The 144,179-nt window shown below is 39.1% G+C and overlaps 2 protein-coding genes across 5 annotated transcripts; both read left to right on the plus strand.

The window, feature by feature from the left end:
• Nucleotides 1-367: 367 nt before the first annotated feature.
• Nucleotides 368-78,877, plus strand: RAB27A (RAB27A, member RAS oncogene family). 4 transcript variants are annotated; one of them, XM_044229643.1, is made up of 8 exons: nt 368-474; nt 18,500-18,620; nt 19,666-19,782; nt 50,033-50,207; nt 58,141-58,226; nt 60,541-60,644; nt 64,521-64,644; nt 76,461-78,877. In XM_044229643.1, the coding sequence occupies exons 4-8, from the start codon at nt 50,055-50,057 to the stop codon at nt 76,657-76,659; spliced, it is 666 nt and encodes a 221-aa protein (XP_044085578.1). In that variant the 5' UTR covers nt 368-474; nt 18,500-18,620; nt 19,666-19,782; nt 50,033-50,054; the 3' UTR covers nt 76,660-78,877. The 4 variants fall into 4 exon arrangements, with proteins under 4 accessions (XP_044085578.1, XP_044085577.1, XP_044085579.1 ...); XM_044229642.1 differs by lacking the exon at nt 19,666-19,782; XM_044229644.1 differs by lacking the exons at nt 368-474; nt 19,666-19,782 and adding an exon at nt 17,837-17,916.
• Nucleotides 78,878-85,243: 6,366 nt separating this feature from the next.
• Nucleotides 85,244-99,755, plus strand: RSL24D1 (ribosomal L24 domain containing 1). Its single transcript, XM_044230854.1, has 6 exons — nt 85,244-85,391; nt 89,216-89,329; nt 91,805-91,877; nt 96,364-96,427; nt 98,097-98,182; nt 99,348-99,755. The coding sequence occupies exons 1-6, from the start codon at nt 85,311-85,313 to the stop codon at nt 99,419-99,421; spliced, it is 492 nt and encodes a 163-aa protein (XP_044086789.1). The 5' UTR covers nt 85,244-85,310; the 3' UTR covers nt 99,422-99,755.
• The last annotated feature ends 44,424 nt before the right edge of the window (nt 99,756-144,179 follow it).

Genomic DNA, 144,179 nt, shown 5'->3' on the forward strand with positions numbered 1-144,179 from the left:
ATGGCCTTTGAAAGAAGAAATTTGGCCAGAGTCTGTAAACCACACCTGGCAGGTCACGGATCCTGGAGAAGTTTGGAAATGTCACGTCTGTGTCTCCACCCGAAAACAAGTCTCTAAGGTTTCACACTTTCCAGGAAAGGCCCATGGAGACCGGATAATAGGCCAAAGGAAGCGTGCGGGAGCCTTTTCGTGGCTCACAATTTGACCCGCGTCAGGTGCGGCGGGACCGGAGCTGCGAGCGAGGAGGCGTCCGCAAGGCGCCCTCGCGGACTCGGGCGGCTGCTCCCTGAGGTGACAGGAGGAAGCGGGAGGTGGAGGGTAGAGAGGAGGTCCCGCCCCCACCTCGCTCTCCTTTACGGGAAGTGATGTGGGGCCAGACGGAAAATACCCGCCAAGGACCCAAAAAGGGCCGGCAACCCGTGGACGCGGCGCGCGCGCGGGCACAGCGGCGCGGGGACAGCGAGCTCCAGCCAGGTGAGCCCCGCGGCTGCGGGGGGCGTGGGGGGGCGGCCGGTGGGGTCCGCTCCAGCCCGGAGAGCCCAGCGCGCTAGCGGGTGACTGGCGGGGCTGGCCCTGGGGCTAGCGGGGGAGGCGGCGAGTCCTCGCCCAGCTTCTGCGCGAGTGAGCCCGCCCGAAAAGTCGCTCTGTCCCCCCGAGTCCCTCAGCGCAGACCCACGGGGACGACCGCCGGGGGTGGGGGGCGGCATGGGCGGGGTGCCGGTGAGCAGTTCCAGGTTTGGGACGGGGCTGAGGTCCCATCCGGGGGGCATCCAGGCACTTGGGTCGCCGTCGGGGAGGGCGGTGGGCGGAGGAAACTTCCCTGGCGGGAGAGGAGGAAGGTCCCAGACCTCCGGCGCTGGCCCCCAGTTCTTTCCTCCCTCCTGGGGTTCTCAGTTTAATGACTTAACGTCTTTACATCCTTGTGGATTAGGGTCCGGACGGCAAACTGGCTGGGTGAGCGACGGTTCTCCCCGGCCCTGTCAGGCAGGAAACCCAACCGCGCAGCCGGCCGCTGGATCTCCCCTGGTGGTAGGGCTGATGTGGAGGCAGGTTTGGGAGCTATTGCCAAATCCTTGTCTCTGTTTCAGATCACCACTTAGGCCAAGTCAGGCCTCAGGAGAAGGATATCTTGTGAGCCCTTGATTTTATCTTCCCAGCTTTCGACTTCTGCTGGCCACCTAGGCCACATGACCACAGAATGTTCTGCCACAGGGTCCTCTTCCTTACCTCAGTGGGCTAACAGCTGTTTTTTCCTACTCCATGGATTCTCGCTTTATGTCTGGTTCTTCACTCAGATGTTGGGAGGGGAAGTAGTGTTAACGTCCTGTAAGTTTTCTGTAATTAGTGCTTTTTAAATTTGTTGGTGGTTCATTGTTTCGACGCCCCCCCCTTTTTTTCTTTTTGCCTTTTTAATAACTTGCTTTAGGGGCAAAGCAATCTGTAAAATAGTGTTCTATAGATGGTAAGAGATTAAGAAAGGTTCATAAAGTACTGAAAGCACTTGACTAAAGATAATTTTTTTCTTGTATTTTATGTTGGTTTTCATTCCTACTTTCTTCTTTCTTTCTTTTTAAATCATGAATTTATTTTATTTTCATGCCTGAAGCCAACTCATTTAGCTATCCCAGCCTTTCTTCTTTCTTTCCTTCCTTCTCTCTCTCCCTTGCTCCCTCCCTCTCCCTTTCTTTCTTTCTCGCTCCCTCCTCCTCCTCCCTCCTCCTTCCTTCCCTTCTTCCCCTGTCTTTCTTTTTTCTTTCTCTCCCCCTCCTTTCTTCCTCCCTTCTCTCCCCTCCCTTCTCCCTTCCTACCTTCCTCTTAATTCTACTTCATTGATCTATTTGCCTATCTTTATACTAGTATCATACTGTCTTTATTATTGTAGTTATGTAGTACGTTTTGAAAGTGGGAAGTGTGAGTCCTCCCATTTTGCTTTTCTTTTTTTGAAATTGTTCTGACTATGCTGGGTCTCTTGAATTTTCATATGAAATTTAAGATCAGTTTCCCAATTTCTGTTGCTTTGGTTTTACAACAGATGTAAGGGTTTTGAAATAGGCAATAATCTCTAGGAACCAGACTCTTGATTTCCCTCTTCCAAATCTGCTCTTCACTTAGTCTTCTCCATCTCAGTTCATAACAATTTTACTCTTCGAGATGCTCAGACTAAACACTATGGAGTGACCCTTGATTCTTTTCTTTCATTCCCACATCTAAATCTCCTTGGTTCTACTTTGAAAAAATATATATAGGATAAAAACCATCTCTGACCATTTCCACTGCTTCTCCCAAGATCTTGTCATTTCTGTCACTGCAGAAATTACTGCAAAAGCTCCCAGCAGGGCCATCGTGCATCTGCCCCCACTAGTCTACGGGGTGTTGTCAACATGGCAGCCCGAGGTCATTATGCCACCCACCCTCTGTTCACAACTCTCCGATAGCTTTTTTTTTTTTTTTTTTTTTAAGATTTTATTTATTTATTTGACAGACAGAGATCACAAGCAGGCAGAGAGGCAGGCAGAGAGAGGAGGGGGAAGCAGGCTCCCCGCTGAGCAGAGAGCCCAATGTGAGGCTCTATCCCAGGACCCTGGGATCACGACCCGAGCTGAAGGCAGAGGCCTTAACCCACTGAGCCACCCAGGTGCCCTCCGATAGCTTTTTATCTTAGAGGAAAAACAAAGTCCTCATCGTGACTAACAGGCCCCTTATGTGGTCTGTGGCTTTGTCTTCCATCATTCTCTCCTTGCCGCCTCCACTTCACCCACTCCTTAAGACCTTTGCATTTGTTCCTTCCTCTGCTTGGAATGCTTTTTCCTTGAAATGTCTGCATGGGTTTCTCACTCATTTCATCCAAGTCAAAAGTCATTTCTTTAAGGAGGCTTACATGAACCATCTTATCTCAAACAGCATCCCTCACCCCACCCATAATTTTTTGCCCCCTAACTTTGTCTTATTTTTCTTCAGAGTATCTGTAGCAATAATTGTCATTACACACACACACACACACACACACACAGTCTCCCTCTCTCTCTCTCTCTCTCTCACACACACACACACACACACACACATACTCTCTCTCTCCCTCTCTCTCTCTCTCTCTCTCTCACACACACACACATACTCTCTCTCTCCCTCTCTCTCTCTCTCACACACACACACACACATACAACTATTGTCTCCTACTGGTAGAATAGGCTTCATGAAGGTCAGGAATTTATCTTGTTCACTGTGGTGTACATAGCACCTAGAATGGTTGTTGGCATGTAGTAAACTCTAAAAAATATGTGTGGAAGGAATGAAAAGGGAACGAGAGACTGAGAAAGGAGGATCACTCTATTCCTTTCTCTCTGTTCCTTCACACTTCACCTAAGAGAAGCAGTGTCCATAGTTACACTAACATCTCCCATGTCTGTCCTGTTCTATCCTTTTATTCCCTCATGACAATGGTTTAAGCCTGCATGGAAAGGGAAAGGCTTTGGGTTCTTCCCACAGTGACAGTGGGGAGCCCTCTTCTCTGTAGCCTGGGCAGCCCGTGTGGGGGCATTTGGCTCTTCCCTCCAGTGATACCCTTCTTCTTCTTCCTCTTTTTTTTTTTTTTTGAAGATTTTATTTATTTATTTGACAGAGAGAGATCACAAGTAGGCAGAGAGGCAGGCAGAGAGAGAGGGGGGAAGCAGGCTCCCTGCTGAGCAGAGAACCTGATGTGGGGCTCGATCCCAGGACTCTGAGATCATGACCTGAGCGGAAGGCAGAGGCTTTAACCCACTGAGCCAACCAGGCGCCCCCAGTGATACCCTTCTTGTGTGTCAGATCAAGAAAATAGAAATCGATTTCTTGATGAATATTTTACACTACAGTGAATTCATCTTTCTCTGGCTTCTAAATGAAATTGCAACTCCTGACACATTTTGCCATTTAATTACATAACTTCTTTAGACCGTCAGCTGTTTATATATATGTTGTCTTATATGTCTTATGGCTGGATCATAGTATCCTGGAGGCAGTGTATGACTTCAGCTCACTTTTTAAGGCTTATACTGCAAGGTTATCTTGGATAAAAGGAATGTTCAATAAACTTTTGCTGAGTATACCATAAGTTAATGAATTAACCTGGATTTATTTTTATCATTGGAAACTTCTAGCCCATACATTTAATTTTTCTTAGCCAACAGCTATAAATATCTTGTTTTAGTCTACCTTAGTCTGCTGCTTCTGACAGAGCAGTATTGACTACAGTTGAATAGGATTTCCTGCTGCTCTTTCTCAGCAAGAATTGAATTAACAGCCTAGAGAGTATGGTAATTAATTTTATAAGTTATTTAAAAATTGAATATGCTTTCCATTATTATTTAAACTTATCTTGGGATGTGCTCTATTTGTATCTTCACTGAAAAATATGGAAAAGGATTATTTATACATATATAGGGGATTTATACAAATATATATTTTCTCTAATGAATTATAGGTTTAACCCTCCCTGAAAAACAAAACAGAGCTTGCATATTTAAGATCTGAGCCCCTAACTAACTAGATGGGGGAAATCCTTTCACAATGTAAATGTTCATCAAATGATCATGAAGTATACTTTAAACACCTTGCAGTTTTGTCAGTTTTACCTCAATAAAGCTAAAATTAAGAAAAAATAGTGTGAGCCCCAAAGAAGCAAGATTGTGTTGCCATTATCAAAACAAGATTGCCTTCTGAAGAGAGTAATTTTTCCCTTTCACAGCTTTTGCTTTCTTATGCCTTGTGCAGTTTTCACTAGAACCACATTTATTCCCCTGTTCTTGGTCAGGAAGTTTAAGTTTACGATCTGGTTTCCCTTAAGCTGATTACTTGGGAGCAGACGTGAGCCCTGAGTTGGAGAAAGAGATAAAGGGTTTGTAATTAACTTTATGTCCGGAGGGTGAGAGGCGGAGCAGGGAGCATTGAGCTCTATTAGCCTCCTGTCTGGTCATGCCGCGGAGAAGGCACACCACATTCTCTGTTCTGTATGAGTGAGGTCTACTAACACTCACATTTTATTTACTGTTAACTCAAATTTGATGCCTCGCTTACTTAAGAGGAAAGTTGAGAGTCATTTTTCCATTTGTTTATTTGTTTATGGCCTCTGTATATGTTACTCTTGAGAAGGCCTTCCATTTAGTGCCCCAGCCACTTTAGAACTACCCATGTGTTTGGAATCAGAGTTTTGATTCTTTTTTTTTTTTTTAAGACTTTTGTTTATTTATTTGACAGATCACTAGTAGGCAGAGAGGCAGGCAGAGAGAGAGAGAGAGAGGAGGAAACAGACCCCCTGCCGAGCAGAGAGCCCAATGTGGGGACTTGATCCCAGGACCCTGAGATCATGACCTGAGCCAAAGGCAGAGGCTTAACCCACTGAGCCACCTAGGTGCCCCAGAGTTTTGATTCTTAAAATCGAACTTTTAATGTGAGGTTGGAGGTAGAGTGCTAGATTTAGTAAGTGAAAAAAAAATTACATTTTGGATAGACAATGAATAAATTCTTGCTATAAGTGTGTTCCATAAATACTTGTACTAAGGAACTATTTATTGTTTTTATGAAATGCAAATATAACTGGTTATCTTGTATTTAATCTGTCAACTCTAGTCTGATAAACCATTTATGAGCAGGAAATGAATTGATCATGATAATGTACAAAGAGTGAGAGACCTATGGCTTATTTTGGTGACCATACATGTGTCTATCTTAAGGACAGAGAGGGGGCATCTTGCTGGTTCAGTCGGTGGAGCATACGACCAGTGACCTTGGGGTTATGGGTTTGAGCCCCACATTGGGTGTAGAGATTACTTAAAAAAAAAATCTTTAAGGACAGAGAAGACTTATAAGCTCAGGGGTATAAAAAAATGGAAGGAAGTGGAGGATTTAGTTTTATTTTAGTTATTTGTAGTTAGGAAACTCATATCCACAGACTTTAAGTCACTTTGTAGGATCACAGAGTTAGTGGAAGAGACAGGACTGGAACTCCAGGCACAGTGGTTGGTCTGTTGCATAATATCTTCCTATAAGATATATCTATATCTATATCTATATATCTTTTCATGTTGACCCTTAATCACTCTTTTTTAAAAATTCCAATATAGTTAACATACAGTGTTATATTAGTTTCAGGTGTACGATACAGTGATTCAGCAATTAGCACCCTAAATCACTTCTGTTGTGACCATCCTATGATCACTTCCTTATCACACAGTCCTTCCAGTCCCCAGATCCAGCGGCGGGCAAAGCCACTCTCATGAGACACCCTTGACTTTGCTTGGAGAGCCACATGACTGTCAAAAACCACCGTTTGGTTGTATTCCTGTGACGATGCCAGAAAGCCCGTTATTCAATGTGGTTTTATTCCTTTTGAGGTCTTGTTAATAATTATGTCCCCTTTAAGTTTTGATGCTTTGATTAGAGTTGACTTACTGAGAGTAATTTCACAACAACGAAGTATTGTCTTATTGACAGCCTGCTTGCTTTGTGGCCTACTCCTGTAAAATTCCTCATTGCATTGCTTTGTGGTACATCAATTATGGAGGATCTATGGGAAGGATAAATAAATTACATAGATAGAGGTGACTTGCTCTGTAGAGATGTGTTCTTATAAAACACTGAGTTATTTTATTATCTTAAAATTATTTATACTTATTTAAGAAAGCAACCTTGAAAATGAACATGCTTCCTCTGTCACTAGAATACTGTATTTCAGAGCCACTAATTTGTTTTTTCATAGATTCGCTGATTAATTCATGTAAAGCCTTACCAGCTGCCAGGTCAAAGCATAATAATAAAATTGGTTGCCAAGAGACTGAAAAATCTGTTCATTCTTATTGACCACAGTTCATGTATCCTACCCTGATCCCACCACATGGGTGGCTGGTCAAGTCTTATCTGAGTATGACTGATTACTTATCTTCTATGTATTTGTACCGTTAAAAGCAAAGACAGGGTGTCAGTCAACTAACTAAACCTTATGATAAGTTTTTATTCTAGCTATACCAACCCTAAGATGGGGAGGAATAAGACATATAGAAATAGGTCATGAATTAAATGTTCGTTTGAGATACCTAAGAGTTTTAAAATATAATCGTGGTGGCCAGAATTTCTTTGTTTCTTACAAGGTGTGATTGATTTTCATAATGAATCTCACCACTGCAAGGGGGTGACCCCAAGAATGAGTAAAAAGGTCTAGCAGTCCTTAAAAAGAGAAGGTATTATTCTTGTTTGATACTGGAGACCAGATGTGGCCAAAGAAGCTGCTTGGCCATTCCTGACTGGGCTTCTGTTGTCGGGGACAAGGTCAAGTGTCCATTGCCCTCTTCTGCTTTGGCACAGAAAGCCATGAATTGGGTTGTGATGCTTCCTCAGGAAGTGACTCACCTCTATGTTCTAGAGCTCCTGCTTGAATGTGGGGGAGCCAACGTAGCTGGGACTTAGAAGGCTGGGTGTTAGTCTCTAATACTGCTAATAATTAACTATGTGATATCGCACCAGTGGTTCTCAGGGCTGATTTTGACGCTCTCCTCCTGTGGGGACATTTGGCAATATCTGGAGACAGTTTTGGTTGTCAAAACTGAAGAGTTACTATTGGCATTTAGTGGATAGAGACACAGGATGGCCCCTCATGACAAAAGATTACCCTGCCCAAAAGATGAATGGTGCCAAAGCTGAAAAACCCTGCATTAGACAAATCAGTGAATTTCCCTGGCCTAACATTTTTCTGACATTCTCTCTGACATTCTTTCTGACATTCTGACAACATTCTCTCTATCTGTGAAGTTCCCTAAGACTGACTGTACCACTGTTGTTTTTTCCACCTCTCACTTACCCTGATTCTAAGTTATTAAAGGTAGAATAGGGTCCGGGTGTCGACACTGATGGGCAGTGGGGACTGTGAACCCCTGCCCTCAGGGAACACATGGAGGAGATCCTTGTAGGGGTGCCAGGTGGACCATCTGAGAGGAATGGACGCTGTGGTGACAGTGTCCACAGGAGGTCTGCCATGTGATGCAGCATAACTGGAAGCCTGCCAGAAACCCAAAGAGAGCACTGTGACTAAAGGCTTGGTCTCTAAATTCCTCAGAGCCCTGTGCTCTCCACACCTATTCATGAGGAGCTTTCAGCTGACCAGGACTGTCAACTCCCCAGGTTTCCAGCCAGCTTCCATACCCTTGTGGCAGGGGTGCCTTGGACATCAGAGTTTCCCAAGGAAATATTAAGATGGACAGTTTCCCAGGCACTTGGGTGGCTCAGAGGGTTAAGCCTCTGCCTTCAGCTTGGGTCATGATGCTGGGATCGAGCCCCGTATTGGGCTCTCTGCTTGGTGGGAAGCCTGCTTCCCCCTCTCTCTCTGCCTGCCTCTCTGCCTACTTGTGATCTCTCTCTCTCTCTTTCCCTCTGTCAAATAAATAAATAAAATATTTTTTTAAAAAGATGGACAGTTTCCTCACGAACACCTGATTTTCAGCTTAACTAGAGCCTCTCTGAAAGATTTAAAAGTCAACAACAAAGACTCTCTATGCTAAGTCATCAGCTCATTTTGCCACCCAGGGAAGGAAACCTCATTTGCTGTGCTTCGAGCATCATGTAATTCAAGTGGTGGTAGGCCCCAGAAGCCAGGTGGCTTAGCCTTCGCTCCACCTCAGAGGTTCAGAGCTGTGCTCCAGGTCACATGGTTAATTGATGACAGAGAAGGTTGTAGAAGACAGGTCTGTCTGCTGGTTCTCCACTGTGTTCTTTCCATGTCCCTATGCTCCTATTTCTTGATTGTAACCAGGTATAACACGGGCAGGACAAAATTGTGTTGTTTTGTTGTTTAATTTTCAGATGGAACGTTAACAAACCATATCTCTTCCTTGACCCTTCTGAAATATCACAGGAAGTGAAACAAGTATATTATGATTTTAACCTAAATTAAAGCCATCCAGAAATAGCTGGGCACTTGCTATGGTGATGCGCCAGCTGCTAGTGAAAGGCCACCATCATTTCTTCCCTATATTGCTGCTTTTCTGGTCCCATTCTTACCCCCTCCCCCGGCCCTTGCTACAGCCCATTCCTCACACAAAACCAGTGATCTTCAAACAGTGTGAATCAGATCACATCCTTCTTCTGCGTTAAATTCCTCTGCCATTTCCCACTGCGGCTGGTATAAGATTCAGATGCTCTGACCGTGTTCTGTAGGGGTCTCCGTGATCTGGGCTCTGCTGCCTCTGTGACCTCAGCTCATCCCTGTCCGTCTCCAGGCTCATCTCCTTCCTTTCTGTCTCTTTGAGATGCCAAGCTCATTCCTTCCTCAGAGCCTTTGCACTTGCCCTTAACTCTTCCTCAGTGTGTTTTTCTCTAGATCCTCACCTGGCTGGCCTCTTGGCATCATTCAGATTTAATTTCAAATATCACCTCTTCAAAGAGGCGGGTGATGACTTTCACCCTGATGACTGTGTTAAAAGTAGCCTCTGGGGGCACCTGGGTGGCTCAGTGGATTAAAGCCTCTGCCTTCGGCTCAGGTCATGATCCCAGGGTCCTAGGATCGAGCCCTACATCGGGCTCTCTGCTCTGCAGGGAGCCTGCTTCCTCCTCTCTCTCTCTCTGCCTGCCTCTCTGCCTACTTGTGATCTCTCTCTGTCAAATAAATAAATAAAATCTTTAAAAAAAAAAAGTAGCCTCTGGACACTCACTATCCTATTATTGGGTTGTTGTCTTCAGCGTACTTAGTACTGTTAGAAATTATTTTATCCTTATGTTCACTTATTTATTGTTTCTCTCTTCCTGCTAAAATGTTCTCTCCACAGGGCAGGAACTTTCTGTTTTGTGAAATGCTACATGTTTAACCCCTAGAATCATACCTGGCACATGACAGATGATAATGAATGAATGACAGGGACGCCTGGATGGCTCAGTGGGTTAAGCGTCTGCCTTCGGCTCAGGTCATGATCCCAGGGTCCCGGGATGGACCCCCATGTCAGGGTCCCTGCTCAGCAGGGAGTCGGCTTTTCCCTCTGCCCCTCACCCTGCTCGTGCTCTCTCTCATGCTTTTTCTCTCTCTAAAATAAATAAATAGAATCTTTAAAAAAATGAATGAATGAATGACAGAGTAAGTAAATGAGCAGTTGGTGGTAGAGAATATTGCTTTACAGATTTAGTGCTATGTAATTCCTGTTTTCTCTTACATGTTGGACTATATTTTTTATTATTTTTTTAAGATTTATTTATTTATTTATTCGACAGACAGAGATCACAAGTAGGCAGAGAGGCAGGCAAAGAGAGAGAGAGAGGGAAGCAGGTTCCCCGCTGAGCAGAGAGCCTGATGCGGGACTTGATCCCAGGACCCTGAGATCATGACCTGAGCCGAAGGCAGCGGCTTAACCCACTGAGCCACCCAGGCACCTGAGGACTATATTTTTTAAACTAAAACCAGAATGCTAGTTTACTGACTGATGAGAAGTGGAACTGTTAGCAGTTTTTCCTTTGAGGACTAATGTACTTGCCTCCTGCAGTAAAACCCCATGGGGAGCATAGATAAAAGAAGACAGCTGCTTGGTGAGCACAGACTCAGGGCATAGGGACTCAGAAATCAAAAAATTCTGAGAGCTGCAGTGCTGAAAGAGGCCTGAAGATCACCGTGGGAATGCTTCCTTGCAACTGGCTGCCTGTGAAAGTCACACGGGGAGATTTAGTAAAACATACCTACACAAAGCCACACATCTTCCAGTCTCTCCTTTGCAGATTCTTTTTTTTTTTTCCAATTTATTTATTTTCAGAAAAACAGTATTCATTATTTTTTCACCACACCTAGTGCTCCATGCGAGTTGTGCCCTCTATAATACCCACCACCTGGTACCCCAACCTCCCACCCCCCCGCCACTTCAAACCCCTCAGACTGTTTTTCAGAGTCCATAGTCTCTCATGGTTCACCTCCCCTTCCAATTTACCCAAATTCCCTGCTCCTCTCTAACGCCCCTTGTCCTCCATGCTATTTGTTATGCTCCACAAATAAGTGAAACCATATGATAATTGACTCTCTCTGCTTGACTTATTTCACTCAGCATAATCTCTTCCAGTCCCGTCCATGTTGCTACAAAAGTTGGGCATTCATCCTTTCTGATGGAGGCATAATACTCCATAGTGTATATGGACCACATCTTCCTTATCCATTCATCCGTTGAAGGGCATCTTGGTTCTTTCCACAGTTTGGTGACTGTGGCCATTGCTGCTATAAACATTGGGGTACAGATGGCCCTTCTTTTCACGACATCTGTATCTTTGGGGTAAATACCCAGGAGTGCAATTGCAGGGTCATAGGGAAGCTCTATTTTTAATTTCTTGAGGAATCTCCACACTGTTCTCCAAAGAGGCTGCACCAACTTGCATTCCCACCAACAGTGTAAGAGGGTTCCCCTTTCTCCACATCCTCTCCAACACATGTTGTTTCCTGTTTTGTTAATTTTGGCCATTCTAACTGGTGTAAGGTGATATCTCAATGTGGTTTTAATTTGAATCTCCCTGAGGGCTAATGATGATGAGCATTTTTTCATGTGTCTGATAGCCATTTGTATGTCTTGATTGGAGAAGTGTCTGTTCATATCTTCTGCCCATTTTTTGATGTGTTTGTCTGTTTCGTGTGGGTTGAGTTTGAGGAGTTCATTATAGATCCTGGATATCAACCTTTTGTCTGTACTGTCATTTGCAAATATCTTCTCCCATTCCGTGGGTTGCCTCTTTGTTTTTTTGACTGTTTCCTTTGCTGTGCAGAAGCTTTTGATTTTGATGAAGTCCCAGAAGTTTATTTTCGCTTTTGTTTCCTTTGCCTTTGGAGACGTATCTTGAAAGAAGTTGCTGTGGCTGATATTGAAGAGATTACTGCCTATGTTCTCCTCTAGGATTCTGATGGATTCCTGTCTCACATTGAGGTCTTTTATCCATTTTGAGTTGATCTTTGTGTACGGTGTAAGAGAATGGTCGAGTTTCATTCTTCTACATATAGCTGTCCAGTTTTCCCAGCACCATTTATTGAAGAGACTGTCTTTTTTCCACTGTATATTTTTTCCTGTTTTGTCAAAGATTAATTGACCATAGAGTTGAGGGTCCATATCAGGGCTCTCTACTCTGTTCCACTGGTCTATGTGTCTGTTTTTATGCCAGTACCATGCTGTCTTGGTGATCACAGCTTTGTAATAAAGCTTGAAATCAGGTAAGGTGATGCCGCCAGCTTTATTTTTGTTTTTCAACATTTCCTTAGCGATTCGGGGTCTCTTCTGATTCCATACAAATTTTAGGATTATTTGCTCCAGCTCTTTGAAGAATGCCGGTGGAATTTTGATTGGAATGGCATTGAAAGTATAGATTGCTCTAGGCAGTATAGACATTGTTAAAATGTCTGTACTCCTTTGCAGATTCTAATTTGTTAGTTTGCAGCCACGCCTGGGGAATCCACGTTTTCTTTGAAATGCTGCCAAAACAAGGGATGGCGCAAAACCAGGTTCAGAAACCAGTGACTGAGCTTCCCCCCCACCCCCCGTTTTCAGATAAGTAAACTAAGGCTCAGAGAGATTAAGTGCCTCCCTCACTCAGGCTCTCACATAGGGTGAGCAGAGAGATGGCACTCAACTCTCCCAGCCCTCTTTCTGCACGGTTCACGGAAAGCGACCACAAAGATTCTCAAGGGCAGAGGCAGCACTGCCTCGGAAATTGCTGGTTTATTACTCTTTTTCTTTGTTTACATAAAACTAACCAGTCTCCTGTCAAACAGGAAATGCATATGGCCTAGTTTTTCTTTTTTACGACAAAGTGTCAGATCAGTTAGATTTAGATTCTGGGGCTGCAGAATGATGATTAGAGGGTGGTTCTGGGGCCAACACCATCAGCACCACCTGGAACTTGTTAGAAATGCAGATTCTTACCCAGAAGTACTGACTGAAACTCTGGAGGTAGGGTCCACAGTCTGTATTTTATTTTATGTTATAGAATTTATTTATCAGAGAGAGAGAGAGAGAGAGAGAGAGCACACGAGCAAGCATAGCAGGGGGAGCGGTTCAGGGAGAAGGAGAAGCAGGCTCCCTGAGCAAGGAGCCTGATGTGGGCCTCCATCCCAGGACTTTGGGATCATGACCTGAGCCGAAGGCAGATGCTTAACTGACTGTGCCACCCAGACACCCCTACACTTCTCTCAGATTGTGCTCTGTGCTCTGTCTCTGTCTCTCTCTCAAATAAACACTTAAAATATAAAAAAAAAAACAAACCAAAAAAACTCTGAAAAACAATCTGAGGGGTTTGAAGTGGTGGGGGGGGTGGGAGGTTGGGGTACAAGGTGGTGGGTATTATAGAGGGCACGGCTTGCATGGAGCACTGGGTGTGGTGAAAAAATAATGAATACTGTTTTTCTGAAAATAAATAAATTGAAAAACAAAAACAAAAACAAAAACAAAACAAAAAAAAACAGCCAGTGCTAAAACTAGGACAGTCCTGGGTAAACTGGGATGGTTGGTTACCCTGAGTTGGTCACCCAACCCACCGACCTACAGCTGATAGTTCGGAAGTAAGCTCAGAGGGTTCTGAGTAGTCAGATGGTTCATATATGGAAACTTGCTGATTTGTCTCACAGAGACTTTCAGAATATTCCTTGACACCCCCTTTCCTCCATTTTACATGCAGTTCTTTTTTTTTTTTTTTTTTTAAGATTTTTATTTATTTATTTGACAGAGAGAAATCACAAGTAGGCAGAGCAGCAGGCAGAGAGAGAGGAGGAAGCAGGCTCCCTCCTGGGCTCCATCCCAGGACTCTGAGATCATGACCTGAGCCGAAGGTGGAGGCCCAACCCACTGAGCCACCCAGGCACCCCTTACAAGCAGTTATAAAAAGCTTGGTTATTTGGTTTCCAGGTACCTTGTCAATTAGAAACTGAACATTGGAAGGGGAAGTGGTTATTGTAGAAAGGCACACTGATTACGATGGTCAGGGACGTCTGGCTGAAGGTGGGAGCAAGGAGAATGAAGTATAAACGAGTAAAAGATGAAATCATTACAGTAGTCAGGAGACGTTTATCACAGTGGCAAACATACCTTAATAAAAATAGCTGTTACTGAACACTATGTGTTGGACAATATTTTAAGCACTTATAGGAATTACATAATTCAATTCTTCTAAAATGATTCTATTATCCCTGTTCCTCAGATGAGGAAACTGGGGCACAGAGAAGTTAACTAACTTGCTGAAGATCACACAGCCAGTTAAGTAGTAAAGCCAAGATTCAAAATTTCCAGAGCCCAGATCCTCAACATCCTGATTCACTGTAGGTCCTGGGTGCTGAGGAGGTAGCACAACAACTTAGTGATGTTTATTTTAATGTCCTGAATCCTCTAAGAAAAAAAAAATTAAAGCATGGACATTACATTTTACAGTAGTACCCCCCCTTATCCATGGGAATATGTTCCAAAGTCCCCAGTGGATGTCTGAAACTGTGTTTAGTACTAAATCCTATATCTACTATGTTTTTTCCTATACACACATACCTATGATAAAGTTTAATTTATAAATTAGATACAGAAAGAGATTAACAATAACTAATAATAGAACAAATATAACAATATACTAAATGAAGTTATGTGAATGTGGTGTCTCTCTCTCTCACTCAAAACATCTTACTGTGCTGTCCTCATCCTTCTTCTTGTGATGATGTGAGATGATAAAATAACTATGTGATGTGTTGAAGTGACATGAGGACCTAGGCTTTGTGATTATTATGCCCAAGTTTTTGCGTCCAAGAGACCACCAAGGAGCCAACACCAATGCAATCACACGAGGGTTTATTTAACAAGCTTAATCTTGGGTCCAAGTATACCCGACACAGCGGATCAGGGACTTGGACCCCAAGCTTAGTTAAGGCAGGGATATTTATGGGTTCCTGTTCCTAAAGCAGGGTGGGGATTCCTGTTACTAAAGCAAGGTGGGGGTCTCTGGAACTAAAGCAGGGTGGGGCTTCTTAGAACTAAGGTGAAGTAGGGGAAAGTTCAGCCCTTGGGCACAGGGGTCTGAGATGGCTACCGGAGCTAAGATGGCTGTACTTATGCTAAGGCTAAACCTGAGGTGGGATGGCCTTAATTTTTCTCGGCTTCCACAGTGATGTAGCCTTAGGCAACTATTGACCATCTGATGAATCGTCAGGGATCCTACGCTTCTGGACAGCTACTGACCCCAGGTCTCTGAAGCCCCAGAAACCAAAACCGTGGATGGGGTGGGGGGTGTACTACTGTATTTTGTAGGAACTAATTTTTAAAAAAAATTTATCAAGTTATTCATGGACACAGTGTGACAAAAAGCCATTACTCCCCTCCCCCAGCTCATTTCCTGCTCTACAGAGACTGCTTTCAAGTCTTGTAATTAGGTGATTCTTGCTGGTAGTTACATCTCTTGTCTCTAAATGACATACTGGATATTTCTACGGTCAATTTTCAGTGTTAAGCATTATTTAAATGCCTATGCCTAGACACTTTACCACGGAAGAAGAGGCTTTTAACTCATTTCCTCCACATCTGCCTCTACCACACGTGTGTGCTATTTCTGGCCCCTACTCTCAAGTTCTGTGATAGTTTTAGTTAGATCAGTATGTCCTGGGCCTGTTTTTTCTTTACATCTTCCCTCCGGGGCTGGGCGGATTCTCCAGAGAGCATTAGAACCACCTGCCTGTGGAGAATGCCTGTGTTCTGGAAGTTCCAGTGTATGTGTGGGTGGGGGGTGGGGGGGTGCGGAGGTATCTCAGTATTTAGAGGATTGCGATCTAAGCAGACTTCCAGTATTTTTAGCCTATTTTACCTTCCCCTCACCTCCAGCAGTGTTTGGGGCTCTGAATGCCTGATGCTTTCTGTAGATTGTGTGATAAATTGCTTTTTGGCTTTCCCTAGTGGCAGGTAAAGAGTCATCTTTCTCAGGTCTGCTCCTTAGTTACCTCTTGTCCATTTACTTTCTAGCTTCCACATTTTGTTGCTGTTGTTTTCACTCATTCTCTTTGTCCTTATGAGTTCATGTCTAAAAGAAAAACAAAACAAAACAAAACACCTCTTTTTACTGTTACGTTAGTGAGATTTGGGGAGGTAGCTGACCTAAGGTGTATGTTTGGTACACCATCTTTATCCTAAAGTTGGAAAGACATTTTAAAAAACTTTCAATGTGTAGGGGTCAAAAGAAGTTTGTGTTGCTGGGGCACCTGGGTGGCTCAGTGGGTTAAGCCTCTGCCTTTGGCTCAAGGTCATGATCTCAGGGTCCTGGGATCGAGGCCCGAGTCTTTTACTTCTATGTACTACTCAAAATGTAGTTCTAGGACTAGGACTACCCATCCTACCTGGGTATCACCTGGGCTTCACCCAAACTGATTGAATCAGAATTAGCATTTTATCAAAACCCCTAGGAGCATGCTAAGCATGCTGAAGATTGAGAAGTGTTAATATTTACTTAACTCCTACTGTAGTTAGGATAAGCTAATTTTATTTTATTTTTTATTTATTTTTATTTTAAAGATTTTATTTATTTATTTGACAGAGAGAAATCACAAGTAGATGGAGAGGCAGGCAGAGAGAGAGAGGGAAGCAGGCTCCCTCCTGAGCAGAGAGCCTGATGCAGGACTCGATCCCAGGACCCTGAGATCATGACCTGAGCCGAAGGCAGCGGCTTAACCTACTGAGCCACTCAGGCGCCCAGGATAAGCTAATTTTAATGCATTTTAATCTGAGACTTAAAAATTTTGGTATATTCACTTACTAAATTCTCCAGATTCTAAAGGTTGCTGTGAATAATATAGAGGAGTATGTAAGTTTTCATGAATATGCTTCTTCTCTCCCTTTACAAACCATGTCTGTCCATCTGAGTCAACGTCAGATGTGAACCCCAAATTCCATGTTGTTTGCCATGAGAGATTCCAAACTGGTTCTATTCAGGCTTTTTAAGCTGCCCACAGTTCTTGAGGCTGGTGATAGGGTTTTATAGATTGGGTAGGTTGAGTTTTCAGTCACACATCAAGCTGCCAAAGTTAGAGGGTGGCTTCCCCTGAAGGCAAAGCCCAGCCTCTGTCCCAGTGACAAGTATATGCTCAGCAAGTGATTGTGGGATGAGCGAACCAAAGATACAATTCCTGTCTTCAAAATATTCACCAACCAGCATAACCTGGATGTCACCATGTAGGGTTGACCAGCTCTAGGGAAGAGTAAGCACAGAGAAGGGGCATCTAACTTAGCATTACCGGCAGAAGGAGCCAAAGGGCTACGTGATTTGATGAGCCTAGCTTGGTGCATTTAGAGCATCGGCTGTCAGTTTAGTGTTTATTAGAATCACTTGGGGGCTTGTTAAAACAGAGACCCTGTCGCCATCCTGACAATTCTGACTCAGCGCACGTGGGGCGGGCCCAAGAATGTGCATTTCTAACCACATCCCGGGTGATGCTGATGATACTGATTTCACATTTTGAAAACCACTGGTTTTAGAGAATTATAAAGAGTTCTTGTGGCCGGAGTCAGGGGACAGGGAATGGTGGGTGATACTGAAGGCAGAAGTCTAAGGAGTAGGGATTTCATTAGGGAGCTTGTGGGGGGTCAGGTTTTCCAGAGGAGAGTGGTGCACACCCATTTGCAGTTTGGAAAGATCATTTTGGGTGCGGTGTGGAGGATGGATCAGCAGCAAGGCTAGGTTAGAGGCCAGGAAACTAAGTAAGTGGATGATCATAGACATCCAGATGAGAAATAATAAAAGCTTGGAGTACAGGTGGGAGGACGAAAGACCCCTAGAACTTGTTGGCCAGTTGGAAGTGGGAGGGGAAGAGGGGGAGGAGTCACAGTGGACCATCAGCTCTCCGGCTGGCTGGGTGTTGGGATTGTGTCGCTCAAAACCAGGAGGAGAGGGGGTCGGAAGCAGGGTCTGGAAAGAAGAGCAAAGGAGGTAAGTCAAGGGAAGGGCATGTTGAATTTGAAATGCCAGCAAAAAATCTGGGAGGACCTCCCAGTGAAGAGTTTTCTTTCTGGGTCTGGAGGCCAGGAGATGCCTGGTAAGTCATCTAGCCCTGTCCCCTCCGCCACTTTCATTTGGTCTCCTGTGTTGTTTGACTGAATGAGGCATTGCATTTGTGAAGAAACACTACTGGTATAACCTTTCAGGACCTGAAGAATGCAATGCTTTTAAAGATCCTTTCTCAAGAAAACAAATATTCTACTCTTTTGATTGGGGGAAAAGAAAGAGTTGGAGTACCAATCTTCTAACACCAGAAGAGGTTAATACAGCTAGCTCCCTTTGGTCTGAGAGGCCAGTGGAATTGGGTTTTAGTAAGCTTGAAAGGAGCAAAATCACTTGACTGGTCTTCAGGCCATATGACGAACAGCTGAAACTAATTAGCTGGATTGTGGGTTTTTTACAGAGATGCCTGATTTTGAAAGTTGTTGGAGTGGACTGCTTTTCAAAAGACTCTTTTGAAAAACTTTTATAAGTAGGCGATTCTGACTTTAACATTTCTTTTTGTATTACATAGACAAAAAGTAACCTTTTTGAAGAGGACATGTGATTGGACGCTGTCTAATTGTTGAAGTGTTGGGAGCAACATTTCTAAAGTTTTAGAACAACCACCAACGACTTATACTCCCTCCTTCAAGGTATGGTTTTGTGTTTAGATATGTATATAGGGACGCCTGGGCGGCTCAGTGGGCTAAAGCCTCTGCCTTCTGCTCTGGTCATGATCTTAGGGTCCTGGGATTGAGCCCTGCGTCGGGCTCTCTGCTCAGCACGGACCCTGTTCCCTTCCTCTCTCTCTGCCTGCCTCTCTGCCTACTTGTGATCTGTCAAGTGAATAAATAAAATCTTAAAAAAAAATAGATGTAGAGGTTTCAAATTCTGCCATGCCAGTTTTCATATACTTAGAGTATGTGCAATTTACCATAAAATACCACTGCCTGTGTTAACTTTGTTTTTCTTTTTAAGCCAAAGACTCTAAAACACCTGCTAAATTTCTGGGGGTACATATGGGTACATATGTAATGTACATATGTAAAATGTACATTTACATATGTAAATTTATGGGTACATATGAATACTGACTGCATCTTTCCTTTCTTTTCTTAACTGTAATAAGGTAACATAGGTTTTTATTCTCAGATAATATGTTTTCTTATTTAAACTCAATTAGCCAGTGTATAGTACCTCATTAGTTTCTGGTAATATGTTGAATAAGAGAGCTGATCAAGAAATGAAATTGCTCTAAGTCTTGTTCATCCTCTGAGGATTTCACAAAAATTCCAGCTTATTGGGATTTTGTTTTTAATATTGTTAACAGCTTCCATGGAGAAAAGCTTTATCTAAGTATGTGTTTTACCATAAGGTATATTTCTTCCATGAATTAAATTTGCCCCCAAAGAATTGTTAATTTTGTTAGGTTTTGGGGTCGTATTGTGGTTATGTAAGGAGAGGTCGGGATATTTTAGAGGTGCTTAGTGACAGAACGCAGGAGTGAAGGACCTGGGGGTGGGGTCTCATGAGGTCTCATGTTCATGACACAGTTCTCTCTTCTTCTGGGTCTGTGCGGGTTTGCCAGGACTGCCCTGACAAAGCGCTACAAACAGGGCAGAAGGGTGTTGGCAGGGTGGGTTCCTTCTGAGGACGGTGAGGAAGAATCCGTTCCAAGCCCCTCTCCTTGGCTTGCAGATGGCCGAGTCTCCCTGTGTCTCATCTTCTCGTCTTCCCTCTCTGAGTGTCCTTATATGAAGAAGGAGTTTGGATGCAGACGCTCAGGTCATACAGCTGATTAGTGTCAGCGTCCAGGCAAGTCCCGACTTCCACTCCGGGGTGCTTGGTTTTGTTTTCTTTGCTGCAAGTCCAGGCTTTTCTCCGAGGAGTGAATCCAGAGCCCTGGTGATCAGAAGTAACTATGGGAAAAACCTTAATTAAAAGTCGACTTTGTCTGTCTAGATTCTTGGATTATAAACTTAAAAAAAATTTTTTTTTAAAAGAAAAAGTGTTATGGCAGAAGGGTTTCTTCATGAGGGCATCGTATCCATAGACCGTCCAGGTTGGAGTTCATACATTCCAAAGGAGTTTATCCCCATCTTGATTGCTTTCTGTGTCTCTTACAACTTTCCCCTTGTCCTTTCCAGACACCGTGTTCAGTGACCCAGCAGCCATTAGAAAACAACAACATGACTTTTTCTTTTTAGTTGCTGCTGCTGCTGCCCACAAGACAGGAACTGTGGCAGCAAATGCTGATGAAACTTTGTGGCGGGGAGGATGGCACCATAGCAACCGAGACCTGCACCTTTGAGCGGGTCCCGGAACCCAGACTTCTCTTGCCGCTGTTCCAGTTTCCGCCCTCTCGAGACCCTCAGCACCTGAGTGCTCAAAGAGGAAATGCCCACCACTTCCCTCTGTTTCTGTTTTCTCCTTTAGGATGAAAGCTTCCTGAGACCCCTTTTCATCTTTGGCTGTCCTTCCTTTCTTCTGCCCTCTGCGCTTGGTGGATTTGTAGCTAGACCTCAGAGCAGAGCATTGTCACGGCTGATGAGTCACATAAAGCCCATTAAAAACAAAGGCTGATTTTTGCAGAAGCCATAATTCATTTGCGCTGTCTTTGCAAGAGGACGTCTTCCTGCTTGCTTCTGTGCTCCTGGGGTTACCACAGTATGGCTGGGGCCCTGCCCTCTGGCCTGGGTGTGTTTTGTGGGGGCTGGAGGGGAGGGAGGGAGGGAGGGAGAGATGAGTGAGATAGATCAGCCATGCTGCTCAGGAGAGGAGTTGCATTGCTGATGATTCTCCCGGTGGGGGGGTGGGGTGGGGGTTGGGGGTGTGTGAGGTGGGGTGGGCTGCACAGGCACCTTGCTCACACAAAGATACAGACCATCCTTCCAGGAACCCAGAACATCAGTTTGTTTGTTTGTTTTCTCCATTTCATACTCCTTTAGGTTTCTCTTCTTCCTGATGTTGTCTGAGCAGGGAACCTTGAGCTATGAATGCTAGATTCGTCACTCTGCAAATATTGAATGGATCCCCTGTTTGCACAAGAAGGAGAAAGTCCAGATGTCTTTAAGCTGCCACCTCTGTGCTTTGGTGACTGTGGACTCTTGTTTTAAAAATCTCCTCCTAGTGTCCTTCTTGGGTCTCTCTTCATTCTCATTGGTCCTCTCAGCCCTCCCATGGCCTCAGGAAATCAATTATGTTCGTAACTCGAAAATCCATATTCTTAACACTGATTCTTCTTTTGAACCCTAGTTCTGTGTTCCAAATGCAAGTTAAACGCAACTCCCTGGATGGCCAGCATGTCTAAGGGACATTTAATTGATCATGTGTGGTTCACTGTAGCACTGTAGTCTTGTGTCTGGATTTGAATGCTGGCTCTATGCATCCTTGAAGAAGTTATTTAACCTTTCTGTGTATCAGTCTTATTATCTGAAAATTAGAGCCTTTATAGGGTTGTTATGAGGATTAAATAAGTTGGTATTTTATTTATTTCTAAAGATTTATGTATTTGAGAGGAGAGAGAGCGAGCGAGAGCACAAGCAGGAGGGACAGAGTGAGAAAGAATCCCAAGCAGACGCCATGCTGAGTGTGGAGCTTGACTCCCATATCATGACCCTAAGATCATGACCTGAGTTGAAACCAAGAGTCAGATGTTTAACTAACTGTGCCACCCAGGAACCCCTAAAAGAGTTGGCATTTTAAAGGACTTAGAAAAGCACTCAGTAAGTGTCAGTTACAATAATCATAATCTCAAGTCATCTTTTCCTGTCTTTGTTAATAATAACAACAACATTAATTCTGTTAATAAAGCAAAAGTTCTGGTTATCTTTAACTTGTATACCAGTCAGTTAAGAAGTCGTACTGATTTTTTCTACCTACTAAAATATGTCTTGAATTATTCCTCTTCTTTCCCACTGTAACCAACCCAAGTCAAATCATCACCTCTCCCATCCCATGCTGACCCTCTGTTGTGTATTCCCAGTCTCCACGGGCTGCCAGAAAGATCTCTCCAAGGCAGACACCTCGTGTCCCTCTCCTTTATAGAAGTCTGCAGTGGCGGGGGGGTGGGAGGTTGGGGTACCAGGTGGTGGGTATTATAGAGGGCACAGCTTGCATGGAGCACTGGGTGTGGTGAAAAAATAATGAATACTGTTTTTCTGAAAATAAATAAATTGGGAGAAAAAAAAAAAAAAAGAAGTCTGCAGTGGCTTTCCATTGCAGAGGATAACACGGACTTTTTACATTACAGAGGAGTCTTTTCGGGCCTCGGTTGCAGAGTCTCTTCCACCTTTCTAGCCCATCTGGACACATCCTCTCCGTGGCCGTGCACCTGAGGCCCCCTACAGGCACCCACACCCTTCTCCCGCTTACACCTCTGCAAGTGCCAACATCTTCACTCCCACACTCCCAGGCTGTCACACAGCGCTTGCTCCTCTCTCAAGGCTGGAAGCCTTGTCTGGGTTCTGTACTTCGAATGCCAGACAGCCCTTGCCTAATGCCATCAACAGTTATTTACACCTTTCAGATTAGCATCAAAGATCATGTTGTTGATAGCTTCTGTTGTCTTTAAGGACGATGCTTATTTGGCATGTGAAGTCCTTTGTCACATCGCTTGGTGAGCTGGTGATTTTTGTCCATTCACATGTATCGCTTGTCCCTTGGTGTGTGGTTTAGTCCTTGACCCAGATGCTACTCTGTGAAGTTTTCCTGGTTTCCCCTGCCAGGCATATTGGATGTCTCCCCTTCCTTCTAACCCCCTCTGCCCCAGCCCTCCCACCTGTCCAGCATTGTGTGCATGTTTGTTACGGTTCTTGTTTTACTATTCATTCCCACAGAGAGTGCTTCTGTTAGACTGTTGCTCTTCCAGAGCTACGTTCTCCGTGTTTCACATAGTGATGAGTGCAAGGCATGTTCTCGGTCCTGGTTCGTTAAAGGCATGATGTTTTAACTCATGTGCTTACGAGCTGGTGCCTGACTTTAATCATCAGAACCAGGCTCTCCTGGAGTGCCTGCGTGGCTCAGTCATTAAGTGTCTGCCTTTGGCTCAGGTCATGATCCCAGGGTCCTGGGATGGAGCCCTGCATCAGGCTCCCTGGAGAGCCTGCTTCTCCCTCTGCCACTCCCTCTGCTTGTGCTGTCTTCCTGTCTCTCTCTTAAAAACAAAAACAAAAACAAACAAACAAAAAAACCCACAACAACAACAACAACAAAACAACAAAAAAACAGGCTCTCTCTCCACAGTTCAAGCTCTGCTGGTGTGTCTTTTGATCATTGTCCTAGGTCAGTCTACTTATCAAACTCGATTTGAGATTATTAACACTTTTTGTGTTGGTGTGTGTATGTCATTTTGCATTGAGGGATATTTGGTGTAGGTTTCTTGAGAAGTACTTCCAAACCTGTCCCAGGCAGTACTACCCTTCCCAACATCATCCTACGCTGTAGAATTTTTGTCATTTTGCATTTGTCAGTTGAGCCAAGTTTATTTTCCTCTAAAACAATTTTTTTTAAAGATTTTATTTATTTATTTGACAGAGAGAGATCACAGTAGGCAGAGAGGCAGGCAGAGAGAGGGGAAGGGAAGCAGGCCCCCTGCTGAGCAGAGAGCCCGACGCGGGACTCGATCCCAGGACCCTGAGATCATGACCTGAGCTGAAGGCAGTGGCTTAACCCACTGAGTCACCCAGGTGCCCCTCCTCTAAAACAATTTAAATATTCTGCTTAGACTAGCTCAAAAATCTATTTTTAAGTCTTTAATAGTTACTAAAAGTGTTTAAAAGTAATTAAAGGTTTGTGGAAATCAAAAAATAAAAATGTACTTTTTTTTTAAGCTGCTGTAAAACTTACTGCAGGCAGGGGCTGTAGGTCCTTTGGAGTCGGATATAGACTCCAATGCTATAAACACCTGTGAGGTTTAATTTGTTTCTCTAGGAACTAAATATTCTAGAGCAGTTGCTGGCTGATTTCTATTTCTTTTGTAAGTGTCCCTTTTCACTTCTAGAATACAACTTGTCTGACATCCTTGGTCAAATAGATGCATTTAATGGAATTAAATGAAACAGATTTCAGGATAATTGCATAGACCAGTGAAAAAATTTGGGAAAGTTTTTTTTTTTTTTTTCCTTAAAGTACATCCTAAATAATTAGAATTTGGAATTTGTAGAGTTTAGAAATGTGCTTTCAATTTCTTTAATTTTAAAATTAAGATGTTGTCACCTTTTATAAAGTAAAAGTTCACACTTTTGCTTGCAGAGGGGAGATGGCAGATTGGGTAGAGCCTACAGTATAACATTTCATACTCATCTTCAGTCATTTTTCCAAGTATCTGGTGAGGATCTTGATTTTCTTTCTTTCTTTTTTTTTCTTTTTTAAACTGTAGCTTCCTGGGTTGCATATGTTTATGGGCAGTGGGGTCAGATGGGGGGAGTGTTTGCATGGGGGTCTGGATCTTTCAGCCTTTTTTCCCCTCTCCTGATCTACACCATTGGACTATGGAGTGTTTCCCCCCACAGAATGCTAGCCTTACGCCTACTGTTTAGGACTGCAAAGTACTTAGAGACCTTCTGCATCCCAAGTCAGCAAACCTCCTCATCCACTTCTCAGAAACCTTCTCTCACCACCTGACCATATCTAGGTTAGGTGTTAATCTCAAGGGATCCTTTCATTATGCCTGCTATAATGAAGCAGGCATTTTGTGTCAGTGCTCTGAGACCTCCATTAGATGGTTAACTCTGTGAGGACAGGTGCTTTAGCTGTCTTATTTGCATTTTATCACCTTGCACAGTGTGTGGTGGGTACTCACCTATTAAACGAATAAACAAACATATAATCCCTGATTAAGACAGAACCTATGAAAGATCCAGACTTTTCCAGAGCTGTAACACCCCCTGATGCAGCATGGCAAAAATCAGACTTGTTCACCCTGCTTTAAACAAAAGGAAATGCTTGTATTCTTCCCTCTGTCTCTGGATTGTTTGTACAAATTAAATCATCATTGTGGCTGGTCAGGTTTGGGTTGAGGTTCTGAACCAAATTTTGAGGTATGGACTGACTCTTCTGACTGATAATGTTAAATTACAGAATGTGTATAAGCAGTACTTTGCATCTTTCCAAATCGCCTATTTTTGAAATCTGTTGCCTCCAATTGCTAGGTGTTGTAATGGGGGAACTTGAGTTCTAGTACTTACAGTCAAGAATAATTTTGAAAAGAAAATTCAAAAGATAGCTTAATGACTTTCTGATATTTCTCTAGGGGGTGGAACACTACTTCAGTTGAAAAACTTGCTATGATAATCCTGCCTCTAAGAGACTGCATCTCAAGTAACCTTTTTTTATTTAGCTCCAAAAAAGAGCAACCTATATAAATGTATTGTGTTATATTTGAAGATTAGTTTTGGGTAATCACCTCAAATACCTGGCACTTATTAGACATTTCATTTTTTTATTCATTCAAATATGTATGAATGACTCTGAGAACTACAGCCTTCCCCACTCCAGGAATGACCAGGAAGAAACAGAATGACTTTGAAAGAAAAGTCTTGGGTAGAAAGTATAATCAAGAATAGATGTTAAGGGACACCTGGGTGGTTCAGCTGGTTAAGCCTCTGCCTTCAGCTCAGGTCATGATCTCAGGGTCCTGGGATGGAGCCCTGCATCAGGCTCTCTGCTCAGGAGGGAGCCTGCTTCGCCCTCTCTCTGCCTGCCTCTCTACCCACTTGTGATCTCTCTCTCTGTCAAATAAGTAAAATAAATAAATAAATAAAAGAATAGAAGTTAAGAGAATTAGAGAAGAAAAAAGGAGACCAGAAAGCTAAAGATCAAAGGCTGAATAAATGTAAAAGCTTGTTAGCTAACACACTGAAGGAGAAAAATTACATAATTTTCTCAATAGAAGCCAAAGCAAAATTTGATAAAACTGATATCCGTGCATCATACTCATTCTTAGAAAACTAAGAACAGATGGAGAACTTCCTTAACCCCCCCCAAAAAATGTCTACCAAAAATCTAAAGCAGATGTTATTCTTGAGGGTGAAATGTTAGAATCAAGATAAGACTGTCTATTAAATTCTTTTGGAGGTCCTAACTGGCACAGTAAGACAAGAATATAAATAAAAAAGTAGAAAGTTTAGAAAAGAAAAAAGCAAAATACAATTATTTTCATCTGTGTTTAACAAATTGTTAGAAAAAGCGTGGCTAAGTAATAGAAGACATATGTATATATTTAAAAGCTGTCCCATAAGTTACAAACATATAAACTATCAGTAAGTCTGAAGATGTACAAAGTCCTTATGAAGAGAATTTATTTATTGACAACACTTTTAAAGTCATTAAAGAAGACCTAAATAAATGAAGAGAGGTAACTGTACTTGCACATGTAGGTTCAAAATCATGAATATGTCAGTCTTCTCAGTTTGATCCATAGATTTTCATGCAGTCAGAGCCAAAATCCCCATATGGCTTTTGAGGAACTTCGATGGAAGTATGGGAGGTTAAGATTGCCCACAATAAGGTCAGGGAGGCTGGTCTTCTCAAATACAAAGTTATATGGATCATCCCTGACTTAGGATGATTTGACCTAAGAGTTTTTGACTTGGAGGTGTGGAAGCGATATACATTCAGTTGAAACTGCACTGTGAATATTGAATTTTGATCTTTTTCCAGTCTAGCAATATGGTAGGATGCTCCCTTGTGATGCTGGGTAGCCAGAGGGAGCATCAGCTCCCGGTTGGCCACATGATCATAAGGGTAAACAACCCGTACACTTATAACCATTCTGTACCCAGACAACCTCTCTTTTTCACTTACAGTACAGTATTCAATTACCTGAGAAATTCAATACTTTATTATAAAATAGGCTTTGTGTTGGATGATTTTGTCCAACTATAGCCTAATACAAGTATTCTGAACACTTTTTTTAAGAGGACCTAGGCTAAGCCTTGAAGTTCAGTAGATTAGGTGTATTAAGTACATTTTTGACTTAAGATATTTTAATTTAGATGGGTTTATCAGGACATAACCCCACTGTAAGTTGAGCAAGACCTGTATAATGAAGTCATAGTAACTAAAGCCTTATGACATTGGCCCAAGGATAGTAAAAATGACCAGGAACAAAAGAGAGAGCCCTGAAACAGATCTGCCCATATATAGTGAATCTCTAGGGAAAGGGTAATTTTTTTCAATGAATGGTACTAGGACAATTAGATATCCTTCAGGGAAAAAAAAAATAATGAAATTGGATCCCTACATACACCTTAAAAAATTTCCAGTGGATTAAAGACTTAAATGTGAAAGGCAACATTTAGGAAAATAATATAGGAAAGTATCTTTATCACTTTCGGTAAAGAAGGATTTCTTTTGGTACTTGACTATTAAGAACCATTAAAAAAGTGAAAAGATGGGGTGCCTGGGTGGCTCAGGCATTAAGCATCTGCCTTAGGCTCAGGTCATTATCCCAGGGTCCTGGGATACATGGATCAGGCTCCCTGCTCGGCGGGAAGCCTGCTTCTCTCTCTCCCACTCCCCCTGCTTGTGTTCCCTCTCTCACTGGTGTCTCTCTCTGTCAAATAAATAAATAAAATCTTTAAAAAAAAAAAAGAAAGAAAAGTGAAAAGATGAACTACAAACAGGAAGCAGATATTTGCAACATCTGTAACTGACAAAGGACTAGTATCCAGAATTTATTAAGAACTCCTGCATATCCATAAGAAAAAGATAACACAATAGAAAAATAGGGAAAGAGTAGGCATGTGTTTCCATAAGAAGAAATTGAATGGCCAACACATTAAATACGCTCAACTCCGTTAGCAATCAGAGAAATGCTAATTTAGATCCCTGATGTGTTACCATTTTGAGAAGTCGGACAACAAACACCAGATCTTGGTAGAAGTGTAGCTGGGGGTGTAAAACAACTATATCCGTCAACTATTTGGCATTATCTTGTATTACTGAGCAGGTACATACCTGTGCTCCAGGAATTTCACTCTTTGGTACCTATCTTTGGTACCTACCTGTTGCTGACTGCAGCACCCCTTTGCTGTCTGGCTCAGTTTCATTCTTTTTTTAAAGACTTTATTTATTTATGAGAGAGTGAGTGAGTGAGGGTGGTAAGGAGAAAGGGAAAGGAAAAGCAGACTCCGAGCTGTTGCAGAGCCCAATGTGGGGCCTGGTCTCAGGACCCTGAGATCATGACCTAAGCTGAAACCAGAAGTTGGATGGCTTAATCAACTGAGCCACCCAGTGTCCCACCTAGTTCTAGTTTTTGGAGCTCTTTGTCTTTGCTGCTCTCTCTTCTACCCACTGTGGCACTGTATTCTATTACTTTTAAAATTAACATCTGTTGGATTCCTTCCACATCATTCCCATTGCTGGTGCCCTTGTCTAGGCTCTCATCTTTACGGAGTGAGAGGAGATACAAGGGATTGCTGCCGCCATGACCCCATTTAATTTTCACATGGTTAAACCCTGGACTCTGAACCTAGAATCAGAGAATAGAATGTTTTCTAGAAAAGATACCATGAAGTGGAAACCTCTTATTTCATTTTTGAGGAAACAGTCCTGGAGAGGGATAGTGACCCATGGTGGGTTGCAGAGCCGGAACTAGAAACCCACACGCTGATGGGTTAGTCGTCCAGCCCTCTTCAACTTGCCATGGGACCGTATAAGCATTCCTTTGAATTTATAGTTACTTGTCTTATGTCTCTCTGACTAAACTTTTAGGGGAAGGATTATTTCTTCATCATATTTGTAGCCTTCGAAATACTTGACAGGGCTTCTCAGTGCTTGTTAGATTGAAATCAAAACATGCCTGTGCACCAAACATGCTTTCTCTTTCTTTCTATTCCTGACCACCCTGCTAAATTCTTCTTGGGCTGGAAGGTACTCAGCTCAGACTCTGGCTCTTGCTTGCAGGCTTGGTCAGATAGCTCCCTCTTTCTGACCTCCCAGGGTCTATTTGTCTTGTCAAAACACCGTCTTCCAGGTACCCAGCAGTTTGCTCACATAATGTATTCGTAGTCCTTCCAGTAGCTTTGCTAGATAAATATTCCCATATTGAGGACACAGCCTGGGAGAGGTTATGTGACTTGCCGTAGGTCACACAGCTAGGAAGTAAGTGACAGAGTTCAGGTCTTCTGACTTCAAGTTCTGTGTACTTTTAATGGCCTGTGCTGGGTGGTCTGCATGGCATACTAGACATTTTGCTTCCTGATTATCTTATTTGTCCTTTGTTGAAAATTAGTTCATTTTGTTTCCTCATCCCAGTTACCAGCTTACTGAGGGGAGCGGCCGGGTCACATATTTCTTTCATGCCCTTCATAGTTGCTAGCATAGTAATGGGCAGCATATAAATTGCTTATCCAAATGTGTTGAGTTGAACACAAATACAATTTAATTTACCAAAAAAGAATAGCTATCAGTGGAGCCCCAAGATGCTCTTTTGGGTCACTCCTGAGTGAAATCAGCAAGGAACAGAGGGAACCAGAGGAAGGAAGAGGCTGTTAGAGAAAGCCAGATGGTAAACACAATTAGCAGTTGAATGACAGTCTGGTGATGTGGGGTGGGGGACAGGCCACACACAAGAAGACAGTCTTCAGGAAATGTGCAAGTTTACTGGAGAGTTGAGACACGTTCGTGAGAAGGGAGAGGAGTACTTCAAAGCAGCACAATACTCCTGTAAGTTAAGAAAGATGAAGTACTCATACTTAGTGAGAAAATGCTGGTTGAAGGGATATCCAGAGTCGGATGTGGCTTATGAAGACAGGTTTCCAGGGTGGGAGTGGAGTCGGTAGAGGAACATTTGGCTTAATTTGTGGTTATTCTGTTAACTACTGAGGCTGTGAGAGAAGGAACATAAATAGGTAAGGATGTTTCCTTTGAAACAACTTCCCTTCCTTTTTCCCTACTATGGCAATCAATAGGGAGCCCTGGTGTCAGAAGAGCAGGGAACCCAAAAAATTATGCATGTCATCTGTGCATGGATATACGTTGTGGCGACCAAATCTGTGGATGTTTCTGGCACCGCCTTGTTGTACGTATTCTTATGTATTTGCCTCATGAAGTAGTGAGATGCTTTAAAAATGTCAATACTTTGACAACTAAACTATACTTCCAAACTATATTTCCTTTTTCTGAAAGGATCACAAAAAATCCACTGACTACAGTCCCCACACTGCATCTCCTGAGTTCTTAAACATTTTGCATCTGGACAAAATGAAAAACCTCTTCTGATGGAATGGACATGAAAAATGTCCAGTTTTCTAATAGGAAAAGCCTACATGTGTTCTTTTATGAGCTTCTGTCTTCTGCAGAGAACATAAGATTAAGTCCTTTTAGATTAGTGGTAATAGGGCTTTAATATCTGTTCCTTCCGGTGTCAAAATGTTCACAGTTTAGAACTATTTTGCAGCAGCAGAAGGAACATGTATCTCCACTACTTCGAGGCACCAGCAGTTAAGGGAAATTATTTCAATTATTTAAAATAAGGGAAATTAGGGAAAAATAAGGGAAATTATTTCAATTATTTAAAAATTGTAATTTCTATGCAGTGGAATCTGAAATGTGAATATGTAAAACCTTTTCTGGGACATTCATATTGAAATTTTTAAGGTGATTTCTCCTTAAATATTGATTAGTATCATTGGGGTCAATTGTTACTTTTAGTTTATTTTTAATGCTTGATAGCTATATAGCAATTGTATTTTTGTGTGATAAGCAAATATATATGGAAAAGTTATAATTTAAAAAGGATACCATTTGATAACTTTTTTTTTTTAATGGAAAGGTAATTCCTGAGGTCAAAATAGTCAGCTTACGAACTTTTACAATCAAATTTGTTGGTATGTGGAGTTAACTTTATATTTTAGGAAGTGGTCTTATTAAAACATGTTTGTAGAATTGTGGGATCGATTTTTCATGTGTGACTTATAAAAGCTTTTCTTACTAGTTTACAGTCACCTCTCATATATAGAGTCTCATTTCATCCTCAATAAAAAACTTAATATTGTTTCTTTAATGTCCTCCAACCACTCAAACAAGATATCCAAAGTCATTGCTTATCAGTTTCTTATAAACTCATGGATTCCTACATCCTCGCAGTGGTCTGTCCTGTGCTTCATGCTCCTCTTGTCTGTAATTTTCTTTACCCTCGTAGCTTATTCTCTTGCTGTCAAAATTTTTATTTTGTGTTAGTAAATCTATATTGAGATGTCTTTATCTGCTCCTTTTAAAACAAGGCTTTCTAGGTTCTTTCTGAGTGGCCATTGTGCCCACTCACTTTAGACCCTGTATACTTAGACTCTTGCTTTAAAATATCATTCAGGAAACCGGAGCTTGGTTCTCATAGGTGCCCTCATCTCAGGCTTGGCTAATGACAAGGGCATGACTGGTGTTGGGGAACCAAATGCTAACCTAGACTCTTGGGTTTCATCTGCCCAGGGTAGGAGGAGGAAACTTAGTGAAGGAATCTGGTTGGAACAGTTAGGGAGCCTCTGTGATTGGATAGGCTAAGAGGACAGCAAGTGGTTGGAAGAAATTGCCCTGGCTTAGAAGGTAAGAGAATCTCTGTGGTTTTTGATAAAGCAGCAACCATGAAGGGCCTTTTCTAGGTCTTGCTCCTTGCTGGCTGTAACGAACTAAAAGGTCTGTCCAGTCTGTATGGCTAGGTGTTCTCCTGAATTCCTGGAACACTCTCCCACCATCCATGAGCCACTTCTCCCCTTTTTGATCTGTTCCTTACCTTGTTAGTGTTTGACTTTGATGTGACTTTGACCCCTTGCCTGGGACCCTCCATTTGTATTTAACCCCTTGTGTCTGGAATTGGTTCTGTGTCACCTTCACATGAGGCTGTCTGCCCTGGTGGGAACACCAGAGGCTGCTCTTTTCCTATTTTCTCATGCCCCTTCCTGCTTCCCTGGAACTCCCTAATAGTTTTAAGTAGCAATGCTTTTGTATAAAAGCATTCCTCATGACATAGCCATTAGCTGGAACAAGGGGTTCTGTGGATAAAATGTAATACTAGCAATTTCTCCTGAATTCATAGAAAAAAAAATCAGGTTAGTGGAGAGAATTTTCAGTTTTTTTCACATCAGTACTAAAACAACAACAACAACTTTGTGCCTCTTAATGCTATTCTGATTATAATTTAGTATGTAGTGGCTTTGGCCATAGTGCAAAATAATATATTCTCAGTCGTTTTAAGTTTGCTGTATCAGTGTTTCATTCTGTTTTCAAAACATATCTTGACTTTTGAGGGTTCCACCCCAAGTATAGCTTCTTGAGTCTATTGAGACTAATCTGGATATATTTTCTGATGGCCTTAATGTGTCCATTTAGACTCTTTAGGAAAGGATCACCAGTGTAGCTGGTATAAACATCCTCTGCCAGGTTCCATTTTCAAGGACACTGGTTCCTATCCCAAGGTGGGGTGTGTGTGTGGGGGGGCAGTGCTGCCTCTTGGTTTGATCTGGACTTTTCCAGGACTCTTTAGACTTAGACCCAGAGCTCTTCCTTTCCTGTGAGTGACCCAATGAGCATTGTCTCCACGATTCTTTCTTATAGGCTTATCTTCCTCTCTCACACTTTGGGTAGCCCTTCTTGGAGTCCTCACCAGGGACACCCAATACATTTCAGGTTTTCCCTGCTGGTGAGAGGACTCCTAAGATTGTGGTAAATGGGGGGAGATCTGACAGATGTCATCTTTAGGAGATGTTTGTTGGAAAAGCCTGGCAGGATTTCCAAGTGGGTTGTTAGTCTAAGATGATTAGGCAGACAGGAAGTGTTTGGGTGCAAAGGCAAATGAGATGATTCAGAGTAGGGCTGAAGGTAGAGCTTTCCTCATTGGCTTCCAAATGTGTATGAAGGAGCTCTTGTTAGTCCTTATTGGGCCAGAGGCCTTGGAGGTCAGGTCTCATCTTCCTCTTTTCACCAGAAGGTTCTACACTCATTGCTTTTTTTTATGTTGGAGTGCCGTGTAAGAGTTCATTTGAAAAAATTTGCTAAAGAAAGTTTGCTACTAGCTGGATCATGGTTTTCTGAGGCAGTGAAAGGTTTGCTGTAGTGACATTATGTAGGCTTTCTGAGACCCTGTGCAGGAATATCCAGCTGGCTGTGAAGATACTGATTTGCTATAGACAAGAAGTAACCCAAACTTAGACTAGCTTTATCATATTTATAGAAGTCAAACAAGAAGCTCCCTAAATATAAAATCATCTCTACAGCAGCCTATAAGTGAATGTTTATTTTATGTTCTTATACAGAACTGAATTTTACTGCACTTACATTCTGCTTTTTATTTTTATAATTGAATATTTTGATGTAAAATATTGTGTCCATTTCTTATTGCTCAACTGACCTAAGAGGATGAAAGCAAACATGCTGAATGCATGTGCCTGAGCCTTGCTGTCATGTGTTGAGTATGGCTGGCATGTGCTTCTTTAAATAATTTCGCGAGAGTGGACACATGAATCCACTCTAAATTTTTAAAAAAAGAGAGAAAGAAAGAGAAAAAGGCCTAGTGCAAAGTACAGCTTTCTAAATTAATGACACATTTATAGAAATTTCAAATAACATATGTGCTGTAAGGGCAGAAGCAAATAATAGCCAAGCAGCATACGTGAACACTTTGGAGGACTCTAAATCTGGTATGTAAATCATTTGACTGTAAGAGTTTTTATTCCATTCAAAAAAATAACAATAAAGGGAAAACAGACATTTGAATAAAAGTTTAGATAACTCTTAAAGTACTTCCATGGATCTCAGAGTTCTACGGAACACAAAATGAAGACCACAGATTTAATACCTCTCTGAGTAGGGACTGCAATGCCTTGTTCTTTTATGATGCTTCATATTTATCTCCTTTAGGACATTACCTTGTACTTACCTTTTAAAAATAAATATGATCCCATTTCTTAATACACCTTTCTCAGAAAAGAACAGATAAAAGAGCAAAACTTAAAGCCGTATCAGATTGAAAAACACAATTAACTAGCTAGACCTAGCATGTATATAATCCTCTGTATAACAGGGTTACGAATCTTTTAAAAAAATAATGGAACATTTATGAAACTTAACAAATCTGTTACTTGTTAATTTGCAGATCACATTTACTGAGTAAAATGCAATAAAATTAGAAATCAACAGCAATAGCTAAGCCGCCAACTGTGATCAGACAGGTTGATTTAGAAATCAACTGGATGGTTGTAGTTCTCAGTCCTTTTGCATAAGTAAATCCAAGGCACACCCCATTCTATAAACAGCTGCTGACACAAGTGCAAACAGTCCATTCCAAGACTGCATACTGAACAGGAGAAACAAGGAAAGACTTCCTGAGAATCAGTAAGAAGTACATCTCATTAGACCTTATCCATTAGGTGAGTTTCTTTTCTTTCCTTTTGATTCAGCTATTAAAGAATATGATACCATTTAGGGAGCCATTCAACACATTATGAATACATTGCTGAGAGAGCAGACCTGAGGGAGACCCAAAGACCAATAGCCGGCTGTCTGTACCTTACTGACACCCAAGAGGCCGGGCTCAGAATCCCAGTGTCATTGTTTTAGTAGTGCTAAAGCATCAGGAAATAGTTTGATATTCTGAGCCTATTTCAATTTTTTTTTTTTTTAAATTCTTATATTTCTGGGATGCCTGGGTGGCTCCGTCAGTTAAACATTTGCCTTAGGCTCAGGTCATAATCCCAGAGCTCTGGAATTAAGTCCCCCCTTGGGCTCCTTGCTCAGTGGGGAGCCTGCTTCTCCCTTTGCCTGCTGCTCCCCAAGTTTGTGCGTGCATGCTCTCTCTCTGACAACTAAATAAAAATTCTTATATTTTAAATCAAGGTATAATACAATGTAATATGAATACAATGTAGTAATTTCAGGTCTACAAGGTGATTCAATATTCGCATATATTGCAAAATGACCACTACAGTAAGTCTTGTTAACATCTGTCACCACACATACAGGATTTTTTGTGTGATGAGAATTCTTAAGATTTACTCTCTTAGCAAGTTTCAAATATGCAGTACAGTGTTATTAGCGGTAGTCACCATGCTACATGTATATTACATCTCCATAACTTATTTATTTCATAACTAGAAGTTTATACCTTTTGACTCCCTTCACCCATTTTACCCACCCCCTCTTCCCTGCTTTTGGCAATCATCAATCTGTATCCATGAGCTTGCTTTTTTTTTTTTTTTCAAATTCTACATATACGTGAGATCATATGGTGTTTGTTTTTCCCTGTCTGACTTATTTCACTTAGCATAATATCCTCAAGGTCCATTCATGTTGTCACAAATGGCAAGATTTCCTTTTTTTTTTTCCCAAAGATTTTATTTATTTATTTCACAAACCGACCACAAGTAGAAGACAGGCAGGCAGAGAGAGTGAGGGAAGCAGGCTCCCCGCTGAGCAGAGAGCCTGATGCTGGGCTGGATCCCAGGACAGGACTGAGATCATGACCTGAGCCATTCAGACACCCAAGATTTCCTTTTTTATGTGTGTGTGTGTGTGTGTGTGTGTGTGTGTGTGTATCTATCCCATTTTCTTTATCATTCACCTGTTGATGGATATTTTGGTTGTTTCCTTATCTTTTTTTTTTTTAAAGATTTTATTTATTTATTTATTTGACAGAGAGAGAGATCACAAGTAGGCAGAGAGAGAGGGGAAGCAGGTTCCCTGCTGAGCAGAGAGCCCAGATTCGGGGCTCCATCCCAGGACCCTGGGATTATGACCTGAGCCGAAGGCAGAATCTTTAACCCACTGAGCCACCCAGGTGCCCCTGGTTATTTCCTTATCTTAACTGTTGTAAGTAATGCTGCAATTCACATGGGGTACACATTTTTTTTGAGTTAGTTTTTTCATTTTCTTTGACAAATACCAGAAGTGGAATTACTGGGTTATATGGTTGTTCTATTTTTTTAATTTTTTGAGGAAACTCGGGACTGTTTTACACAGTGGTTGTACCAATTTACATTCCTACCAATAGTCTAGGAAGGCTGGCTTTTCTCCACATCTTCATCAAGTTATCTTTTGTCTTTTTGATAATAGCCATTCAGCAGGTATGAGGTGATACCTCATTGTGGTTCTGATTAGCCTTTCCTTGATGATAAGTGATGTTGGGTGTCTTTTCATGTGTCTGTTGGCGCTCTGTAAGTCTTCTTTGGAAAAATGTCTATTCAGGGCCTCTGCCCATTTTTAAATCAGGTATTTGTTTTTCTTCAATGTTGAGTTGTACGACTTCTTCATGTATTTTGGATATCAACCTCTTATCAGGTATATATGACTTGCAAATAATTTCTCCCATTTAGTAGGTTGCTGTTTCATTTTGTTGATGGTCTCCCTCACGGAGCATAGTATTTCAGTGTTTTTGAAAGGACTACGTTGTGGGGTGCCTGGGTTGCTCAGTTGGTTAAGTGGCCCACTCTTGATTTTGCCTCAGGTCATGATCTCAGGGTCCTGGGATTGAGCTCAGCAGCGAGCCTGCTTGTCCCTCTCCCTCTGCTCTCCACCCTGCTCATGCATTCTTTCTCTCTCTCAAAGGTTGTTGTATGGTAGAAATATTTACTGATGTTTTTGCCTTTTTTTTTTTTCTGGAACTCATGAGCCTGAGGTCAAGACCTAAGGTGAGATCAAGAGTCAGACTTAATTGACTGAGCCACCCAGGGGCCTCTACAGATGTTTTAAACTCAGGACCAGCTTGTACCAGTATGCTGCCTATTCATTAATTTTATGGGAAAACCAAAACTAACACCGTATTGAGAAGCATTTGTATTCCTGAAATGGCTCTATTTCCAGGAATAGATAGAAGAAAGCTCTTTTCCTTATTGGAAAAGTAGAAGTTCTTGAGGACACAGCAGCTCTTGAGCTTACTAAGGAGGGTCTAATACCTTGAAGTTAACACGGCAGCTCACCGTGTTACCAAAAAATGTGCATTTGCCTGGCATTATCGATGTGAGGTCAGTTGCTGCACTCACAAACTGGAATTTGGGAAAAGTACCTGGAGACAAGACACAAGAAAGCCAGAAAGGGGAAAAAGAGAGTAGAGAGGTCATGGCATAAGGGTAATTATTAGAAACAAGGCTGTGAGAACCCAACATGGGGAAATTGTAGGTGGATGTTAGACTGTGGGAAAGAAAGCCAGCTGTGAAGTGTTGGAACCGTGTGTGTTAGTAAGCCGCCATGTACATCGGGAGCATATTCCTGGGAGCTGAGAATAGCTGTGCTGTGATGTGACCAACCCAAGGTGAGGGGGTGGGGCAGGCAGGGCAAGGGAAAAGGGGAACCATACCTGGTGCATTGTAGTAGCCATCGTAGGCATCTGTGTACCAAACCAACGGCTCAGTTTAGCCTTTGGGGTAGGGCATGTGGGATGGGAGCTCTCAAGGTCCCATCCTGTAATTGTGAGGGTACGAGCATCTCTCATTGCAGAAAAGTTAAAGTATGGTTCCTGTCCTTTGCTGAAGAAATCGGTGAAATGATTACAATATAGTGTAAAAAAAAAATCATACTTACAAAACACAGGGAAAACAATATCCTAGTGTGCCAACGGTTGGGTCTGGAAAGACAGAGAGGTGATATATATTCTGGACACACTTTCTCTATAGGGTGAATAAATACAGAGTGCTCACATTCTCATTTTTTAAAAAGGGAGTGATAAGGGAGCTCCTTTCTTCCCTGGTTATTTTCAACTCTGAGATCATTATCTAATTGTCTTTATTATTTGGACAGTGATTCTCAGTAGATCTTGCTTGTAATTTGTAGGTTCTTTTACCATCTTAAAATTTTTCTTGGAATGAAAGAAGCATCATCACTACTTCATAAGTGCAGTGGTTTGCTTCTTGATTTGATGTATTTCTCCTGACAAATGAACACCTTTCCTGTGTGGCAGCACACAGACACAAAACTTAAAGCAGATGAGATGCAAGAGAGAGCCAGTCTGCGCTGGTCAAAGGTCTCACCACACATGTTCCATGCTCAGGGAGGATAAGGCTTGGCAGAACTCCTAACTCCATTTCTAAGTGAAAAATGAAAATGTGTTGTGTGTGTTTTGCGATCTTGGAAATGCACATTCCAATATCAAGTCCTTTGTGTGCTGCTCGATTTGTCACCCTTACAGCCCTGGCTGGGGTAGCAGCACTGTCACTTTTAGTATTTCTGCCTTTTAGTCCCAGGCCCCAGACTTTGGTGGCACCTTGACATAGCCAAATGCCACCCTTTGGGTTGTTAAGAGCAGAATTCCCTCTGCCAACCTGTTGGGCTCACAGCTATCCCATCTTCCATGTAGCTTACGTCACTCCTCCATTTCCACTTTCGGAAAATATTTTCACTACATTCTTTGAGAGTTTGGTGAAGTGTCAGTGTCATTCTTAAGATATTGGGGGAAAAGCACCAGGCTTAAAACCACAAGATCAGTGTTCAAGCTTTAATCTGTTGTAATTATAAGAAGAGCTGTCACATATCGATATCCTTTGGGCATTTTGCTTCTCACTCTACCCAGGTAGGTGGTGGTATCCTGTTGTTTGAACACAGAAGACCTTGACTCCAATGTGTGTTAAAACCATCTTCTGTGTATGTATAAAAAGCAACCACTGCATGGGAGTAGACTTTACAGAATTTTGCACTTGTATCAAATTCTTGGAGATTTTCCAGGATCATGGTGTCATTAAGAAGCATATTGAGGGGTGCCTGGGTGGCTCAGTGGGTTAAGCCGCTGCCTTCAGCTCAGGTCATGATCCCAGGGTCCTGGGATCAAGTCCCACATCGGGCTCTCTGCTCAGCAGGGAGTCTGCTTCCTCCTCTCTCTCTCTCTGCCTGCCTCTCTGCCTACTTGTAATCTCTCGCTGTCAAATAAATAAATAAAATCTTAAAAAAAAAAAAGCATATTGAGCCATGGGTAGGACATTGCAGTCACATATGGTTGTGCCCATTACGGGGCTGCTTTCACATTGTTTGATATCTTACTCAGCAAACCAAACAGCCACTCCTATTGTCACAGTATAGCCCATATTTTATAAATGACATATTCTATACTGTGCCCTTTCCCTATTACCTTGTATCTATAAAACAAGAGGTACTTATCACACACTGCGTAATTTAACAACCAGTGTTTACTTTCCACAAATTGCTATAAACACTCATATTCTGATCCTAAAACAGGCTTGGGCAACAAATAACATCTTTGAAGTAAATGAATCAATCAATGGTCTCCATAAATTAAAAAACAAAACAAAACAACTGGTATATCATTTGAGTCATTCCACAATGGTCTTGGAGAAGAACACTTTTCTATTTACAAGAATAATTTGTGTCCCCTTCTTCCCTAATGTGTAGTTGCTTATATTATTTATTTACTGGGTTATGTTGCTCACCTACTGAGGTTAATGGTAACATTGTCGAAATAATGGGTCAAGTCCTGGATTGAGACTGTTTAATTTTTCTTTACCCTCATCTTTTTCTTTACTACTCATAAAGGATTTGCAAATGTCTGGAGGAAGCTTTTACAAGTAAAGATATGTTTGGGTGTCCTGCTAGTATTTGGAAATGTATATTTAATGATATTTACAGGTCTTTTTATTTTTTCTCTGAATAACTTGCTGTGTTGGAATACCATCATCTGCTACAAGATAGTTTTTTTACTTTGTTTAAATGGGGGTAAATGATGGGGGGAGTAGGGAGAGGGTGGTTGGGTTATGGACATTGGGGAGGGTATGTGCTATGGTGAATGCTTTAAAATGTATAAGCCAATGATTCACAGACCTGTAGCCCTGGGACAAATAATACATTAAATGCTAATAAAAGTAAAAAAAAAAAAGAAATGGGGAGAATGAAATATTCCTATGTAGCAGGCACATTTATAATTACTAAGCCAAATGATATGCAAATTTAGATCCTGTCAGTTTTTAGCCAAGAACATCTCTCCTCACTTTTAGGCCAGATCCATGATATTTCTACAAACACTATACTGATAGGAATACATCTATGAATCATAGCTTATGGGTGAATATTTAATGCAGTTATGTAATCTCAATTTAGATAAAATCAAACTCATCCTTGAGTAAGGAGACAAGAAAGACCTAGATTCCAATTTCCTTCTATTTTTCAAAAGCTGTTAGATTTCTATGTACTTCTGTCTACCCGGGATCTTTGCACAAGCAAGGCAAGTTCTTTGTTTATAATTTCTGCTATTCCACTCAAGGATAGGATAGAAACCTATCTACTCTTATTTAGACCAGAAATTGAGAAGAAGCAGCTCACATGCACAGAGGGCAGAGGCAGTCACCTCTTATGGAAATGGGGAGCCCCACTATTGGGCAGAACACATGTTGTTTTTATAGTGAAAATAGATGTGTTTGACTTTAGGGTATAGGAATTGCAATGATCTAAGACAGTTGTAGCCAGGGCTTATTTGATAAACACAGTCCCTGCTCCTGTCTTGGTACATTGTAAAATGCCTTTCCTGTACTGCCCCACTTTGTATGATTCCTCTTCCCCTTTTCTGCTGTCGCTATCATATGTGTCCTTCAGAATGCCAGGAATGGGGGTCAACAATGGTGCCATAAACAAAACAAGAAAAGCCTACTGTTTTTAACGTTAAATTTAAAAAACACTGATAGACTTTATTCTGTGCCAGTCATTGGTATGTGAACATCTTTCTTGAAATGAAACCTTGAATAAGAGGACATTAATATGTATGACAGAACATGAGGCAATATAGTTCTCAAAAATGCTGATGTTTTGTGTTTTATCTGAAAAGTAATAGTTATATTCACATTTTCCTATTTCTACATAGAAAATCACTTTGGGCAAGGCAAGTGAAGTCCATAAGCTCTCTAGGAACACTGTAATATTTCGTTAACCTTTCTAAGAAATTCAAAATACTGTCCGGCAAAAATGATTTACAATATACATCATGCTTCTCTATTAAAGCTCTCTGTTTCTTCTCTGTTGAACTTCACATTTTTATTCCTTTTGTATCTTTATATGCATGCAAGATGTATGACTTGAGCACTTATCGGCAGGGAAAAAGCAATAGGGGGATATGAATTTTGATGTCCTGTTGTGTTATGTTTACAAGGGAAGATTAAAATGTTCTTGAGGATTGGCTTTTCTTGAAAACCCAAAGAAGTGGTTATAGTCATTAGGAGAACATCGATGGGGATGTGGCTAAAAGTGTAAGGTTTCCATGTTGAGTATTGGCTTCCCATTGTGCTCTGGCACCAAGCACAGAATAGGCACTAAAATAATACTTGATTAATGAAAGCGTGATTGAGTGAGCCCAAAGATGTATCCTTATAAAAAGCTTCAGGTGGAACCACAGGAGATAATCTTGGTTTGAGAAGAAAGCACCAAGTTCAATATTAAAAATATCTGTAGGGAAATGAAAAACTTCATGATTTTCCTGCTCTCTCTCCATTTTGAAGCCACAAGAAAGACTTACATAAAGAGGATTTACAGGTGATGGCACAAGGATCAACATACATAATGTCTTACATTTGCTATGACCAACAAGAGGCAGATGTGCCCTCAGTTTAAGATCTGTCTCCCGGGGGGAGCACATCAGAAGAAGAGCTTTGTGGGCGCCAGGGTGGCTCAGTGGGTTCACTTGATCTTAGCCAAAAGGCCGAGAAGCGATTGGCTCAGTGGGTTAAGCCGCTGCCTTTGGCTCAGGTCATGATCTCAGGGTCCTGGGATCGAGTCCCGCATCGGGCTCTCTGCTCAGCAGGGAGCCTGCTTCCCCCTCTCTCTCTGCCTGCCTCTCTGCCTACTTGTGATCTCTGTCTGTCAAATAAATAAATAAAATCTTTAAAAAAAAAAAAAAACCTAGCAGGATCCTGAAGCCACTATTCAAGTGACATGCGGATGTGTAGCACTCACCTCAGTTCTGCCTATGAAGGCAATGAAGATAGGGTATAAATGAAGAAGAAGAGCTTTGTGACTGAGAGGCAGAAGTACAGGCCCTTCATCTCCACTTCCTGAGTGTAAGCCTTACTTATAAAGTAATTCATCTCTGTATCTGGCTGGTACCACAGAAAACTTTGATTCTTGAATCAAAGCAACTATACCTGAGGTTCCTGGCTTTGAAGGAAAGGATACAGAGAGAATAAAAATCATGATCTGTTAGAAAAGGATACAGGACTATAATTTAGGAGCCTAGGGATCTAGCCTAGCTCCACATCTAACCTGCTGATTGCTTTTGTAATATTCACTTGTCTTCTCTGGGCTTCATTCAGTTTCCTCTTCTGGTAATTAAAGTATTCAACTTATGAACTTTCCAGCTCTGAAACTGCCAAAACTTACACAGATAAAACTCAGTGTTAGATTGGAATGCTAAGATAGTTTTTGTATCAGATAGCAACCTCATAAGTGATTGCACCTAAATTGAATTTTTCCTATGAATTTTCTAGAGGTTGAGGTACTGGATTAAATTAAGAGTAGATCACAAAATGACGTGCCTTGCTGAGAACTTGATGAGGTTACTAGTAATAGTATATTTAAAGACAAGTTTCAATTATTGAACATTTAACATACACCAAGCAATGCACTAAAAGCTTTCCAGGGCTAATGTCACTTAATAATCATTGTTATCTCCATTTTATAGATGAAAGAATGGAGGCTTAGTGTAAAGAACTCAGACCAGGTCATGCACAGAGTCAGAATTTGAACCCAGGCCTACTTCCCATCATATTAAGAATACATCTTTTTATGTAGTACATAAAAAGTACTACATTTAATGTAGTACTACTTTTTATGTAGTGCAAGGTTTGTACAGACCATTGAGTCTTCTTTAAGAATAATATGCTGGGGGGCGCCTGGGTGGCTCGGTGGGTTAGGGCCTCTGCCTTCGGCTCAGGTTGTGGTCCTAGAGGGCTGGCATGGAGCCCCGCCTTGGGCTCTCTACTCGGCGAGGAGCCTGCTTCCTCCTCCCTCTCTTTCTGCCTGCCTCTCTGCCTACTTGTGATCTCTATCTGCTAAATAAAATAAATAAAATCTTAAAAAAAAAAGAGTAATATGCTGGTAAAATAATATCATGCGTGCCTAGTACTGTTTGTGGCACATGGTGGTTATTCAGTTAATATTATCCATCCCTCTTTTCTTGGCCCTCTATTAAGTATGGGTGATAGAGGGAAAAGTTTCCCTCTATTACTTTTCAGACTTTCAGGAAATGCCTGACCTATCTGAGGCAGTTTCAGAATGATTCTTTCTGCCTCATGCTAGGGGATCCTAAGGTTGAGTCTATGATTGACTTTCATAGGAAGCTTTACGGAGTATTTGGGCTGGGTGGTGTGTTGGGGGTGGTTGGGGGGATGATGGAGGGAGGGAGAGAAATCTAATTCCTTTGCTCTTAACTAAAACCACTCTCTTCTATCTTATTCCCTGGAGAACGATTAAGATATGTTTTATTTTTTTAAATAAGGAAGAAGATCATTGACTTTCTCTCAGCAGGCAATTATCACCACTTAGTCTATGTTGAGGAAGTGGGTGTTCCTTGCTTTCTATTGTTAATCTGGTGAGAGTGAGGGTGGAGAGCACTTTGAAAAAATATTTGTGTAGGGAGGAGAGATTGAAGTGAACTGAGTAAGAAAGTGCAGGTCCCAAATTAGGGTCATAATTGACTTTTTAGAAGACATTTCCTTGAGGTATCTCAGATGCCACTTCCTGAAGGAGATACAGAATATAAAGAAGTAAACTTTGGTTCAAGTGCTCTTCATAGATGTTATTTTTACCTTCATTAATTTTTAGTTTAGGGGCATAGTTCCTTCTTACAGTTCTAGGAAAGAAAGTAAGCCTGCATATTGACTGTAGGAGGCTAGATTGCAAGATGATGGCGCTAATGGCAGTTAATAGTTACACAGGATTTACCGTGTGCCAAACACTGTTCTAAACTCTTCATGTTCACATTAACTCAGTCCTTACAACAGCCTCTGAGATAGGTTTACCACTTCATTAGTTCTAAAATGTGTTGATGGTGGCTTTGTGATCTTGCTAGAGGATGCTAATGACAGATTTTTCACATAACTATCTCCAGTGCTATCTCATTGAGTAACAGTTGAAAGATGTCATGAGTTATAAGACTGTGAAATGTAAGATGCACCCCAATTATAAAGAAGTTAAAATAAGAAAGCATATGCATGCTAGAATTAATAAAATAAAAATTAATTAAAAAATCATTGCCATTTTAATTTTTATTTATTTATTTTTAAAGATTTTATTTATTTTTTTGACAGATCTCAAGTAGGGGGAGAGGTAGGCAGAGAGAGAAAGAGAGAGAGGAGGAAGCAGGCTCCCCGCTGAGCAGAGAGCCAGGATGCCGGACTCAATCCCAGGACCCTGGGATCATGACCTGAGCTGAAGGCAGAGACTTAACCCACTGAGCCACCCGGGTGCCCCCATTCCCATTTTTAAAATGGGGAACCTGAGGCAAGAGGGATTACATTTTCTTTAAAAATTGTTTTTCTTAACACAACATATGACCATTATATTACAGCTGTATTACAGGAAATTGTAGTATAAAATTAGGAAATGATGTATGATATTAATACCTCTCTATCTAAAAATAGAGTATATTTCTGTGCACAGTCTAATTAGTGGTCTTCATTGTAATACTTGTGGTTTCATGTATTTGCTGTATTGTGTCTGGGCCCCCACATAAAATCTTCCTTCCTTGTAAGAGTGCTCCTCTTTATGCAGCTCCTTCATCTGGCTAATTGACTAAGTCTTTAAGACTAAGATTAAAAATAATATCCGGGGTGCCTGAGTGGCTCAGTGGGTTAAACTCTGCCTTTGGCTCAGGTCATGATCTCAGGGTCCTGGGATTGAGCCCCACATCAGTTCTCTGCTCAGAGGGGAGCCTGCTTCCTCCTCTCTCTCTGCCTGCCTCTCTGCCTACTTGTGATCTCTCTCTGTCAAATAAATAAATAAAATAAAATAAATAATAATTTTCCTAAAAAATTGTTTTTCTTTTATTTATTTTACAAAACTTTTATTTATCTATTTATTTGGAAGACAGAGCGTGAAGAGCGGGGAGAAGAGGGAGAGGGACAGGCAGACTCTGAGTTGAGTGCAGATTTCCAGGCTGGGGCCCTCTCAGAACCCTGAGATCAGGACCCGAGCTGAAATCAAGAGTTAGTCGCTTAATGGACTGAGCCACCCAAGCACACCAAGGGATTGAATTTTCTAAAGTGAAATAACTGGGGGGCGCCTGGGTGGCTCAGTGGGTTAAAGCCTCTGCCTTTGGCTCAGGTCATGATCCTAGGGTCCTGGGATTGAGCCCCGCATCAGGCTCTCTGCTCAGTGGGGAGCCTGCTTCCCCCAACCCCCTATCTCTGCCTGCCTCTCTGCCTACTTGTGATCTCTCTGTCAAATAAATAAATAAAATCTTAAAAAAAAAAAATAAAGTGAAATGACTGGATTCATATCCAGGTGATTTGGTTCTAGAGTCCATGTTTTTGACCTCCACTTTTTCTCTCAACAATGTGCTGGCATTGAGCCCATGTTAGCATGTGAATAGACTGCCCAAGACCCACTTACTTATCTTCTCATTGGGGCATTCATGACAGAATGTCACTGAGATCCTACTGAGAGAGGAAGTGTATCTGGTATGTAGCACCTTACTGTAGGGCTGTGGTAAAGATTGTGAAGTACTTCGTGTGTGGGCATCTGACCTTGGCTTCTGACCCATTTTTAACAAAAGTAATGCAATTGGGAAAAACCTTCATGAACCGGCTTCTTAAGCATCAATAGGCTGGAATGCTCACTGCAAATAGTACGCACAAAATGTTGTTTGGGTGTCCCAGATGTCAAATTCTGCACTGTGTGTTTTCAGTGTTTAACTTTCCACTCTAAAATGCCAACATAAACATCATTTACGTTATTTCCATATTTGGGGATTGAAGTATTTTCTTTGTGGAAACTAGGCCCCTGAAATACCACTCAAGACTTGAATAACAATAAGAAAGAAAAATAATTTTTTAAAAAAGATTTTATTTGCGTATGTGACCTTGTGACAGAGATCACAAGTAAGCAGAGAGGCAGGGAGAGAGTGAGGGGAAGCAGGCTCCCTGCAGAGCAGAGAGCCAGATGCAGGGCTTGATCCCAGGACCCTGAGATCATGACCTGAGCTGAAGGCAGAGTCTTAACCCACAGAGCTACCCAGGCACCCTGAAACAAAAATAATTTTTAAAAAAGGTTTACTTATTTATTTGACAGACAGGGATCACAATTAGGCAGAGAGGCAGGCAGAGAGAGAGAGAGAGAAAGGAGGAAGCAGGCTCCCCGCTGAGCAGAGAGCCAGATGCAGGGCTTGATCCCAGGACCCTGAACCCATGACCTGAGCTGAAGGCAGAGGCTTTAGCCCACTGAGCCACCCAGGCACCCCGACCCAAGTAATTTTCATTAAATATATTTAGTTTTAGTCAAAGTGGCTAAAGTAGTTTTGTAGGTGTAACCTCTTTGAACTCAACTCTTTCATTCTGAACTAAAATGAACCATTCAGGGGGCACCTGGGTGGCTCAGTTGGTTAAGCATCTGCCTTCAGCTCAAGTTGTGATCCCAGGGTCCTGGGTTCGAGCCCCATATCAGACTCCTTGCTCAGCAGAGAGCCTGCTTCTCCCTCTCCCTCTGCCTTCCACTTGTACTTTCTTTCTCTCTCTCTATGCTCTCTCTCTCTCTCTCTCTCAAGTAAATAAATAAATAAAATAAATAAAATAAATAAAAACTTAAAAAAAAAATGAACCATTCAGATTTTTTTTTTTAAACAAGTATGGGTTTAGTAGTATGGACTGCAGTGTTTTATACAGATTTGAACCTGTTTTTAGGCTGGTCATAACTTCTTTTGCGATTGTCAGGTCAATTTAAAATGAAAATGTTTTAAATCAGCCAAAAAAGATCAGAATTACTTTGAAAGTGGTCTGTGTTGACTTAGCAAATGACTCTGAGCCAGTCAGAATTCCTTTATGCTAGAAATATGTTTTGAGTGACTCAGAGATAATTTCAGAGATTGTGTTAGGTCTTCAGGGCTAGTTTGGTCTGTCTAGAATGGGGTAAAGAGGGTGAGCTAAAATTTACTGAGTGTCCAACATATGCCAAGCATTGTGTTGGGTGCTTCACAAAGCATCTTGTTTAATCTTTAGAACAATGGTGTGAAGGAGTGTATAGTATCTTCTTTTTCATAGGATGGAAAACCTGAATCCAAGACTCAGAGACATATGAGGTATGCGGGAAACATGGAATTTAGCCCAGGTCAGCTTGACTTTGGAGGTTGTGTTTCCTAGTAGGCTACCTTGTATTATATAATACCTGGTCACCTTTAAGCCCAACATACATTTGTGGAAGTGTGAGTAACAGACAATAAGCTTGGAGACAGACAGGAACCTGGAGTTAAGGGATTTGTATTCTAGACTGTGTAAATGAGTTAACCTCTATGGGTTCTATTTCATACTTTGGAAAACTGAACCCAGAAAGTGAGAGGTTTTAGACATTTATTTTCAGATTAACGAGGCAGATTGCCTAGAGGTGTGATCTGAAGAGAGCAAACAATGATTAATATTGATGGTGATATTTATATACCTTCAGTAGTGGTATTGGTTGGTTATGACTGTTATGTTTGTTTATGATGTCTTGATTTGGGAACAAACTGTTATGTATTGCTGTCAATATGAATAGAAAATCTCACAGAGAAAATTTTAAGATTTATATGTGTGATTCTTCTCCCATGATAAGTAAACACAGTCAATTTTGGTGTAGCCAATAGAGTTTGATCTGTCTTTGAATTCCATTCAAGTAGATTTAGAGAGTTCTAGAAGAGTGATGCCATTGTTGACAGCATTTTCTTCTACACCTTAAATGATATAAAAACATAGATGACCACCCTTAGTTCAAATTAAAAAGTAAAGAGGAAGTAAGGTAACCACAGTGTTGTCTTGTATCATTCTCATTGCAGAATTTGGAGTTGCTTTCTGCTTCTTCATTTATTTTTAGAGGAACCTCCAAAATGATTAAACATTATCTGGACCTGCTTTTCAATTCTTAACTCTATTGGAGCTAAATGAGATCCTGTGATATGATGGGCTAGAATATTTATTTGTACCCTGTTGGTCATCTTCTAGAGAAGAATTCTGTTATATACCATTAATACTGGCAACTTAAACCTGTGAATACAGGGACACCTGGGTGGCGCAGTTGGTTAAACGACTGCCTCCGGCTCAGGGCGTGATCCTGGAGTCCCGGGATCGAGTCCCACATCAGGCTCCCAGCTCCATGGGGAGTCTGCTTCGCTCTCTGACCTTCTCCTCGCTCATTCTCTCTCTCACTGTCTCTCTCTCTCAAATAAATAAAATAAAATCTTTAAAAAAAAATTAAAAAAAAAAAACCTGTGAATACAGAAGCTATAATAAAGGGAAGCCGTTATCTGTGAAGTGTCATTCTTTATAGTTTGCAAATAGAATTATGAATGTTTGTGGAGTCTCTGCCCTTATCAGCTGACTAGCCATATCTCAGTATTATGTCCCAGATCTTTGCTGAGGCAGTATAAGGAAGTAAATTGCAGTGGCTCTTGGGGTTCAGTGTTCAGGAATTTTGAGCATAAGGTGAGTCACCAAGTTAAGGATGGGGTAGGGGGAGGAACCCTTGAAAATTAATAAATGTCCTTCCTTGAGCTATTGTTAATTTTGAGGGTCTATAGAAATAATCCTATAGGAAGCATTGAGAATTGTAAAGTTTCTCAATGTGAGGCTGGGTGAAATTAGACATTGGGAGGAAAATCAGCAATATCTAATGTAGGGCATCTAATGTGTGGGGGTGATGATGGGAAGGGTGAATATGCATGTTTGAATGACATGTGGAGTTGTCAGTGGTGGTGGGATAGTTGGCTATTTCCCTGATTTTTCTGGAGGGTTTATTGGTATTAGAAATGTAAGCATAAAAAGAAGTAAGCCTTCCCTGGAGATAGACTACATTTTCAGCTGGACTGATACTTTGATTAGTTGCAATCTATTTAGAGAATTAAAAACAAGTCATGAAAAGTGTTCATTGATAAAAGATAAAAATTACCATGGTTAGTAGGTCTTGTTGGTAAAAACAAAAATTTTTATTCTGTAAGGCAGACTTCCATTTTAGTCAGTATCTAAGACCTGAATTGGTAGCATTTCTTGTTTGAGTACCAAGGCAAGTATAGAGAGATGAGCACTTTGTAATGGAACTGTGATCTCTGGATAAATCCGGAACTTAGCTCCCCGGGGAGCAGTGGTATTCTGAAAAGTCTGACTTAATATGCGGTATATAATCATCATCATCATCACCATCATCAAAATAAGGAAGCCACAGGGGCGCCTGGGTGGCTCAGTGGGTTAAGCCTCTGCTTTGGCTCAGGTCATGATCTCAGGGTCCTGGGATGGAGTCCCACATTGGGCTCTCTGCTCAGCAGGGAGCCTGCTTCCTCCTCTTTCTCTCTGCCTACTTGTGATCTCTCTCTCTTCAAATGAATAAACAAAATCTTAAAAAAAAATAAGGAAGCCACAGCCAAATTTTACTTGTGAATTTAGTATAGTCTTTGAAGGAACTATAATGACCTTTGAAAATGAATAGGATAAGTGAAATTGCCTAGATGTCCTAGTAAAAAAGAAAAACCAAGGATCTAGCACTAGGAGACTTTGAAAAAGAAAGGGGAATTGGAACTACTTGTACCCTAAGAATTATTATTATTCCTGTAACATTCTCCTTCCTTCTTTCTTTTTTAAAGTTGTTACTCTGTGTGATCTGCATGTAAGACTTAGTGCTGGTTATCTTCTTAATTTTTATTCTGACTTGGAATTTTTGTCTTAATGGTACTATAATATGTATATTAAATTTAAATTAAACTGTTATTTATTATTTTACTAACATCTCATCTAGCAAATTATTAGGTCCTTGGGGGCAGTGAATACTATCTAATCCTCTTCACAGAACCCTTTGGCATATGGGTGTCAAACAGTAATTATTGAACTGGGTATTAATATAACTCACCTTATTCACGGAAGATGCTAATATTTCTTAATGGCTTTTTAGGAAATATGCATTTGTTTATATTTTATAGGTGAACCACTGAGTTCTTCATTATGTCTGATGGCGACTACGATTACCTCATCAAGTTTTTGGCTTTGGGAGACTCTGGAGTAGGGAAGACCAGTGTACTTTACCAGTACACAGATGGTAAATTTAACTCCAAATTTATCACGACAGTGGGCATTGATTTCAGGGAAAAGAGAGTGGTAAGTTCTATATAAAAAAATGTGATCTCTGAATCAGCATTTGCCTGTCTGTCTAGTTTATTTTGTAGGAATTAGAAGGACAAAGTTTGGAATATAAAATTGAAGGGTGCATGTGAAAGTGTATCATGTTCAGTCTAGGAAATGTGATTTAAAAGGTTGTGCTGAGGGAACTTTATTATAAAACCAATGAGACGAATGTGAAAATTTCTTTCAAAATTTTCCCTTGATACCCTTTTGACATGCATGTTCCCTCAGAACACCTCCAAGTTATTTGCCTACATTTGTTATGAAGCCTACAACCCCCCCTAGCATTCTGCTCCTGTTTTGTGGACTATTTCTTCTACCTTTGATGTTATTTTTAGTAGCCTTTGTCTTAATTCAATCCCACATGGAGCACTAAGTGGCAGACTCGTCGCTCCTGCCAGGAAGGTGAGGTTGGCGTGGGAGTGAGAATGCCACTAGTCTATGTTGACCTGGGAAGTAACCAAGGGAACATGGAGGTTTTACTGGATGGTGAAGGAAGAGGCTCTTTTTTCTTCTCTTTAAGGGACCATAGGGCTGAAAGTTATGCTGGTAGAGGGCAGGGGAGGAGGTCACTGTATCAGAGTTGCAGAGAGAAGATGGCCTTCATCATGAACTATAATTCTTGTTGAAAAACTGGCTGTTACCATGAAGCAGGTCAACAAGTGGCCAGGAGACAAAGATCTTTCACTGGATCATATTCTACCTGGAAAAGATAAATGGTGTCTGGCTTCTAGGGTAAAAGAATTCATTCCCTCTTACTCACTTGAGGTCTTTTCTTCCAGTGTCAGAGAACCTTACAAAGACTCAGACCCACTGAGTAAGAATAGGATTTCATTAAATTTTTAGTATTGACATATAATTGCTAGAATCAGTATATATATGTGATTATATTTATTCCCATTTTATAACCTTATTTTTAAAAAATCACTTTATTGACATATAATTCACATGACATAAAATTCACCCATTGAAAGTGTACAACATGTGGGTTTTAGTATATTCATAGTTGTGCCTTTTAGCAGTCATTCCCCATTTATCCTCCTGCTAGCCACTAATCTATTCTCCATGGATTTAGCTTTTCTGGACATATCCCATCAATGGAATCATACAATATGTGGCCATTTCTGTCTGGCTTCTTTCACTTAGCATAATGTTTTCAAGGTTCATCCACATTGTAGCATGTATCATAATTTCATTCTTTTGTATGACCAAATAATATTCCATTGTATTGGTATGCCACATTTTGTTACCCATTCATCCATTGATAGACATTTGGGTTGTTTTACTTTTTGGCTATAATGAACAATGCTTCCATTAACAGTCATATACATTTTTTGTGTAGACTTATGTTTTCAAGTCTCTTGGGTATATACCTAGGCTATATGGAATTGATTTGCCTTGTGATAACTCTCTATTTAACTTTGAGTAACTTCCAGATTTTTTAAAGATGCTGCACCATTTTATGTTCTTTTTTTTTTTTTAAACAATTTTTTTTTAAGATTTTATTTTTATTTATTTGAGAGAGAGAGACAGTGAGAGAGAGCATGAGCGAGGAGAAGGTCAGAGGGAGAAGCAGACTCCCCATGGAGCTGGGAGCCCGATGTGGGACTCGATCCCGGGACTCCAGGATCACGCCCTGAGCCGGAGGCAGTCGCTTAACCAACTGCGCCACCCAGGCGTCCCCCATTTTATGTTCTTACCAGCAATGTAGTTTTCCATTTTCACCATATCCTCACCAATTCTTGTTATTGTCTATTTTATAGCTATTCTGGTGAGTGTGAAGTGGTATCTCATTATAAGTTTGACATAAATTTTCCTGATGACAGATATTTTTGAGCAATCATTTCTTTCATGTGCTTTATTAGCCATTTGTATATCATCTTTGGAGAAATGTCTATTCTGATTATTTGCTGGTTTAGAAATGGGATGTCTTTTTATTCCTTACTTTAAAGAGTTCTAAAATTATATTCTGGATAAATGTTCTATATATGGACAAATATATTGGCTGTGCACATTTGAACTTTGGGCCCCTCCTCAGTGTGTGATTAGTGAACCATATATATATATAATTAGTGAATTATATATATATATATATATATACATAGATATATAATTTATCCAGAATATATTTATCCATATATATATGTATATGTGTATATATATATATAAATTATAAGTTTTAAAAATATATTCTGGATAAATGTTCTATATATGGACAAATATATATTTATAGATATGGATATATATATATGGATATATTCTGGATAAATTATATATATGTATATATATAATTATATATATAATTTATCCAGAATATATTTATCCATATATATATGTATATATATATATAAATTATAGCCCTTATAGCCCTTATGTTTAGGTCTATGATCCATTTTGGGTTAATTTTTATATATGGTGCGAAGGGGGTCCAACTTCTTTTTTTTTTTTTTTTTGCATAGGGGTATCCAGTTTTACCAGCAGCATTTATTGCAAAGACTATGCTTTCCCCCATGAACGGTCTTGATGCTGTTGTTGAAAATCAGTTGACCATAAATATAAGTGTATATTTTTGGACCCTCAATTCTGTTCCATTCATCTAGATGTTTATCCTTAAGCCAGTATTTGCCTTGATTGCTTCTGCTTTGTACTAAGTTTTGAAATCGGGAAACATGAGTCCTCCCTCCCACTTTGTTCTTCTTTTTCAGGATTGTTTTGGATTCCTAGCAATTCCATTTGAACTTTAGGTTCAGCTTATCAATTTCTACCAAGGAGCCATCTGAGACTCTGATAGAGATTGCACTGAATCTTTAGATCAATTTGGGGAATATTAGTATCTTAACAATATTACATCTTCTGACCCATGAACATGAGATAGTTTGCCATTTATTTAGATCTTTAATTTCTTTCAACAATGTTTTAGAGCTTTCAAAGTGTCAGTTTTATGCTTCTTTGTTCATTTTATTCTTAAGTATCTTATTTTTTATGCTACTGGAAATTGAATTGTTTTCTTAATTCACTTTGAATTGTTATTGCCGGTGTATAGACATATACAATTTATTTTGTAAATTCCTCTTGTACACTGAAACCTTGATGAACTTATTTATTAGTTTTAATAGTGTGTGTGTGTGTGTGTGTGTGTGTGTGTGCATTTATTCCTTACGGTTCTATATATATATATATATATATAATATGTATCTATATTCCTTATGGAATATAGATATTCCTTATATATCTATATACAAGATCATGTCATCTTCTGTTTTACTACTTCTTTTCCAATCTGGAGATCTTTTTTTTCTTGCCTAATTACCCTGGCAAAAACCTCCAATAAAAGTTGAATAGAACTGATGAGAGAGGACATCCTCATTTTGTTTGATTACAGGGAGAAAGCATTCAGACCTTCACCATTAAGTATAATGTAAGCTCTATGTTTTTCATAGATGCTGTTTTTCAAGTTGACATTCTTTTTTACTTTTGAGAGTTTTTATCTGAAAGAAATTAAATATTTTCAGAGGTTTTTTTTTTTTTTTCTGCATCTGTAGCGATGGTCATGTGGTTTTGTCCTCTGTTCTACCACAGTGTGTTGTATTGTCTTACTGTATTATGACTTTCTCTGCTTGACTTATATCACTTAGCATAATCTCCTCCAGTCCCATCCATGCTGATGCAATTGTTGGGTATTAATCCTTTTGGATGACTGAGTAATATTCCATTGTGTATATGGACCACATCTTTATCCATTTGTCTGTTGAAGGGCATCTCAGCTCTTTCCATAGTTTGGCTATTTGTGGACATTGCTTCTATGAACATTGGGGTGCATGTGGCCTTTCTTTCCACTACATTTGTATCTTTGGGGTAAATACCCAGTAGTGTAATTGCTGGATCACAAGGGTAGCTATATTTTTAACTTTTTGAGGAACTGCCACACTGTTTTCCATAGTGGCTGTACCAATTTGCATTTCCACCAACAGTGTAAGAGGGTTCCCATTTCTCCACAACTTCTCCAACATTTGTTGTTTCTTGCCTTGTCAATTTTTGTCATTCTAACTGGTGTAAGGTAGTATCCCAATGTGGTTTTGATTTGAATTTCCCTGATGGCTAATGATGATGAACACTTTTTCCTATATGTTCTTAATGGAGTGACCCTTTTATCATTACAAAATATCCTTCTTTGTCCCTATTAAGTTTTTGTCTTAAAGGTTTTTTTTTTTTTCTTTATGGTATTAGCGTAGCCTCTCCAGCTGTCTTTTAGTTACTGTTTGCATGGTATTTCACCCTCATCCTTTTATTTACAACCTCTATGTATCTTTGAATCTAAAGTATGTCTCTTGTAGATAGTACAGGGTTGGGTCATATTTTTAAATCCATTTTGCCGATTTCTGCCTTTTATTTAGAGTATTTAATTCATTTATATTTATTTTTTAAGATTTTATTTATTTATTTGACAGAAAGATTACAAGTAGGCAGAGAGACAGACAGACAGAGCGGGGAAGCAGACTCCCTCCTGAGCAGAGAGCCTGATGCAGGGCTCGATTCCAGGACCCTGAGACCCTAACCTGAGCCAAAGGCAGAGGCTTACCCCACTGAGTCACGCAGGTGCCTCAGTTCATTATATTTAATATAATTAGTGATAAGAAAGGATTTATGTTTGCCATTTTGTACTTGTTTTCTATGTGTCTTATTTTTTGTTCCTTTGTTTTTTCATGACTACTTTATTTTGTGTTAAATACTTTCTAGTATTTCATTTTAATTCCCTTGTCATTATTTTTACTATATATTTGAGGTTTTTTTTTAATAGTTCCCCTAGGGATTATAATTATCATTTTTAATTTTTAACAATCTAGTTTAGATTAATACCAACTTAATTTCTTTACTATCATGAAACTGTGTTTACATATGGCTTCACTTCCTACTCCTTCCTTTGCACTTATTGTCAAACAAATTATATCTTGTTATGTGTCTAACAATGTGTCTAAATCAACAGATTTATAATAATTCATGCAGTTGTATTTTAATAAGATGGAAGAAAAGAATTAAAAAATACTTTAAAGTACTTAATTTAAAATTTAAAAATATTAAAAATACTTTAAATTGAATAAAAAAATAAATTATACTTTCTTTTATATTTATCTATGTAGTTATATTTCTGGTGCTCTTCATTTTTTATGGATTTGACTTACTGCACAGTGTCCTTTTGTCTCAGCCTGAAGCACTGTATTTATTATTCCTTATAGAGCAAGTATGCTGGTGATGAATTTTTTGTTTTTGTTTATCTGGGGATGTCTTACTTTCTCTTTCAATTTTAAACAATAATTCTTGGTTGATAGTCTTTTTTTTCTTTCAGCGCTTTGATTATGTCATCTTACTGCCTTTTGGCTTTTATTGGTTTTAATAACAAATCAGCTGTTAGACTTATTAGATCCGTTGTGTGTGATGAATTATTTTTTATTTGCTGCTTTTAAAGATTTTTTTTTAAAGATTTTTATTTATTTGTCAGAGAGAGTGAGCACAGGCAGACAGAGTGGCAGGCAGAGGCAGAGGGAGAAGCAGGCTCCCTGCCGAGCAAGGAGCCCGATGTGGGACTCGATCCCAGGACGCTGGGATCATGACCTGAGCTGAAGGCAGCCGCTTAACCAACTGAGCCACCCAGGCGTCCCTATTTGCTGCTTTTAAGATTCTCATTTTGTCTTCAGATTTTGACAGCTTGATGAGGTGTCTAGTCAATCTCTATTAATTTATTGGTGCCCTCTTGAATATGCAGATGAATGTTTTTCATCAAATTTTGAAGGTTTTTGGCTATTATGTCTGCAAATTTTTTTCTTCCTCTGTATGTCTTCTTTTTTAGGATTGCCAGTATGTATATGTTGGTATGTTTGATGGTTCCATAGGTTTCTGAGACTCTGTTCATTTTCCTTTACTCTTTTTCCATCTGTGCCATGGCCTGAATAACCTCAACTGACCTGTCTTCAGATTCAGTGGTTATTTCTTCTGCCAGTTCTAGTCTGTTATTGAACCTCTCTAGTGAATATTGCACTTCAGTTATTGTACTTTTTAACTCCAGAATTTCCATTTACTTTTTATATTATCTGTCTCTATTAATATTCTCTATTCAGTGAGGCATTATTCTTTAATTCTTTAAAAAATTTATTCACTTATTTTAGAGAGACAGAGAATAAGAAAGGACAGGCAGTGGGAGCAGCAAAGGGAGAGGGAGAAGCAGGCTCTTCACTGAGCAGGGAGTCTGATGCAGGGCTTGATCCCAGGACCATTGGATAATAACCTGAGCTGAAGGCAGATGCTTAACCAACTGAGCCACCCAGGAGGCGTTATACTTTAATTCTTTAGACATGATTTCCTTTAGTTCTCTGAACGTTTTTATAATAGCTGATTTAAAATCTTTTTCTAGTGAGTTCAACATCTGGCCTTCCTTAAGGGTGGTTTCTCTTGATTTCTTTTCCCCTGCTGTGTATGAGCCATACTTTCCTGTTTCTTTTTGTGTCTCATAAACTTTGTTGAAAACTGGACATTTTAAATAATATAATCTGGCAACTCTGGAATCCGATTTCTCCCCTTTCCCAAGGAGGGGAAAGGGCAGAGGGAGAGGGAGAGAGATAATTTCAAGCAGACTCTGTGTTGAGCACAGAGCCTGACATGGGGCTCTATCTCACAACCCTGACATCATGACATGAGCTAAAATCAAGATTCGGACAATTAACTGACTGAGCCACCCAGGTGCCCCTGAGTAGTCAGATTTCTTGAATCAGTAAGTCTTTCAGTTTTTTATGACACACTCTGTATGTGTGTGTGTTCATTTTGGGACAGGTGCTAATGCTCCTATGGATAGTTCACAACGCTGCCTTAACCTTCACTTCCTGCATGAAAAGAGCCTCAAAGTTAACTCGAGATATGATCATTGGTTCTTTTCAAGTCTTTCCCAGGCATATGTACAGCACTATGTATGAGACTGGCCTGGTACATTCCAGGGAATATTTGAGCTTTTCAAATCTCCCCATGGACATCTCATTTCCCTATTTTTGTCTTCAAGTTTTTTGGTTTGGATTTTGTTAGCCCCAGTTGGTACTGCTGCCTTTGGTAGCTGTGATGCTAAATAATTGCTCCTGTTTGTTTTCAACAAATGCCGTAAGAGCAAGGTTGCTATAAAGCAAGCTCTGAGTTTAGCAAAGTCAAGTCAAGGCCTGGGAATGGAGCTTTAAAGGCAACTTTCAGATGGTTCTCTGGAGATGAGACTTTGGGGAGCTTCAAATCTGTTTTACCTCTACTCCCTTCAGTGATTACTATGCTGATTGTTTTCACAGCTACCATAATAGTACATTTCTTGGTTTTCAAGGCTACTGAGGAGCTTGGAAGAGTGGTTTGGGAATAGGATAAATTAAAACAGCACAAAGTTTACTGTTTTTACTGATATTCAGCCATTTTTCTTGATTAGATGCTTCTTGGAACATTGTGAGTCTTAATTTCCAGTGTTTGGAAAAAGTGAATTTTGACATTTTTTGCCAACGTTTCATTGCTTTTATGGAGGAAGAGATCATCAGAGGTCCTTCCTATAAAATTACTTTAGAGTACTTTTTAAAGATGGGCTAGGGAAAAATACTAGTGACTTGAGGGAACTTTGAGGAAAAGTAAGCAGACGATTTTTTTAATACAAATTATGTGTTATATATATTTAATAATATAGTTATAAAAATATATAATGTGTATATTTATGTTTTAATACAAATTATTGTATTATCCAAAGACAATTATTTGGACTAATATAAAAATAAGGTTGTGTTCCAGATGGAATTTTTTTAGAAGTCTAGATGCTTATGGGATCTTTACTGAATAGAAAAGTGAGAAGAATTATTTGTTTTCAAAAGTTTTCTTTTTCTCTTTCATTTTGCTATTTTAGGTGTATAGAGCCAATGGACCTGATGGAGCCATTGGCAGAGGCCAGAGAATCCATCTGCAATTATGGGACACAGCAGGGCAGGAGAGGTATGAGATCTTTAGTTATGTATTCCTTACTGGAGGAAAGGGAAAACCAGCTATGCCCTTCACACCATACCTGAGCAGGAAAACGCCAGCTGATTAGTTGACTTGGACCTAGATCAGACATGCTGCTAAATTAGTAGGAAATCTATCAGTCTGAAATGATAATGATGTCTATTTCATACAAGGTCAAAGGAAAAATGAATCCTTTTCCAAATAGACTATCTTACTTATACAGTTTCTACTTCTTCAATCTTTCTCCTGTCTCCTCCTCCTTTCTCCTCCACCTCCTTCCTCCTCCTCCTTCGTTTTGCTTGTTCTTGTTCTTCTTGTTCTTCATGTTATTGCTCTTTAAGATTTACACACTTTTCTCCATTTACCTTTGCTGTTTACACAGCTAAAAAGACAACTTCAGAATTACATGCATTATTCTTACCTGGTTGTTGAAACCTCACAGAAAATCTGATTAGAATTAACTCATATGGTCAGAAGTTGCTTGATCAAAATAAGTCACATGAAATCTTGATATAAAATTTCTTTTAGTTATAGCTACTGTTTTCTCTCACAGTTTCTTTGAAGTATTGTGTTTTTTATTTTTTTAAAAAAGATTTATTTATTTGAGAGAGAGAATGTGCCAGGGTGGGGGAGGGGGAGGGTGTTTGGGAGAGAGAAACTTCAGCAGACTCCACACTGAGTGGGCTCAATCCACACTTGGGGCTCACTCTCAGGATCCTAAGATCATGACCTCAGTCAAAACCAAGAGTCAGACACTTAACTGAGTGAGCCACCCAGGTACCCCTGAAGTGTTCTGTTTTTTAACTTTTTCTTAGGGAAATCTTCAAAGATATACTGCAGAGGATAGTATAATAAAATCATATACATATTTCCCAGTTTCAGTAGTCATTGATTTGTGGCCTATCTTATTTCATGTATACTTCCATCCCTTCTTATCCAACCCACCAAATTATTTTGAAGCAAATTCCAAATGTCAGATGTTTTCATTTATAACTACTTTGGTATGTATTCCTAAAAGATAAGGACTCTTTTTGTAAAAATATTGATTAGAAATATTGGAGAAAACTTAGAAGATTAGATGGCAATTTCATACTAGTATTTTCTTCCCTGGAATTTCTGCCTGTCAGTTGCTGACTTTACATAAAAATAAAGTGGAAACTGACTTTTAGAGGGAGAGGAGAGATGGCAGGATAAAGCCTTGGAAGAGAGAGTATCAAGAAAGGATATGGTCTGAGTCAATACTACTCCCACCTTAAAGCCAAAGAAATGGTTAGCAGACTTATGAGACCTCTTTAGAGACTGAAATTAAAAGGTCATGGAACCTACTATAACATCAAGTGAGGCGGAACTTTCTCAGGATAAGGAAAACATACACAGCAAGAACCATTGCTTTAGGCCTACTTAACTAGGTAAATTCTTTTTTTTTTTTTTTAGATTTTATTTATTTATTTGACAGAGAGAGACACAGCGAGAGAGGGAACACAAGTTGGGGAGAGGGAGAAGCAGGCTTCCGGCTGAGCAGGGAGGCCAAAGTGGGACTCCATGTGGGGCTTGATCCCAGGATGCTGGGATCATGACCTGAGCCAAAGGCAGACGCCCAATGACTTAGCTACCCAGGGGCCCCTTAACTAAGTAAATTCTTGACTGAGACTATGGGATCATGAGCTAGTTCTTGTGATCCCTGTCTAGCAGTCTGATTTTTCAAATCACATGGTCCATTAACACATAAACTTATGTAAGCAATAAATGTCTTACATACTTTTGGAATATCACCATCCAATTTGTTTTTTTAATTTTTAAAAATCTACAGAGACCATTTTTATTTTATTTATTTTTATTTAACTCTGGTATAATTAATGTACAGTGTTATATTCATCTTGGGTATACAATAGAGTGATTTTGCATCTCCATACATTTCTCAGTGCTCATCATAAGTGTCCTCTTAATCCCCTTTATCTATTTCATCCTTTCTCCCTTCCCCTCCCCTCTGGTATCCATCAGTTTGTTATAAGACTGAATTCCAAATACAACTTTGGTAATTGTTGGTGTTTATGAAGTCTCAGTATATTTTCAAGTATTCTTTCTGACTTTAGATATCTATTTGGTAGCACAATTTGCTAAATCTTCTGAAATAAAGAGATACAATTTGCATGTATAATGTGAAGTTATTTGAAGCAATGGCACATTATTAAACATCTAATTTGTTATTGATGAATTATTGAAAGAGACTGAGGGCACTATTGGTAGTTTTATATTTCACGAGTGGGGTCATGTTTAGCTGACCTATCTACTTTTATGTTCCTAGGTTTCGTAGCTTGACAACAGCCTTCTTCAGAGATGCTATGGGGTTTCTTCTGCTTTTTGATCTGACGAATGAGCAGAGTTTCCTCAATGTCAGAAACTGGATAAGTAAGTGCTATTGTTTCCATCTCCCACTCCCCACTTCCCAAATACAGTGCTCTCTTAAATTCTACTTCTGTTTTAAGTTGTTTTGAAGGAGCTCCTAGTACTATTTTACTTTGGAGGAAAGATTACTGAGATACTCTGCTTTTCCTAGTAATACTAACTTTGATTTGTTGAGTAGTTCTTATCCTGGAGGCACATGGCAGCAATTTACGTGTGGAAAACAGAGGATGCTCTTACCCATTTTATAGATAAGGAAAGAGAAACCTATAAAGGTTAAATCTCTGAGTATCTGCTTGCCTATTTTATGCTGTCAGAATTTATATCACCAGGGTATAATACATCTATTACATAGACATAAATATCTTTTGAAGGCTTAGAAGATCATACTCCTGGCTCCATGTCTCTTCTTTACTCAGAGTTCCCTTTTCTCCTTTTAAGGTCAGGGAGGTTGCCAGAAGGATCTCATCATGGAAGACTCTAAAATTACATTGGCAAAAGTGGTCCCCAGTACTATAGCCACACACAGAAACTCACATGCACACAGACACGTATGTAAACATACACACACCCTCATCTTGGCTCTTTGCAGAGATCCTGATCTCCCAAATGGTTGGCTAACAGCCACTTAAAATCCTATCACTTGATCAAATAAATAACAGCTTGCAAACCTACATTTTCCTCCATTAGTTGTGTTAGTGTAAACCCAGAGAATCTGTTGGGGAAGTCTGTGGTGTTAAATTCTTAACATCCAAATCCTTAAAATGAAAATACTGACTTAAAATACTGACAATTTAAAAAATAACTTGGTGTTTTGGTATTACAATGGGGTCATTGGCTGTGGTTTTGATAGCCTTTTGGTTTGATAACCTTATTTTTAAGAATGAGTTTTTAAATAAGTAATTCACATGGTGCATTGTGATTTTCAAAGCATTTTCACATACTTTGTACCTGATCCTCACAAGCACTGTGGGTGAAGATTCAGACAGGTGACGTGTCTTTATTTTAGGATAAGGACTGTCATCAACCCATCTGTTTTCACAGATAAAAATGGAAACTCTGAGACAGATAAATCTTGCCTATCTGGACTTTTTAGCTGATTAGATAAATAACAAAATTATGTGAAATTATGTGTAATGTATACATTTTATTTTGTTATCCTTAGAGTGTAAGAGAATTCTTACTGCACATTAGGTAGAGAAAACTTACACATTTTGAGGATTTCATATCTTCAATGGAAACTATTCTCCCCCAAGTTAATGTTGAGATCAAAGATAATAATATCAAATCTTCATTAGGAATAATAATTTATTGTCTATACATTTTATTTTCCCCCTGCCTGTTAGCATTTTGAATATTATAGGGATTATTTATTTCTTCCTTTTGGGGGGTGCAGGCTAGAACAAAGGCACTGTTGTCTTAAACAAGTACCTGGCTCCTGGCCCTAAGTGGCCTGGGGAGAGGAGAGCGGGTCTGCACCCTTCCTTTGCAGGCTGCCTTGGCAGTCAGTTCTCCTTGACTCCAAAGCTGTCCATGCCCCTTGGAAAGGGGATACATGCAAATCGAAAGGTGAGCCCTGCTGAATTCAGAAGACTGAACAGAAAGCTGAGGTCTCTCAGCCTGCTACATGGAAGGAATCAGGTACTGTTGTATTCACTTACCTATCTTCCTAGAGCTCAGAGAATGAGCAAGTCATGCCCTTAGGTATTCCTCATTGAGTGGCAGCCTATTTTGTAAAGAAATTTTAAAGTAGTCTGAATTTCTAAACATTGTTTCTGTAACCTCATGTGAATGTTATAAGAGCCCAATAGGTATATATTTTACATGTTTTTGCCTGTATATTTTTATTCCTATTATTCTACCTGTCTGAAAGCGGTCCCCACACCCACTCCCTCCATAACCACCCCTTTTAAAAAACTGGTTGGAGTTCTGCCTATTCTTTAAAATATGGCAAATTATGGGCTCCATGAAATTTTCTGTAACTGTAGTTGGATTAAATTTTTTCCTTCCTGTCAACTGCTATTATATTTTGTACTACCTGTAGGATTTTTAGTGGCTTTTAACCAGTATGAGTTGTAGTAGTTATTTATGTATGTGTCTTTTGCTTAGTGGGATTTTTTAAAGAATTGATTAATTTGCTTTTTATATAATTAATTCAGTCTTTGTAGAAAAATTAGGAAGGAAGAAATAAAAGGAAAAATCACCAATAATAGCACTTCCTGGAGTCTCCAAAATAAACAAATGCTATTAAACATCATTATTGGTGATACTTCATAGCACTTCTAAATGCTTTCACATATTAATGTAGTGGTTCTCAAGTATAAGTGTACATCTAGATCACCCAGGGAGCTTGTTAAAATACAGATTCTGGGCTCCATATCCAACATTCCTGATTCAGTAGCCCTGGGGTGCAACCTGAGAATTTTCATTTTGAACAAGTTCCCTAGTTATGAGAAGGCTCATGGACCGTACCTGAAGAATCAATGAATTAGCTCACTTAATCCACACCTTAACCCTGCAAAGTAAGTACCATCATTATTACCATTTACACATGAGGAAACGAATTCCTCAGGGTCACACAGCTAGTAAACAGTAGAACCAGGATTCAGTCTCGGATACAGTCAGTCCTGAGTTCATGCTCATAATCATGACACTGGACATGTATGGGATTAATAGAGCACAGAGCCACTCTGGAGACCGGAAAGGTTTCACCATGGAGGTAACTGAGAGGCAAGTCTTAAAAGAAGGGTGGAAATTCATGGAAGGAAGGTGGTGGTTGGGTGTTCAAGCACATTGGAACAGCATGGGTGCCATCTTGCAGGAAAGAAAGCACATGGCCATTATAGGAAACATACAGAGTTTGGTTTTGCCTGTGTAGGCCTTGTTCCCCAGCTGTCTCTTGAGGGCAAAGGTCAGGGCCCTGAAATTCTGTAACAAGTATCTGGCCTATGTTGATGACCACTGAATTCTTGCTGACTAGATTTTCTCTTGATAAGATATAATGAACATAACTTTGTAATGAGGAACTAAAATGTCAACACTTTTCTGGTTAACTATGATAAATAAATTAGGCCATACCAACTTTTAGGTATGTCTTATTGTGAAAATTTGGGCTGCTCTAATCTCATTATGAATAAGATGAATAAGAAATAAAGCTTTCTTTTACTTCTTTGGAGATTAAACTATTTAGCTTAATGAAACTCTTTTTGTTTAATTGCTTTTTAAAAGTATGCCTATTTTCAGGTTTTCAGGTGAAAAGAAATAAACGCTGTGGAATAAGAATTGTAGTCTTCTGCTTCCCTTTAGTTCTGGTGACAGAGTCATTTCCTGTTTATTCTAGAATGGTTTTCTCTCATTTAATCTTATATCTTTCTTATATTAATTGAATTGATTCTGCCTTAGGATAATAGAAAAATGTGAAAGCATTTCAGATAGAAACAAGCTAGTTCATTCAAAAGAAGACAGTTCTTTTAAAAATATTGCGATGGGGAGACACCATATGAAATATAGAGCTTTATGATTAACAGTAAGCACTAAAAATTCTCCCAAGTTTTTCTCCAATGGCCTTCAGTAGAGATAGCCACAAGGTTATGTACACATGGTCGCTCACATGCACACATGCACTATTAGAGGGTTAGCCATTTCTCCCATTCCTCTCTGATTTAAATAAGATGGGATATGTGTTTAAGGATAAGTTCTACATCTCTGCCCTGTCCATTCCGTTCTGCAGATTAGGTTCCTGATGCTTTGAAAGCATTCTATCATTTCCTTATGTCCGTATATCCACTTTAAGTTGGATATATCCAAAAGTTTTCAGAGCACATTTGCGTATATTCTCCATTGATCACACATATTATTTACCTATGATAATTTCCCATACAGGCCAGCTACAAATGCATGCATATTGTGAAAACCCAGATATAGTGTTATGTGGAAATAAGAGTGATCTTGAAGACCAGAGAGTAGTAAAAGAGGAGGAAGCAAGAGGACTTGCAGAGAAATATGGGTGAGTATTTTTGTGGAGAAATCTAGAAAAAACATTCCCAAAACAAACAGTAGCACATGAATGGATAACAGGAGATGTAAAAGCAAACAGTTGAAACAGCACACTTAGATGTAGGCTTTGGGAAGTATAATACCTGCTTTACAGATTAATATTATGTGATAATGTGAACCCAAAGAAAAACACTGGGTGAGGGCCATGCTTCAATACCATTTTCTCAATCTCTTGGTGTTTAAAGACACCTTTGAGGGAAAATGCCCTAACTATGGAAGGTTGCTTTCCCAAGATGCAAGTAGGAGATGTGTGGGGTAAGTAAATTCTCTCTATTGAGCAAGAAAATTTCGAAGCCAGTTCATGTGCTGCTGTAGAGAGTCCCAGCATACAGGAAGGCCTATCAGCTTTGAAATTTCTGTGCTGGGAGAGGAGCATGAGCATGAAGTTTCCCTTGGTTTAGGTTGTGTTTTTGTGGTGGAGAATCATCTAAATAATGTCGTCTTCCTTGAATTCTGGGAATAGGATCACAGTAGCATTGATTGGACATGAAAGAAGGGGGTAGCCACTGTTTATTAAAATGTCAAGGGCATCTCTACAAAGGAATTTGTGCTTTGCTTTCTTTCTATCTCTAATACAATGAGAACCCAAGAGTGTATGTATTAATTACCCTTAATATAAATGGGAGGCAGTTAGTGGAGCTGAGAAGGAAGGGGAAGTAGAGAGAGAGAGAGATAGGGGATGTTACCCAGCTCCTGGCCCTGGTTTGTAGGCAGAATCCAAGGAAGCCAGAGGAGGACCTTTCTGTTTTTATTGTGTGACAACTGCTTTGTTCTTCTTTGGGCTGATGGAGGACCAAAGAACACTCAAGGATAGCTTTCACATTGGGAAGGGAGTAGAAGGATTAGGTTGGTCAGGTGGGAAGAAGTCAGTGTCTAGAGAGTTTAGAATACCAGGTAAGGAGAGTTGCTGAATCCTGGGGAGCAGGGAGTTGCTGAAATCCTTTGAACATGGAGGGGTGTGGTAAGTACTTCTCTAGATCAGTCTGGGAGAGGTGCATGGGCTAATGTGAAGGGAGGAAATACTAGAGACAAGAAGATTGTGGTGATCTGTTAGATGGGTAGGAGCTGTATTTGTGGAAAAGAAAAAGGAATAAATTGGACAAAATAGGCAGGGTGGGGGCAGAACAGGATTCTAGATCTTTTTCAATTCTAGGGGCAGGCAAGACAGCTTGGGGTGGTGGGGTGTATCTATTCCTATCAATTATACTAGCTCGCTCTGGCATATATTTGCAATAGGATGCAAAGGTTTTCACTCTAGCGTAGATGGTACTTACCCATGTTAGAAGCCTGAGGAGCTTTTAACAAATGCTTGTGTCCGGGCCTCACCTCTGAGCTTCTGAGGTCATTGGTCTGGAGTGGTTTTTCAGGTAAGATTCAGTGGAAGAAACATACTCACATATGAAGGCATTTGTTACAGGTATTTGACCTTGTGCACTTGTGGCAGCTGGTTAAGCCGTCTCTGAGGTGTTGACACTGAAACTTGAAGTCCACAGGTCAGGCAGTCAGGAAGGGAAGGCGGGTCTAAGGTGGGGAGTGTAAATACCAGCAAACACCACCTAAAGACCCATAACAGACTGAGACCTGCCTCAGGGTTTGTTGCCTCTGACCGGGAAGGTCTGGGTATCTCAGAGAAGCCAGGGACCTTTGTCATGGGGCTAAGCACATGCATCTGGCCAAGGAGTTGGAGAAACTGAAGGAGGGTCTTGGGGAAGGTAGAACAGGTTCAGGTCCAGGTCCTGGTTTATGCAACCACACAAGCCAGCAGCTAAGCAATGATGTATGAGAGCTACTGAATGGCTGCGGCGTCACCTCCACTCCCTCAGCTCCCCCAGATCTCTCCTGTGAGCCACCCTAACTGGAAAGGAAGTTCTGGGAAATGTTCAACCGAACCGAGTTAACATGTTACAAAACCCTGCAGATGAGGGCCTGGGCACCGGTGTCTCCTAGAAACTCTCCGCATGATTGTCAGGTTAGAAGTGCCCAGGAGCTTTCAGCAAATACCTCCTGAGCTTTTGACACAATTGGCCTGGAGTAGTGATTCTGAGGTGGAGGCTGGCAAAGCCCCACAGGCCATTCTGATATGCTCTTCTACCCTTGAGAGGTACTCGGGTAATGCAGTAGGAAGGAAGGAGGGAGGGCCAGATACCACGGAGAGTACCGGAGTGTCGAAACTGGGAGCTGGGAGCTATGTTGCAAGGGGGCAAGGAGGAAGTAAGTGATGAAGCAATGGAAACTGTGGATGCAGACCATGCTTTTGAGAAGTATGTTAGTGAGGCCAAAAGAAATAGGGCATCTAAGGGAGTTAGCTAGACCCAACAACTGTGTCCCCAAGTACCAGAGGGGAGCCAGAATGGACTGCTCCCCCCACCTGGTTTCTTCAGCCTTCTGTTTGTTTCTTCTCTTCTGGTTCTCAGGATTCCACTTCCTCCTTCATATCAAAGAGCCCAACTTTGCCTTCTGTCTGTAGGTGGAGTCTGGGGGGCCAGGGCATGTCTTTCATCTGTTCCCAGCTCACAGGGTCTGGGGAGTACTTCATAAGAGAGGTTCAATCTCAGGTTTCTGAATTCAGTTAAAATGAGAGAAGGGATCTCTATTGGCAAAGAAAGGAAAGAGAGAGAAACAGAATTTTCTTAGGAACTAGGAAGCACAGGGTGCCTGGGTGGCTGTCATTAAGCAACTGCCTTTGGCTTAGGTCATGATCCCAGGGTTCTGGGATCAAGTCCTACATCAGGCTCCCTGCTCAGCAGGAAGCCTGCTTCTTCCTCTCCTACTCCCCCTGCTTGTATTCACTCTCTTGCTGTGTCTCTCTTTGTCAAATAAATAAATAAAATCTTTAAAAAAAAGGATTAGGAAGCATAAAATATTGTTCTGCAGACACTTGGGTGGCTCAGTTGGTTAAGTGTTCTACTCTAGGTTTCAGCTCAGGTCATGATCTCAGGGTCGTGGAATCAAGCCCCATGTCAGGCTCCTTGCTGGGCATGGAGCCTGCTTAAGATTCTCTCTCTCTCCCTCTCCTTCCCCCACCACGTACAGGCACTTGCATGCCCTCTCTCTCTCAAATAAATAAATCTTTAAAAAATACTGTAAGCTGTTTGATCATTTCAGAAGCAAAAAGAAACAGTTTAGTGCATATGCATTTCACAAACCTGACATGTAGGTTTAATGATTATTTCACAGATTTTTTTCATTTTTAATTATAATATTTTCATTGATTGCACATGTACTAAAGGGCTGTGTTGGTCAGTTCATCTCCATGCTAGTCGTGGTAAAATAGAATATGGTTTATGGCATCTCTTTGCATTATTTGTATATTGTCTGATAAATTTGCATTTTGTTACTGTTGTGCGCCCTTTCCTCTCCAGTACCTAAAAATGAATCATTGGTTCATAAGTTCTTCTCTTAAATATACATGCACTTGGAGAATGAAAGACAATGTCTCAGAAAAACTTCGCAAACCTAATAAAGAACACGTTATAGTACAAATATGAAAAATAAATCTGTCTGTGACAAGGAAATCTGAGAATAAGACTTTCATGCAGGAGCCAGAAATGGAAAGGGTGAATTACGTGTATGATGAAGAATATCAGAAACTGTGTTTAGTAGACTAAGAATCCATTTACATCTAATTCCTTTTAATTTTCAGGTTTTTCTAGAACAAGGGCAAAATAATGCTTTCTAGTATGTTATATTGAGTAATATTGTCAATGAAGTCAGAGAAAGGAGCAAAACAGAAGTTTGCCCAAACTTGTCCTCCTGCCAGTCAAAATGAGGATGGTCTACACTGTTGCCAAAACACTTTAAAAAAAATAGCTACAAAGTAAAACATGTTGGAAGGGCAAACAGAACCAGCATTGGCAACATTCCTCTTTGAGGTGATACTATTGGATCTCAAACCTTAGTGTGTTTCAAAATTGCCTGAACTCTGACTCCTAAGGAATTTCTGATTAGTGGCTCTGGGGTAGAACCCAGAAATTCGTTTCTAACTGATTCCCTCCTGCAGGTGATTGAAGGTAGTGCTTTGAGAACCAATGGTATACATGTAAAGTTACTACAGGTGTGCATGCTGGCAGATAGTTTTGTTGATGGTATAATTGGATAAATCATTAGAGAATATGAAGCATTGTCGAATGTGCCTTGCATGGGTGAGGGAAATGTGCTTAATGACTCATCACTGGAAAATCCATGTTTGAGGAGGGAGGATACTTTTTCTCTCAGTTGATTAAATCAGCTGTGGTATAAACTGGAAGTGGACCCTGGGATTGGTAGTGAGAGTATGCCAGCTGTAAGTGAGCAGGCAAGGACTTGATGAATTACAAACGGCTGCATCTAAATGCCCTCTCAGTCTTCTTTTCTCACACGGGATAGTTGGTGGTCATTAGAAGCCTTTCCATTTTTTATTCTGAATTAAAGGACATACAGAAAATTGGGAATACAATGAAACCGTGATAATTGAATATGTACATATTTCATGTGCTATACAAAGGAATGGGTAGAACATTTTTTAAAATTGAGAAATAATTGATATATAACATTGTATTCGTTTTAGGCACACAGTGATGATTGGATATATGTATAGATTGCTACCACAATAAGCTTGGTTATTATCCATTAGCACACAGTTATAATTTTTTTCTTTTTCTTCAAAGATTTACTTATTTATTTGACAGAGAGAGAGAGAGAGGGAGAGAGTACAAGCAGGGGGAGCTGCAGAGGATGAGGGAGAAGCAGTCTTCCCACTGAGCAGGGAGCCCGATGTGGGGGTTGATCCCAGGACCCCAGGATCATGACCTGAGCCAAAGGCAGACGCTTAACTGATTGGGCCACCCAGGCGCCCCAATTTTTTTTTCTTCTGGTGACAACTTTTAAGATCTACTCTCTTAAGGGCAGCAAATTTAAGATGACTTTTCCCCCACTGAAGCATGGTGGCTATTGATGAGGAAGGTGTTCAAGAGTTTCTGGATTAAAGAACGTGTTAAAAACATTTATTTACAACATTAATAATATGAGCACAGATCGTTTCTGGGGTTCAAGTGGCTTAGCTCAGCCGAATGCTGTGTCCTAGCTAGACTGAAATGTGGCATGAATAACTTGATCACAAATAATTTGATTCTTTGCATACTTCATGACATCTTTCCTTCATTCAAGAAATAATGATGTATCATTGGGAAGGCATGTTTTAAAACCACATACCTAAACTAAAACTAAACATACAAGACTGATTTTCAGAGCCCCCTGCAACTGGGACACCTCGATTTCAGTTGAAACGGTCCATACACCCATCCTTCCTTGTAAGTGCTTGTTCATTTAGCATTCAACAGACTGTGAAAAGTAGTGAGACACATTTCTTAATTTAGTGAAAAAATTTTCCATGATATCTGGATCCACATGTGAGCCAAATAATCCAGAACCATTTGACAGCACCATCAAATACACCTGCTTTCATTCCTGGAAACCTGTAACTATAATCTAGGATCTTCTAGTTTTGGGAATATAAATAATAGAAATCAGCTTGATGTGGATCCTGACCAATATATTGCATAAGCAGGATCTAGATATCCTGGTGAAAGACTGTAAGTGATAATAACCCCCTCATCGATTTGAAGTCCTTTGCCGTTTTGCTCATTTTATATTTATTTTAAAATCTATGACTAATATATTTCTTTTTAAAAAACGTATCATAACTGGTGTTCTGCATCCATTCCAAACAGCTGTTGAGTGGTCATTTCTGAATTGAAAATTACAAATAGCTACACAGGATTTTTTTTAAATATTTGGTCTATACTGGTCCTAGTAATGCTCCATTAGCACCACCGTGTGGAGAGAAGGAACCATATCATTCTATGGTTAAAAAGGGTGACAACTGATCCTCTTGAATGTCAGCTAATTTTACTAAATTTTTGCCTAGTAAGTTTTAGGAAAAACAGAATATTATTTTAAGAGAAGGAAAAAGTCCATTAGAGTCAGATTTATTGGGCACTTGCTGGATGCTATGCTTGTGCATCTCATTTTCTCCTTCCATGACTCCATGAACCACTGTTACCCTCTTTACAGGTATGGAGAAGTGGTTGGATGTTGTAGCCCAGATGCCTTCGAAAAGTGAATATCAAAAAGATGTGGACATAAAAATAGTACTAACTCTATCCTCTAGACTCTTTTGTCCTTAGCACAAGCTGGACAGTCCAGTTTTCAAATGTGAACACAAAGGCACATGTCTGTCTCTGGAGCATCATTTTTTTGTGGAAAGAAAGTCTTATTTCAGGTTCTTCTCTGTGGATCTCGTTTGCTTCTCCTCTGACGGCTTAGAGAGCAGAGCAGAGTGAACTCGAGCATTCACTAATTCCTGAAGAAACAAAGACCACATTGCCCTAGTTGTTCAGAAGACTCTGAATGATTAGTCTAAAGATTAAGATTGTTGGAGCTCCTGAGTGTCTCGGTTGGTTAAGCGTCTGCCTTCAGCTCAGGTCCCATGATCCCACGTTCCCGTCACTGAGCCCCACATTGGGCTCCCTGTTCAGCGGGGAGCCTGTTTCTCCCTCTGACTCTCACTCTTGCTTGTGCGCTCTCTCTCTCTTTTTCTCAAATAAATAAATACATACATAAAATCTTAAAAAAAAAAGATTGTTAATCAGACTCCAGGTCACATGACCTGGAACTTCACAAATTGCAGGACGATATCCCCGAAGGAGAGAAGGTTGTTCCTTGAATTTGGAGTCAAATTGTTAAGGGGCACCTGGGTGGCTCAGCTGTTAAGTGTCTGCCTTTGGCTCGGGTCATGATCCCAGGGTCCTGGATTGAGCCCTGCATCAGGCTCCCTGCTCGGTGGGAATCCTGCTTCTCTCTCCCCTGCTACCCCTGCTGTGTTCCCTCTCTCTGTGTCTCTATCAAATAAATAAATAAAATCTTTTAAGACAAACTACATGTTAAGTGAAATAAGTCAAGCAGAGAAAGACAATTGTCATATGGTTTCACTCATATGTGGAACATGTTGGGTCCGTTATCAAAGGAATGAGACTGAGACAAAGTGAAAGTTATGCAAAGCCTTATTCTATGCCAGGCATTAGAAGTTAGACTGACCGGCCAGGGCCGCCTCTGAAGACCACCCCCACTACCCCTCCCTCCCTTGGACTTACAGGTTAGTTTTATAGGGCGCAACCGCAGACTTCTACGTATGTGGCTTTGGCTGATTGGATGTGTCTCTTACCTGTGTGTTTTATTAACAGTTACCTGGAACTGATACCAATAACTGTTGAGGCATTTATTAAACAAAATAACCTTGTTTTAGGTGTGTTTTAAAAACAGTTACCTGGAACTGATATCAGTAACTGCTGAGGCATTTATTAAACAACAAAATGTCTACCTGGGCAACATGAAGTCACTTTGGCTAAGTAGGCCCAAGCAGGCCCTAGGGGTTTAACAGGTTTTAACGTGGAATTGACCCCAACAGAACATAAGCAATGGCATGGAGGACAATAGAGGAAGGGAGGGAAAACTAAATGGGAAGAAATCAGAGAGGGAGATGAACCATGAGAGACTATGGAAACAGGGAAACAATCTGAGGGTTTCAGAGGGGAGGGAGGTGGGGGTGGGTAACAGGGTGGTGGATATTGAGGAGGTTACATGTTGTGATGAGCACTGGGTGTTATACTAAACTAATGAATTGCTGAACACTACATCAAAAACTAATTATGTACTATAGAGTGGCTAATTGAGCATAATAAAAAAATCATCTTTTTTTTTTAAGATTTTGTTTATTTATTTGACAGAGAGAGACAGCAAGAAAGGGAGCATAAGCAGGGGGAGTGGGAGAGGGAGAGACTTCTTGCTGAGCAGGGAGCCCTGATGCCATGCAGAGCTGGATCCCAGGATGCTGGGACCGTGACCGAACCAAAGGCAGATGCTTAATGACTGAGCCACCCAGGTACCTCAATAAACTACATCTCATTAAAAGATGTACAATATTTCTATGAGTGACTTAAAAAATTATATCTTACCTACTATACCCTGAAGTTCTACCAATTAAATACTTACTTAGGGTGCTTGGGTGGCTCAGTTGATTAAGCAACCGCCTTCGGCTCAGGTCATGATCCCGGAGTATGAGGATCGAGGCTCACATCAGACTCCTAGCTCCACAGGGAGTCTGCTTCTCCCTCTGACCTTCTCCTCTCTCATGCTCTCTCTCACTGTCTCTCTCTCAAATAAATAAAATCTTAAAAAAATAAATAAATACTTGCTTAAGTTAGTAAATATTTTAAATAGCTTATAGGTCTGCTAGAGGTACTAATACCTTAGTATTAATCAGTAAATTCAGATCCCTTTCTCTCTGCATTTGGTGAAGGTCACTTGGGGCAATGAGGAATCTGATAAGGACTCATGGTAGGCAGATGCTTTGGAGCATGAAGCACTTTAGCAAGGACAGGTCTGAGTGAGCCAACCCTGACGCAGGGAAGGAAGCATGGTCCCAGGTACTAGAATTTAGGACAGTACTATAGATCAGCTACCTTACGGATTAAATCAATAGTTTGTAAACTAGTTTGGGAATTTAATGTTTATAATGTTGCTCAGGTCTCTTGGAGCTATAACTGTCCATGACTCAGTGAAACTGTTTCAATGGGATGATGTGTTCTGAGTGTTAAACAACAAAATTACAAGGAAACTTCTGGTCCTAACCTATTCTGTGTTGGAAATAAGAAACATTTATCAGTGACACAAGTATCAAAAATGACATATTTCCTATGTGTCAGTTCAGATATAAACACTTTAAATGTTAACTTATTTAATCCTTATAAGAAGGCACTGATATTATTTAGTTTTATGGGTGAAGCAACTGAGGCACCGTTTCATGGCTTGCCAGGGTCGTTCTTGGATTTGAATCCAGGCAGCCTGACTTCAGAGATTATGGCTCTTAACCTTTGTCCAAGATGTTTCTAACTTCTTTGCGTAGATTTCTATAGGTTTCTATGCATAGATTTTTATGGATCTCTTTCTATGCATAGACTTTTATGGATTTTAGAAGTATTTTCAACTTGTAATTTCTCATTTATGCCTCAAAAATAACTGAGGCAATTTTCAGGAGCTGAGAGGGAGAAACAATGGAAAGTGGAACTAGCTTAATGGAGATTCAGTTGAGGAAATCAGTGAGGCTCAGGACTTGAATTCAAAAGCTATTTTTATAATGGACTTTAAGGGGATTTCAAAAAATCAGATGTACATTACTATGATAAAGTTCTGCTCACTTTTCTTTCTTCCTTTCCTTTTCCTTTCCTTTCTTTTTTCTTTCTTCTTCCTTTCCTTTCTTTCCTCCTTCACTCCCACCTTCCCTCCTCCTCCTCTTCCTCCCCCTCCTCCTTTTCTCTCTCTCTCTCTCTCTCTTTCTTTTTGCCTTTCCAATTTCAGCTTATTATTCTTGGGGAGAGGGATGAGTTTTACCATTGCTTTTCCATAAAACAATTTATTTCTGAATGGTGATAGAATGATTAAGCCTTCTTTTTAAGTATGAGAAATGTTCTGTAGACTTTAAATGATTCTTCATGGTGTAGTTGAGAAAGCATAGGATGAAGAAAATATAAGTATTGACATTTTGAGAATTCTCATTCTCAAAGTATTCCTGTAACAATGGTAGCATAAAGCACCATTCCAGTGATTTAGCTCAAAAACATCATAAGTGCTGGATAAATAAGTGTTGAATCTCCACAAAGGATGCCCTCTTAATACTTGGTAATCAAATACTGCATGTGACCAGGGAGATGGGAAAGATGCATTATCTTCTTTTTGTGGATAAGGCAGCAGATGAAGATGGAATTAAGAAGACTGATAACAACAAAGATGTAGCCAGGCAGGAGGTTCAAAAGGATTAAGACCATGTAATTTGCTCAGCAAACCATTCTCTGATTAAGGTGTTTTAGAGTTAGTCTGAGAGGTCTGATTGTGGGCATGGTAGAATCAGTGGAGCAACCATGTCTCACAGTACTCACAGGTGGATGGATAAATGCTCAGATGATTTATGAGTTCCTCATCCAGTTTTTTTTTTAAGATTTTATTTATTTGACACACAGAGAGAGATCACAAGTAGGTAGAGAAGCAGGCAGAGAGAGAGAAGCAGGCTCCCTGCCAATCAGAGAGCCCGATGTGGGGCTCAATCCCAGGACCTTGACATCATGACCTGAGCCAAAGGCAGAGACTTAACCCATTGAGCCACCCAGGCGCCCCTCCTCATCTAGTTTTTAAGAGCTACCCTAAAGCAGGAGAGAATTGAAGAGGTCAAGTTATAAGGCCTGTCAGCTCTTACAGGAAGTGTGCAGATAATAACATAGCATCACAAAGAATCATAATGGAGAAATAGCCTTCCATTCTTACACGTGTACCCCTTTAGTGACATGAGAAGCAAAGCAGCTGTGGGAAGATCTGTAAAAGCACTAGGAAGTTTAAAAAAGAAATCTATAAATAAAGCTCTTTTTAATATATTTATTATATATAATATTAATATATAATATTACATATTATATATATTTATATATAAAGCTCTCATTGTAGAAGCTGTTCCCAGCCAAGAAATAATAGAAAGAGTAACTGACATTGTAATCAGAGTCACTGATGTAGTGTTAACATTCTAGGAGAACACGAGAAAACAAAGGTGTTCTCCAAGAAAATTAATACTGGTGTAGGATTTTAAAGTCCCCGAAAATGTAAGGAACACTTAACTGAATTCAATTGCAGGATACCCTGAGGTCCTCAAACAACTTTATTTTGCAGTTTTTATATCTCAGAGCATTTTGGTGAGATTTCTTACTAAATGGTAGACATGAACTCAGTAGTTTGAGAAAGTTTTATCACTGTTTTCATGGCTTCATTAAGAAGCAGGAAGAATGTGAAAGTTGATTAATCCACTAGGACTAACCCACTGCAAGAAGACTGATATCTCAAAATTATGTGAGAAGCAGCTTTATGGTTTTGAAACTGTATTTTGTGAGTTATTAAAAGTTTAAGCAAATTTACCAAGGTCCTTGGATAATAAAGGACTGATGTCCTTGAGAAACTCTGAGATGTTGTGATTTTAGAATGTCTTCAAGTTTATGGCCCAAGAATACAGCCTGGAGTTGACAAGTGGCAAAACCTTTGATGAACACAGTCAGTGAGCTTACTCTCTGATGTCAGTCCCTCTCTCCCCAAGTGCAGCAAATGAAAGGGATTTGTTCTGGATATCCTCATACAAAGTAGATTAGTTTGGAACCAGTAGAATTTATGCTTAAGTTGGTTACACTGGAATCAAGCCACTGTGGGTTCAAATCCTAGCCCTGCTACTTTCTATCTTTATGAAATTGGGCAAATCACTTCATCTTTCTGAGCCTCAGTTTAATCATCTGTGAAGTGGGAATGAAAATTTCCAGAAGTTTTTCTCTATTAGGAGTTGTGTCAATTATTATAGAGTCTTTTTTTTACTTTACTTTACTGTTATGGTAGTTTTTTTCTTTTTAAGTTGTTATTTATTCATGAGAAAGAGAGCACAAGAAGGAGAAGGGGCAGAGGGAGGGGGGAAAGAGACTCCTTAGCAAGCTGGGAGCCCAATGCAGGGCTCAACCCCAGGACTTTGGGATCACTACCTGAGCTGAAGGCAGATGCTTAACCCACTGAACTGCCCAGGTGCCCCTGTGGTCAAGTGTTTTTATTACCTTATATATTTATCCTCATTTTTGAAGTTGAATTATCAAGGGCAAAGGTCACTGTCTTTTCCCTCCATATGTTGTTACCTGAGTTGTCTCTGTCTTGCAGAATTCCCTACTTTGAAACTAGTGCTGCCAACGGGACAAACGTAAGCGAAGCAATCGAGATGCTTCTGGACCTGATAATGAAGCGAATGGAACGGTGTGTAGACAAATCCTGGATTCCTGAAGGAGTGGTCCGGTCCAATGGCCACACCTCTAGAGATCACTTGAATGAAGAAAAAGAGAAGGGGATCTGTGGTTGTTGAAGAGTCCAGTGAGCTACAGAGTCATTCAAGTGGCCCGTGTCTGTGGTCTTTTCTATGGGCGATACATGGCACAGAGAGAGATGAACAGGCATTGCGTACAAACTGCTTCTACCATTTCACTTAGACTTCTCTGGTTTTAAAATTTATTTGCTGCAGCTCTGTAAATACTTAACATTCAGCTCCAGAGAAATATTATTATGAGAAATATTTCGCAGAGCCACAAGTGCCTTATAAAACCTTAGTGCATGGCAGTAGATGATTCAGAATTGAGGAATTCATAGCCACAGCAGAGTGCATTTATTATGTAGAAAGACTAAAGATACCATCATCTGCCTTAACATACATCAGTCCAGAGTCTAACACTCAAAGTCTTAGATACAATGATAAAACTACCAATCTTTAATCCAAATTAAAATACCCTACTACTCGTACTGTGGGTGAACTTATAAAATGCCATGTAAACCACTTGATTGTTAAATAAGAATATACACAAACATCAGTTAATCCAAATTAAAATACCCTACTACTCATACTGTGGGTGACCTTATAAAATGCCATGTAAACCACTTGATTGTTAAATAAGAATATACACAAACATCAGTTCAATGTCCTTGAGTATTAATTTATATGAACAGTGTCTTTAAAATGAATATAGCATAGATGATGCTTATATCTATAGACTGGATAAAGTGGATCGACCAATTGCATTTTCACTATGACTCTTGTTGGTAGAAAGGGGGTTGGGGGTGAGGTTAGGGGTACATTAATATAGTATGAGCAACAGAAGTGGGGCTTCTAGCTTCCTGCTATATTCCCACTGCTCTGAAGGGTTGATTGAAGGATCAGGGAATTAAATTTTTGTGGCTTTATTTCACTGTGATCTGTGTGTTTATACTTGGCCTACACACTGACCACATTTGAACATAGCTGGTGCTTATGCCAAAGTTATTTGTGATAAGTAAGCATTTAGCTTCTTTTTCTTCATATTTATAATGTTGGTCTGGCATCCTCAGACTGCAGTTTTAATTAACTTGTAAACTTCTAATTTTTTGTCTTCGCCGTCATGCTTTGTATTATTGATATTTGCAATTTGTTTTATTTTTACATTGGTGGAGTTGAAGGAATTAGATTTTAATTACATAAAATGTTTGCTGTTTGGTAGAAGAAGGATGTTTGTATTTAAGCCGTTACATTTATACTATAGCTCAATATAAGAAAAATGAAGCCTTAACTAGCTTATATTTTTTATTGAGATCACAGGCATTTATTGCACTTGCTGGGTCTTGCCAAGATCATGAATTCCTCTGCATTGCCTAAGTGTCTTTGTATCAGATTAAAGTTAGTTTTAAAATATGCTTCGTGGCAGGTGTTTATAAAGGTCATAGGGGAAATTCTTATTTATTAAAGTGGTTTAAGAAAATTAGATTAAAATTTCCAAATAGCTTAATGGCTATTTAGAAAGAATTACCATTCATTATAATTTAAACAAAGAATAATAATAAATGCATCTTGTGGTGGCAAATGATTGGAAGAACTGTAGTTAGGAGCATACAGCTATGATGGAAGTAATTACTTTTACATGGTTATTTTCAAATAGCTTTCTATTGAGTATCTATCCTATTTCTTTGCCACTTCCTTCCTACTACTCCCTTAAAAAAATTAGCTGTGATCACTGAGATCTTGTATGTTTCTATCCTTGAAGTGAAGACTTCTTTTAAATACTAAGGAAGTCATTGAGTCCTATGCATTTGGATTGTATACTCCAGTAAGGAAAAGATCCAGACATTACAAGGTAGTGCCCTAATCACAGCAGTACCTTCTGAAGTTGCTGTAGACTTCAGTGGAGCAAATCCTAATTTTACAGCTATGTATCAGGTGTCATTTTATATGATCTGTTATGTAGTTCAAAAGAAGACATATTTGTATGTTTCACTTTTTTCAAGAACCAAACAGCAATTAGCTAATTCTCCATTGGCTTTAAGCATAATACACAATTAAACATATGCATGATATAGTATACATGCAAGAACTATCTTTAATTATTGAAATAAATAACCTGTATTCTATTTGGAAATCCTTTGTTTGAATTTGGTGTTAAAGTATCATTTTTGGGCATCAGTGCATTTTTCTATTTATAAGACTGTGTAAAAGTGAAGTGTATTCTAAGCAAACTTTGTGCCAATTAAGCTTTTAATTAAAAAGTGGTCTAGGCTGCCAAGTTTGTGTGTGAATATAACTTCATTATACTTCTCCTTCTGAGGTATTCTAGCTTATTCTGGAGATTCTGCTCAGTATGGAGTCTGCTTGAGATTCTACCTCTTCCTCTGCCCCTCGCATTCATGCTGTTTCTCTCTCTATGTCTCTCAAATAAATAAATGACTAAATCTTAAAAAAAGAAAAGATATAAACTCCATGACAAATGGGACTCAGGCAGCTTTCTTCAGAATTGTGTTGCCACTATACAGAAAAGGGCCACTACACAGTAGGCTATTGGTGAACTGCGCAGAGGACTTCAGTGGCAGCAGAGTTAACTGAATGAATTTTCAAAGAGGAGTCACTGTTAATGTTCAAAGAGGCGTAAAATTTGAAAATAAAAACAGCTTGAAAAATGTTTAGACAGGCTCACATGTGTTTATGGTTTATGTGAGAAATTGGGAAATCTGAGAAGTACATTCTGTATCTTAAAGTTGATGTCAAGGTTTCTGCAATCTAAGAAATGTTCAAAGGGAATGTTTTGATTGACATTTTTATAAACTGGAAATTTCTGTATGGTATTTTATTTCCAGGACTTCTATTTTTGGCAGTATTGGTGACTATATAACTGGAAAGTTCTTCCACTATAAAATATTTAGATAATGCTGAATAGAATATAATGAATGTATTTTTTGAAGATTTTATTTATTTATTTATTTGACTGACAGAGATCACAAGTAGGCAGAGAGGCAGGCAGGGGACGGGAGGGCGGGGGAAGCAGGCTCCCCGCTGAGCAGAGAGCTTGATGCGGGCCTCGGTCCCCAAACCCTGAGATCTTGACCTGAGCTGGTCCCAGGACCCTGGGATCATGACCTGAGCTGAAGGCAGAGGCTTAACCCACTGAGCCACCCAGGTGCCCCATAATGAAGGTATTTTTAAAAAAATATTTTATTTATTTATTTGACAGAGAGGGAGAGAGATCACAAGTAGGCAGCGAGGCAGACAGAGAGAGAGAGAGAGAGAAGCAGGCTCCCCATGGAGCAGAGAGCCCGACATGGGACTCCATGCCAGTCACCCTGAAATCACGACGTGAGCCGAAGGCAGAGGCTTAACCCACTGAGCCACCCAGGCACCATTTTTTAAATGTAGTCTTGATCTCTCGATAAAGTAAGGGAAATGTTCTGCGACCACTCCTTTCCTCCCGCAAAATAGACAATAACAGGGCAACGGCAATGGCAGCAACAGAAAGAAATTTCAACAACTTGATAGTAAGTGTGGTTTGCTTTTGGTTTCATTTTGCCAGTATTAGTAACCAAGGTGCTTGGTTTTAGTGACTACATGCCATTAGGGGAGAAAGTCTTAGATATGGTGGAGGTAGGGCACTAGAATGCAGAAGCCCTCACCCCCAAATAGACAAAAATCCAGGGCCCGCTCTATGTCCCAGTCTCTCCTGAGAAACGTAGAAACTTTTACACAGGTTTAGGTTCAAATTTATAGTACTTACATTTTTTTTTTTTTTTTTTTGGTCTGAGAATGGCTAAGCCAAGAAGTTAACATAAAAAAGTGATTTGTGGCTGGTAATACTTCTGGACAACTTAGTAGAAGAAAGCAAAATCTTTTCAGAGGGAACATCTCCACCCACACTTTACAGGACTCTTCCAGAAAACACTCTACAAGGATGAACTCACAATTAAAAATGACAACCCATTCCTTCACTGCCCTCTCAGCCTCAATCATGAGTAAGGGTCAGTAAACCCAAAGCAGCAGTATTTTACACTTAAGAACTTCAAATAATAGATTTATCAGATGGCGATCATAAGGTAAAAATGTTTAAGAAAATCACAAACATAAAAGGAATTGAAACATCTGGAAAGAGAAGGCATTATTAAAGTTGCAAAATTGGACTGAATGAAAAGACTTCATGTATGAGAAATATTGCCATCGATATTCAAAACTTAATGGTCAAAAGTTGAATGGCGAGTTTGACACGTTGGAGAGAATTAGTGAACTAGAAGCTAGTTTGGAGGAAATTACACAGACTTCAGCAGAAAGAAAGAGTGACTAAGGAAAGAGATACAGAGGAAAGATAAAAGCTCCAATTTATATCCATTAGGAATTCTAGAAGAAGAAATTAGAGAAAATAAAAGAAGAAGCAATATAAGAAAAGAGCTGAAGATTTTTTAGTAATGATAAAACACATACTTTCAGATTCAGGAATCATGTCTCAAGCAGGATGAATGAAAAGAAATAGTATTTCCAAGATTTTAGCTCAATTTCCTGGATGTGGTCTCCATGTCTTGCTCTCTTTTCGCATGCATTCTGTTTTAATAATTGGAAAGAAAAAAGCTTTGAAGGCAGGCTACTCATCCATTAAACCTAAAGTAAAGTACTGAATATGCTTATAGGCTGAAAGGAACAAAGCCTCCAATGAAACCTTAGGGCATGGGATTAAGAGCACTGATAAGGGATGTGGCCTCTGGTACTGAAGGTAAGAGGGGGATGCTGGGTGATCATGTCAGTGAGAAGGGTAGGAGATTTCTTTTTTGAGTAGCAGAATAAAACAGTTGTGAGGGAGTTGTGTAAATAGCTTGGGAGGACTGGTGAGACTCTTCTATAATTGTTGATGGGAATAAGAGAGGGAGAGGATTTAACAAGGATTAAATAATTTTCAGTCTCTTGGTTGGCAATGAATTTTGGGCAAATGTTTATTACTAACATTTCTCCCATCCAAGTACTAACCAGGCCCGACCCTGCTTAGCTTCCGAGATCAGACGAGATCGGGCACATTCAGGGTGGTATGGCCGTAGACTCTTACTAACATTTCTGATATGTGCCTTTGTTGCTAACATTGTTTTGGAATTACTAGTCAAATGATTAGAGAAGAAGAGTAAATATAATTACCAGATGAAAGGAAAAATTATATGTATTTGTTGATTCTAATTAGACAAACTGATTCTAAAGTTAAACTGAAAAAAAGAAAACAACTTTAAAGAATAGCCAGAGAAGCAATGAAAAAGAAGGCCAAGAAAGTGAGAGGAGGGCTGCAGGTAAACCCAGTTATTTAAAAAATTACAATTTAAACATTTCAGAACTGGCACATAAAGAGACTTGAATTAGTGGAAGAAAATGATGCCTTACTCAACATATGTTATTAGGGAAAAAAAAAGACAAAACTGGAATCTTATGTTGTTTATACTTAAGTAAATTCCAGTTTAGTTAAAAATTCAAATGTGAAAAATACTGTAAAAATAATGGAGAAAAATTGTTGAAAAACAACTTTGCAGAGGGTAATGCCTTCTAAGCAAAATAGCAAATCCAAAACAAAAGTATAAGTTTGGTTATATACAAAGAAAACTTCTGGATGGAAAAATACTATAGGCAAAGTTTAAAATATAAATAAATTGGGAAATAGTATCTAAATGTCGGCAAAGCACTAACTTTCTTAATACGTAAAGTGCTGTTAAGAATCACTGTGGGGGGGGCGCCTGGGTGGCTCAGTGGGTTGAGCCGCTGCCTTCGGCTCGGGTCATGATCTCGGGGTCCTGGGATCGAGTCCTGTGTCGGGCTCTCTGCTCGGCAGGGAGCCTGCTTCCTCCTCTCTCTCTGCCTGCCTCTCTGCCTACTTGTGACCTCTCTCTGCCAAATAAATAAATAAAATCTTAAAAAAAAAAAATCACTGTGGGGCAATTCACAGAACAAAATAGATTTTGAGCATTTGGAGAAATTCTTAACCTCATTCATAAATAAATGCAAGTGAAAATAATAATGAAATAAATTTTAACCTCAAACTGGTAAAGATTATTTTTTTGACAAGGATGTGGTGAAATCAGGATCTTAGTGGTTGTTATTGAGTGTTAATTGGTAAAACCTTTTAGAGAGCATTCAGTATTAGCTTCCAAATTTTAAAAGAATACCTATCATATCCTCTGACCTAGCCTTTCTCTGTAAACTCTCTTTTGGAAGAAAAAAAAAAGTATTATCAGTAAGTGATAGAGTAGGCATTTAGTTAGAAGTGAGCTGGAGGCAAGGCAGGTGATGAACAGGTTACACGTTAGAAGCCTGGGGGTGCAACATCCTGACTTTGTGGCTTCCAAGTCCCTGGGGCTAACAGACCAAGAACCACAGGTGCAGAATTGGCTCTTCTCTTCCACCTCTGCCCCAGGGTAACCCCTAAACTCATTATAACATTTGCATTGCGCCTTTAGCCCCACTCAGTGGGCAAAGGGCTGCCTTGATAGTTTTGATTCAAACCTTATAGGGTCAAAACTCCCCCTCCCCAAACTGTGGGAGGAGTCCCCCAAATGATTGGAAGCAGCCTCCATTAGAGACCATGCCTCTTGGAAGAAGACCCCCACTCCTATAAAAAGAAAGAACCCCTCTAGTCCTAGAGCAGTGGCCACCTCAGGGCCAGCCCACCCTCTCACCTCGAGAGTATATTGTCCTTAATAAACTGCTTTCTGTTTTCTATTTCCCTTCTACCTTTACTGGAGTGCAGTTCCTCTGGTAAATCTTTCATGGGGATTCCAAGAGCCGACACCTCCACTCACACAAGGTAGAATATAAGGATGTCTGTTATACCAGAAAAATATAAGGATGTTTGTTATACCAGAAAAATAGGAAACAATGTCCATCCATAGGCGACCAATTAAAATGACACCTTCAGGGGTGCTTGGGTGGCTCAGTGGGTTAAAGCTTTTGCCTTCAGCTCAGGTCCTCATCCCAGGGTCTTGGGATTGAGCCCTGCATCCGGCTCTCTGCTCAGCGGGGAGCCTGCTTCCCTTCCTCTCTCTCTCTGCCTGCCTCTCTGCCTACTTGTGATCTCTGTCTGTCAAATAGATAAATAAATTCTTAAAAAAATGACACCTTCATACAATTGCATATACATACAAACTATGAAAAAGAATGTTAGGGGCCCCTGTGTGGCTCATTCGGTTAAGCCACCCACTCTTGATTTTGGCTCAGGACCTGATCTTAGGGTCCTGGGATTGAGCCTGGTGAGGGGCTCCACACCCAGCAGGTGTCTGCTGGAGGACTCCCCCGACCCCTCACCCGCTCACAGGTGCACGCGCTCTCTCAAATAAATACATCTTTAAAAATGTTAAATATTCATTAATAATAAAATATATATTTATGTGCCAGGAACTATTCTAGATATTGGAGCTGTAGCTCTGAACAAAAAGACAAAAACCCTATCCTCTTGGAGCCCTTATTCCAATAACAGGGGACAGATCACAGTGAAATGCAGGAAAGGGTGAATAGGATGCTCATTAGTGTTAAATAGAAGAAGGAGGGGGGCACCTGGGTGGCTCATTGGGTTAAAGCCTCTACCTTCAGCTCAGGTCAAGATCTCAGGGTCCTGGGATCGAGCCCCACATCGGGCTCTCTACTCATCAGGGAGCCTGCTTCCTCCCCTCTCTCTGCCTGCCTCTCTGCCTACTTGTGGTCTCTGTTTGTCAAATAAATAAATAAATAAATAAATAAATAAACATTTAAAAAAAAAAAGAGGGAGGCACAGGCACACTGACATAAACATGTTTGTCTAGGCACAGAAAATCTTTGACAGGTAATAAAAGGAGCCGATTGCCACCGGGAATGAGATCTCGAGGTCTGACGAGGGAACGAAACTTTGTTTCCTACAAAAATGTCTTTTTTTGGGGCGCCTGGGTGGCTCAGTGGGTTAAAGCCTCTGCCTTCGGCTCAGGTCATGATCCCAGGGTTCTGGGATCAAGCCCCGCATCGGGCTCTCTGCTAGGCGGGGAGCCTGCTTCCCTCCCCTCTCTCTCTGCCTGCCTCTCTGCCTACTTGTGATTTCTGTCTGTCAAATAAATGAATAAAATCTAAAAAAATTCCCTTTTACCACATGTATATTAATTAAAAGGGGGAGAAAAGGTAAAAAAAATCACAACGAGTCTTTCAACAACTGCTGGTAACGTTCTCTGAGCCTCAGAGAACCCTATGCGTAGGTCCTAAGGTCCGAAGTAGGTTCTCAGTGCGGCCGGCGACCCCACTACGCTGGGGACATCAATCACAGGCGGGTAAAAGGGCAGGCAGCGGAGAAAGGAGTTCTTAGAGGCGTCTCAGTGGGTGGAGTCAGCCGGGGATAAAGCACAAACCATATAAGATATGAGTAAATGCTGATGTTATAGGGTATGACGTTTTGGGTACAAGGCGCCGTGGAAGCGAGCCCAGAAAGGAGAAGAGCAGCACGTTTCACTTCCGAAGAGCGAGGGTCATGAGGCCAATTTTGCAGCTCTGCGCCTGAGCCAAACGGCCGCGCTGTTGCTTACCCGGCCGCTGGGTGGCGCCGTCACATTCGGACAGCATCCCAGGGCCCTCAGGGAAGAAGGACGCTCGCTTTTTCCGGGTCGGGTATTGAAGAGAATCACTTCCTGTGACCTAGCTGCGTCACTTCCGCTTAAGATCGGCGTCTGGGCAGTGGGACCTCACGCGGTTTCAATATGCGGATTGAGAAGTGTTATTTCTGTTCGGGCCCTATTTACCCCGGCCACGGCATGATGTTTGTCCGCAACGATTGCAAGGTGAGACGCCCAGGACGAGCGCCCGCTGTGCGACGCTCCCGCGAGCGTGAGGCGGGGCGGGCTCGGCGCCGGGTCCTCCTGCTCCCGGAGCGTTTGGTTCGGGTTGTCTGCGCTGCCCTCACAAGAGGGTGATTTTACAAGAAGCTCTGGCCTCGTCCTTGACCTGAGGGCCTTTCTCCCTGTGGGTGTCCGAACCGAGCCCTTTCAGCAGCCCAGCTTTGGACAAGGCTGGCGGCGGCGAGGTTCCCCAGTTATTTGAGCCGGCGCCGAATGGAGTCCGGGGGTGTGTTTGGGCTGTTTGGTCTCTCTTGTACGTGAGTGAAGTTCTTGAATTCAGCCGACTTTGTTGAATGTATGCCCAGTCAAGCCTCATTACGAAGGCCTGTGTCCACAGACACGAATAAAACTTGAGAATGTCCGTGACGTGTCGAAGTTGATTGGACTGTTTGTTCCCTGTAGCTTAGTAGTAGTTCTGTATTGCGAAGGCGCAGGTGACCTGGGGAGGGTCGTCTGTGAAGAGGCTCAGAAAGGAGATGTCATTTATCCTGGGTCTCGAATGTTGGCTTAAAAAAGTGAGGAGAGCATTCTAAGTGCAAGTAAAGTGAACGGTTGAGTAGAGGCGCTGCTAAGCAGGCTCTAGGGAAGTGACTGGATTGTATATCGTGATAGAGGCGTGGGGTGAGGCTGTAAATACACATATAAGTCTACACGAAAAGGTACGTACATAAACATAAAATATAACGGTATAAAGGTACGTACATAAACATAAAATATAAACGTAATTACGAGGCCTGGTTGTGAAAGACTTTGTGAATGATACACGAATTTGTCTTACAGCAGAATGAATCTCATTCTATACTAATTTAATACATTGTTTCTCAGAATTCGACCTCTCATATTTGCTTCTGAATCACTGGGCACTTGTGGAAAAAAAAAAAAAGATTCTTCATTTCCTCTAGCTCTGTTAAATTGGTGTCTTTGTGGGGAGGAGAAGAGGATCTGGGATGCCAGACAGGTGACTTTGATATGCTAAGGAAATACAGATCCTGTGTCATCACCGTATATCTCTTACAGCTGGAAGATACTGACGTCATTAATTAGGAGCAAGGGGTTCCTGCGGAAAGTGTGGGACCAAAGCTAGGTTTGGGAACTTGAAAGAACTTGCAGAAGTCTTTTGAATATCTGTTGTCAGGAACATGATAAAAAGTTTATAGAAACGAACTCAATAGTTGCTAGGTTGGCATTTAATTCACAGTGGGCACGGTGGCTTTGTAGATGATCTGGTCATCATAATTTTACGATTTTTGTCCAGCACTGCTTCTCAGGTGGGTATAGGAACTAAAACAACAGATCATGGGAGCTATCTAGAGTTGGGTGTTGATCTGGCAGACACAGGGGAAATTCATATTGATGAGGAAGTGTGTATTGCTAGCAAGGACGGGTTAGAATTGGCTGGGAGCCATCTTACTCTAGGGAAGACCTGTGGATCCCAGACAGAGTTAGCTGGCGATATAAGAAGCAGAGGTCCTGAAGCACCAAAGAAGATAAGTATTTCTTTTCTTTCTTTCTTTTATTTTTTCTGTGTTAATGATTCTCAAATCTGTATTTTTTTAGCTCTAGTCTGAATTTTCCACTCGATGCAGAGATTCTGTCTGTAACCAGCAGTGAGCCTATTGAAATAATTCCTAATTACCTCAGGTCTTTTTTGTTTTCTGAATTAATACCACTGTCCTATGTCTAGACAGTTTTGCTAGACGTGTGAATCATCTTTGCACCTTTCATTTAGTTATGAGGTCATCGATCTGCCTGTGGAGAGTATAGTGGTCTTTGCTTTCTTTTTGCCATCCCACTCTGGTTCCAGATTAGGCACTGGTCATTTTTATAGCCACTCTTTTTTCTGCCTTTTTTCTCTTAGCTTTTGAGACAGTTTCTCATAGAAACTGCCCCTCTTAGGCTTCTTGGGTAGCTTCTTAGTGGTAGAATTAATGTTAATGTCCCCTATTTTCATGTACTTTGCAAACATAGAAAATACATGTGCCCTTAATGAGTCCTTAATAAGTGTTCAATCAGTGGAATTGAAGAAAGAGTTGAAGAACTTTGAAGCTGAAATACTATATCATTTGTTGAAAACTGAGGATGATGATAGAGGACTATGAAGTTTTGCCTCACAATCCATCCATCACTTACCCCACCATAGATTAAATCACTCCCTTATTTTGTATTTCCATGTTACTTAAACATGATCATTGTATGTATTGTGTATGCCCTATCCTGATCTCAATGTCTCCTTTGTAAATCGAGACTATTAATAATCCTAGCCTAAACTTCTCATGGTAGAGTATCATATTTTAATTATTCTTGTATCTCTAGCACCTGATAATATCAGGTACATAGTAGAACCTTATTTGTGGATTGAATTTGCTTCACATCTCCAGTGATTCCATTCTCTTCAGATACTTCCTTGTTCTTTTTAAGTTAACATCTATTAGATATAGAGTTCAAGTAGACTTCTCTGTAACTCTCCTTGGCTCTGGAATTGAGCAGACCCAGGAGTTCAGGCATCTCGTTCGGTATATCTCAGAACTGGGGACTTGTCTAGGAGTTATCTAGAAGGTATTAAATGTAGGAGGCTTTTACTTAAAAAGTTAATAGTCTTTTGGACTGAAAATACTAAAAAAAAAATTTACTGATAGTGAATTCATAGTGGAATATTCTAGGAGATCCACTTGTATGCATATATTTCCATTCCTTGAAACTAATTCAACAATATAGACATGTTTTGACTCCTGTCCTCTCTAGGAGGTACTGACCTGTGTCAGATTAAACTAGTATTATACTGTTCTAAGAAGACTGTGTCCTAGTGTGTATAGGGACCTGCTTGAATTCCCCCATAGAACAAAGTGTACATAAAATGAAAAGTATTTTGGCTTGTGATATATACACACAGGTTTGTGATCTGTACACACAATTTGAAATGTTTATACCTCATTTTGACTTTTTTTTATGGGCCACATCTTCTAGGTAGGATAATTAAACTTAAGATTTTTTGTCAACATCTAGTACTCCAAAGTAGTACTTTTTCTTTTCAGATTTCCTCTAGATGTACAAATTGCAGTGTGTTCTAAGACATTAAAAAGTAATAAAATAATGTATTTTAGACTTCCAGTGAGTCCCAGTAAGCCATTTCAGGGGCACATTGAAGCATCATTAAATCATAAGTTAGCACTGATAAAGGGTCATATCTTCTGGCATAAAGGTAGAGAATTATAATATTGAAGAACTTTCCTAGTAGACCTGTGAGTAAATAGTTTAGAACACAAATCTATACCCAATGTTAGTTGCTTTTTTGAAATTATTTTGTGCTGTTAACAAAAAGGATGGAAAGAACCAAAGAAGATTTTGGAATAGGTGTTTGAAATTTTCACCCCCATTGAGGTATATAGCAAGTGATATTTGAGAATTATTATTAAGTAGGAAGGGATTTAAATAAATGACTTTCTTTGAAACCATTGTTATTATTCATGATGATTTTAAGGTTTTATTGTTAATCTGTAAAAATGACTGATGATTTTTAACCATATACTTGGGGCTCTTGAGCCATTAGTTGTGATGATATTTGATAGTCAAATGATAGTAAAAAAAAATAGTTCATTTTACATTTAATCTTATATGTCTCACATATTTTTAAATGGTGGTGTAAGTAGAAGGAATTGTTAGAACCATTGTCATTTCTCAGACTTTGCACTATGTTTTTATGGCATGCATAACATCCTAGGATAGAAACATTCTTAATGTTGACTCCAGTATTTTAACTTTTTTTGTAGGTGTTCAGATTCTGTAAATCCAAGTGTCATAAAAACTTTAAAAAGAAGCGGAATCCTCGCAAGGTCAGGTGGACTAAAGCATTCCGTAAAGCAGCTGGTAAAGAGCTTACAGTGGTGAGTATAGTTAGCTATCAGTATAATTACTAACTTTGGTATGGGAAGGTTATTATTAGGTATTAAATGTAATTTACCTATAACAACATTTTCTATGACAAGATTGGTGAGTGATTTATTTGTATTTGGCGATTGTAATAATATTGTAACATCCTAAAAACCATAAATCTGCAGAATTCTGTAAAGGAAAAAATTCCTAATTCAGTTTATGGAAGTGATTTCCCTTATTCTCAAAAAACCATTTTTTAGCTCCTGCACACAAAAGGGAAAATAATTTAAATGGATTGGAGTGAAATTGGAAGTTACTATTCTCGAGGATTTTAAGAGGAAGCTAACAGATTAAAGGATTTCCTTAATACCATTGAGGGCTCTGATGAGATTTGTTGTAGACTCATTTGTTAGTTTCTGAATTTCCTTACAGGACTTTGAGAGCAGGAAGTGTGTGTTGAAGGAGAAATAATGGGAAGTCATGGGTGAGGGAATTTCAGGCATGAGCGTCCATCATTAGGTTGTTATGGGGTGGGTACAAGGGCCTGGTGAAGCTTGTCCACATTTGACCCCTATGAAAGGAGGAGGTGAAAGCTGCTGCGCAAGCTGCCTTTGAAGGAGGAAGATCTTTGTCTACGGCCATACCACCCTGAACGCGCCGATCTCGTCTGAAGGAGGAAGATCTTTAAACTGTTCTTCCCTCCATGACTTCCTCTTTACCACCTATCTGCTCCTTTAAGGGCAGTTTCTCTTTCTTTCTTTCTTTTTTTATTATGTTATATTAGTCACCATAAGTACATCACTAGTTTTTGATATAGTGCTCCATGATTCATTGTTTGTGTATAGCACCCAGTGCTCCATCAGTCTGTGCCCTCCTTAATACCCATTAGCAGGCTCACCCACTCCCCTCCCCACCTCTCCTCTGAAACCCTCAGTTTGTTTCCTGCAGTCTGTAGTCTTCTGGTTTGTCTCTCCCTCTGATTTCATTTTTCCCCCCTTCATTTTTCATTTTTCCCCCCTTCATTTTTCCCTTCCTTCTCCTAATGTCTTCCATACTATTCCTTATGTTCCAAATAAAAGTGAAATCCTGTAGTTGTCTTTTTCTGCTTAACTTACTCACTTAGCATAATCTCCTCCTGTTCCATCCATGTTGATGCAAATGGTGGGTATTCGTCCTATTGATTGAGTAATATTCTATTGTATATATGGACCAAATCTTCTTTATCCATTTGTCTGTGGAAGGGCATCTCGACTCCTTCCACAGTTTGGCGATTGTGGACATTCTGTGAATATTGGGTGCATGTGGCCCTTCTTTTCACTACATCTGTATCTTTGGGGTAAATACCCAGTAATACAATTGCTGGATCATAGGGTAGCTCTATTTTTAACTTTTTGAAGAATCTCCATGCTGTTTTTTAAAGTGGCTGCACCAACTTGCATTCTCACCAACAGTGTGTGAGGGTTCCTAAGGGCAGTCTCTATGCAGTTGCTATGAAGACCCTCCCTGGCTTCATTTTCAGTGAATGGGAAGAATATTTTTTGACAAGGTGCAAAGACAATTCACAATTATTGTCACAAAAATAATTTCCGGTATGGATGAGAATAAACAGCACTTCAAATGCAAGTGACAACTTCATGAGAGAAGAAAGGATGCCAGTCACAGTCATTTGCTGGTGACCAGTTAGTTGCCTTGTCTTTGCTGAGGTTATTGTGATTGAACAGGTCGTGTATATGTAAATGAAATAGGTAAATACAGAATCAATGCTGTTCCATTCCTATCTCAGATAGATTTGAAAACTAAGAAATAGACCTGCAGTTTTTCCAAGAAATTTGTAGTGTTTCTCTAAAATAGTTTCACATGTTTTGAGGTAAGTAGGGTTTATTAACTGTCAAAATACAAACTACATTTAGAGAGGGCCTGAAAAATTTCTGGGAGAAAATTTTGTCATGCAGAGCAGCACCACATTTATTTGAAGATGTGTAGTTTTACACTTTGATGTTATAATAAAGCTATATCAGTACTGAAATGTATAAACATGATAGGTGAATAGGTTCAACAATGTGAAGTTCTCAAAGTTTGACTCTTTTTGACCTATGAAAAGTGGTAATTCATATGGTTCAACCTAACAGAAAGTTTTCTGCCTGTGAGTCTGTCTTATCTTGGAATGGGAAATTAGGGAAGCCTCTTCAGTTTGTTTGAAATCTTCATGATTGTTATATGACCCTCTGAAGGATGGGGCTGGTACCCTCCTTCTCTTGTCTTCTTAAAAATCACTTGTATATTGATTGATGTTTTCAGTAGTGCTGTCTTGTATATCTGGTGTGTAAAGGAGAAGTAGTATGAAAACTTAACATTTGCTAGGGTCACCCTGGGAAATCTTAAGATGTGTCTATGATTTGAAACACAACTCTTGTGACGAAGAGAAGTTTTTAAGAAATGCTTCCTTTTGTATCTCTCTTAGAACCATATTTTTCCTTTTCTTACAGGATAATTCATTTGAATTTGAAAAACGTAGAAATGAACCTGTCAAATACCAGCGAGAGTTATGGAATAAAACTAGTAAGTCACAAAAAATTACCAGGAATTTTGAGGAGAGACTATTTTGGGATAGTACTTTGAATTTAATGTTTAATATTTAAATATTAATTTTCTTTTCATTGGTTGGCTTTTATTCTTTTCCTCATTTTAATGGTTCTGTTGTACTTGTATCTTTTATGATAAGCTGCCCCAAATCCTTTTCAGAATTGGCTGATGTGTCCATTATAAAAATAATGTAAGGGCTCCTGAGTGATTCAGTCATTTAAGCATCTGACTCTTGGTTTCAACTCGGGTCATGATCTCAGGGTCGTGGGTTGGAACCCTGTGTTGGGCTCTGCATTCAGTGTGCAGTCTGCTGGAGGTTTTCTCCCTCTGCTCCTCCCCCTGCTCACTCCTCTCTAAAATAAATAAACAAAATTTTTTTTAAATGTAATTATTAGATTTTCTATTATTTGGAGTGTCTATACAAAGATATAAAAAGGTTTAAAAATCTGAGAATAGAGGTGGAGAATACTTTTTTTGGGGTGTGGCATAGGTAAAATATACACAAAACCTAAGATACTTTCCAAGTTTAAATAATTTGGTTTAGGTTTATAAACATTATATTCTGTATACCTTATAAAATGTAATGCTTCTGTAAAATTGAAAAGTACAGTACTTAAGGTAATTATATTTCCTAAGAGGACTTCTAAGTGCATGACTTAGGTATAAATCAAGCTATAGACTACTGAAGTTAAAAGCAAGGATAACTAGTCCTTGTCTTTTTCATTTTTCCAAACTAAGCAGAGACTAATGAAAAAAAAAAAAATCCCATATGTTGTAAAACCAGATTCCTTAAGCTAGCTTGTAGATGCCCCTATGTGTATGTTTGAGGCCCTTGGCTTTGACTTTCTTCTCCCTACAGCGGTCTTATGCAGTCTTTAGCCATTTCTAGTCTTGGGTGTAGCAGTGATATAGTTGGTTTTGTTAATTAGAGGTTCCCAGGGCTCAGAGTCCTGTGGACTTTGTCAATTTTTTTTTAATAAGATTTTATTCATTTTATTTGACGGAGAGATAGAGCCAGAGAGCACAGTCGGAGGGGAGGTGGGAGAGGGTGAAACAGGCTCCCTGCTGAGCAGGGATTTCCACCCCCCAACCCCCTTCCCCAGTGCAGGGCTTGATCTCAGAGCCCTGGGATCATGACTTGAGCTGAAGGCATACAGTTAACCAACTGAGCCACCCAGATGCCCCGACTTTATCAGATTTGAATAGTTCATAGGCAGGGCTTTTTATCTCCTTTTGCCCAGTCACAGCACTTTAGGGGAGGAATTGAAAAATTAGGGGCTTTGTGGTAGTACTTGCCACCCTCTAAAAGATTATTATCTTCCTGGACCATGTGGAGATTTGAGAGTCCAGTTTTGGAATTGCCTTTTCCATATGGCCTTAAGTACTTTTGCTTCTTGGTGTTTTGTTTTTTTAAATAAAGTCATTCCTTCTGTTTTGTAATTAGAGGAAGAGTTAATTTCTGAAGAGCAGTGGATTTTACTAGGTTTATTTGCTAAAAAAAATAATGGATTCAAACTCAAGGATTTCAGAAGAGATTAATAGGATTCTTTTATTTTAATTGAGATATAATTGACATATAACATTCATTTCAGGTATGCAATGTAATGATTTGATATTTGCATATATTGTGAAATGATCACAGTAAATCTAATTAACATCTGTCACCACACATTTTTGATACAAATTCTTACAGTGTTTCTAAAAGGCAGAACTTGTCAAGGACATTTTTAGAAGGTCCTAAAGCATTTCTATATCCCATTGAATTTTATTTTGGCCTTTTCTTTTTTGTTACTATTTCAAGATAGCCTCCTCAGATTTGATTTCCCACAACCCCTATTTCAGTATCATAGGTCTGTAAGCTAATCTGTTGGCAATAATTTTATATTCATTATTTACATTTTTAAATTGTGTCAAGGTAGGGACTGAGCAGCCTTTGTTAAGATGCTGATGTCAATAGTAGGAGAACTTCCAAAACAAGAATACTAGTAAGAATAGTTTGTATTTTATCCCTTATGTCTCTGTATTTCAGATCAAGTTTTTAGTATCAGGTGCTTCTTACATTTAAAATTTTTCAGTCTTATGGAATATTTGGAAATACAGTGTCTTACTGTTTGGGAAGTATTTACCTGCCACTTCTGTGTTTTTATTTCGCTTCTGAGTAACTGTAAGGTATAGAAATACTTTTGAGTACTAGAACTTAGCCTTAATCAATTTCTGTTGAAAGGCAAAGAAAGAGTTGTATATCTGGCATATTTAGTTGTATATTTAGTTGTATATCTGGCATGTGCAGATGTAGAGTTGACTTTGTCTTAGACTATTCATAGAAGCATCCTCTTAATACCAGTGCCCCCATGGGGCCGTCTGGGGTGCTTTATTAAAATGCAGATTGTGATACAGCATGTCTGGGTGGAGCCCAAGATTCTGCATTTCTTACAAGCTCTCAGATAATGCCAATGTTGCTGGACCCCGGATTATACTTAAATGTGTATTAAGTAATACACTTTGAAGTATATTACACTTAAATGTGTATTTGTTTTTGTTTGTTTAAAGATTTTATTTATTAGAGAGCAAGCGAGTACAAGTGGGGGGCGAGGAGGGACAGAGGGAGAGGGAGAAGCAGGTTCCCTATTGAGGAGGGAGCCTGCTGTGGGGCTTGATCTCAGAACCCTGAGATCATGACATGAGCCAAAGGCAGATGCTTAACTGACTTAGCTACTCAGGCATCCTACACTTAAATGTTTTTCTTTTGAGTTAATTTTAGACAACAGAAAAGATGAAGAATTCCTTTGTCCAAATTCCTCAAATAACATTTTTACTAAATTTACCTATTCTCTCTCTCCCTTTCCTTCTGTAATTTTCTGAACTTAAATTATATACATAATGGGCACCTGACAACGCATAATGTTTTTATCCCTGAGTGGTTTAATAGAACTATAAAAATACAATATTTCCTAAAAAATAGAACATTCTCATATAGAACGATAGTCATTCAAATCAATAAATTAGCATTGATATAGTATTATCATTTACTCTCAGACCTGTGTAAGAATAGTACATGCGTTATTTTTCTCTTCAGATTTTTTTTTTTATTAAAGATTTTATTTATTTATTTGACAGAGAGAGATCACAAGTAGGCAGAGAGGCAGGCAGAGAGAGAGGAGGAAGCAGGCTCCCTGTTGAGCAGAGAGCACGATGCGGGTCTCGATCTCAGGACCCTGAGATCATGACCTGAGCCGAAGGCAGCGGCTTAATCCACTGAGCCACCCAGGCGCCCTCTCCTCAAATTTTTAATATTTTGTGAGTTTTGGTATCTCGTGATATTCATGGTTTTGAAGAGTATGAGTCACGCATTTGGTATAAAATCCCTTAATTGGCATTTGTTTGATATTGCCTCAAGTTAGATTTGGGTAGTGTACATTTGGTAAGATACCATAGATGTGATGCTGAGTTCTTATCATTATGTCCTGCCATATAGAGGCATATGTTATCCATTGGGGTCCTATTTCTGTCCATGTTAACTTTGATCCTTGGTTAAGGTGGCCTCTGGTACATTTCTTCACTGTAAAGTTAGTATTTTATCCTTTGTAATTAATAAGTATATTTTGGGGAGATATTTTAAGATTATGTGAATATCCTGCTCCTCTTCAGATCCATAGAATATAAGAAATTAGATTGGGAGTGTTTTGCCCAATATGGCAGCCACGGGGCTGCTGAGCACTTAAAATGTGGTTAGTCTAATTCCAGATTTGCTGTAAATGTAAAATACATAGCTTTTGAAGACTTCAGATGAAAACAAGCATAAAATAACCTCAGTAATTATACTATGTTGAAATGACAGTATTTTGGATATGTTGGCTAAACAAAATCTTTTATTAGATTTTGACCTGTTCCTTTTTTATTTTCTGATGTGGCTGCCAGAAAATTTAAAATTATATGTGTGGTTTCTCTTAGTGCTGGTATAGATTCTAGAGCATATTTGGATTCAGCTCCTCTACGCATTTCCCAGAACAGTTGGATTTTAGTGGTTGGGAACATGGTAAAATGATTAGTTTATTCTGTCAGTGTTCATCCTGTGCAGATCATTTCCCAGGCACTTAGAGAAATAGTATTTATGCCCAGAATGATGCTTTTATTAATGGAGAGGACAAACTAAGAAGGGATTAGTTGCCATTAATCCATTCTCTGTAAAGTGTGAGAAGCATTGGGCTGGTTTAAAGTCGAAGGAAAACTTAGTAGCAGTAAAGGCTTTTATAAAATAAAAATAGAGATTTATTTGTGAAAGATAGTTAACAAGTTATGTCAGCCAAGAGTATTTACCTTCTTTAGTTATTTTAGTAGGGATTGTTTTTACAATGAGTTTTTTATTTAATACATTTCTAAATGGGAATAAAGGGGAGTGATCATTAAAGCTTTTGCTTGGATATGCAAAAATTTGCTAACTCTTAACAAATTTTTTTTGTAGTTGATGCAATGAAGAGAGTTGAAGAGATCAAACAGAAGCGCCAAGCTAAATTTATAATGAACAGGTATGAATATATCTATCAAGTAACTCTTGGAAAAATAATTACTACTAGAAATCCAGAGGTTTTTTTTTTCCCACTTTTTGTTTTCATGTAACCTCAGAAAATTAAGAATACTGTAAAGAACTTTTGTATACTCTTTACTGTATCCTTGTCTCTATAGTAAGTTGAAAACATGATGCCCTTTTCCTGAGGATATTTCAGTGTATATATTCTAAACATAAGAACATGTTCTTCTACAACTGTAGTATAGTTACCAAAATCAGGAAATAAATATTCAGCAATACTATTATATAACCTACAGACATTATTTAGATTTGAGCAGTTCTAGTCATGTTCTTTATAGCAGCAGATAATCCTGGATCTTTCATTGCGGTTTAATGGTAATATCTCCTCAAGCTCCTTTTACCTGGACACTTTCTCATCTTTGTCTTAAATGACATTGATATTTTTGAAGAGTACAGGTCAGTTATTGTAATAGACACTTCCTCTGTTTGTGGTTGTCTAATGTTTGCTTCATGATTAGATTCAGGTTAGGTACTTTTGGCCAGAATATCATAGCAATGATACCTAAGAAAGACCTACGTATTAGGAGGCACATGTTATCCCAAGTGACTGATCTGCCAGTTTTCTCCAAGGGAAAGTTTTTCCCCTCCTTTTTAATCCGTACATATCTTAGGGGAATACTTTGACACTCTACAAAGAGTCCCTTATTTCTCAAACTGGTGCCTACTGGTGTTAGCATCCAGTGGAACCTTGTCTGAATCTGTTATTATAGTGATTGTTGCTAAATGGTGATTTTTCCAATTCAGTAATTTCTTCTACACTTATTAGTTGGCTCTCCCATGTAAAAGAACTTCTCCCTTTTACAAGTTCAAAATGTACTCCTTTATTGTTTATTCATAGATCTGTATTTATTCATTCTTATGGTATTCGGTGGGTTATAATTATTTGTCATTATTTATTTTGATGTTCCAAGTGCTCCATATTGGCCAGTGGGAATTCCTTCAGGCAGGCTTCCGTGTCATCTTGACAATTCCTCATCTTCTTTTGGGTGCTTTCTTTATGGCTAACAAGATGTGGCCTCATCTTACACTTCCCTGGCCCCAGCCTACAATTGGTCTTTCTTTTAAAGTAGATTTACTTATTTTTTATCTCATCACTATTTAAATCTGTCATAGAAAACCATGTGCAAACAGCTTTCTGGCTTTAAAAAAATGAATTGTTACAAAAAGGGAGCCTAAATGTTTGAGAAAGACTGTTAGCTTGTCTAAAATGAATGTTTTACATGTTTTGTGTTCTTTTAATTACTGACTTAAAAAAAATGAGGTAACAGTGTATTCTCAGTTTGAGGAGAAACGATCTAGGCATTTTATTTGTATAATAGACATTGATGTCTGAGATTTAATTCTTTCTTTCAATCACATTTCTTCATTCACTCAGCAATATATATATTAATCTCCACTTTATCCCCAACTCAGTACTAGGGATATAATCAATGAACAAGTTGGTAGTGTAGAAATCCTGATTTGATATGCTTATTAGGAACTAGAAAATAATTTTGAGTTCTCATTGCTTATCTGTGTGGCTAATAAAATTTATTTTTAGAAATTATTAATATCATTTAAAGAAGTTAATGTAACTGAAATTTTGGCTTTGATATGTTTTATCATAGATTAAAGAAAAATAAAGAATTACAGAAAGTTCAGGACATCAAAGAAGTCAAGCAAAACATTCATCTTATCCGGGCCCCTCTTGCAGGTAAGTACTATATTACACAGGAGTTCTCTTTCAGTAGAGAGATGAAAAATCTACATTGTTGCAGTGTATGTAAATGAGTATCAGCTTTTTATTTTTTTTATGTAAATACCTGATTTATGATACAACTTGGTTTTTAAAAATATGATTTATACATTGTATTTCCCAGTTCCAATTTTATTGCATATGGTGTTTCTTTTCCTCTTCATAGAATGAGATTTCATAAGCTAGTCCAAAGATTCAAGTAACAATTTCATAGACTTTGCTTCTATTTGTTTTTATTAAGAACACTGTTTTATAGGAGTGGTTTTCTAACTTTGGTTGGAATGGGAATTAATTGGGGAAATTTATAAATATGGAGGCCCAGGCCTTTTGAGTCTGAGCTTCTGTTCCTTCGTAGCTCTCTGGGTTCTGACACTGATTTTGATACTCAAGTTTGAGAACTGCTGTTTTGTGTTAAAACCTTTTTTGTGTGTTTATGTAACTTGTCTGTGGTCATCCACCTGGGCAGTCGTTTGTGTGCATAGTTTCTTTTGTGAGGTGCTGGAAAACCAGTTTTTACTCAGCAGGCACCAGATACCATCTGTTATATAATTTACTTATGCAGATTACCTGAAGGGAGGAAATTTTGGTGAGATTTAGTTGAAGAGTTGATTCCTGAATGATTCCCTGCCTAAAGTTTTTAGTAAAGGTCAAATTCTGAAACTGCATGTTGAATAGGTTAAATAGATTAGTTTTTGTACCAAATTTTATTAAAACAAAATAGACAAAATCCTGGAGCATTATTTCATGTATAAGCAATATGAATTGACCCCAAACAACAGGAATGAACTGTTATTTAACTTTTTAGGTAATGCTCTGAGGGTAGATCAGTACAGTGTTAAAAGCAGGGACTTTGGATCCAGAGGGCCAGGATTCCAATCCTACCTCTTTGACTTATTGGGCTTACTTAGTGATTTGGTACAATTTCATCTTGTCTCTGGGTTTCTGTTCCCTCATTTAAAATGCAGGTTGTTAGGAGGGTGTATGAAATACTTACTTTATGCATGGCAGATTATAAGACCTGTGTAAGTTTAGTTACTATTCTTAAATTTCTTAACATCTAAGATCCTTTATTAAGTATTGTATAAGTTTGGCAAGGTCACATTGAATTTTTTTTTTTTAACAGGCAAAGGAAAGCAGCTGGAAGAAAAAATGGTGCAGAAATTACAACAGGATGTGGACATGGAGGATGTTTCTTAAAAATCTCACTGTTTCTTTAAGTGTTTTTGAAAATCTCCTTAGGAGACCAGGAACTTCTAAGTTATCAATTTATATTTTAAATAAGGTCACTCAAATGAAAGGTAATTAAAAATACATCTCTCCTACATTGCTATCGTTATGGCTGTAGGATTGCATCTCCATGTTAAACCTACTGAGAGTTATATTTATGTAAGTCATGCAAATTCTCCTTGTAAATACAAATGTGGACATAAAATGGTCCTGCTGTTTGGATAGTGGTACTAGGCAGATTTATGTGAACTAACAACAAAATTCATGGTTAGCAATATGTAAAATAAATTTTCTTTGCAGTAAAGTATTCCCTTTATTAATATTATAGAAAGGGGGCTTACAACAAAGAACTAAACCTGTATGATAATTAGCTGTAATCTTTTGATTTCAGTATTTGTTTTGGTTTCTTAGCATCATAGAAGAGCATATTGGCCTCACATATTGAAACTTTATTATGTTGGACTGTGTTGACCTGCTTTAACTGTTTTGATAGGCAGCTCTTAATGCTGGGGGGGATAGCTGAATAGTGTGCTCCTGAAGTGGCACCGTATACTTTCCACTTTGGAGAATACTTAATTCTGAGATTACTGATAGAACCAAATATATTTTTCCAGCATAGCAATGATTTAAAAGCAGAGGAATTGCAGTGTCTTTTAAGATATATTATGTGGCTTTCTTTTATAAAGCTCCTAATTGTTCTTGGAAAATAGAATTTATGGTTTTAGCATCACAAATTATTTGCACATAAGATCCTTTTTTCCAACGTAACTGCAAGTTTTTCGTTTAGAAAAACGTAAAAGTATTAGTGGGAAGAAAATAATTCCCTCACTCCTACATACTACTGAAATAGATACATTTTTAATTAAAATATATTCTGGATATGTAATGTTTTTATATTTCTACATTATTTGCAACTTTAAAGATAGTAACTTAGTTGTATTGTTTTTTGAGGACAGAACTTAGAATAAATTATAATCATAGGGTTCTATAGGGGAAATAATGTAAAAAACCAAAGACTTGTTAAATTATTTGAAGTTTTCACTCCATAGATGTATGTTTGCTTTACTATAGACATATTTAAGATTACCTCCTGTTAGATTTCCTACCTTGTTAGTTAGCAAGCTGTTGCCTTAAGTCCATCAATATGGGAAATTGAGCTAAAAGGAAGAACTGACATGGCATCTCAAGTTTAACATCCAGACTGTTCTATTAACTATCAGGAATTCATAGTATTTTGAGACCCCAGGTATCATTATAAACTATGGATGCAGATGCCACAGTGCTACCCCCTGCAACTCTCTAAACTTGGTTGGATCACTGAGTTGTCCCCCCACCTTTTTTTTTTAAGATTTTATTTATTTATTTGACAGATCACAAGTAGGCAGAGAGGCAGGCAGGAAGAGAGAGGAGGAAGCAGGCTCTCTGTTCGAGCCTGATGCGGGGCTCGAGATCCCAGGACCCTGGGATCATGACCTGAGCCAAAGGCAGAGGCTTTAACCCACTGAGCCTCCCAGGTGCCCCCTGAGTTGTCCCTTTAAAATGTTGCCTGAGAAGGGGCCTGGTACAGTACTGTTGTTTCTATTTGATTGAGACCTCTGCTGGACAGTTAGTGTAATAGAAAAGCATAAAATTTTCCAGGCACTTGATACACAGAACTTTAATGTTCTCTAATTGCTTTAGGGTAATAAAACACTGGAAGTCATTGGAAAGAATTTCCTTACACACTTGCCTTACAAAACCCTGTAGGGTAGCAAAAAGAAACATTAAGGGGGCACTTGGCTGGTTCAGTCAATAGAGCATGCAACTCATGATGTCAGGGTCTTGAGTTCAGCCCCACGTTGGGTGTATAATATACTTAAAGGAAACTTATTAAATCTCATTTCTTAAAAATAGAAAACCTTAAAAACAAACAAACAAACAAACAAACAAAAAAAACAACTTTGAAAGATGTTAATCTGGTAGAAAGAAGTTCCGTAAGGACTGACCTATTTCCTAACACCCAACCGTTATAGATGCCAACCGTTTTAGTTAACTTGCCTCTTTATCACACAGAAGATGGAGGAGGTAGCAATTTGTATTCATCCAAGTGCCAGTGTCTATAAGGATTTATCCAGAGTCTCAGATCCAGTCTTTACAAGTCCTGCTGATGGCTGTGAGAGAGGACTATAAGTTACTTGAGTGATGCTCAACTTGACTGTGCCTTAATTTCTTGATTGGAAAAATGGAAATGATAATATGACTAACCTGAGGATTTTTATATGAGGATCCAATTAGGTAATATTGTAAAATAGTTTTCTCAAAGTCACTACCATAGTGGCAAGTGTTAAAATGTTAGCTCTTAGGATTGGCTATGTGACCACACAAAACTCATAGCAGTGGGCTTTGCCTCAGGACAAAGTGGAGGATATTAGTGTTTGGGGGTAAATATAGCTAAATTGAATTTGTGGACTAATTACAGTGCAGACAGGGTTGCATAGAGTTTAAAACATTAGTTTTAGCTTTTAATGTCACTTAGAAAATTCACTTATTAAGAGCATCTTACTCCCCATTTTCTGTTACGAAGGTTGGGAAGGGCAATACATTTCTTCTTTGTCAGCTAGTAGTGTAAACAATGAATTGTCACCCACTATTTTAAGGGCTAATTTATATAAAGGAACTTATTTGTCCCTTAGCTTACATTTTAAATGGAGATTGAAAAAAAGACATCATACTTTACAAATATTTATAATGTAAATTCTAATATTGAATGAAGACTACCTTGTAAAAATTAAGAATGTAGCTTGCTGTATTAAAAGTGTTGATAAGGAGAAAATTGGTATCAAAAACACAATTTCAAAGTCTATAGGAAGAATTTTCCAAAAATCAGTATTCCTTTATTGATATGTAACAAAATTGAAAAGGCAACTCATAAATTTTGCCCTGCATGTCTTTATATTCAATATCATTAGCCTCATGTTGATTTGAATCAGTTGTGTCTATTGATGAATTTCTTTTTTTTTTTTTTTTTAAGATTTTATTTATTCATTTGACAGAGAGAAATCACAAGTAGATGGAGAGGCAGGCAGAGAGAGAGAGGGAAGCAGGCTCCCTGCTGAGCAGAGAGCCCGATGCGGGACTCGATCCCAGGACCCTGAGATCATGACCTGAGCCGAAGGCAGTGGCTTAACCCACTGAGCCATCCAGGCGCCCCTGATGAATTTCTTTTTAAGGAAGTGACCTTTTGCTTAAGAATGTATTCTTATGTTCTGAATGTAAAAAACCTGTACATTCTGGTGCTACTACTTGAGCCTCGGGTTTGAGCTATTCTGCTCCAAAATATTCCCTGGGTTTTCTATCTTAATTGAAGGCGTCATGTGGGGACTGAAGACGGTATTTCTACCATACAACCTTCCCTATGGTACCAGTTACTGGATATCATTCTGTAATCTCTCATTCTGTGGTGGCCCTATGCTTGCCAGTAGATTCCTTTTTCAATGTTTGTGATAAAAAATCTTGACTAATACATATCTCCATCCTGCAGCAAACCCAGGCAGCCCACTACTATCATGATCTCCAAGGGTACAGGGATGGTTATCTTATCACAGGCACATATTAGGTCCCTGGTGCATGGAAGATAAACGGTAAGTGTGACTAAATGGAAAACCAGTGTGTAGCCACGTACTAGCTTTACTGAAGTTTATTTTTTAAATAACCAGTAACTTGAAAGATAAAAAGAGTAAATTACCAGCAGTGAACTACATTAAGAAAGGAAGCATTTTTTGACAGTATTAGTCAGATCTGCAACTTGGTGAGGAACAATGTTTGCTTCAGGTTGCCTACCAGATTTTGCTTATGTCTACTTGTTTAATGGTGATAGATCAACCTGCATTTCTGGGTTTGGCTGGTGCATTTATATGTCAAGAAATCTCAGGAAGGATTGAGCATAAGCTGGTATGTATGGCAAGGTCCTTAAAGAAGTTTTGCCTGTACCTTGCTTTGCTGATGGAAGAAATACTTCAGGAGCCACAAAGTATAAAAATAGAAATAATGAGAATGAATTGGGAAGAACTGATTAATACCTAAAGAATGTTAACCAGCCAAAAAATACAAGGGACAGGTTCTTTAGTATTCTTGAGGAACTCAGTTTTCAGTTCTTTTAAATCCTTGCTTTAATATGTTACAATAAAATGATAATTAGTTTGCTGCCAAGCCATGAGACGCCTAGGAACATCAGTGAAGTAAGCCTTTCTAGTCTGAGTTACTCTACACAATTTTCTAGTGTAAATCTAATGAGACTTGGGTATTTCCTTTTTTTTTTTTAGGTTTTAGAGAGTACACCCAAATAGGGGGAGGGGGAGGAGGAGAGACAGAATCCTTAAGCAGACTCCCCACTGAGTGTGATGTCCAATCTGGGGCTTGATAACAGGACCCTGAGATCATGGCTTGAGCCAAAATCAAGAGTCAGACAATTAACCCAACTGAGCCAGCTGGGTACCCCCGTATTTCCTCTTTTGAAAGCAAGGAATGGAGTGTAGGGAGTGAGCAAGTATAAAAGACAGCCCACCTGATTAAAAGGATTTGCCATTTAAAAGGATAATACAACATACTTTGTTAAACTATAGGTGTGTACCTTGTATTGTTGAGAGTTCTCTTCAGTGCTCTGATTCTTCATACTGCCAAACACCAGGGCTAGTAGCTTTTGACTTTGTAGTAGTACAGTTTCCCACGTTTTTAATGGAAATAAAAATTGTGCAGGAGAAAACATCTCAAAGGAGAGATCACAACCTCTTAGTACCATTGTTCATACATTTGCAAACATGTAGTATCACCTAATGTAGTACCACCTACTTCCAGAGTTGTAAGAATCTAATGCCAGTTACTGTAGCCAGGTATAGTGCATATAGTAGTTTAGAATACTCACAACCCTTTAGGTCAGTCCTGATTTTGCAGATCTGGAACATGACGTTAAAAGAAATTGAATAGCTTGCTCCATGTCACAACTAGCAGAGCTTAGAATTAAGCTCAGTCTGACTTAGTCACTAGCTGATATCCTAAACAGCATCTAGTATGTTGCCTGGACACAGTTGGTGCTCAATGTTTATTCATTCAAGTTAAAAAAATCTAACAGTAAAAGAAGGTGTTCTGGAGAATCGAATAGCTTGTTATGAAGTAGTTTTTTATTTTGTGACTAGAATGAATCCTTTTTCTTACCAGTTCTTCCAGGACTGACAGGTGATCATCTATCCCAGCTTTTGTGTAATTAAGACAGCAGATCTAATGAAATGTTTTTGAAACTTACAGTCTTAAAAAAATTAGTATTTTTAACAAGCTATCAGGTGATGGCTGACCAAGATGGCAGCATAGGAGCCTCTTGAACTTTATTCCTTCCACGGACACACAAGGTATAGTTAGATACAAAGCAATTATTGCTGAAAAAAATCCGGAAGCTAGCTAAGTGACTTACACATTGGCCGAATGGGTAGCAATACTTCTATCAGAAAAAAGACTTCAAAACAAAGTCTGTAGCAAAACAAAAAAACATGCATAATGATAAAGGCGTCAATTCAAGAAGAGGCTGTTTCACTTGTAAATATCTATTTACCTAACAAAACAATATTTAAATACATAAATATTAGTATAGGGAGAATTAACAGTAATACAATAATAGGTTTAACCCCCCTCCCCCCCGCTTATATACCAGATTATACAGACAGAAAAGCAACAAGGAAATAGTGGCTTTGAATAACCTATTTGATGAGATGGACCCAACATGTATATAGTACATTTAATACAGAAACAATATACATTCTTTTCAAATGCACATGGAACATCCAGGATAGATCACATATTAGCCCACAAAACATGGCTCAATAAATCTAAGAAGACTGGAATTACATCAAGCATCTTTCCCAATCTACTAGGAAACTAGAAATTACAAGAAAATATCTGGAAAGAACACATATATGGAGGCTAAACAACATAGAACCAGGAAATAAAAACGCATGGAGACAATAAAAACAAATTGTCCAAAATTTTTGGGACACAATAAAAGTAGTTCTAAGAGATTTATAGTCATTCAACTCTGCCTCTAGAAACAAGAATCTCAGCCAACCTGATCTCACATGTAAGGGTGCTAGAACAGAACAAATAGACTAAAGTTAGTAGAAGGAAGGAACTAAAATTAGAAAAATAAGTGAAATAGAGAAAAAAATAGAAAAGATCAATGAAACCAGGAGTTTGTTCTTTGAAAACACAAGCAAAATCGATAAATCTCTAGCCAGATTTAGCAAGAAGAGGCCTTAAAATCAGCTGGGAGGGAGGAGAAATAACCAACACCACAGAAATACAAAGGATTATAAGAGAATATTATAAAAATTATTTGCCAACAAATTGGATAACCTAGAAGTTATGGATAAATTCCTAGGAACATACAATGTTCCAAAACTGAGTTGGGAAGAAATAGAAAATTTGAATAGACCAGTTACCAGCAATAAAATTAGATCAGAAATAAAAAAAAAAAAAACTCCCCCCCAAACAAGACCCTGGATCAGATGGCTTCACAGGTGAATTTTAGGAAACATTTAAAGGAGAGTTAATACATATCCTCCTGCAACTATTCCAAAAAAAGTTAAAGTAAAATTCCACATTCATCCTATGAGGCCAGCATTATCCTCATGCCAAAACCAGTCAAAGACTCTATTTCCACATTCATTCTATGAGGCCAGCATTATCTTGACCACCAAAATCAAAGACACTATTAAAAAAAAACAAAACTATAGGCCCTTATCTCTGATGAACAAAGATGCAAAAATTCTTAACGTGTTAGCAAACAGAATTCAAGAATATGTTAAAAAATAACTAGGATTACAAGGATGAAAGAATGGTTTAATACTCCTAAATCAGCATGATACATCATAATAAAAAATAAAAATACAGTCATTCAATAAAGGCAGATAAGGCACTTGACAAAATACAATATCCATTCATGATAAAAACTCAACAAAGTGGGTAGAGAGGGAATATAACATACTTGAGTGTGATAAAGGCCATATATGGACAATTGAAAACTAACATCTTGGTAAAAAATTTCTAAGATCAAGAACAAGACAAGGATCTCTCCACTTTTATTCAACATAGTACTTAGCCACAGCAATCAGATAAGAATAACAGACATCCAAATTGGTAAGGAAGAAATAAAATTTTCACTATTTGCCATTGATAGAATACTATATATAGAAAACCCTGAAGATACCACTAAAAATCTATTAGGACTAATGATTTCAGTAAAATTGCAGGATACAGAACTAACATACAGAAATATGTTGAATTTCTATACACTACACATGAATAGGAGAAAAGGAAATGAACCATTACATTTGCAATTTTGCCAAAAATAATACCTAGGAATAAACTTAACCAAGGAGGTGAAAGACATACTATAGTAACAGAACTAGAAAAATCCTAAAATGTATAGGAACCACAAAAGATCTCAAATAGCCAAATGCAATCTCGAGAAAGAAGAACAAAGCTGGATATATCATAATCCTAGATTTTGTGATAAAATAATCAAGACAGTATGGTACTGGCACAAAATAGACAAAAATAGATCAATGGAACAGGATAGAATGATCAGAAATAAATTTACATGTATTTATGGTTGATTAGTCTCTGACAAAGGAGGCAGTAATATACAATATACATTGTATATAATATACAATGAGGAAAAGACAGTCTTTTAAGTAAGTGGTGTTGGGAAAACTGGACAGCTACATGTAAAAGAATAAATTGAACCACTTTATTATATCATACACCAACCCAGCTCCCCCCATCAAACACCCTTCCCCCCCTCCCCGCAAAAACGGGAGTCCTGAAACCATAAAACTCTTAAGAGAAAACATAGGGAGTAATCTCTTGGATATTGTCCTCAGCAACATATTTATGGATATGTTCCCTCAGGGAAGGGAAACAAAAGCAGAACTAAACTATGGGGCCTACACCAAAATAAAAAGAAAGGAAAGGAAAGGAAACAATCAAAAAAAGAAAAAGGAACCTGCGGAATGGGAGAAGATATTTACAAATGGTATCCGATAGGGGGTTAATATCCAGAATATATGAAACACGTATACAATTCAACACCAAAAAAAAAAAAAAATCTGATTTAAAAATGCACAGAATATGTAAATAGCTGTTTGCCCCAAGAAGACACCCAGATAGCCAACAGACACGAAAACATGCTCAACATCACTAATCGTCAGGAAATGCAGATCAAAACCACAACGAGGTATCACTTCTTGCCTTTCAGAATGGCTAGAATCAAAAAGACAACAAACGGTGAGGATGTGGAGAAAAAGGAACCTTCATACATCGTTAATGAGTGTGTAAATTGGTACAACCACTGTGGAAAACAGTATGAAGCTTTCTTGAAGGTTAAAAATAGGGGGAGGAGAAAGATGGTGGAGGAATAGGAGAACCTGTTTCAACAGGTCCCGTGAATTGAGCTAAATATCTACCAGAACACTCTGAACACCCATGAAATCAGCCTGATATGTAAGATAATACACTTCTGGATTTCTATGAAGGCAGGAGATCATCAGTGGAGAGGTACAGAGGAGGGACAGTGCTTGGACTGATATTGGAGGATTAACAGAGGGGAAGGGAGCTACTGGAAATGACCCCATTGGAAAGTGATACCCCAACACAAAAGTGCTGTGTGCTTAGGACCAGCATTAGCTTGGAGACTGGTTGATAGCACTCAAAAAGAACAAAGGGACTTAAGGGTCAGTTGGTGGGATTGGGTGGCCACAGATATGGACCTAAGCCCATGGTCCCAGGGCAGCCACAGCTGGCACCCACCTGTGCCTGAGAGAGCCCAGCCCAGGCTCCAGTCAGTGGTCCCTGGGCCTGCAGCCTTCCGCTGCCTGCAACACTGCTGGGGCTGAGTGCACCTGGTGTGGACATGGGCTCCAGACAGCAGTCCCAGGAACAGCAACCACCAGGATTGGGTTTGCCCAGACCAGTATCCCTTGTGGTTTTAGTGGCACAGAGATGCAGAGACAAGTGGGGCCCTCGGGCAACCACTGAGACAGGTGGCTGGAGGTGCACACTGCCTGTGGGAGGTTGTGGTGTTCAGCAGAGTTTGCAGAGGGGGAGTCTGTTTTGGACCATTCAGAGGGGAGCAGACTGAGGCTTCCCTCTGAGGCAGAGGTCTGGCTATGGACAGTTTACTTTTGCTCTGACCCTCCGGAAAGGTGCAAAAAGCCACCAGAAAACAAAAAACCTCCAGAGAACAAGAGCCTGGAAAACCTGTTTCACAGAGCCTGGCCCCTTGATAGGGGGACAGGCAATTCAGCCCAAGCAAGACTGACTGAAAAACAGTGTAGCAGGCCCCACCCCCAGAAGACAAGCCAAAAGAACAAGAGGACAATAACCACGTGGTCCCCATAAAACTAAAACCCCAACATCAGGGGAAGACAATATATTAAGCTCCCTGGATTGCCCCCAAAACTATATATTTCATAGATACAACCTCTCTCTCTTGAATTCATTATCATGATTTTTCTTTTATTTTTTTACATACTTACCATTTAAACTAGATGTTTAATACAACATATTCCATAGTAACTGTTTAACTTGAACTTTTTTTATACATATACTTTTGCTTCTCTCCGTCTTTCTCTCTCTCTCTCTCTATATATATATACATATATATATGCTTCACGGTAGTCTTTTTTTTTTAAGATTTTATTTGTTTATTTAACAGACGGAGATTACAAGTAGACAGAGAGGCAGGCAGAGAGAGAGAGAGGGAAGCAGGCTCCCTGCTGAGCAGAGAGCCCGATGCGGGACTCGATCCCAGGACCTGGGATCATGACCTGAGTCAAAGGCAGCGGCTTAACCCACTGAGCCACCCAGGCGCCCCTTCACGGTAGTCTTTTTTCCTATTCAATTCTATCCCTATATATGAACCAGTTTTAATTTCCCTGTATCTCTGGAAAGTTGAGTACTTTTGTGAAGATAAGATACAACCAGCAAGAACTGAAATAAAATTCCTTGGCCACATTGAGGTTTTAAAACCATCTTCCCATCTTTTTCTTTTGTCAGTGTTTCTGTGTGTTTTTGTTTTTGTACTATATAAATCTTATTCTTGGGATTCATTTTGACTGAGTTTTCTTTTTCTTTTGTTGGTCTTTTGGTTTGTTTTTCTACCCTATAAATCTTACTTTTGGGCCTCATTTTGACTGTAGTTTTTCTTTTTCTTTCTTCCCCCTCTTTTTTTTTTTGTTTTGTTTTGTTTTTGGTGATGACTTCCAATTTCTCCAAAACTTTATTTATTAAATAAATAAATATGTGACCTCTGCCACAGAACTACTGGATATGGACATAAAATATGTTGGAAATAGAATTCAGGGTAACAATTATACAGACAATGGCTAGGTTGGAGAAGACCATTAGTGGCAACAGAATCTCTAAGGGTAGAAGTGAGAACTGATCTGGCAGAACTTAAAAATTCTATCAATGAGATCTAGTCTAATCTAAATACTCTAAATGAGGCAGAAGATTGAATTAGTGATCTAAAAGACAAACTGATACAAAAGAAGGATCAGGAGGAGGCCTGGAACAAATATCTTAAAAGTCATGAAAACATTTAGGGAAAAAAAAATGATGCCATGAAAAGTTCCAACGTCAGAATTATTGGGATCCCTGAGAGGGTGGAGAGAGAGAGGACTAAAAGATACAGCTGAACAAATCCTAGATGAGAATTTCCCTCATCTGGAGAATGGAACCAGTGTTTGTGTCCTAGAGTCAGGGCACCCCACAAGGTCAATGAGGATAGAAAAACCCCCAGACACATGATTGTGAAATTTGTGAATTGTAAATTCAGAGAAGATGTCTTAAGGACATCTAGGGGGAAGAGATTCCTATGTACAGAGGAAGGACCATCAGAATAGACTTGTCCACAGAAATATGGCAAGCCAGAAAAGGCTGGCAAGACATATTCAGGGCACTAAATGAGAAGAACATGCAGCAAGAATGCTTTATGCGGCAAGGCTGACATTCAGAATGGATGGTGATAAAGAGCTTCCAAGACCAGCAAAGTCTAAAAGATTATGTGACTACCAAGCTGGCCCTATAAGAAATATTAAGGTGGGGTCCTATAAAAGAAAGATCCCAAAAGTGATATAGGAGAGAAATTTACAGAGTCAATCTGTAGAAACAAGGACTTCACAGGCAATATGATGACAATAAAAACTTTTCTTTCAATAATCATTCTCAACATGAACGGCCTAAATGCTCCCATAAAACAGCACAGGGTTGCAGACTGGATAAAAAAACAGGACCCATCCATATGTTGTCTACAAGAGACACACTTTGAACCTAAAGATACATTCAGACTGAAAGTGAAGGGATGAAGTACCATCTATCATGCCAACGGGCCTTCAAAGAAAGCTGGGGTAGTAATTCTCATATCAGATAAGTTAGATTTTAAGCTGAAGACTGTAGTCAGAGATACAGGACACAACATCTTTCCTAAAGGGTGTATCCAACAAGAAGATAAAACAATTGTAAATATTTATGCTCCCATCATGGAAGCAGCCAACTACATAAGTCAACTGTTCATCAAAATAAAGAGTCATATTGATAAGAACACATTAGTTGTAGAGGATCTTAACATGCCACTCTCAGCAATAGATAGATCATCTAAGAAAGTCAAAAAAGAAGAGCTGTGACACATTAGACAAGATGGACCTCACAGATATATACAGAACATTCCACCCTAAAACAACAGAATACTCATTCTTCTCGAATGTACATGGAACTTTCCCCAGAATAGACCACATACTGGGTCACAAATCAGGTCTCAACCAGATACCAAAAGACTGAGATTATTCCCTGCATATTCTGAGACCACAATGCTTTGAAACTGGAACTCAATCACAAGAAAATGTTTGGAAGTAATTCAAACACTTGGAAGCTAAAGACCATCCTGCTCAAAGATGTTTGGATCAACAAGGAAATCAAAGAACTTAAACAATTCATGGAAACCAATGAGAATGAAGACACTTTCGTCAAAACCTATGGGATACAGGAAAGGCAATCTTAGGGGGGAAATACATAGCCATCCAAGCCACACTAAAAAAAATAGAAAAATCTTGAATACACAAACTCTCCTTACACCTTAAAGAACTGGAGAATCAACAACAAATTAAGTCAACCCCATGCACAAGAAGGGAAATAATTAAGATTAGAGCAGAGATCAATGAATTAGAAACTAGAGATGCAGTAGAACACATCAATGGAACTAGAAGCTGGTTCTTTGAAAGAATTAATAAGATCGATAAACCACTGGCCAAACTAATCCAAAAGAAAGGAGAAAGGGCCCAAAAATACGAATGAAGGGGGAGAGATCATGACTACCATCAAGGAAATAGAAACAGTCACCAGAAATAATTACCAATAGTTATATGCCAATAAGTTAAACAACCTAGAAGAAATGGATGCATTCCTGGAAACGCATAAAATTCCAAGACTGAAACAAGACAAAATTGATAACCTGAATAGACCAATATCTAGTAACGAGATTGAAGCAGTCCTTAAAAACCTCCCCCCAAAACAAGAGTTCAGGACCTAATGGGTTCCCTGGGGAATGCTACCAAACATTTGAAAAAGAAATACCTATTCTCCTGAAACTGTTTCAAAACAAACAAACAAAAACCAGAAACAGAAGGAAAACTTCCAGACTCTTTCTATGAAGCCAGCATGACCGTGATCCCCAAACCAGGCAAAGATCCCATCAAAAAGAATTCCAGACCAATATCCCGGATGAATATGGATGCCAAGATTCTCAACAAGATCCTAGTTAATAGGATCCAACAGTACAGTAAAAAAATTATCCACCATGACCAGGTGGGATTTAACCCTGGGATGTAAGGGTGCTTCAACATTTGCAAATCAGTCAAATAGAAGATATGCAAATCAGTGATAGAAGAAATCAGTAAGGGAAGAGAGAACCACATGGCCCTCTCAACTGATGCAGAAAAAACATATGACAAAATACAGCATCCTTTCCTGATTAAAACTTCAAAATATAGGAATAGAGGGAATATTCCCTAACTTCATATACTCCATCTATGAAAAACCCTCATTGAATATCATTCTCAATGGGGAAAAGCTGACAGACTTCCCATTGAGATTAGGAACATGACAAGGATGCCCACTCTCACCACTTGTTCAACATAGTACTACAAGTCCTAGCAACAGCAATCAGGCAACAAAAAGAAAAAATGTATTCATATTGGCAAAGAAGAAGTCAAACTCTCTCTCTTCACATATGACATAATAGTTTATGTAGAAAACCCAAAAGACTCTATCCCCAAATTACTAGAACCCATACAGCATTCAGTAATATGACAGGATAAAAAATCAATGCACAGAAATCAGTTGCTTTCTTATACATTGATACTAAAGAAAGGGAAATTAGAGAATTGATTCCTTTTACAATAGCACCAAAACCATATGATACCTTGGAATAATCCTAACCAAAGAGGTAAAGGATCTATACTTGAGGGACTATAGAACACATGGAAGAAATGGAAGAAGACACAAAAAATATGGAAAAACATTCCATGCTCATGGATCAGAAGAATAAACATTGTTAAAATGTCTATGCTGCCCAGAGCAATCTTTACTTTCAATGCCACCTCGATCAAAATACCAGTGGCATTTTTCAAAGTGCTGGAACAAACCTAAAATTTGTATGGAACCACAAGAGACCTTGAATTGCTAAGGAAATATTGAAAAAGAAAAATCTGAAAAAGAAAAATTTGGGTAAATTGGAAGGGGAGGTGAACCATGAGAGACTATGGACTCTGAAAAACAATCTGAGGGGTTTGAAGTGGTAGGGGGGTGGGAGGTTGGGGTACCAGGTGGTGGGTATTATAGAGGGCACAGCTTGCATGGAGCACTGGGTGTGGTGAAAAAATAATGAATAATGTTTTTCTGAAAATAAATAAATTGGAAAAAAAATTTAAAAATAAAACCATCTTTCTATTTAAAAAAAATCATGTTGCTTATTTTCTTTCTTTTTTTTTTTAAAGATTTTATTTATTTATTTGACAGAGAGAAATCACAAGTAGATGGAGAGGCAGGCAGAGAGAGAGAGGGAAGCAGGCTCCCTGCTGAGCAGAGAGCCCGATGCGGGACTCGATCCCAGGACCCCGAGATCATGACCTGAGCCGAAGGCAGCGGCCTAACCCACTGAGCCACCCAGGCGCCCATGTTGCTTATTTTCAAGCTTTATTCCAAAGCTGTGATCACCAAGACATCATGGCACTAGAACAAAAACAAACACATAGACCAATGGAACAGAGTAGAGAGCTCAGATATGGACCGTCAACTCTGTGGTCAAATAATCTTTGACAAAGCAGGAAAAAACTTCCAGTGGGAAAAAAATAGTCTGTTCAATAATTGGTGCTGGGAAAATTGGACAGCTATGTATAGAAGAATGAAACTTGACCATTCTCTTACATCACACACAAAGATAAACTCAAAGTGGATAAAAGACCTCAACATGAGACAGGAATCCATCAAAATCCTGGAAGAGAACATAGCCAGTAACTGACATCAGCCATGGCAACTTCTTTCAAGATACATCTCTAAAGGCAAAGAAAACAAAAGTGAAAATGAACTTTTGGGACTTCATCAAGATCAAAAGCTTCTGCACAGCATACTAAACAGTCAACAAAACAAAGAGGCAACCCATGGAATGGGAGAAGATATTCGCAAATGACACTACAGGCAAAGTGCTGATATCCAGGATCTGTAAAGAACTCCTCAAACTCAACACCCAGAAAACAGATAACCATGTCAAAAAATGGGTAGAAGAGGTGAACAGACACTTCTCCAATGAAGACTTACAAATGATCAGCAGACACATGATGAAATGTTCATCATTAGCCATCAGGGAAATTCAAATCAAACACATTGAGATACCACCTTACACCAGTTAGAATGGCAAAGATTAATAAGACACTAAATAACAAGTGTTAGGGAGGATGTGGAGAAAGGGGAACCCTCTTACGCTGTTGGTGGGAATGCAAGTTGGTGCAGCCACTTTGGAAAACTGTGTGGAGATTCCTCAAAAAATTAAAAATAGAGCTACCCTATGACCTGGCAATTGCATTACTGGGTATTTACCCCAAAGATAGAGATGTAGTGAAAAGAAGGGTCATCTGTACCCCAATGTTCATAATAGTAATGTCTACAAAAGCCAACTGTGGAAAGTTCTGAGATGTCCTTTAACAGATGAATGGATAAAGAAGATGTGGTCCATATATATAATGGAGTATTACTAAGCAATCAGAAAGGATGAATATCCAACTTTTGCATCAACATGGATGGGATTGGAGGAGATTATGTTGAGTGAAATAAGTTAAGCAGAGAAAGTCAATTGTAATATGGTTTCATTTACTTGTGGAACCTAAGGAATAACATGGAGGACATTAGGAGAAGGAAAGGAAAACTGAATTGGGGAAAATCAAAGGAGGAGATGAACCATGAGAGATGGTGGACTCAGAGAAACATACTGAGGGTTTTAGAGGGGAGGTGGGGGGGTTGGGTGAGCTGGGTGGTGGGTATTAAGGAGGGCATGTATTGTACATAAACAGTGAATCTTGGAACATAACAGTGAATCTTGGAACACTGAACCAAAAACAAATTATGTATTTTGTGACTAACATAACACACAAAAAAGTTAAAAATAGGAATACCATATGATTCAATAATTCCACTACTGCATATGTATCTAAGAAAATGAAAACACTAATTCAAGAATATACATGCACCTCTATGTTTATTACAGCACTAATTACACTAGCCAAGATTTGGAAGCAACCCAAGTGTCCATTGATAAATGAATCAATGAAGAAGATGTGGTATATGGATAAAATGGACAACTGCTTAGCCATAGAAAAGAATGAAATCTTGCCATTATTGACAACATGAATGAACCTAGAGGGTATTATTCTAAGGGAAATAAGTCAGACAGAGAAAGAAAAATACCATAGAATCTCATTTAGATGAGTAGTCTTAAAATATCTGAACAAAACAGACAAAGAGAAACAGACTCTTAAGTAGAATAAACTGGTGGTTACCAGAGGAAGGGTGGTTAGGGGGATGGATGAAGAGGCTAAAGGTGATTAAGAGGTATAAAACTTCCAGTAATGAAGCAAATTAAGTCACAGAAATAAAAACTATGGCATAATGAATAATAATATATGGTAACAATTGGTGGCTGCATATATCAATGGTGAGCACTGATCAATATATAAAAGTATTTAATCATTATGTTGGACAACTGAAACTAATATTATATGTTAATTATAATTCAATAAAGAAAAAAAAGAGTGAAGATAGCTTAAGGGATTTGTGGGAAAACATCACTTGGATCAATACTCACAAAATAATTGTCCCTGAGGTGGAAGAGAAAGGTGCAGAAAACTCATTTGAAGAAATAATGGCTGATAAACTTAATCTGGGGAGGGTATTAGATCTCTAAGGTGAGGAGGTCCAGAGGACTCCAAATAGTATCAACTCAAGGAGAACCACACAAAGACACAGTATAATTAAATTGCCTTAAGTTAAAAGCAAGGAGAGAATCTTAAAAGCAGCAAGAGAAAAACTACTTGTGTACAAGACTATGAGCAATTTTTCCAGCAGAGATTTTGTGGGCCAGAAGAGAGTAGCATGATATATTCAAAATGCTGAAAGAAAAGAAAGTATCAACCAAACATACTTTACCTGACAAAGCTGTCCTTCAAAATTGAAGAAATGAAGATTTCTTTTTCAGACAAAGAACCAGCCTAATAAGAAATATTAAAAGGAATTATTTAAGGTGAGATGAAAAGGTGATAATTACTAACAGGAAAATATGAGAGTGTAAATTTCATTGGTAAAGGTAAATACATAGTACAATTCAGAATAATCTCATGTTGTAGCACTGGAGGATAATCACCTATAAAGCTGATAAGACAAAAGTAATAAAAACCATAAGCACAATAATTTATTAATGGATACATGAGGTTAAAAAATGTAAGTTGTGATATCAAAAAGAGATTGAAGGGGTAGGGGGAGTAAGAACTTTAGAATGTGTTTGAACTGAAGTTATCAGTCTAAAATAGACTTATAAGTTGTTTTATGTAAGCCTAATTTTCATAGATGCACAAATCCACAAAGCAAACACCTTCAATAAATATACAAAAGACAAAGAGAAAGGAATTAAGCAAACCAGCAAAGAAAGTCTCCAAATCACAAAGGAGAGCAAAAGAAAGGAATATATGAACAACAAAGCAGAAACAATGAACAAGAGAGCAATAAATACCTATAATAAGGGTGAAAAAACCAATAAGAACCATCTATATCCTGCCTACAGAGACTCACTTAAGATGTAAAGACACATACAGACTGTAAGTGAATGGATGGTAAAAGATATCCTATATATATAAATGGAAACCAAGAGAAAGCTGGGGTATAATACAGATTATGCTGCAAAAGAAGACTTAGTACATTTTAGAAGATTGAGATCAGATTAAACAGTTTTGGACCATAATAATGAAACTCAAAATCAATTACAGGAAATAAACTGGAAAAAGTCAAATACAGAGATTAAAGAGCATGCTACTGAAAAATAAATGTCAAAGAAGAAATAAAAAAGGAGATAAAAATTACCTTGAGACAAATGAAAATGTAAATAAACATACCAAAACTAAGGGGATGCAGCATAAAGCTCTTCCAAAAGGAAGTTCACTGTGGTAAATGCCTACATCATGAAACAAGAAAGATCTCAAATAACCTAACTTTATACTCCAAGGAAACAGAAAAAGAAGAACAAACAAAATCCAAGGTTAGCAGAAAGAAGAAAACAAAGATCAGAGAAGAAATAAATGAAATAGATGACAGAAAAACAACAGAAGGAATGAAACAAAGACTTTTTTTTGAAAAGATAAATTAAATTGACAAACCTCTAGATAGACTAAGAAAACAAGGAGAAGACCCAGATAAACAACATCAGAAATGATAGAGATGGCAACACATAGAAGCCACAGAATATGAAAGATCATAAAGATCATAAAAGAGGGAGGGAAGATGGCAGAAGAATAGGGGACTTGTTTCATCTGGTCCCTTGAACTTAGCCAGATAACTATCAAATCATTCTGAACATCTGTGAATTCAACCTGAAATGTAAGAAAAGAATTGCTGAAATTCTACAAAGAGGAACAGCGACCACTTATTTCAAGGCAGGAAGTATGAAGTGAAGCTGAGGGGATATATCAGAAGATATTTGGCTGGGGGAGGGGGCCTCTGTAATCTGGCTACTGGAAAGTGATAGGGCCCCACAGTGCAAAACTGGAAACTTTATAATATAGTCTGCTCCCATGAGAGAGGTTCCTGCCTGAAAGGGGCTCGGGTGGCAAAGTGGGGCAGAATCCTAGGTGGGACAGTTGGTCTCTGGATCCACGGGGTCACAGAAAGAACAGGAGTGCCTGAACTGATAATAGAGTTCCCAAGCATTGGAGCGGGGAAACTGGGAATGGTCAACAAGCCCAGGAGGGGTGTCTCAGCTCTGTTTGTCATAAACTCTGAACCACAGTACTACCAGGTGACTGCTGTCTGTGCAGGTTCTCTGCAAAGGGCAGAAACATAGTAACCCTCTGTCTTCAACTGGGAGGATCAGTATAGTTGCACACTGCAGGAATCTTCAGAATTTGGTGCACACAAAAGTGAAGATTGCTTATCCCTGAGGATTTACTGAAGAGAGAGGGCTGTAATCTTTCAGCTCCAGATCTGGAGATCAGGGTGCGGTCATTTTTATTTTCATCCTCTAAGGAGGCACAGAAAGCCCTCAGGACAAAGGCCACATAAAGCAACCAGAAGGAGCTTACACTGTGCCCAGCCCCCTGGCGAGGGGTGGTGCAACTCCACCTAGGCAAAGACATCTGAGAATCAATGCAGCAGGTCCCTCCTACAGTAGACCAGTTGGAACAACAGGTGAACACCAACTTTACACAGGTTTGCAAAACTCCAGTGCTAGGAGAAATATATAGAATTTGAGGGTTTTTCCCCCCTCGTGATTCATTTATCTTTGAGTTTTTTTCCTTTTATTTTTTTTCCTTTTCAACTACTTTCTTATTTTACCAACTTTTTGTTTTTAAGTGTTTTTTAAATTTTCACTTTTTACATTTACATTCTATAGAAAATATTTTTCATTTTTGCTTCCCTTCACTGTATTCAATTTTATTTTTGTATATACCTAAGTTTTGCTTTCTTTACAACTTTGGGGTTTAGTGTCTTCTAACAAAAAGACCAAAATATACAGAGGACTAAGTGGATCACCCTGTTTCATCTGCCTAGGAGATTATATTTTCTCTTCCCTGCCTGTTCTCCCACCTTTTTTTTCTTTTTTGGTTTTTGACCTCTTCAGATTTGTCTAATGTGTATATTGAATGAGTCATGGTTATTTTTTATTTTGTTCTCTTATTCATCCATTCTTCTCTGGGCAAAATGACTAGAAGGAGGAATTCAGAACAAAAGAAAGAACCAGGAGTAATACTCTCTTCCACAGATCTAATTGATATGGATATAAGTAAAATGTCAGAGCTGGAATTCAGGATAATGATTATAAAGTTACAAGCTGGATTTGAAAAAAGCATAAAAGACACTGAAGAATTTCTTAGTGTAGAAATCAAATCAAATCAGGCCAAAATGAAAAATGCTTTAACTGAGATACACTGTAAATTGGATGTTCTAAGAGCTAGGGTAAATGAGTCAGAAGAGAGAGGCACTGGCATAGAAGAGAAGTTGATGGAAAGGAAGGACTCTGAGAAAAGAAAGAAAAACAACTAATGGGTCATAAGGGAAAGCTTTGAGAAATCAGCCATAAAGAGAATATTAGAATTATTGGGGACAGTATATTTGAGCAAATCATGGCTGAGAACTTCCCTAATCTTGGGAGGGAAACAGGCATTCAAGTCCAAGAGGTAGAGAGGATCCCCTCAGAAATCAATGAAAATAGATCAATTCCCTGACATATGATAGTGACGCTTGCAAATTTCAGAGGAAAAGAGAAAATCTTGAAAGCAGCTTGAGACAAGAGGTCCTTAACCTACAGAGGTAGGGACATTAGGCTTGCAGCAGACCTATGCACAGAGATCTGGCAGGCCAGAAAAGGCTGGCATGATATATTCAGGGTACTAAATGAGAAAAACATGCAGCCAAGAATACTTTTTCCAGCAAGGCTGTCATGTAGAATGGGAGGAGAGATAAAGAGCTTCTAGGACAAACAGAAACTAAAAGAATTTGTGATCACTATACCATTCTAGCAAAAATATTAAAGGGGATCCTGTAAGCAAAGAGAGAGCCCAGGAGTAACATAGACCACAAAGAAACAGTCTACAGAAACAGGATTTTACTAGTAATATAATGGTACTAAATTCATATCTTTCAATAGTTACTCTGAATGTAAATGGGCTAAACGCTGCAATCAAAATACATGGTATCAGATTGGATAAAAAAGCAAGCTATTCGTATGCTATCTAAGACCTAAAGACACTTCCAGATTGAAAGTAAGGGGGTGTGAAAGCACTTATCATGCTAATGGACATCAAAAGAAAGCTGGGGTAGCAATCTTCATATCAGACAAATTTATATTTTAAACCAAAGAGTGTAGTAAAGAGTGAAGAGGGATACTTTATCATGCTTAAAGGGTCTATCCAACAAGAAGATCTAACAATTATAAATATTTATACTCCTAACCTGGGAATAGCCAATTATGTCAGTCAATTAATAATCAAATTAAAGAAACACATTGATAAGAATACAATAATAGTAGGGGACTTCAGCACCCAACTCACTAAAATGGACAGATCATCTAAGTAGATCAACAAGAAAATAAATTCTTTGAATGACACACTGAACCAGGTGGACTTATTGAGAGCATTTCATCCTAAAGCAACAGAGTACATATTCCTCTTGATTGCACATGGAACATTCTCCAGAACAGATCACATGCTGGGTCACAAATCAGGTCTCAGCCAGTGTTAAAAGATTGGGATTATTCCCTGCATATTTTCAGGCCACAATGCTTTGAAACTTGAATGCATTCACAAGAGGAAATTTGGGAGGAACTTAAACAACTAGGATATTAGAGAGCATCCTACTAAAGAATGAATGGGTTAACCAGGAAATTAAAGAACAATTTAAGAAATTCATGAAAACACATGAAAATGAGAACACAACTGTTTAAAATCATTGGGATACACCAAAGGTCCTAAGAGGGAGGTACATAGCAATATAAGCTTTTCTCAAAAAATTAGAAAAGTCTCAAATACACATGGCTAACCTTACACCTAGAAGAGCTGGAGAAGAACAGCAAGTAAAGCCTAAACCCAGAAGGTTCCAGAAGAGAAATAATAAGGACTAGAACAGAAATCAATGACCTAGAAATAAAAAGAACAGTAGAACACATCAATGAAACTAGAAGCTTGTTTTTTTGAAAGAATAAGATTGATAAACTCTGAGCCAGACTTATCAAAAAGAAAAGAGAAAGGATTCAAATAAATAAAATCTTGAATGAATGAGAGCACTGAGCTTACGACCAGAAACCAGATATCCTTCCTCTTTGCCGGTCCAGCCCGCTAATAAAAGTTCTTTAATAAAAAAATCATCACCTGAGCTGAAGGCAGCCAGGCGATCCACACCTGATAAATTTTTGAACACTACATCTGAAACTAATTATGTACTGTAGTTTGGTTAATTGAATTTAAATTAGGAAACAAGATACTACAATGTATATTCATTAAAATCATTCATTCAATGATACTTGAATGTATACTCATGACCAACACCAAGAGTATACAAACAATTTTAAGAACATATTGTAGGCAACTATATGCCAACAAATTAAGCAATCTGGAAGAAATGGATGCATTCCTGGAAACTTATAAACTACCAGAACTGAAACAAGAAGAAATAGACAATCTGAACAGATCTATAACCAGCAAGGGAATTGAAGCAGTAATACCAAATCTCCCAACAAACAGGCATTGAGGAATGGATGGCTTCCAGGGCAATTCCACCAAACACTTAAGGAAAAACCAATACCTGTTCTACTAAAGCACAAATATAGACTCAAAATTGATTAAATACCTAAATATGAGATAGGAATCTGTCAGAATCCTAAAAGAGAACACAGGCAGCAACCTCTTTGACCTTGGTAATAGCAACTTTTTTGCTAGACATGTCTCCAAAGGCATGGGAAACAAAAGCAAAAAACTATTAGGACCTTATCAAGATAAAAATTCTGCACAGCAGGGGTGCCTGGGTGGCTCAATCAGTCAAGCGACTGCCTTCAGCTCAAGTCATGATCCTGGAGTCCCAGGATCGAGTCCCACATCGGGCTCTCTGCTTGGCAGGGAGTCTGCTTCTCCCACTGATCTCTCTCCTGTCACACTCTCTCTCTCTCAAATAAATAAATAAAATCTTAAAAAAAAAATCCTGCACAGCAAAGGAAACATGTGACAAATCCAAAAGACAACCAAGAGAATGGGAGAAGATATTTACAAATGACCTATCAGATAAAGGGTGGTATCCAAGATCTATAATGAAAACACTCAATACCCCCCCCCAAATCCTGTCAAGAAATGGTCAGAAGACCTGAACAGACATTTCTCCAAAGAGGACCTACAAAAAGACCAACAGACACATGAAAAAGTGCTCCACATCACATGGCATCAGGGAAATACAAATCAAAACCACAATGAGATACCATCTCACACCAGTCAGAATGGCTAAAATTAACAAGTCAAGAAGTGACAGATGTTAGCAAGGTTGTGCAGAAAGGGGAGCCCTCTTACACTGTTTGTGGGAATCCAAGCTGGTGCAGCCATTCTGGAAAATAGTACAAACTTTCTTCAAAAAGTTGAAAATAGAGCTAGCCTATGATCCAGCAATTGCACTACTGTGTATTTACCCCAAAGATACAAATGTGGTGATCTGAGGGGATACCTTCAGATGATTGGTTGTTTATAGCATCAATGTCCACAATAGCCAAACTGTGGAAAAAAGCTGAGCTGTCCATTGACAGGTAAATGGATAAATATGTGGTGTATATATACACAATGGAATATTATTCAGCCACCCCAAAGGATGAATACTTACCATTTACATCAACATGGATGGATTTGTGGGTATTATGTTGAGCAAAATAAGTCAGTCAAAGACAATTGTATGGTTTGACTCATATGCAGAATGTGAGAAATAGCACAGAGAATCATAAGGGAAGGGAGGGAAATCTGAGTGGGAAGTCATCAGAAAAGGAGAAAAACCATGAGAGACTCTTATCTGAAACAAACTGAAGGTTGCTGGAGGGGAGGTGGGTTGGGGGATGCGATAATTGGGTAATGGTCTCTAAGGAGGGCACATCATGTGATGAATACTGGGTGTTATACACAACTGATAAATTTTTTTTAAAGATTTTATTTATTTATTTGTCAGAGAGAGAGAGAGAGCAAGAGAGTGAGCACAGGCAGACAGAGTGGCAGGCAGAGGCAGAGGCAGAAGCAGGCTCCCTGCCAAGCAAGGACGTGGGACTCGATCCCAGGATGCTGGAATCATGACCTGAGCCGAAGACAGCCGCTTAACCAACTGAGCCAGCCAGGCGTCTCATACCTGATAAATTTTTGAACACTACATCTGAAACTAATAATGTATTATAGTTTGGTTAACTGAATTTAAATTAGAAAACAAGATACTATAAACAAGTATCTGCTAACAAACTGGATAACCTAGAGAAAATGGATAAATTTCTAGAAACACATGACCTTAAAAACTTATCATAAATAAACAGAAAATATGAACTGCCCAATAATGTTCAAGGAGGTTAATTTAGTAATTAAAAACCTTCAGACACGAGGAAGCCCAGAAACAGGTGTTTTCACTGCTAAATTGTACCAAACATTTAAAGAACTAGTACTCATTTTTGTCAAGCTCTAACAAAAATAAGAGAGGGAACACTCCCAAATTTATTTTATGAGGCTAGCATTACTCTGATATTAAACCACATAAGGACACCAGAAAGAAAATTATAGGCCAATATTCCTGATGATCATAGATGTACAAATCCTCAAGAAAATAGTAAACTAAAAGGTGCTTGGCTGGCTTAGAGGAGCATGCAACTCTTTATCTTGGGGTCATGAGTTCAAGCCCCACATAGGTTGTAGAGATTATCTAAGTAAGTAAAAACTTAAAAAAACTTAAAAAAATGTAAGTAAAAACTTAAAAAAAATGTTAGCAAACTGAATTCAATAGTATATTGAAAGGTTTACACATTTTGATCAAGTGGAATTTATCCCAAGCATGCAAAGTTTTAATATCCATCAATCAATCAATGTTTACACCACATTGACAAAGGGAAGGATTAAAATGATATGGTCATTTCAATAGATGCAGAAAAAGCATTTGAGAAGATTTTACATCTGTTTATGACAAAAACCTTCAATAAAGTGGGTATAGAGGGAATGTATCTCAATACAACAAAAGACATATGACAAGTCTACAGCTAACATCATACTAAAAACACTGAAAAGCTAAAAACTTTTTAAGATTAGGAACAGGATAGATGTCTGCTCTCACCACATTTATTCAACATATTTCTGTAAGTCCTAGCCAGAGAGATTAGGCAAGAAAAGCAAATAAAAGGTATCCAAATTGTAAAGGAAGAATTAAAATGGTCACTATTTGTTGACAACATGGTATATATAAAAAACTCTAAAGACTCCACCAAAAAGTGTTACAACTAATAAATGAATTCAATAAAGTTGCAGAATACAAAATTAATATACAATATTAGTTCTGTTTTTATACACTAATAATGAAGTATCAGAGAAAGAAAACAATTACATTGAAAAAGTACCTGGAAATAAACTTAATGAATTGGGTTAAAGACCTGTACATTTTTTATTTTTATTTAAAAAAATTTTTTAACCATTTTATTAATTTCTTCGGCAGGCAGAGATCACAAGTAGGCGGGGGGGAGGGAGGAGAAGCTGGCTCCCTGTTGAGCAGAGAGCCTGATGCGGGACTTGATCCCAGGACCCTGGGATCATGACCTGAGCTGAAGGCAGAGGCCTTAACCCACTGAACCACCCAGGTGCCCCATAGACCTGTACATTTAAGCCTATAAGACATGGAATGAAGAAATTGAAAAGATAGGTAAATGGGAAAATACTCCAGTCATGGGTTGGAAGAATTAATATTGTTAAAATGTTCATTTACCAAAACAGTATACAGATTTAATGCAATCCCTGTCAATATTACAATGACTTTTTTCGTGGAAATAGAATAAATCATCCTAAAATACTAATGGAGCCACAGAAGACTTCAAATAGTCAAAATAATCTTGAGGAAGAATCAAGTTAGAGACATTATGCTACTTGATTTCAAATTAAATTACAAAGTTACAGTAATCAAAACAGTATGGTATTGGCATAAAAGCAGATATCTAAATCAATGGAACAGAGTCGAGAGCCCAGAAGTAAGCCCATGCATATGTGGTCAATTAATTTTTCACAAAGGGACCAAGGATATACAATAGGGAATGGACAATCTCTTTAATACACGGTGTTGGGAAAACTCAACAGCCACATGACAAAAAACGAAGCTGACACTATCCTACACCAGACACAGAACCCAACTAAAAATGGATTAAATACTTGAACATGAGATGTGAAAACATACAGTTCCAAGAAGAAAACAAGTGACAAGCTCCTGGACTTGGTGAATGACTCTGGGTTTGACACCCAAAGCACAGGCAACAATACCAATAATAAACACACAGGACTATATCAAACTAAATAGCTCCTGCACAGCAAAGGAAACCATAAACAAAACGAAAAGGCAACCTCCAAAGAAAAAAAAATATTTTCATATCATACATCAGATGAGATGAATATCCAAAATATATAAAGAACTAATATAACTCAATAGAAAAAAATCTGATTAAAAAAATGGGCAGAGGACTTGAACAGACATTTCTCTTCAGAACATACACAGGTGATACAGGTGGCCAACAGGTACATGAAGAGATGGTCAAGTCATTACTCATCATGGAGATGCAAATCACAAATACAATGAGATATCACTAAAGACTTGTTGGGATGGCTTTTATAAAAAAGAAATGAAATAACTTCTGGCAAAGATGTGGAGAAAAGGCATTGTTAATATCAGTGCATTGTTGGTATTGTGCATTGTTGGTACCACTGTAAATTCATACAACCTGTATGGAAAACATTATGGAGATTTCTCAAAAAATTAAAAATAGGACTCTCTAATAATCCAGTAATTCTACTTCTGGGCATATATCCAAAGGAAATAAAATCATTACACTGAAGTGTTATCTGTACTCCCATGTTTACTGCAACATTATTTACAAGAGTCAAGACACTGAAGCAACCTTTGTGTCCATTGACAGATGATGAGTGGATAAAGAAAATGTGTGTATTATTCAGTTATAATAAAGGGAGAAATATTGACATTTGTGACAACATGGATGGACCTGATGGGCATTATGCTAAGTCAAATTAGCAGAGAAAGAAAAATACTGCATGATATCACTTATATTTGGAATCTAATACTACTAACAATAAGAAAATACAAAAAGTCGAATTCATAGAAACACTAGAAAATTGTTTGTTGAGGTGGAAGTGGGAGGAAATAGTAAGAAGTCTGCTAAAGTGTGCAAAGTTTCAGTTATAAAATGAATAAGTTCTGAGAGTCTCATGTAAAACATAGTGAATAGTTGATAACACTACTGTTTAATTGAAGTTTGCCAGAAGGATAGAACTTAAATATTTTTCACACACAAAACAGGATAAATATATGAGGTGATATATGTGTTAATTAACTCGATGGGGGGAATCTTCACAATGTATACATATATCAAACCTATTAGCTTGTACACTTTAAATATCATACAGTTTTTGTCAATTATAACTAAAGCTGTAAAGAAAAAAGTCTACCAGGTGATTCTAACATTCCCAAAGTTGAGGACTACCATCTATAATATCTAGGATTCCTCAGTTTAGGCAATTAATGCAAAGGGATTTTCATATAATACCTTTTCAAAGAGAATTTTACTAAACACTCTTAAATTCTTTATGTTATCAAGTGGTTCTCCAAAATAAGGGATATTTCTAGCATGATACTTGGTGTAACTTCTGTAGCAGTTACATAAATTTCCAGGTACCTAGGGACTCCCTTTATGAGACTAACTGGAGGTTTCTTAAGTTTTAAAAGAAATTGGAATATAAAAACAATCATTTTAATTTTTTATTGGAATTTGATTAGTATTCTGTTCAACTGATGTGGCCTTGGAATAAAGCAGTGAGGATGATACAGTCCATTTTCCAGGATCTACATATTTTATCTTAATTCTCCCACTTATGAACATCCTGCCTAGGATTCCTCCTTGAATCTTACATGAGGAACACACACCATTATTCTCACCCTTCCATTTGTGCTTCTGTCAAGCTATAACTTATCACAAAAACCAAAACTCAGCTACTTCAATGGTAGGTAAAGAGGATGTAAGAGTGTAGACAGTTGGGGGATTTATTCTGAAAAGTGTATTATACCATCTGTTGGGTGGACATAGTTGCAAAATGGGCTATTATTTCAAGCATTTTTCATGTCCTCGTTAAAACTAGATTGGTATTTTCCCCAATGACTTTGGAGTTCAAGATTCACTACTTAGATTTGAATAAGTACGGAGTATTAATTCAGATGAACTATTCAATCTCATTTCAGAATGTTTCCATTACAAGGCAACTATTTAGCTAAAGCAGGAGCTTCCAAATTTCTTGGTCTTGACTTAAGAAAATATTCAAAGAAACCACTTGGTCTTTATTTTTTTCTTCCTAGGAATGAAACTGTACAGTCATGAGAACAGTGAACAGGTATTGTCTTTTAAAGAACACCCGGAGCTATGGGATTCAATAAATAAACTGATTCCTTCCCTATCTCCACCAAAATCTCTTCACTCCAGCTGCAAACTTGAAACTATCAAGTGTTCAAGTCTTAGACTTTTAATTTGCCTTTTCATAATACCCTTCCTTCTCTGAAATTAAAATACATTTATAGCTTATTTGTTATTTAAGGATCAACCCCAAATGTGCTCTTTTTGGACAAGGTAAGTTTCAAAATAGTTATTTGCATGGTGTTTGAAATTTTAACTTTTCACTTATCCATCTTTTAGTCAATAAATACCGAGCTGGTCCTATGTGCTGGACACTTTTCAAGGCACTGTGTGGATATTGTAGTGAACAGATGGAAACCAATCCCTATACTCATGGAGTAGGGTGGGATAAAATGTCCCAAGTAAAGCCTGACACCAATCTCAAACAGAGAGTGATGTAAAGGTGTGTCAGAAATTTTAAGATGAGTTTAAAAAACCAAAGTAAAAAACCTTAACCCAGAAATCTTAATATATTCTAAGGAAATAATTATGTGCCAAAATATGCATGTACAAAGATCTTCATCATATTATAGCACAACGTTGGAAACAAGGACTGATTAAATAAATAAAGGACCAGTTGAATAAATTATAGTGCATCATGTAATAGACTGTTCTGAAGCCATTAAAAAGCATTCTGCAGAAATGTTTCTAATTATGTAGAAGGATGCTTACAACAAGTAAAAGTTGCTGGTTTCAGAATTTTATGTGATTCCTCTCAAAGAGTGGTTCTCAACTGTGGGCTACTTTGCCTCTCAGGGAACATCTATCAAAGTCTGGAGACACATCTGGCTGCCATGCTGGGGTGGTGCTACGAGCTTCTGGTGAGTGGAGGCCAGGGATCCTGATGAACGTCTTACAATGCATAGAGCAGTCCTCCACAACAAAGAATTATGTGGCCCAAAATACCAATAGTGCTGAAGTTGAGAGACTATGCTCCTAATTACATACAGCATTGAAAGAACAAATGGGGTAATGGATGTTTTTAAATGTTTTTTCTTTGGATTTTGTTTTAGATGAGAACATACTAACTTAAGCATTAGAAACAAAAAAATATTTAAAAACATGGTGCTATCTCTACCTGGGAATGTTTTTTCTTAAGAAATTCAGGCATTTTTGTCTTTTCCGACTGCTCTCTTGGCCTGTGCACACCTGATTTTCCTATATCTGTAATGCTCTGTTTTTGATGGACCCAGGTTATGTCTGGTGCTGGTTTACTCGTGTTGCATGGATTGATGTACTCGTGGGGTTTAGTAATGAGCTTTAGTTATCCAGGGAAGTTATCTGTTCTATGTTTTGAATAGCATGCCCTTATATATCCATGGGTTATATTCTAAGGACCCTGTCATCCCTCCGCACAGGTCTCAGAAAGAGGAGAGTGCACAGTAGATACGTCAGCTGCTGAGAACTCTACTCTGGTAGATCTAATCCAGGCCTATCTCCAGAAAAACTGGGGTATGGTTAATTTTCTTTTTTTGTTTAGTATTGTGTTTTTAAACGAAGAGTCTAAATGGGCTAATTTAGCCACTTCTTTTTTAAAGCCACCATGAATATAAAGATTAACCATAAAATACCTTTAGAAAGCACTTGAGTTTTATGTGCATGGAACTCAGGGCCAATGGCCTGCGAGTTTGTGGAAGGCTATTGTGATCTTTGCAGAAACTTTCTCAGGATTTCTATTACTTTGAATGTTCACATTTTATTCACCAGAGAATTAATGGTCTCCATTCTTTTTAATTAACAGACACATTAACTTAGCAGGACAAGCATTGTGAAGTAGGCAAGGCAGATCATATATTTTCTCTTTCACTGGGCTCCTCATTTTCTAACTAGACCCTGTATGCTATAAAAAAATAACTTGAAGTTACTTTACTGTTGTTTTTGTAACATAGCCATTTATTGGGGCCCATGAATGTGCATGCACTTCCTTTGATTACATGAAATGTTCTCACCCCCAAAACAAAGAGTACAATTAATTCATTAGTGGATAGTTTGTTTCTGTGGGTTAAGTGCCACAGAAACAAAGTATGATGATTCCATCAATACTTTCACCACAGTAATTTATTTCCCATTTAATCACTGTTTAAATTGAACTGGGATCAGACTGAAAAAGCACAGTTTTGCATAATTATAATGGAGCAAATGGAGATAGTCATAGGCCTTTACCATTAGAAGCCTCATTGCAGAAGCACAGATGGATTAGGAGGTGTTGATTAAAAAATATGTCCAGGAATAAATTCTTTATAAGCATTGTATCAAATTCCCAATGCTTGCATGACAATTAACTGCATTAATTACTTCAGGTTTTTCTTATGCTTTACATAGCTCTAAGTAGAAATCCTACAGACTGAGCAGCCTGTGAAGGCACTTCTTTGTCATGCTCCATTGAACTTAAATCATTACATTGTTCAGAAAGGCATTTCTGCCCAGCCTGTCTAGGTGGTAAGTTTAGTATTTAGTAAGTTGTCCTTCTGTGATTCTCTAACCTTCTCCAAGCCAGTGTTGTTGAAGTATGGGCCTGCCTTGTGGGAGGATGGGCTAACTGATTTAGGATGGAAAACTGATTGCCAGATAGAGATCTGTATACACATTTTCAAGATTAAGAATTGTACTTGCTGGTTTTGCTTTCTCAAAACTGCTAAGGTAGAGGGTGTACATAATAGTGTTCTTCAGGCAAGGGACTTCTTGGTATGTAGTCATTTGTTAACTAAGTTTTTGTCTTAGAATTTTTTTCCTCCTCTTCCTAAGTTATTGTAAATACTACTGAATTCTCCCCTTCTACACTGTCACCCCATTTCTCTCCTTCCACTCCCAGAGAACCATTATTGGATGAATAGCTTTCTAGGCATGTCTTTGAAATTTCACTTCACTAATATATATCCACAAACATTATATTATTTTACATGTTTTTAAACTTTTAACAAATGGTCTCATACTGAAAGTATCCTCTCATATAATACATTTTTTGCATCAGACTTTTTTTAGTTACATCCATGTTGTGTGCACATGTAGAGTTAATTTGTTCATTTAAATGATGTATAATACACCGTCATGGAAATGTACCATAATTTGTTACCCAGTACCCTAGTGAAGGAAATTTTCAAAAAATGTTAATTTTTCACTATTTCAAAACAACCAATTAGTGAAGATTTTTTGGTATCATTTTACTGGGATTTGAATTCAAGACTGTCTGATTATGAAACCCGTGCTTTCCTCACCCTATCAGATTGGTGCTCAAGTGATATACTTCTGTTATAATTCAGTTTGGTAGAACACATTAGTTAATGGATTTAATGTCTAAGGCTAAAATGTAGAAATACAGTAACCAATAGACACATATGGTTACTGAACACTTGAAATGTGGCTTGTGCAAGTTATGATGTACTTAGACAAGTAAAAAATACTTGCTAGATTTTAATGGAAAACAGAATATAGAATACCTCATTAACAAACTTTGAGTATTACAATGTTAACATTTTAGACACATTGGGTTATATTAATATATCAAAGTTAATTTCCTCTATTTTTACCTTATTAATGTAACCTCTGGGAAATTTATTTACATATGTGGTATTGGACAGTGCTCTTAAGGAATCACTTAGGCTGAAGTGGTCTCTATACTCCTAGGTGCCAGGTGAGGGCAGCAGAGAGCTGCTAGACTCAGGATTCCAGGTAGGGTAGCACCACGTAGAGGTGCTGTGCTACCAAGCTGAGAAGTTCAGACAGGCAGAATGTCAGCAAAGGGGTTAAATGGAGCCATAGCCAATAAGGATCCAGGGGTTAGATCCAGGATCCTGGTTGAGAGGGACTGCAGCCAAGGCAATTTAGAGGACATAGGGCTGCTTTAAAAATGAAAGCTCTTAATATACCACAGCTTTGAAGTCACATAATTCTGTTTGACTCCTGACTCAGAACTCAGTTATTTGACCTCTGAAAATCTCAATTCTCATATATGTAAGCTGGGAATAATGGCACTTATTTATTTTTTTGTTTGTGCATTAAAGAGCTTATCATATATACTAGATTTTGCTATTATTATAATTTATTTTAATGAGTCATTGAGAAAATTTAAAAAATGGTCTCTCCTTTTGAAGCAGTAGGCTCAGGCTGAAGGTCTTACCCACAAAGGTTTAAAGTTACCCATATAAAGCACAATATGAAGTTCTCTCAGCTGAGAAGTGATACACTGGAGTTCTTACTAGCTTATCTCTTGCCAAGAAAGAGCCTTAAATTGATTTCTTTTTCTGGCTCTAAGCTGGTGTAATGCATGCATTTGTTCATCCCGGAAGTTTTCCCAGTTCCATGTTAAGCAAGCTTTAGGGATGTAGAGATTAGTGAAATGTGATCAAAATGTTTACAGTTAAGTGAGCAAGATAGATGGGCTGTTACCTAGCTATGATACAAGGTTATGGGAGCTTAAATTGAGTTATGAGAGAATAATTAATTCCATGGGGAGAGTGCAGAGGACTTCCATGATGGTGTTGAAAAGTAGAGGACAGGTCATGATTGGCTCAGGTCATGATCTCAGGGTCCTGGGATCGAGCCCCACATCGGGCTTCTGCTCGGCAGAGAGCCTGCTTCCCCTTCTCTCTCTGCCTGCCTCTCTGCCTACTTATGATCTCTCTCTCTCTGTGTGTCAAATAAATAAATAAAATCTTAAAAAAAAAAAAAGAAAAGTAGAGGACATTACTGAGCTATTCATCATTCTGTCCTGTAAATTCCCCAGTCTCTCAAGGTTCAATATACTTGATCTTTACCAATGATTTCCATCACCCACCATTGAAGTGTCACCATTGAATGCATCACCAATAAGAATTGCTCCACTTTCAAGACCTGAACTCTGATTTTCTTCTCCATACTTCCCAGCCTTGCCCAGTCTCCATTTATGCAGTGGTCTCTAATATGGGATATGACTATAGGAGCTTTGCTTTGCAAGACAATTCAAAGGGGTTCAGGAAGAAAACATTAAAGCTTTTATTTACATTTAGCTTTTTTTTTTTAAGATTTATTTGACAGAGAAAGAGAGAAACAGCAAGAGAGGGAACACAAGCAGGGGGAGTGGGAGAGGAAGAAGCAGGCTTCCTGCTGAGCAGGGAGCCCACATGATCATGACCTGAGCTGAAGGCAGATGCTTAACAAATGAGCCATCCAGGCATCCCTAAATTTAGCTTTTAATTACCCTTTTATAGTGTATATTTTTGTGTATTCTTTATAACTACATGATATATAAAACAGCAATGCCAGTATGTAATAAACACATGCATATATTTTGAGAGTTAGCAAAATTTAGTTATAGGACACACATAATCAAAGAAGTCTATAGAAAACTGTTTAATGCATTATTTATAATTGGTGCTTTCTGGTGAAAGAAACCCAATTCATTTTTTAAAAGATTTTATTTATTTATTTGACAGAGAGAAATCACAAGTAGATGGAGAGGCAGGCAGAGAGAGAGAGAGAAGCAGGCTCCCTGCTAAGCAGAGAGCTCGATGCGGGACTCGATCCCAGGACCCTGAGATCATGACCTGAGCCGAAGGCAGCGGCTTAAGAGCCACCCAGGCGCCCCAAGAAACCCAATTCACACTAAGCTTATGAAGAGTGCAGTTAGTAGAGCTCTGAACTGAAAAGACCAAGTGTGTGGTTAGCCTCAGGTATGTGGGGTCCAGGCTACAATGATATTGTTAGTGTCCTCACTCTGTCTCTCAGCTCTTTGTGTTGGACAAGATGGTAATGTGTACTCTTCCAACTTAATGTCTAGTAGGAAAAGACTGTTCTGAGGTAGCAGAAAATTCCTAGGGGAGATTGATTCATTCATATATGGGGATGGAATCCAACACCAATCAGTGAAGTCAATAGGAATGGAATATTCTGGCAATGTGTAGACAATGTTCTTGGGGAGTGAGGGTGATATGAATTAACCCTATGGGAAACACATGATATAAGGTTCCCCCATGAAAGAGGAAGGAGACAGGAGTGGGGATATAGGCACAGTCCCCCTAGATTAGAGGGGACTGATTACCTCAGGACAGGTTTCATCCAGAGATATTAAGATCCATAATCTAATGGATAGCTTTTCCTAAAGTTGTCAAATCAAAAATTTTAACCAGCCTTGAGAAACTGAAGTAAGATGTTGGAATGGATCATTTCTAGGCTGAATAAAGTTTTATGTTAAATGTGCATCAAGATGACACCAAGTCTAGTCAAATAGGGTTTGTAATACCCCAAATTACAAAAGGGCTCTGAGATGTAATTTCTCTGTTTAGAACTGCCAGTGTCCTTTCTCTCAGTGTATCTTATGGTGTTCATTAAGTTATAGACTTTGTGGTCAGAGTGGCATGGTTTTTACCTTGATTCTTCTACATACTAGCTATGTATGTGCTGGCCAGTATATCAGAATCACACTTACATCATCTGTACTTTCTTGTAGGATTGTTGGGAAGGTGAAATGAGAATATGTAGCTTAGATCCTAGTACTTAATATGAATTATTATGTGATTCTACTAATGCTATTGTTTTTCTTTCAGTCAGTTTGGCCAGATTCCTGTAGTTAAGGATACAAGAAATGCCATGATTTCCCATATAGGCTGGCATGTAGTAGATGTTCAAGAAATTCTTGTTGAATGACGAATGAGGTTATGAATATAGCTTATTTTACTTCAAATTATTCCCAAGGGCTTTATTATTAAATGCTGTTCACACTTTCAGCTCTTTTACAGGACAAATTATTCTCTCAACAAGAAAATTATTTCTTAGTGTTTTTCCACTAGGCTTCGGAAATGTGGACCAACGTTGCAGGGAAATTTTCAGTGTGCTGGGATTTTGGCACTGGCTTTGTGCTGAACTATAGAATTTTTCAGGACTTATTCTACTGCTTTATAAAATATTTTGATCTTTTCCCCCCCAAAATGACCACAAAAAAACTGAATAAGCTATTCTTATTGACCTCTCCAATGGCTCTTTCCCAGTATGGAATTGATGAAAAGGCTGACATGGCCTGGGATTGTGTGAGCTGCATGAAAAGAATACTTTGGGAACAAAGGTTGTGGGTTTCCTTGGGCCAACTTTGTGTTATTGTGACTCTCAGTGTGGAAGAAGTGGCCACAGAAAACAGTGATTTTAAAAGATAGGCTGGAACAAATTACCCTAAAATTTGTATGGAACCAGAAGAGACCCTGAATTGCTAAAGAAATGTTGAAAAAGAAAACCAAAACTGGGGGCATCACATTGCCTGATTTCAAGCTTTACTACAAAGCTGTGATCACCAAGACACCATGGCACTGGCACAAAAACAGACCCATAGACCAGTGGAATAGAGTAGAGAGCCCAGATATGGACCCGCAACTCTATAGCCAACTAATCTTTGACAAAACAGGAAAAAATACACAGTGGAAAAAAGACAGTATCCTCAATAAATGGTGCTGGGAAAATTGGACAGCTATGTATAAAAGAATATATAAAAGAATATATAAAACATAAAAGAATATAAAAGAATATATAAAAGAATGAAACTTGACCATTCTCTTATACTATACACAAAGATAAACTCAAAATGGACTAAAGACCTCAATGTGAGGCAGGAATCTATCAAAATCCTAAAGGAGAACATAGGCAGTAACCTCTTTGACATCAGCCACAGCAACTTCTGTCAAAACATGTCCCCAGGGGCACCTGGGTGGCTCAGTGGGTTAAAGCCTCTGCCTTCGGCTCAGGTCATGATCCCAGGGTCCTGGGATTGAGCCCCATATCGGGTTCTCTGCTCCACAGGGAGCCTGCTTCGCCCTCTCACTGTCTGCCTGCCTCTCTGCCTACTTGTGATCGCTGTCTGTCAAATAAATAAATAAAATCTTTAAAAAAAAAGGTCCCCAAATACAAAGGAAACAAAAGAGAAAATGAACTTTTGGGGACTTCATCAAGATCAAAAGCTTCTGCACAGCAAAGGACAACAGTCCTTTGTTGACAGCAGTCAACAAAACAAAGAAGCAACCCATGGAATGGGAGAAGAAACTTGCAAATGACACTACAGACAAAGGGCTAAAATCCAAGATCTATAAAGAACTCAAACTCCACACAAACAAACAGATAATCATGTCAAAAAATGGGCAGAAGACATGAACAGACACTTCTCCAAAGAAGACATACAGATGGCTAACAGATACATGAAAAAATGTTCATCATCATTAGCCATCAGGGAGATTAAAAGCCAAACCACACTGAGATACCACTCTACATCAGTAAGATTGTGGACGCTGAGAAACAAACTGAGGGTTTTGGAGGGGAGGACAGTGGGGGTTGGGGTGAGCCTGGTGGTGGATATTAAGGAAGGCACGTATTGCATGGAACACTGAGTGTGTTGCATAAACAATGAATCTTGGAACACTGAAAAAATAAAATTTAAAAAAAGAAAAGGAAAAAAAGATAGGCTGTTCTTTTGGGAAATAGTGATAGAGAATAAAGTGGTATACATTTGCCTACATATTGCTAAGAGACTGATTTTTGAACAATTTTATTTGACCAAGAATCTGGGATATTGGAGCTTGTATCCAGAGGAAAAAGTGGTAACCCTCCCAAAATGCTACCAGAAGTTCTAGCTTTGGAAAGTTATTTTGGAATCACTAGGGCTTTCATTTCAAACCCCAAACTGCATGCTTACTAGAGACAGAACAATGATACTGGAAGGGCTGGCTAACTGCCAAGAGAACACACCTGTCACTTTGGTTTTGAGAGTAAAAATGACAAATGAAGATGGTGATTTCAGGGCTAATTACTGCTACAACCAAAGTCACTTTGGACTTTTTGTTTAAAAAATCAGAAAGATTCTACAAAGGGCAGGGAAGTTCCTTGATCCAGTCATTACAGATGGAGTCCCTTAGTCTAGGCACTGAGCAAGATGGAAAAGACTGAGTAAGTTGAAATAATGAAGCTGATATGACAATATTTACTAGGAGAATTCAGAAGTGATGTCACCAAAATGGTGGTGTAGGAGACCCCAGCCTCTGTCCCTCAACAAAGATCAACAATTAGACAGTTATCCATGAAAAACAAAACAAAACAAAACAAAAAACAACAAAAACCCAAAAACAGCTCTGAGAGCTTTCTGGAACCCACTTAAGAAACTAACATAGTAGAATTAAAAAAACCTAGAAAAATTGCAAAAAAGGGGGAAGAAAGCTTCATTTTGCCTGCATCATCATATTCCCTAAGCTGGCGTTGCTTAGCAGCGAGAATCAACTTCTCAGCTAAAAAGAGTTCTCCCTCCCTTGGTGAGTGAGGATTCAGCTTCCCTAGCCTTCCAAGGGACTGCATGAAGGTTCTGGAGTGGCAAAGATGGCTAAGAAGGAAAAGCAAAGCCTTCATGTACAAGCTATACAGCAAGAGTGATGGTGATTCCCAAAGACCTGCTATTCAGACAAACTTGGTAGATTTCACCACCAAGGAAACTAGTAGCCAGCACTGCTGCTGTGGACTCCTTGCAGATTTCACCTACTTTTGCCTCACAGATAAACTTGCTGGTGCCAGCTGCCTGAGTATCTCTTCACTCTTAACTTCTCCCCCCAGCCCCTTCTGAAGCCCAGGAACAATACTGTCAGCCAATCTAGACCTCTGTAGCTGTGTGAATGCAAAAAACCAGGTCTAGATTTTTGTGGCTGATCCCCACTGCTGTGTGCATACTCAGAGCTCACCCTTCTAGCTGTGCACCTGCCTGAACACATGTCACTGTCCTTCAGTGCAGTATACTTGTCTGAGGGGAGACTGTGCAGCCAGGGGAGAGCACACTCAACAGTTAGAGCCTCCTAGATGCTTGTAGGTTCAGATAAAGTGCTATCTTCCATTACTGTCTTGTACCACTGCACTCATCTGCACCTATCCTCTATAGCTGTACATCTGCATGGCCCTGCCAGACCCTCATAACTGGCCCGTACTGTCATGAACATATTATGAGACTCAGCAGCCTAGATGGTACATGATATCTGGGGCACCTGCAGATGCCAGGGTGCCTACAGTTGACCCTAGCCTTTTCAGCCTTCCCTGGATCCCACCATTATATGTGTGTCTGCATCTGACCCTGAACACTACATAGGCAGTTGTAGCTGGCCTCCACACTTGAGTATATGCATATCATCAGCTCCAGCCACCACTGATGCCTACTCTGATCGTAGCTTCTGGACCAGGAGTCACCACTGAGGACACCAAGAACCACTGCAGCCATTGCAGACACCCATAATGCTCATCAAACCATGCAGTTGTTGATCTGGACTATAAGCAGCTTTAGTAGAGAGACCACACACTCTTCCAGATCCAGTGCTGTCACATGCCCCTGCACTTGGTACCCTGTACCACTAGACTCAGAGTCACAGGATGTGCCAGCATACTCTTACCTACAGATGAAAGACCTCCCTTACAAAATTTAGCCCATAAAATCTGGAAGAGGTGACTGCTTCAAATGTTCAGACAACTGTGCAAAGCTACAGGGATCAAAAATAATTACAGAACCATGAGTCCACCAAAAGATTATAATAAATCTGTACTAACTGGCCCCAAAGAAATGAAGATCCAGGGCTTTTCCAATAGAAAATTCAAAGAAATTGTTTTAGATGCTCAAAAAGCTATAAGAGAACACAGAAGTAATTCAATACAATATCAGGAATTCTAGAACAAAATTAGATGTTCTAAAAAGAGATAGAAAACAAAACAAAAAAGAACCAAACAAATTTTAGAACTGGAGAGTATAATGAGTGAACTGAAAATTCAGTACAAAGCTTCAACATCTGACTTGACCAAGCAGAAAAGAATTAGTGAGCTTAATGATAGATCATTTGAAAATACCCATTGAAAATATCCAATCATAGGAGCAAAAGGAAAAAAAAAATAAAAAGGAATGAAGGAGTTGTGACCAAGATGTCAATGTAGGAGAATCCTGAACACGTGTTGCCAAGGACACATCAAACCTACAGCTACATATAAAAGATGTTAAAAAAAAAGAGCTTGAAGTCCGGAATTGTGATGCCACCAACTTTGTTTATAGCAGCAATGTCCACAATAGCCAAACTATGGAAAGAACCTAGATGTCCATCAACAGATGAATGGATCAAGAAGATGTGGTATATATACACAATGGAATACTATGCAGCCATCAAAAGAAACGAAATCTTGCCATTTGTGACAACATGGATGGAACTAGAGCGTATCATGCTTAGCAAAATAAGTCAAGCGGAGAAAGACAACTATCATATGATCTCCCTGATATGAGGAAGTAGTGATGCAACATGGGGGCTTAAGTGGGTAGGAGAAGAATCCATGAAACAAGATGGGATAGGGAGGGAGACAAACCATAAGTGACTCTTAATCTCATGAAACAAACTGTGGGTTGCTGGGGAGAGGGGGGTTGGGAGAAGGGGGGTAGGGTTATGGACATTGGAGAGGGTATGTGCTTTTGGGTAAATTGGAAGGGGTGGTGAACCATGAGAGACTATGGACTCTGAAAAACAATCTGAGGGGTTTGAAGTGGCGGAGGGGTGGGAGGTTGGGGTACCAGGTGGTGGGTATTATAGAGGGCACGGCTTGCATAGAGCACTGGGTGTGGTGAAAAAATAATGAATACTGTTTTTCTGAAAATAAATAAATTGGAAAAAAAAAGATGTTAAAAAAAAAAAGTAACTCACTGTGCAGTTCCTTACACATCAAGTGAATGAGACAAAAAAAACCTAAAATTGAAATGGGTAGGAGAAGCTGACACAGACTTGCCATAAACCCCACCCCTGATATAGTGACCCACAATCACAACTTTGAGATTCTCCCTGAGGAGTGAAAGGTTTAAAGTTGGAATCCAACTTTTAACATCTGCAACTGAGATATGGGCCCCCCAAACACTTAGCTTTGAAAGTCAATGGGACTTGCATCCACAAGACCCATAGGCTATAGTGAACTGAGAACCAGTTCTTAAAGGGCTTGGGCAAGCACCCCCAAAACCCCAGCTGCTAAGTGCACACCTTCCCCCTACTCTGCTGCATTCTTGTATATGCTCCCGAGTACCCCTGTGAGAGTGAGCTTCAATAGACAGGAAGCATATGCAAGAAACTGGACCTAGTCAAGAGCAAGGGAAAAAGCACAATTGAGGTATAGCATCAAAGACAGGTTTCTGAAATACAAAAGACAGATTTCTAATAGCTAGCCTGATAAGTAGTAAGAACCAAAGTATAAAAGCTTATTTAAGAGGGTGTCTGCTGCTTCAAATGCAAAAGCAGAAGCATATAACTGTGAACATATGAAAAAAATCAAAAAGAAAATAATTCTTTAGCAACCAAACATAAAGGCATATTGTGCCTTTATGGAAACATAAAGGAATATTGTGTTCTAACTTGTGAATTCAAAATAGCTTTTATAAAGAAATTCAGTGATTTAAAGAAAACCCAAAGGAAATTGAATGAAATTGGGAGTAAAATTAACAGAAGTTCTTTACCAAAGAGACTGAAATTTTATTTATATATGAAAACATAAATGATACACGTAAATATAAAATTTATGCCCACAAACGGAATAGAAGTTATAGAGCTGAAAAGTTCAGTGAATGAGGTGAAGAATGCCACACAGACCGTATGCAGCAGGATACACCAGGTGGAATAAAGAAGTAACTTGGAGGATAGAAATACAGAAATAATACAGTTAGAATGGAGAGAACTAAGATTTAAATAAGAGTGAAGAAAGCCTACAAGACTATCAGTTTCATTAGAAAGGCAAAAATCTGAATAATTGGGGTTCCAAAAGAAAAGCAGAAGTGGGGGCGCCTGGGTGGCTCAGTGGTTAAGCTGCTGCCTTCGGCTCAGGTCATGATCTCAGGGTCCTGGGATCGAGCCCCGCATCAGGCTCTCTGCTCAGCAGGGAGCCTGCTTCCTCCTCTCTCTCTGCCTGCCTCTCTGCCTGCTTGTGATCTCTCTCTGTCAAATAAATAAATAAAATCTTAAAAAAAAAAAAAAGAAAAGCAGAAGGGGAGAGAGTTTATTTAAAGAAATAATAGCTGAGAACTTGCCTAACTTGGAGAAGGAAGAGGACAGAGAAGTTCATGAAGCTTATCCTATTCAATGCAAAAAGTTATTCAATGCAAAAACCTTCTCAAAGGTTTTGTAATGGAAATGTCAAAAATCAATTATAAATAATGAATCTTAAATGCAGCCAGAGTAAAAAAGAAAGTAACCTACAATGGAAACACTATTAGGATATCAGATTTCTCAGCAGAAACTCTACAGGTCAGGAGAGAGCTGAATGGTAACTGTGGAAAAATGAAAATTGCCAGCTAAGAATACTTTATCCAGCAAAGTTATCCTTTTGTTATAAAGGAGAAATAAAGGCCTTTCCAGACAAACAAAAGCCAAGGGAGTTCATCACCAGACTTGCCATGTAAGAAATGCTGGAAGGAGCTCTTCAAACTGAAACAAAGACACTAATTAGTCACATGAAAATACACAAAACAAACACCAAGACCCAACTACCTGCTGTTTCTAGGAAACTCACTTCCGCTCTAAAGACCCAGTAGACTCAAAGTGAAGGAATGGAAAAGATATTCCATGCAAGTGGAAACCAAAATAAAGAAGGTATAAATATATATACACCCAACATTGAAGCACCTAAATATATTAAGCACATACTAATAAATATGAAGGAAGAAATAAATGATAAAATAATAGGGGATTTCAACACCCTAATTTCAACAACGGATATATAATCCAGACAAAAAAATTCAACAAGGATATAATGGACTTGGACTATACTTTAGACCAAATGGACCCAAGACATCTTTAGCACCTTCTATCCAGCAGCAGCAGGAGAATACAAATTCTGCTCAAGTGCACATGGAACATTCTCAAGGATAGATCATGTGCTAGGCCATAAAATAACATCTTGGCAAATTTAAGGAGGTAGAAATCATACGAAGTTATTTTCCAATCACAATATATAACTAGAAGTTGACAGCATGCAGGAGGCTGAAAAATTTAAAAATTTGTGGAAACCACAAATTCCTGGCCAACCAATGGGTCAAAGAGGACATAAAAAGAGAAGTCAAAGTGTATTTGAAAACAAATGAAAATAGAAACACAACTTACCAAAACTATGGGATGCTGAAAAAGCAGCTCTGAGTGGGAAGCTCATAGTGATAAATACATATATTAAGAAGTTAGAAAAATCACAAGCTAAAAAATCTCCAACTTCACACCTCAAGAACTAGAGGAAGAACAAGTTAAGCACAAGGTTAGAAGGAAGGAAGAGAAATCAGAGTGGACATAAATGAAATAGAGGCCAGAAAACCAATAAAGATCAATGAAAATAAGAGCTGGTTTATCAAAAAACAAAAATAAAAATTAATAAACCTTTAGTGACACTAAGGCAAAAGGAGTTGAAGACTCAGAAATGAAAGAGGAGAAATAACAACTGACACTATAGAAACACATAGGATCACAAGAGATCATTAAGAATAATTATATGTTGGGGTGCCTGGGTGGCTCAGTTGGTTAGGTGTCTGGCTTCAGCTCAGGCCATGATTCTGGCATCCTGGGATGAAGGTCTGCATCAGACTCTCTGGTCAGTGGGAAGTCTCCTTCTCCTTCTACCTCTTTCTATCCCTCTGTGCTCTCTCTTATTCTCTCTCAAGTAAATAAATAAAATCTTTAAAAAAAACCAGTTATATGTCAATAAATTAGATAACCTAGAAGAATCAGGAAGAAATAGTAAGCATGAACAGACCAATGAGTAAGGAAATTAAATTAATAATCAAAAACCTCCCAACACAGAGAACCCCAGCACCAGATGGCTTCACAGGTGAATTCTGCTAAACACTTAAAGAATTAATGCCAAACCTTCTCAAAATCTTCCAAAAAATTGAAGAGGAGAGAATACTTCCAAACTCATTTTATGAGACCAGCATTGATACCAAAGCCAGGTAAGGACACTACAAGACAACTATAGATCAAGATCCCTGAAAAACAAATGCAAAAATTCTCAAAAAAAAATTAGCAAACTGAGTTTAAAAACTCATTGAAAGGACCGTGAAGGAGAGGAAAGATCAAGATGGTGGAGTAGAAGGATCCTAAGCTCATATCTACTGTCTACCACAACACACAAAAATCTACAACTACACATAGAACTGTATTTGAGAACAAATTAAAGATTAGCAGAACATATACACAACTAAGGATATAAAGGAAAAATAAACATCAAGTCAGGTAGGAGGGGTGAAGTTATTTAGTCAGGACCCACACCCCTGGCACAGTGTTCCACAAATGAGAGGGATAGCACAACCGTAGAAGCCATCCCTGAGGAGCGAGCATTCCAAGCTCCACATTGAATTCCACATCAGGAGTCTTGCAAGGGGAAAAGAACTCTTATAATGTGTGTGTTTGGAAACAATGTGTGTTTGCTATATGTTTGGGAAAAACAGTGGGCAGTGGGAAATGGAGACTGCTTTTAAAGGATGTACACACAATCTTGCTCTCTCCAAGTCCCAACGCAGAGATAGCAGTTTGAAAAGCACCTGGGTTACATGTGAAGAATATCCACTGACTAATTTAAGGATGCATGCTAAAAGGCCAGGGATCTGCTGAAACATACTTTGGGAATGGAAGCACTGGTGGGCACCTTTATCACTTTCCTTCTAACTAGATTACCTGGTGCTACCATTTCTGACACTATTGTGTTAGCACTTACTCTGCTCTAGTTTTCCCATGCAGGACCATGCACACAATGCCCACTTGTCTCAGAGTTTCTCCCACCAGGCATCTTTGTGCCCTACTACCCCTTGTGGATGGCCTCTGCCAGCACCCAAAACACAAAAGTGCCCCTGCTCTGGGAGGGCCAGCTTCATACATTAGAATACCTACAACACACACAGCCACAGCTTGCAGCAAAGAATGCCAGAGGCCTGCCCTACCCGCCATGTGCCTACAGCTATTGCAGCCACTTGTTTCAGCAAGTCAAGCCAGGAGCCAACCCTGCACACCAGTACAACTGCAAGAGTTAAAGTTGGGCCTCTGAGACAGGGTGGGGTTCATGACTACTCCTCAGCAAAAGGCTGTTAATCAGTCTCAGCTGGACCATGCAGCATTACTCCCCTTCTGGAGGACAACCTTGTACACCACTGAGTCTGTAAAATAGCAGCCCAGCCACAATAGGAAGGTGTATGCATCCTCTTGGGCCACCTAGTTTGGGGCACTGGAGATGAGGGTGGGGTTTGTTGTGTTACTAGATCCCACAGAATGGCTTATGCATAAAGCCACTTCTTCAAGAGCAGGAGATATAACTGATCTACCTAATATGTAAAAAATTTACCAAGTGAGACAGAGGAATATGCTCCAAATGAAAGTACAAGGTAAGTCTCAGAAAAAGAACTAAATGAAATGGAGATAAGCAAATAGAAAATTAAAAGTAATGGTCATAAAGATGCTCAGTGAGCACAATGAGAACTTCAGCAAAGAGATAGAAAATTTTTTAAAAAGCTAATCAGAGATAAAGAACAAAATAATTGAAAATGAAACTATAATAGAGAGAATCAACTGCAGATTATATGATACAGAAGAATAGATCAGTGATCTAGAAGACAGGGTAGTACCCTGAATATCAAAAAGAAAAATAATAAGAAAGATGAAGATTTCTTAAGAGATCTTGGAACAATATAAAACATATTAATATTTACATTATAAGGGT

This window comes from Neovison vison, chromosome 13, assembly GCF_020171115.1.
Source record: "Neovison vison isolate M4711 chromosome 13, ASM_NN_V1, whole genome shotgun sequence".
Taxonomy (NCBI): Eukaryota; Metazoa; Chordata; class Mammalia; order Carnivora; family Mustelidae; genus Neogale; species Neogale vison.

Excerpts from the sequence above, each read along its gene's own strand:
- RAB27A (XM_044229643.1), top strand. The coding sequence starts at position 50,055 with ATGTCTGATGGCGACTACGATTACCTCATCAAGTTTTTGGCTTTGGGA. Across the intron at positions 50,208-58,140 it reads ATTTCAGGGAAAAGAGAGTG|GTGTATAGAGCCAATGGACC; the intron begins GTAAGTTCTATA and ends TTGCTATTTTAG. Across the intron at positions 60,645-64,520 it reads CAATGTCAGAAACTGGATAA|GCCAGCTACAAATGCATGCA; the intron begins GTAAGTGCTATT and ends TTTCCCATACAG.
- RSL24D1 (XM_044230854.1), top strand. The coding sequence starts at position 85,311 with ATGCGGATTGAGAAGTGTTATTTCTGTTCGGGCCCTATTTACCCCGGC. Across the intron at positions 96,428-98,096 it reads GCTAAATTTATAATGAACAG|ATTAAAGAAAAATAAAGAAT; the intron begins GTATGAATATAT and ends GTTTTATCATAG. Across the intron at positions 98,183-99,347 it reads TATCCGGGCCCCTCTTGCAG|GCAAAGGAAAGCAGCTGGAA; the intron begins GTAAGTACTATA and ends TTTTTTTAACAG.